Source organism: Bos mutus, chromosome 13 (genome assembly GCF_027580195.1).
Source record: "Bos mutus isolate GX-2022 chromosome 13, NWIPB_WYAK_1.1, whole genome shotgun sequence".
NCBI lineage: Eukaryota > Metazoa > Chordata > Mammalia > Artiodactyla > Bovidae > Bos > Bos mutus.
In genome coordinates this window covers 18,903,753-19,044,829 of record NC_091629.1, presented here as the reverse complement: position 1 = coordinate 19,044,829, position 141,077 = coordinate 18,903,753, and the positions used below count along the sequence as shown (strand labels likewise).

General features: G+C 52.8%; 2 protein-coding genes and 2 long non-coding RNA genes across 5 annotated transcripts; 2 read left to right on the top strand and 2 right to left on the bottom strand.

The window, feature by feature from the left end:
* The first annotated feature begins 20,491 nt into the window (after positions 1-20,491).
* LOC138990509 (uncharacterized) lies at positions 20,492-23,172 on the top strand. The gene is made up of 3 exons (XR_011466652.1): positions 20,492-20,786; positions 22,214-22,390; positions 23,003-23,172. It is a non-coding gene; the product is annotated as an uncharacterized lncRNA (long non-coding RNA).
* A 3,836-nt stretch (positions 23,173-27,008) lies between these two features.
* Positions 27,009-35,198, top strand: LOC138990508 (uncharacterized). The gene is made up of 4 exons (XR_011466651.1): positions 27,009-27,147; positions 29,826-30,543; positions 31,131-31,478; positions 33,249-35,198. It is a non-coding gene; the product is annotated as an uncharacterized lncRNA (long non-coding RNA).
* A 32,433-nt stretch (positions 35,199-67,631) lies between these two features.
* UBE2V1 (ubiquitin conjugating enzyme E2 V1) lies at positions 67,632-95,658 on the bottom strand. Of its 2 annotated transcripts, XM_005899626.3 has the most exons (4): positions 95,535-95,658; positions 77,832-77,980; positions 70,508-70,633; positions 67,632-69,154 (listed from the first exon to the last, which is right to left on the bottom strand). In XM_005899626.3, exons 1-4 carry the CDS (start codon positions 95,554-95,556, stop codon positions 69,008-69,010), a joined length of 444 nt encoding a protein of 147 aa, XP_005899688.1. In that variant the 5' UTR covers positions 95,557-95,658; the 3' UTR covers positions 67,632-69,007. The 2 variants fall into 2 exon arrangements, with proteins under 2 accessions (XP_005899688.1, XP_070237152.1); XM_070381051.1 differs by lacking the exons at positions 77,832-77,980; positions 95,535-95,658 and adding an exon at positions 77,648-77,790.
* A 9,298-nt stretch (positions 95,659-104,956) lies between these two features.
* PEDS1 (plasmanylethanolamine desaturase 1) lies at positions 104,957-130,937 on the bottom strand. The gene is made up of 6 exons (XM_070381050.1): positions 130,698-130,937; positions 122,812-122,931; positions 111,606-111,697; positions 110,010-110,154; positions 108,426-108,638; positions 104,957-106,406 (listed from the first exon to the last, which is right to left on the bottom strand). The coding sequence occupies exons 1-6, from the start codon at positions 130,819-130,821 to the stop codon at positions 106,285-106,287; spliced, it is 816 nt and encodes a 271-aa protein (XP_070237151.1). The 5' UTR covers positions 130,822-130,937; the 3' UTR covers positions 104,957-106,284.
* Between the last annotated feature and the right edge of the window lie 10,140 nt (positions 130,938-141,077).

The window sequence follows — 141,077 nt, the reverse complement described above, 5'->3', positions numbered from 1 at the left end:
CCCATTCTGTTCTTTAACGAGTCTTCTGTTAATAGAAACCTCAACATCCATCTCCAGCCACGTAGATAGCCAAAGGTGTGTGTAGATGGGGGCGCGGGTTAGGACCAGGAAAGGAGAGTTCAGTCTCCTCCGTGACGGCCCTGTGAGGTGGGGTATGCTGTGTGGTCCCTGAGGACTAGGAAAATTTCCAGACTAGGAGCTCCATGAGGGCAGGACCACCCACTTGGCAAGACGTTATTTGGCACAACCTCCTTCAGTACCCTGGGCCTGAGACCCACTCTTTGTGCCCACAGTTTGGTGATATATTAGTTTCCTATGGCTGCCGTACAGTTCCCAGGTGGCTCAGAGGTAAAGAATCCCCCTGCCAGTGCAGGAGACACAGGAGAAGTGGGTTCGATCCATGGGTGGAGAAGATCCCCTGGAGGAGGAAATGGCAACCCACTCCAATATTCTTGCCTGGGGAACCCCATGGACAGAGGAGCCTGGTGGGCTGCAGGGCCCATGGGGTTGCAAAGAGTCGGACACATCAGAGTGACCGAGCATGCATGGCTGCCATAAAAAATTACCACAAATTGGGTGGTTTAAAAAGAAAAGAAATTTGGGACGTCCTCGGTGGTCCAGTGGTTAAGACTCTATGCTTCCTGGCTGGGAAATTAAGATCCCACATACTGTGTGTGATGGCCGGGGCCCGAGGGGAACCCAGAAGTTTATTCTGCCACAGTTCTAGAGGCTAGAAGTCCAAACTCAAGTGTCACCTGGGCCATGCTCCCTCCAGAGGCTCTCGCTATTTAGTCTGACTCTTTTGTGACCCCACGGACTATAGCCCACAAGACTCCTCTTGCAATGGGATTTCCCAGGGAAGAATACTGGAGTGGGTTGCCATTTCCTCCTCCAGGGGGTCTTCCCAACCCAGGGATCAAACCCAGGTCTTCTGCACTGACAGGCAGGTTCTTTATCACTGAGCCACCAGGGAATCCCAAAGGCTCTAGAGGGAGTATATCCTTCCTTGCCTCTTCCAGCTTCTAGAGGGAGGCTCCTGGTATTCTTGGCGCTCCTTGGCTCCTTGCATGGCTGTGATCTCTGCCTCCTTCTTCATGTGGACTTCTGTGCCTTTATTCCTTTGAGGGTGTGGCACTCCCCTTCTTCTGAGGGCATCAGTCACTGGAGGTAAAGCCCACCCTAACCCGGTACGACATCATCTTAGTTTCATTACATCCACTTAATAAAGAAGTGAAAGTGAAAGTGTTAATCACTCAGTCCTGTTCGATTCTTCGACCCCAGATGTAGCCTGCCAGGCTCATCTGTCTGTGGGATTTCCCAGGCAAGAGTACTGGAGTGGGTTGCCACTGCCTTCTCCAGGGACGAACCTGAGTCTCCTGCATTGCAGGCAGAGTCTTTACCATCTGAGCCACGAGGAGAGTCTTATTTCCAAATAAGGTCATATTTACAGGTCTGGGGTGGGTGGGACTTAAACATCTCTCTCTTTTTTTTTTTTTTGGTGGAGGGGGGATATAATTTAACTCCTGACAGGTGATTACAGCGAAGGGTGTGGTGAGTTTTTCTCAGGGCCTGGAATGGATCTGGGAACTTTTTATTATTCAACCAACGAACTCAGAGGGACAGTTGGGAAACTGGCCTGGAGGAGCGGGACACTAGGGAGGAGACTTGGGGAGCTGGATTTTGTCTCTGTGGTTCTTGGAAAATAGAAGTCTTTACACAAAAACTCTGCCCTCCCTTGGCCTCAGAAGTGTGAGAGGGGCTAGGAGCCAGGAGGGAGGGGTCTGCTGGGATTAGGGCCAGGGCCAGGTAAGGAATTTGGGGCTTATCACGGAAAGCGTCTGTCTACAATGCGGGAGACCCAGGTTCGAGCCCTGGGTTGGGAAGATCCTCTGGAGAAGGAAATGGCAATCCACTCCAGTACTATTGCCTGGAAAATCCCATGGACAGAAGAGCCTGATAGGCTACAGTCTATGGGGTCGCAAAGAGTCGGACACGACTGAGCAACTTCACTTCACTCGTGAGGGCATGGGAGGGTTTGAGCAGGGGAGAAGCCTGAGTGGATATATTCTTTGGGAAGATCCCATGGGAAGTTGTGAAGGAGCAAAGCTGGCAGTGCCGGCCCCCTGGAGGGGGTGTAGATGAGGCCGAGGAAAGGGTGCAATGGGGAGACGTTTGGGATGGGGAGGGGCCAGGACAGGCCTGTCTATAGACTTTTCAGCAACTGAGGGAAATAAAGACAGCGAGGCGAAGAGCAACCAGTCAGGCAAATAATAACAACAACAACACTAATAATAACACCAGTAAACATCTCATGACGGTTCACTGTCTGTTTTGCACAGGTTACCTGGTTTCATTTGCACAACCCTAGGCCATACAGGTATAAGGTTCTAGAGCCAGACTGCCTAGGTTCACACGTCTCCTCCATGGCCTGCCTGCTGTGTGACCTGGAGCATATTGCTCAACCTCTCTGTGTCCGTTTCCTCCTCTGAAGAACAGCCCCTCCTTCTGGGGGCTGTTGAACAGATTAAATGAATGAATACTTATAAATTGCTTGTCCTGGGGCCTGGCATAGAGGAAGGCCTCTATAAACACTGGCTATTATTATGCCCATTTTACAGATAGAGCAATTGAGGCTCCGAAAGAGTATTTTTCAAAGGTCACATAGAGGATCGTCCTAATGATGCTGGCTCTTTTGTGTCTCCTGGCCCTTATTGAAGTCTGAGTCCTGACTCCCAGGGTCTGGCATCCTGTGTGCATCCTGTGTCGCCTGGAGCCTGGAGTGGCCAGGAGGCAGGGTCCGGCGGTGCTGAAGCCCTTCTGTGAAGTCTTGTGTCCCCTACCCCGCTGTGGGACAACCTGCAGGGGCCTCAGGTGAGCCACAAGGGAAGCGGTGAGGGCAACAGGTGCTGTCAAATCTGACTCTATTTAGCTGGTGCTATCAGAGAAGGCAATGGCACCCCACTCCAGTACTCTTGCCTGGAAAATCCCATGGACAGAGGAGCCTGGTGGGCTGCAGTCCATGGGGTCACTAAGAGTCAGACACGACTGAGCAATTTCACTTTCACTTTTCACTTTCATGCAATGGAGAAGGAAATGGCAACCCACTCCAGTGTTCTTGCCTGGAGAATCCCAGGGACGGGGGAGCCTGGTGGGCTGCCATCTATGGAGTCGCACAGAGTCGGACACGACTGAAGCGACTTAGCAGCAGCAGCAGCAGCTGGTGCTATGGCCTTAAATGGGCTTCCCAGGTGACCCAGTGGTAAAGAACCTACCTGCCAATGCAGGAGACATGGGTTCAATCCCTGGGTAAGGAAGATCCCCCCACTCGTGTATTCTTGCCTGGAAACCCCATGGACAGACAAACCCGGTGGGCTACCGTACGCGGAGTTGCAAAGACTTAGCACAACGGCCGAGCACACACACGCGCACATGGCCTGAAATACACATTTTAGTGGTGCTGAAAAGCTAACAGCAAGGAGAAAGGAGCACCATGTATCACTTAAGGTGGGTGCTTGGGGCGGGAATCCCCCAAGGAAACCCATTTTTACCTTGGGGAAATGACCTGGGGCTGGGCAGGGAGTTTCCTAAGAAGCTCGGTCCTTGCCCTGTGGGTCTGAGTGCCATCGAGACCTCACTCTGTGATCCTAGATGAGTCCTTGCCCTTCCGAGCTCTCCCTTTGCACATCAGCAAACGTGCTCAACTCTTGGCCCAATCCTAAAATAAAAGGGACAGAAACGCACTCCACCCGCACTTTGCAGAAGAGCGGGACACGGCAAACAACCCCAGTGCCCAGCACAAGGGGCCCATGTGGCATCCTGAGAACTCTGCAACCGCTTTATAAATGTCCATGCAATCTTTAAAATAGATACGTGCAGATGGGGCTTCCTCAGCGGCTCAGAAGGTAAAGAATCTGCTTGAAATGCAAGAGACCTGGGTTCTATCCCTGGGTCGGGAAGACTCCTGGAGACGGGAACGGCTTACCCACTCCAGAATTCTTGCCTGGAGAATCCCATGGGGTCGCAAAGAGTCGGATGTCACTGAACAGTTAACACTTTGTGTAGGTAGCGTGTGGACTGAGAAAGACAAATGTCTGACGTCTGACAAGCACTTTAAATATTTCTTGAATGATGAGATGAATAGAGGCATGGTTGGTTAGTTTTCACTGAGTAACTGTTGATAGGAAGGAGAGAAAGAAGAGAAAAAGAAGGATCTGTAAGATGTGTACCCACGACCCAGAGTGATCATCTCTGCGGGTAGGTTGAGGTGCTGGAGAAGAGGAGGGCATTTTATTGTACATAATGTTTAACCTTTTCCAGTTCAGTGTTATCGTTGTTTCCCTGATGAGCATCTCTCTCTCTTTTTTCAATAATTATTTATTTGGTTGTGCTGGGTCTTAGTTGCGGCATGTGGAGTCTAGTTCCGTGACCAGGGATGGAACCAGGCTTCCTGAATTGAAAACGTGGAGTCTTAGCCACTGGACCACTAGGGAAGACCCCTGATTTACAATCAATCAATCAATCAAAATTTTCACAAATAATCCAGATGTTCACAAGTTGATATGAAAAGGAGCCGATGCATAAAAATGTTCCTTCATCTTTTTCCGACTTTGCCTTCATAGAGAAGGACGGATGTGCTCTGGGGGTCAATGGGGGAAGGACGGATGTGGTCTGGGGGTCAGTGGTGGTTCTCTGAGGATGGCAGGTTTGCTGGGGTTTCAATTCCCTTCTTTATAGATCTCAGAATTTTCTATAATGAGCATGTGTTTTTCTTTCTGAACAGAAACACATACACCCACTCACAGAAGAGCAGCATTCAAGAGTTGGCGATGTCCCCGGGGTGAAGGAAGTCACGCTTGATGATCCTGTCCACCTTGTCACTTACCGAGGGCTGCAGGGTGATGCTAAGTGCCGTCACCCGTCCCGGGCACCACCCGTGGGCTGCACTTATCCTGTGTGTCTATGGGCAGCCCATCCTCCAGCCCCAGTGGGGCCGTTGTTCCCCGAAAGTGTGGATGGGTTCCCTGCGTGGCTGTTTACCAGCCATGAGTTGGTCAATCCTTTGAGTGAGAGAGGCAGAACCTGGGCTCAGGAAGTGCAAGGGACTTTCCCAAAGACATACAGCTGTGAGATCTCTGGCGGCACCAGGATTTTCTTTTTGCCACGGCTTTATAGAGACGCAACTCACTTACCATGCAATTCATCCACTAAGGGGTACAATTCAGTGGTTTTTAGTACATGCACTAAATTGTGCAACCAAACCCACCCTCTAATTCCAGAACATTTCATCACCGGAAAAAGAAACAGCCACTCCCCACTTCCCCCTCCCCTGGCCTCTGGCGACCACTAATCTGTTTTCTGTCTCTATGGCCTATTCTCGACACATACAGATGGATCATACAAATAAGCATGTGTCTTTTCATGACTGGCTTTTTTCATTTAGCAGACCGTTTTTGAGGTTGATCCATGCTGTATCGTGTCAGTATTTCATTCTTTTCATGGCCCAGTAATATTCCACTCGATGGCCGTGAGTTTGAGCAAGCTCCGGGAGACGGTGATGGACAGGGAAGCCTGGCGTGCTGCAGTCCGTGGGGTCGCAGACTCGGACACGACTGAGCGACTGAACTGAACTGAAGATTCCACTGATGGATATACCACATATTGTTTTTCCATTCATCTGCTGGATGGATATGGGTTGTCTCCACTTTGGGGCTCTAATGAAGAGGGCTGCTGTGAACATTCCTGAGCAGGTCTTGTGTGGACCACAGCAATCTATGGGAGAGTCAAGCTGTACCACATCCTCGCCAGCATTTTGTTATTACTGGTTTCTGTTTATTATTTTGGCTTCCCCAGTGGCTCAGTGGTAAAGAATCCGCCTGCAATGCAGGAGTCACAGGAGATCGAACCCAAGGTTCGATCCCTGGGTGGGGAAGATCCCCTGGAGGAGGGCATGGCAACCCACTCCAGTATTCTTGCCTGGAGAATCCCATGGACAGAGGAGCTTCTCAGGCTACAGTCCATAGGGTTGCAAAGAGTCAGACATGACTGAAGTGACTGAGCACACATGCATTTGTTATTTTTGCCACTTTAGTGCATAAATATGTGTATGTATGTAACTGATATGCAGCCGATATGTAATAAACTGCCAAATATAAAGTACACCTTTTGATAAGTTAATCTCTTGGGAAGTAAAGGGGTTTGGGGTCATGTGGTAATTCTGCTTAGGCACCAGGATTTGAACCGAGGTCAGCCCTGCCCCAAGGCCAGGGTGATTTCTGCCGGTGGGGCCCACCGCCTTGGGGTGCAGAGGCTGAAATGTCCAGTGGGCCTCAGCTCTGACTCTGCCATCTGGGTCTCTTCTCTCAGCAGAGGACAGGTCCGCAGAAGGTCTGGAGCTCCAGGGACCAGCCCCTGCAACTGGAACTCGGTCCTGCCTGCACAGAGCACCTATTGTGCGCCAGGCCTGGTCCCAGGCGCTCCTGCTGCAGGAGCAAACAGAGAGGCTGCTGTCTATTCTCAGGGAGCTGACAGTTAAGGGAGGGGAGTGAAAGGGTGCAGGGTGCCATGAGAGGGTGCCAGCTTAGGGGTGTGGGGGTATTTGGGGAGGCGTCTCAAGATGGCAAAGAAGAGGAGTGAGCCGGGCAAAGAGAACTTGAGTGGGAAGAGGAAGTTGCAGTGGAAGGAACCTCCAGTGCAAAGGCCCTGGGGTCAGAACGTGCTTGGTATGTTCATGATGTGGTTCAGTGTGGCTGGAAGGGAAAGAGATGGGAGAGGGCGTGGGAGAGGCGGGCAGGGACCGACCCCGCAGGGCATTGTGGGCCAGGTGTTTGGATCTTATCCTAAGCCATGGGAAGCTGCCAGGGGATTTTATGCGGAGGAGAGACTTCCCCTTGGCTGTGTGTGGGAAATAGACTGAGGGGACTGAAAGGAAGCAGGAGACAAGAGGAGGCACCTGCAGGCAGCCGCTTCCGCCTGGGGAGTCAGCTGAGGAAGGCCAGGTGGGAGGTGCGGTCATGCGTGGGCTGTCCGGGGTCGGAGAGCCACCGAAAGAGGGGACAAGGCAGAGGAAGGATTCTGGCACGACTGGCTGGAAAAGAGGGCTGGTGGAGAGAAGATGGAGGAATTCTTCAGAACCCTCTTGTTGGAGCCTCCCCCAGCCATGTCTGCCGGAGCCCGTCCCCCGACCTGCCCCACTTCCGTGTTCCTCCCGCCCGAGGCCTGACCTCCATGGCTCCCACGAGCAACCAAGTGGACAGCCCCCTGCACGCTATGGACCTCCCCACCCAGCCCCACAACTCCCTCCCTGGGGTCCCTCCCCTCGCCTCAGTGAGTTTCCCCCACCAGCCACCAGCTCTCAGAGGGCAGGACTAGCAGCCAGTTCGGGGCCCAGGACACAGCAGGCTCTCAGTCAATAGGTGGTGAATTAGTTAAAGAAGGCTGTGGATGACCTTGGTGCAGAATATGGCACTAGGGAGCCACAGAGGAGTTTGGAGGAAGGGAGGGTGAGTTCTCACTCTCCCCCTCCTCACCCAGGCCTGAGGAAGGGCAGAGGCTCTGCGGGATCTTCAACCAGGTGGAGCAACCGGTTCTAAAGCCCTTCTGTGAAGGTTATCACAACAGCCCTTGGGAGATGCCAAGGCTCTTCCTATCACATCCCTACTTCACGGATAAGGAGACGACTCCCAGAGGGAGGAGGCATTTGCCAAAGTTGCCCCTGGGGTGATAATGGCTGAGCAAGCATTTGAACCCAGACTTGTCTGACTATATAGGTCCTTATTTAATCTTCTTTGTCCTCAGAAAGCTTTTTCAGGGGCTTCCCTGGTGGCTCAGTGGTAAAGAAACCACTTGCCAATGCGGGAGATACAGGTTCAATCCATAGTCCAGGAAGATCCCACACGGCAACTCAGCCAGTGAGCCACAGCTGCTGAGCCTGTGCTCCAGAGCCCAGGAACTGCAACTGCTGAAGCCTGTGGGCCCTAGAGCCCATGCTCTGCACCAAAAGAAGCCACCACAATGAGAAGCTCCCACAGCAGCAAAGACCCAGCACAGCCAAAAATAATAAATAAATAAAATTATAAAAAGTTTTTTCAGAAAAATAAAAATGTAAAAGTTAGCAAAAAAAAAAAAAAAAAAAGGCGGGGTGGCCCAATTGGGTGGGAAAGAATTCCTCTAGGTAGAGAGGCCCTTCTAGAACATTCCAAGCATTAATACAGACATGTGTTAGCACCTGTGTTTGGTGGCCTCTACGAAAGAGACCTGAGGGCTGGATTACAAGTAGGACTGCTGCAGACATGGACAAGTCTTTGCGTGGGCATCTGTGTTAATCTCTCTTGCGTGAATGTATAGGAGTGTAATTGCTGGACTGAACGATGAGCATTGGCTTAACTTCCTAAGAAACCGTCAAACCATCTTCCAAAGCAGCTTCAGCAGTTTGCCTTCTGACCAGCGGTGTGCGAGGGTTCCAGCTCCCCCAGGTCCTCACCAACGCTTGACACGGGCACTCTTTTAGATTTTAGCCACTCTGCGGTTTACTGGTTTCTCACCGTGGTTTTAGATCGCACTGAACCTCTTTCCACACTTACTCACAATCCATAGATCTTGATTAGTGAAGATATACAATAGTCAAATCTTTTGTCTGTTTTAAAATTTGTTTCTTTTCTTATCAGATCTTGACAGCTCTTTTATATTTTGGATTCAAGTTCTCTATCAGATACATTTGGCAGATAGTCTGAACAAAGAGTTGTAACATATGCTGAAAACACTGGCAGGCAGTTCTGTTGCTATCATTTCATCCCTGTGGCTTAATGTGCAAGTATTAGGATTCAAACTTCAGCTCTGCCACTCCCTGGCTGTGTGACCTTGGGCACGGGGCTTCTGTCTGTGTTCCAGTCTCTCCATCTGTGTGGTTCCTATGAAGGTTGAAAACTCGAAAGCAGGTAAGCGGGCATGGGTTAAAGGCTGGAAAAAATTAGGTGTTATTATTACTATTATTTCAAGCAAAGTCAGACAAGTTCGATGGAATATCGTGTTTTCGATTTGTTGTGGCCGCTGGAGCTGAGGGAGCGGGTCTGGGTCTGAACAAGCGTGGCGATGGGGTGACCCTGCACCAGCATCACCTTGGCCCGTCTCACGGGTCCTCTTTCTTCATCCTCACAGCAGCTCTGAGCGATCAGAGAGACTCAGCACGTCTGACCGAGATGGAGCTGAGACCAGGGTCCCTCATGGCCTCACCTGACTCCTGTGGACCGACATCAGAGCTTGGCCATGAGATCAGTTCTGGGAGAGTTATGTCTCCACTGTGGCCGACTGGGGGCCAGAAGGGGTGACATGTTGGGACTCAAAATGTAAGTGAGAGTGGGGACTTCCCTGGCAGTCCTGTGGCTAAGACCCCCAGTGCCGAGGGTGCGGGTTTAATCCCTGATAGGGGGAGCCAAGATCCTACACTCCTTGCAGCCAAAAAAACCAAAACAGAAGCAATATTGTAACAAATTCAAAAGACTTTAGAAATGGTCCATATTTTTAAAAAAATCTTAGAAAAAATATTAGTGAGAATGGGGATGGGGTGGAAGTTGATGATCAAAGGTGAGACCGAGCATTGGTTAAAATAAGTAAAATAAGAGACTTTTTTTGGTTAAGATTCTGAGCTTCCATCGCAGGGGGCGCGGGTTGAATCCCTGGTTGGGAACTAAAATCCCACATGCTACACGGCACAGCAGGTAAATAAATAAAATTTAAAATACAGAATAGAGAAAACTGTAGCTGTGTCCCTCTGGTGTAGTAAAGATGAGAATTATTTTAAGAAACTCCTGTGTCACTCACTCACACACAAGCAAAAGCGTACAATGGCCCTGCTTGTCCTAAAGAACTAAGTACTTTTCTCTGAGTTGTTTTCAGTCACTCTTGCCTGACTTGCCAATATGTGAACATGTTGTCACTGTCACACCTCGCCAGGGGTATGAACAAGATGTGTGTTTCACTTTACTGGTTGCTTCTAAAAGTCATCATCAAACATCCACAAAAGCCTGCAGGGCAGTTGAGTGAATATCTTCTTGCAGGCTCTGTTGATTGAAAGTCCTTCGCTCACTTGAAATATACACGTATATTTACTACAAAGGAGTAAAACATGGTTCAGTTATAATCATTATTGGGAATACGGCCAACTGTATTAAAAACAAGAAAGTTCAAAGACATAGAGATGAAGCATATAAAACTGATGGTTAATACAAAATCCAAATACAATTGGATGGAGCGTCATTTTTTTCCTTCAGCAAATGATTATAAATAATTAAACGACAGCAACAGAACAGTCACATTAATTCTAATACTTGTACCATTGTGTGGTTTGCTAGCTCTCATAACAAATCATAAAATTCATAATAAGAATTTAACCTTTGAGAATGTAATGTATTTCAGTTATTTCATTTCCTCTTTCAGGAGTCTTTTAGGGAAAAAATCTTATCGGGGCGTATTTAGAAAATGAGGGAAGATTTAGGGAAAATGAGGAACCCACAAGACCCTTTGTCCTCGCCAATCAAACTTCAAAACCGTGGACATCCTGTGAGAGCTTTAGGTACATACTTTCCATACTATTTCCTGCCTTCAGGCTACAACGCCATACAAGCAACGTGCTGGAGTTATTGCTATTCATGCAACTGCTTCAGTAGCTGAAAAGGAAGGACGTTTTAAATTTGCCCAAATCATGAATCCTGGGTAAAAGCTCCATCTTGAGAACATATTAGTAAAAAATGTGTCTGGGAATTCATGGCCGTGGACCCAGAAAGCCACTGTCCTGCCCATGCGTCTGCTGAGAGAGGCCATCTCTGCAGCGTGGTGCCCTGTGGGAAGGGGTCCCTGGGCAGCTGACGGCAGAGAGAATTTGATCTTCTCAATTCGCTAAAAGTTTAAAATGGATTACTAGTCACTGTGATAATAAAACGGATAGAGGCGTCCCTGGAGGCTCAGGGGTAAAGAACCTGCTTGCCAATGCAGAAGACCAGGGTTCCATCCTTGATCTGGGAGGATCCCACATGCCGCAGAGCAGCTAAGCCCGTGCTCCACGACCACTGAGCCTGAGTTCTAGAGCCTGGGATCCACAACTTCTGGAGGCAGCGCTCAGCAACAAGAGAAGCCACGGAAACCAGACTCACCTCAACTGGGGAAGGGCCCGAGCAGCAGTGAAGACCCAACACAGCCAAAAATACTTAAATAAATAAAATTTAAAAACCAATGCATAAAAAAATGGACCGACAATTTTAAATCATCTGATAGGATTTTACATTCCCCCTCCTCTTTCAGATGCATTCCATGGTGGTGATACTCAGCTTCCAGAAAACAGAGATTTGTAACTATTAGAAATGTTCGCATTGAGCCAAAATGTATATATGGGGTTAGAGGGGGACAGCATGCAGCTGGTATGACCGACGGGGCTGAAAAGATAAGGAGGACGGGGCAGAAAGGTAGCCCAGAGACAGAGAGCCAAGCGGGGTGGGGAGGGGGCGGGCAGAAGATGTGGCATGAGTAGGGGTCTGAGCAGGGCTGGGAGACAGAGCACGGGGTGGCCGCGAAGACCCGAAAGGGTTGGGAAGGCCGGCTCAGGAGGGGACGGGGCTCCGGAAGTAACAGCTGGTGCAGAGATGAACGTCAGGGTGGGGTTGGATAAAGGCCAAAGATGGGTGGCAAGAAGACCGGGGTGAACATAAATCTGGGAGATAAAGTGCATCAGGATAATCTGTAGATCTGGAGACGGACTGGCAAGGAAGTAAGATGAAGGGCTTAACTGAAAAAACAAGGGCTGGAAAGTGGGGCTCCGAAGAATGGGGGACTAGGAGACGTGGGGCACGGTGTGTGTGATAAATGGGGGGAAAGGATTAAAGAGCGAGGTGGAGGGAGTGAGAGCCAGGAAGAAAAAGGGGGCTGCAGAAGACTGGAGCGGGGAGGGGAGAGGAGAAAGAGGCGTGAACCTAAGAGAAGGGACACGGGAGAGAGACTAGCCGAGACAACGCGTCCCTGGAGAGGCTGGAGCCAAGCCGGAGGGAGGGATGGAGATGAGATGCAGACAGAGGCAAAGACAGAGAAGGGGGAAGGGAGGACAGAGAGGGCACTGAAGGCGCTGGGCTTTCAGCCCCTTTCCTGGGAAACCACGGGAAAGCCTGTCTGCAGGGAGGATGGACAGAAGCGGTGACAGATGACATCAGAGCGAGAGCAGAGCACAGAAGAGGGGGCAGTGGCCAGACAGCGGGGACCGGACGAGGAGAGACAGACCCTTCACAATTGCTGAGAGACACCGGGAGGCTGGGAGGTGCTGTGGAGGGAGGAGCAGGGCGATTCAGGCAAGGTGTTCTGTTAACGCCAGTTGCTCAGATACAAGCGCACGTGCGGGGCTCACTGCAGCAGGACTTGGGCACACTGGGGAGATGGGGCCACTGTGCCTGCCGGGTCACCCACAGGGACACAGCCAAGCTGGGGGGCACGCTGGCCTGGATCCCGGAAGCCAGGACATCGGCAGGCAGGAGGGTCTTGCTGCATGGAGGAGGGGTGACAAAGGCCCGGGGGTGCAGGCGGCCACCAGCTGCGTCTCCTCTGAGCACAAGTGTGTGTGAGGGCAGGAGGGAGGAGGTGGGTGTGTGACGGTGATGGGGACACAGAGAAACAGGCCTGACACCGGCTCACGCTGGCCTGAGCCTTGACCGCAGCTGGAAGTAAAATGCCAATCATGGAGTGTAGCTAGGGGACCCCGGGTGTACCGGGCAGGAAAGATGAGCATGGGAGCTGAGGGATGTGGTGGGGGCGCACTGCCTAATAAATAGGGGAGCAGAGGGAGTAACCCCTTGTGGTCTGAGCCGACAAGGGTCTCCTGAGTGATGGACTGACTCACGCAGAAATCTGGGAGAGGCTGGAGAGGAGCTGGGTGACAGGGGCAACTCTCGGAGGGCCGGGGCTGAATTCCTAAGTGATGGGAGTAAAAACCAAACCCGGTACACTGTTGAGCAAAGAGACCAAAGAATGCCTAGGGGAAGCCCGGGGAGAGCAAGACGACTCTGCCGGTTCCCCGGCCGGCACAGGAGGGAAACGTGAACTCGTGCAGTGGAGGGGGTAACAACACAGAGGAGCCTGGCACCATTGGAGGCAGAACAGCTGCCTCTTGGTTCCCAGATGCTTGGAGAGGAGAGAAGCTAGGTGAGATGGACATAGTTTGAGGGGTCAGGGTTTGGGGACCTCCTCATGCGAGGACCCCACTCTCCTCAGATGCAGACATGATTGAGAAACCCCAACCTCCCAGGACACCCGACCCGCCTCTGACAACAGAAATGGAGGGTGGTGGTGGTGTGTGTGTGTGCCCTGGAAACAAATGTGGATATAAACCACGCCGACAGAGATTTACAGACCACGCGTTCTGCTCTGTCTTCTGACCCTGTGAGCACTAGGCACTGGCGGCTCAGACAAGCTCGTCCAGATGCGGCCCTCCTGAGACCACCTAGGTATTACTGACTGCATGCACCTTCGCACGGAGAGGAGCTCCTGGAGGACTCCCACCACTATCGGGGGCCGGGTGCACCCTGCTCTGAAAGCTTCCTCCCTCTGTTCCTCCTCTATTGCCCTGACCAGTCCCAGACAGCCCTAGAAGATGGGTATTAAGACCTGGCTGGTCCCACATCACATCAATGGACCACATCATTACAAGTGTAAGGGACCCTAGTTCAAATCCCACCTTGGCCACCAACCTGCTGGGGGACTTGAGGGGGGCCTCTTAACCTCTCTGAGACTCAATTTCCTCAGCTAGAAAAGGAGAATTATGTAAATTGCTGGACTGGCCAGAGAGGTTGGAAGGAATGGGAAAAAGATAACGCATGAGACACCTCTAGTAAATGATCAAAAAAAAAAAAAAAAATGCTGGCTAAGCGTGCTCCTGCCTCAGGGCCTTTGCACATGCTGTTTCTCCTGCCTGGAATACCCTTCTATTAGCTAATGGAAATCCGCATGACTCCAACCTTCAAAGAGACCTCTCCTGACCATCCTATTATGAGCCATTTCATGCATTCCCCACCCGCCTCACAGAGCCCCTCCCCACCACCTTCACTCCAGGCCCGCTTCCTGCTTGATTTCTCCCCGCAGCAGCACTCCCCATCTGACACCTTATTTTAGGTGTTTATTTGCCAATGTCTGTCTCCCCTACTGGAATTTCAGCCACGGGAGGGTAGGGCATTTTGTGTTTTGTTCACCGCCTTATCCCAGGCTCTAGAACAGTACCTGGCACACATTAGGTGCTCCACAGAGAAGCCCCGAGCAGTGGACAGGTTCATTAAAACGACCCCACACCCTTCTGCGTGACCCTGGTCAGTTTCTTTCCGCTCCCGGGGCTTGGTTTCCCCCCTTGCAAACGAGGCTCAAGAGAAGCCTTTCCACCTCGAGTTTGCTAGGAGGGTCTCAGGGGATGGGCGGGTTCTGACGCTTTCATGGTCCTGTGAGCAGGACTCCATCAATTCCGGCTGGGTTTTTTTGTTGTTGTTGTTTGGTTTTTTTTTTAATGGATGTTTATGAATGTGGAATTCTCGAGGCTGCGTCCCGGGAAGGGGGCCCTTTCTGCAAGGAGCCGGCCAGGCCTCCGTGGCGCAGCCCCGCCCGCGGGCCGCCGGGCGCCCCTCCAGGCCGCGGCCCCCTCCCCCGCCGGCCCCCAGCGAGACGAATGCAGCACACGGCGGCCTTTATGGGGCCCGCAGACAGCACGTCGCCAGGCTAACCCTGCGTGGAAAATTCGGAGGTGGAAGGCAAGGCGCCTTAATGAGGGGGCCGCCAGCAGCGGCGGCGGCGAGGGGGCGGTGGGGGCTGCGGGCCGGGCCGGAAACGTGAGCCGGGCTCCGCGGGCGCCCCCCGCCCCCGCGCATTCCCCGGGCCCCCCGGGACCGCGCCGCCCGTGGCCGTGGCGGCCGGCAGGTGGAGGGAGCCCGGGGCTCTGCGCTTTCTGCCCCGCTGGCCCTCCCGTCCCGGCGCCTTGCTGCTCTGTGCCTCGACTTCCCCGTCTGTAAAGTGGGCCCTGTCTTGCGCGCGCTGGGCGGGGGATTGGGGGTTGGGGGGAGGAGAGGATTAAATGGGTTGATAGATGCAAGGGTGTCCAGCCCATGGGAAGCCCTGGACAGAGCTAGTAATTTATGGGTACTATTAACTTTATGATTTCATCGGCCACAAGTTGCGGCTGAGGTATTCAGGAGGGGCTGCACATTTTGGATCTGGGGGACTGTTCTCCAACCGCCTGCGGTGAGACCGGAGCCAGGCTTGGAGTCAGGGCCGTCCCTGAAGAGGCCGTCAGCTTAAGGATATGGGCCCAGGACCTGGAGTCTGACACAACTGAGGGCCCAGCCGCAGAGCTGCCACACCGAAGCTTGAGTCAGCCGAGGTGTTGCTGTAAGCCTCAGTCTTCCCGTTTGTCAAATGGGCACGTGGCAGGCACTGGACCAGAGGCTGGGGAAGAGAAGGGAGCAGGACCACCGCCACCCCCACCCCCAGCCTGCGGACTCCTGGGTTTCCACTCCCCTGGGAGTGACAAGGGATTCCCTTGAAAGAGAGAGATGAATAGTCACACAGGTGCTTATGTAATTAGCACCTTGGGCCCTTAGGGTGAAAGGAGGGGGTAGGGGGAGGAAGAGAAGCAGATGACCTGGAATGAGGGGAACTGCAGAGAGGGCAAGCTCCTGAAGGCCCAGTTTCAGATTGGGACTCAAAGGAGGCAGAAGCAGAGCTCAGAGCAGCCAGATGGCGGCGGCCTGTCACCTGCTCCGCCCTCCACCTGGACACCTCCACGGCTCTCAGCCTGCTTCCTCCAGCCTCTGCTCAAAGGTCACCTCCTTAGCCAGGCCTTCCCAGACTACCGTCTAAACACACCCCCTCGCCAGTACTTTCTCCCTGCCCTCTGGCCCTGATTTGTGTCTTGTTATTGTATTATACACCTTTTGGCTCACGTGTTTCTTCTCTTGAATCTTCCACCTCCCCATAAGCCGGAAGAGAATGGGGATTTTGTTCACAGTTGTAGCCTCTGCTCCCAGACTGGCACACAGTAGGTGCTCAGTGAATGAGGACAGTCAGTTCAGTTCAGTCGCTCAGTCTGACTCAGTGTCTGACTCCTTGCGACCCCACGGACTGCAGCACACCAGGCCTCCCTGTCCATCACCAACTCCCGGAGCTTGCTCAGACTCATGGCCATCGAGTCGGTGATGCCGTCCAGCCATCTCACCCTCTGTCGTCCCCTTCTCCTCCACAGTAGGTAGGTGCTCAATGAATGGGGAATGAATGAACGGATGGACAGAAGCAGGCAGTGGAGGACAAAGAAAGCCTCCCCTTTGTTTCTGGTGGCTCCTTCTGGCTTGTAGGGGACAGGTTTCCTGAGCTGCAGGCAGGCAGAGGGTCAGGTGAACAGAGGGACCGGGGGCAGAGGGCTCCAGGGCCCACCGGCTGTTCCTACTGCCGGGGCCCTGCAGAGGGAAGCTCGCTTTCAACTTGCAGCAGCAGCCCCCCGCGGCAGTGGGGTGGGCTGGGAGCTGGGAGCCCGCTCTGCTGTCATTGCCACTGGTGAGAAATCTCACACGTTGTAAAGGCCGCTAGGCTCCCTTCTGGCTGGGGCAGCCGGCTGGATCCACCCCGGGCCGGCCGGATGTTTCCCAGGGTCCCCAGGCTGGCGGGTGTATCTGGTGGGGCCTCCGAGACCCTGGGATCCTCTTCCTGGCGGTGGGGCATGGACCCTGCGTTTCCAACAAACAGGATAACATAGAACTCCAGGTGAGCCTGCCTGCGTGGGTTCAAATCCCAGCTCAGCCATTTGGAGCTGGGGGAGCCTGGGCAAGCTGCCCAAGCTCACTGTAGTCCTTACCATAACAAGGTACAATAATAATAAAAATGTGAAATAATATAGTACCTGGACCTGGTTCAGGGGCTCCTGCCTGCTTTCATGCCATGGACCCGGTTTATGTTTCTAAATTTAGATTTCAATTTATAAATTAAAGTATACAGGATTAAAAGGAAACCAGTTATATTGAACTAGTCAAATGTTAGATATGGTGACAGCTGTACTTCTTTGCTAACGAATTTAATGATAAGATGGGGCCTAATAACTAGGGTAATTTGGAAGTTGAAAAGAGGATAAAGACTATTTCTACAACACTGGAGAGGGATGTGGAACTGTTTGTGATTTCTGAGCGACAAAGCCACGGTCCTGCTGAGGTTCGTTTCCCAAGTCTGCCTGTACGGGCAGGAAACGCCACATTTCAGTTGGCTAATAAAGATGTACCTTTCTGGACTTCCCTGGTGGTCCAGCGGTAAACAATCTGCCTGCCAATGCAGGGGACACGGGTTCTATCCCTGGTCCGGGAAGATCCCACAGGCCACAGAGCAACTAAGCCCGTGAGCCACAGCTCCGGAAGTCCATGCACCTAGAGCCGGTGCTCTGCAATAAGAGAAGCCACCGCAGTGAGAAGTCCGAGCCCTGCAACGGAGAAATGAAGATCCAGCACAGCCAAATAAAATAATTAAAAAGAAAAAAAAAGATGTGCCCTTCTTTCCCTGTCCAATTTCTTGGGTCCCTGAGTTCCACTGTGGGCTCCTGGAGGTAGTGGTGAGTGATGAGGTCTGCTGGAGATGGTCCAGGTAGCCAGGAGCCCAGGTGAGTCTGGTGGGGACAGACTCAGGTGTTCTAGAGAAGGCACTGGATAGAGTCCCTGGAGTCTGGGTCCAAATTCAGCAGCTTCTAGGAGGGAAGATGGGGCGGGACAGTAAATGTCCAAGCCCAGCACAGGGGTCTGGGCACTCCTAACTGCTCCAAGTTTAGGGAGATGCTGGAGAGGAGGGGGAAGGGGCTGTGAAACGGGAGTGGCCATTCTGTGCCTTGGGGCCTCTCTGGGACCCGCGTTCGTGTGTTAGTCACTGATTTGAGTTGGTGTCATCGGGGTTAGGGCAGGTGTGTGTGTGTGTGTGTGTGTGTTTCTGTGGAAGACAGTGGGGAGGGTGCTGGTGGGTGTGTGTGTCAGCGGGTGGGGAGTATAGAGTGATGGCACATGTGAGTCTGTGTGTGGATTTGTCGGTGGGTACGTTGGGAGGGTCAGTTCTGGGAGTGGACTGCGTGTGTGTCACTTTTCTGGGGGACCCTGTGGGAGTTGGAGGTCTCCGGAGTGTTTGGGTTGGGGATCTTTGCTGTCAGTTGGTGTGTGAGAACGTGGGTGCCTTGGGAGGCGGATGGAGGGATGGATTGTGTGTGTGAGCACACATCAGGGCTGGCGGGGGGCGTCCGGTGTGTGTCTGTGTGAGCGTGTGTGGCCCTGTCACCGCCGGCTCCAGGCCCGGCCACATAAACTTCGCACCCCTGCGGGCGGGCGCTGGCGGCCCCGCAGTGGCCGCGCCAGGCAATGGAAAGCAGATGGGCCGGGATGCAGGCCATATGGGGCGGGGGGCGGGGGCGCATTCTTCCCTCCCAGAGCCGCCAGGAAGCCCCCTGCCTGCCGGCCCCCCATCAGGGCGGGAGCTGGAACTGACACAGTAACAAATGTCCCGCAGCCAGCGTGGAGCCGAGGGAGGCGGGGGAGGGTGTGTGTGTGTGTGTGCGTGCGCGCGCGCGTGCATGTGTGTGTGAGAGAGAGGGAGATTGTGTGTGAGCTGGGGAGTGACCCAGGAGATGCTGGCTCTGGGGGCGGCTGCCGTGAGAAGCCGTAGCGGAGCCCAGCGCTGTGCACCCTTGGGTACCATACAGCAGCTGCGTGGTGCCTCCGTTTTCCCAGGGGGAAAGTTTTCACAGCAGGGTGGCCATTGAGGATGGGGAGTTTGGACCTGCCCTGTGTCTTGCGTCAGGGTAGGACCTCGACTGCAGCAAGTTAAGCAGATACCAATGTAATAGCAGCTAGACTTGATGGAGACAGGACACTGGAAAACGGCGAGGAGCTGGGCTCTGGAACCGGACTGGCTTGGGTCCGAATCCCTGCTCTTTGGCTGTGTGGCCGTGGGCCAGCCACGCCCCCCTGGACCTCAGTTTCTCTTTTGTAAAGTGCAGGTAATGATAACAGTAACAACAGCAGCAGACGCAGCACCTCTTTTCCCTAAAAGATTCATCTGGGTAAGGTGCTTACCGCAGCAGCCAGGCTTGGGGACAGCTTTTCACTAAGTGCCGGTGGTGAGCATCAGCTTGAGAGCCTCGGCGGGCAGGGGGTGGATCTCCTGGGCTTCGGGCCATTTTGCAAGTGAGACCCAGAGAACCAAGGCACTCAGCTCACCTTGCGGAGGGTCACATAAGAGTTAAGGGGAGGAGCTGGGTTCAAACCAAGCCACCTTTCAAGGGGGCCCGGCTCTCCCAAGCCCTGTCCTGTCCCCAGTGACAGGACCCAGCCTCGCCTCCAGGCCCTGCGTGGCCTCAGGCAGCACCAGGTCCAGACTCTGGCTCCCCCCCTCCCTTTTGTGTGACCTTGGGCAAGTGCCTGAACCTCTCGGAGGTTCAGGGGATGATCCCTCCCCCCAGGCTCAGAGATATGTTCTTCTCAAGGCAGGTGCCCTGGAAGTCATCCCTGTGTTCTCCTGGAGGCTGAGATGGGTGAGGGGCATTGGTGGCGGGGGAGGGCTCGGGAGCTGAGGCTGGCTCTGGGTAGCCTTGACCCAATCTGTTCACCTCCCCAAAGGGATATTCTTCCAAGGAGGTTGTCAGGAAGCTTAACAGGATCAACATGTGTTAAGCCCGCCTTTTCTTTTTTTAAATGTTATTTATTTAAAAATTTTTTAAATTTTTAATTGGAGGATAATTACAGTATTTGTGTTGGTTTCTGCCATACATTAACGTGAACCAGCCATAGGAAGTCCTCCTTTTCTTGAATGTTTATCCCTCGTGGGCTAAACCAACACCCACTCGGCTTCCCTGATCCTGGGTCCAGGGATTTGGGGTGGGGCCAATGCTTCGCCTAGGGGTAGGGCATGTGACCCACCACTGACCAATCAGAGCACTGCATTCTCTCAGCAAATAAGAGGCAGGCCTGGGATTTTAGCTGGAAACAAAAATAATGCAGTGCTTTCTATTGGGGTGGCTGGTTGACTGGAAGCTTGGAGCAGTGGAGTTCGTCTTGCTTCTATGAGTAGAGAGTTTGAATGAGAGTGGAACCAGGAAAAATGGAGGAAAAAACAAGTGCTGAGGATGAAAACGGAATACCTAGATGCCGCTGTGCCTGGCACTATTATGGTTCCCGCTTTGTGGGTGAGAAATTGAGGCCAAAGCCAGGGTCACACAGCCAGGCAGGGGCAGGACAGGGATTTGAACCCAGGCCGACCGGCGCCCGTGGCCATGCCCTAAACCCCTAGACTCCACGGAGCCCTTTGGTGTCAGTCCCTCCCCCTCGCCTGGAATTCTCTCACCCAGGCTCGTTTTTTGAACTCAGCTATTTCTGATCATCCCAAGGGAGAATGTTTCCTGCCTCTGGCAGAAAAATCAGGGGCAAAATGAGAGCCCTGTGGTCTGGCCCTAAACTCAGTTTGGGCAAGCTTGGCCAGATGAGAATTCTTTCCTTCTCTCTTTTTCCTTTCCCTTTTCTCTTTCATTCTTCCTTCCTTCTTTCCCTTTTCTTTTTTCCTTTTCCTTCCTTCCTTCCTTTTGCTTTCCTTTTCCCTCTGTCCTTCCTTCCTCTGAGATAAAACACTGTTTACTCCAGCCCACTCCTCACCTCTGCCTGGGTGACCTCCCTCAGCCCTGCTCCAGGCTGGCTGGCTGCATTAGCCCCCATACAGCAGCCGTCAGCAGCCCGCATTCAAACTCGGACCCCAGGACCTCGAGGATGCAGGTGTGTTTGCACACGGGGTTGGGGGCAGGGCGGGTGGCGGTGAACACCCGGAGGAGGTTTGGTAATTCATAGGACACGTCCTGAGCGTGCCCTCGGAGGCCCTTGAAGATCAAGGTTGAAAGTTACGGGAGAGGGGCGGGGGCTAGGGAGCTACCGCCTCTGAACTGGAGTGGACTGAGGCTGCGGCCCTGAAGGAGGGGCCCTCCTAGTCCTTTGACTGGATTCAAGTGAAGTGAAGTCACTCAGTCGTGTCCAACTCTTTGCGACCCCGTGCACTGTAGCCTACCAGGCTCCTCCATCCGTGGGGTTTTCCAGGCAAGAGTACTGGAGTGGGGTGCCATTTCCTTCTCCAGGAGATCTTCCGGACCCAGGGATTGGACCCAGGTCTCCCACGTTGTAGGCAGACGCTTTACCGTCTGAGCTACCAGGAAAGTCTGTTTGGATTCAAGTTCCACCTCTACTGATTTTTCACCCTGGCGGCAGCTGCCACAATCTCTTTGAGGCTTGGTTTACTCATCTGAGAAAAGGGAGATTCGAAAGAAAAAAGACTCAGTATGCGCTGAGCTGTTAATGTCTACAAGGCTCTTAGCTTAGCACTCTGCATGGAGAAGTGCATTAAATCCTCCCAACCCCAGGAGGCGAGTACTGCCATCCTTGCTAATTTTTCAGAAAATGAAACTGAGGCTCAGAGTGGTCAAGTGACTTGCTCAAGGTCACACAGGGTGGGTGGCAGAGCTGGGACTTAAACCCGGGTATCTGGCTCCAGACCCCGTGCTCTTATCAGTCCTGTATCAAGTTTTAGCCTCGTTAGTGTGGTTCACTGTTGTGCCCCCGTTGCCTGGCATATGGTAAGTCTCACTGAACATTTGCTGAGTGAATAAATGATCACGCATTGAAGGGAGCTGACCCATTGAAAGGTGCTCTGTAACGGCTCATTCTCCCTCAGTGTGGGTGATGTTGAAGCAGTGCTAACCCTCGTTGGGAGCCTTGGTCCTCTCGCCCTGCTTTGAGTAACAGGGAGAGTTAACAGTCCTCCACTTAGGGTTATCACCAGGGTCCTGTGAGATAACCCTGGGACACCGATCCCCACAGCATGAGCCGGTTTGAGCAGCTTCCTAGTCTCTCTTTTTTTTGGCCACCCCACACCACATGTGGGACCTTGATTCTCTGACCAGCCGTCGAACATGGACCCCCTGCCCCTCAGTGAAGGCAGAGTCGTGACTGCTGGACCACCAGGGAAGCCCCTCTAGTCTCTTCTTCACTCTCGTTTCCTGGTGTGACCCTGTCTGCTTCATGGGCCACAGGGGGCTCCAGCTAGTGCCAAGCACACAGTAGGTACTCAGAAGAGGAGCACAGATAGATCTGAGTGCTTGCTGTGTTGTTGGGCTTTTTAAACATCATCATCTGACCCTCCTTTTCCCCCACAGCCAACCCCCAAAATGGGGCTCAGCACCTGGCCCCTCTGTTTGCTGAATGCTTGAATGAAATGCCCAGCTCGCTGGCTGCATTGGCAGAGCGTGTCTGGAGCAAGCCCCGCCTGCCGCCCACGGTCTGCCTGCTCAGAGCCAAGCCTGGGTTTCCACATCTGCTGGTGCTGCCAGGAGGTGAGCGGGCCTTTGGGGAGGCAGTTCCCGGCCGTGGAGCTGGGGATCTGTGGGAAGCCTGCCAGGGGAAAGAATTTCCTCCATAGAGTTAAGCTGGGGCTGAGTAATTCCTCGGCCCGCGGCGGTGGCGGGGAGGGCAGGCGCGGGGCCGTGGGACTTACCAGCTCCAGCCCAGCCTGGAGCTCTGCCAGCTGTGGCTCTCGGGCTCCAGGCTCTGCCCCCAGTGTGGAGAGAAGGGTCCCGGGGGGGTCACTGTCAGCGTGGACGAGTCCCTTTGCCTCTCTGAGCCTCGGTTTCCTCATCGGTAGCAGGGGAGGGTAGCTGTCCCAGCCTGGTGGGGTTATTCTGAGATTCAGGCTGGGGTGTGTTTCAGGCTTGGAGGATGGGGGCTGTCTGGGGGTGCAGATGGCCCGCCTCAGGAGCGACAGCCCTGAGGGCTTTGGGTGAATCACTTTGCTCTGCAAGCCCCGACATCCCCCCATGGTCTGGGCCTGGGATAGATAGAATGTTCTCAGAGGCAGGAACTTCTGAGCCATCAGTGAGACAACAACGGCAACCATAGTAATAATGCCTGTGCGTTTCAATCACTGCTTCATCTGTTTATTCTTTCAGCTGATATGCTTTAGCTCCGTTCATTCGTTCAATGAACATTGGTGAATACATTTTGTGCCAGGCTAAGGTGGCCAGATGTAGCACAAATAAAAACGAGATCCATGACAGCTACAAAAGACCCGGGACGCCCAAGTAAATTTGAATTCCAGAGAAGCAGCGAGTCCTTTTTTTTTAGTGTAAGTATATCCCCTGCAGTATTTATCAGGGTAAGTATATCCCACACAGTATCTATCAGGGTAAGTGTATCCCGCGTGCTATCTATCAGGGTAAGTATATCCCACGTGCTATCTATCAGGGTAAGTATATCCCGCGTGCTATCTATCAGGGTAAGTATATCCCGCGTGCTATCTATCAGGGTAAGTATATCCCGCGTGCTATCTATCAGGGTAAGTATATCCCGCGTGCTATCTATCAGGGTAAGTGTACCCGTGCAGCCCCACGGCAGGCCCTGTGTGAGGCATTTTGCTCACATGCCCCATTTCTTTCTCACACAGCCCTGTGAGGTGAGAGCTATCGCTCGCGTTGACCCACGAGGAATTGGAGGGTCAGAGAACTGTGTCCACCTGCCTGTGGACATCCTGACTGAGGGCCCAGACTCGAGACCTGGGGCTGGGGGGGCCTTCAGTAGAGCCCTGCTGACTCGCTCACCCCCTACTCACTTCCTGGAGAGCAGTTTCAGGAACACAAGACCAGATTGGTAACTGCATAGCACTTTCTCCCTGCCCCAGATGTCACCTGTTGGGGAAAATCCCTGTGGGTCCCCCAGGGCTGGAGGGCTGTCATGGCCATGATGTGGCTGGGGAGCTGGAAGGGCCGCACCCCCAAATTGTGTGGGCAGAATGGGTGTCAAAAGGGAGGGAGACAGATGGGGCCATAGCCCCTAGTCAACAAGCAGGGACTCATGGACACCCCAGGTGAGGCCTGAACCAAGAGGGGACCCCTGGAGTCAACCCTGTCCCCAGCGCATGCCCTTGGGAAGTCTTAGCCCCTTTTGGGCTGAACCCCATCTACTCTGCAAAGAGGCATTCATTCATTCACTCACTCACTCATTCATTTATTTATACTTTACTTCTGCAGATATTTCTTGAACACCTGCTCTGTGCCAGGCACTGTTCTAGGCATGGAGCATGAGGGGGTACATCAGAACACAAGAGACACCAAAAGCCTTGCTGTCGTGGAGCGGATGGTTTCACAGGGGAGACAGACAGTAGACACATAAAAACACAGTTTCAAGTAGGAAAAGAACGAAGATGAAGCAGGAGGAAGTGACAGAGGGTGGTGACTGCTGGGGACCCCTTGAGACAGAGCAGTCCAGGAGGACCTCCCCGAGGAGGTGACAGCTGAGAGGAGACAGGGGTAATGAGAAGCGGCTGGCCCCAGACAGTTACAGGGAAAGGGCTCCTGGCAAAGCCATCAGCAAGCACAAAGGTCCTGAGATCAGAGCACGCCAGGTGACTGAGAGAACATGTTGCTGGAATGCAGTGAACCGGAGGGGGCCTGGTGGGGCTGAGAGAGCGGGGATGAATCATGCAGGACTGAGCAGGCCACAGTTAGAGATCTGCTTGGCTCCCTGAGTCACCTCCTCCAAGCAGCCTTCTCTGATGACCTTGACCGAACTAGCCCTCATTCATTCTTTCTCACAGCACTCACCGCTCTGTGGCATCCGAGTCTCTGTGTCGGGTGAACAGGGACGCACTGTCTTTCTTTGAGCGTAATTGCAATGTCAGCTGGGTAGCGTTACCTACTGGCTACCACGTGGCATGGAAAATATGGCCACAGGACCCGAGCGTGGGTGCCGTTGATGGATGACAGGGAACACAGGCCCTGGGGTTTGTGGACTGTAGTTTTGACATGATTTAAGCTTCACAAGCCAACTCTGGAACCCAAGCCCTGAGTACAACGAGATTCTCTTGAAATAAGTTAATAATCCTGGCTAACTTTCCCTGGATGCTTACTGTATGCCAGGCACTGGGCTAAGCACTTTGTGTGAGTGGTAACAGACACATAAAATTTACCATTTTAACCTTTTGAAAGTGTGCAGTTCAGTGGCATTTAGAGCATTCACGGCGTTGTGCAATCACTACCACCATCCAGTTCCAGAACATTTCCATCACTCCAAGAGGAAACTCTGGACCCATGAAACAGTCACTCCCCGTTCCCCCCTCCCTCTAGTCTCTGGAAACCACTAACCTACTTTCCGCCCCTGTGGACTTGCCTGCTCTGTGTATTTCACATGAATGTCTCATACGATGCGTAGTTTTTTGTGTCTGGCCCCTTTCACACGTCCATTCATGTTGTAGCATGCATCAGTACTTCATTACTTTTTACTGCTGAATAATAGTCTATTGTATGGATATACAGGGCTTCCCTGGTGGCTCAGTGGTAAAGAATCCACCTGCCAATGCAGGAGACACAGGTTCAATCCCTGGGTTGGGAAGATGCCCTGGAGAAGGAAATGACTACACACTCCAGAATTCTTGCCCGGAGAATCCAACGGACAGAGGAGCCTGGCGGGTTACTAAATCATGACTTAGTCGGACACAGCTTAGCGACTAAACAACAAATGGATATACCACGTTTTGTTTATTCGTTCATCAGCTGGTGGACATTTGTTCCTACTTTTTGTTCTGTTGTGAATAGTGTTACTATGAACATTTGTGTACAAGTTTTCATCTGAACATCTGTTTTCAATTCTTTTGAGTATATACCTAAGAGTGGACTTGCTGGGTCATGCGGTAATTCCATGTTTAATTTATTGAGGAACCGTCAGCTCAGCAGTTTTTAAAGCATCCATGACCTCGGGAAATCCTCAAAACAAGCTAATGAGGGAGGCTGTGCCTTGCCCCCATTCTGCAGAGGAGGAAACTGAGGCTCACAAAGTGGAATTCATGAGTCAACTTCACACTGATGAGAACTGATGAAACTGGGAGAGAGAAGGAGAGGGAGGCCAGGGCTGCCTCTGGCCCATCTACAGAGGAAGCTGAGGAAAGCGGTTAAAGGTGGCATTTCTCTGTTGGACTTGCTAGGATGTCGTTCCCCCTTGATTCTTCCTGGCTGTGTGTCTTAGGGCAAGCTGACTCACCTCTCTGGGCCTCTGTTTCTCCATTCAGGGGTGTTTAGGGCAGAAATTCCCTCAGATGGTAGCTATAAGGATGGGAGAAGCCTACCCCTGCTGTTATCATTAGGAATGTTGTGATGCTCATGGCTTTTCAGACACAAGGGGAAGAGATTTCTCCAGGCCTGAGATCTCATGCTTTTGGTTTGAGTGAGGCTGGGGGGTGCAGAAGGGAGTCGGGGACTCCCAGAATCTCCTCTCCAGAGAGGCTCGGGGGGCAACGGGCCCTGAGGCTGGAAGGGCTGGGCCCAGGACGGGAAGCGGCGTCCACCTTCAAGTCCCACATCCGCAGTGACGCTGGATGTTTCGGACGGGAAAACAGCACGCAGTTTTCCAGAAATGCTTGGACGCCGCCTCATCAGAAGAGAACATAGCCTGGGTCCATCACGTCCCCAGAACCACGCCGCGTTTTAGGCCAGAAATAATAATAACTCGGCTTGTTACGTGGATGCCAGCGAATAAAAAAATCTAACCTGAACATGTAACTCTAACGGGATGTAAGGGGTGACTGAGAGATTTCACAGATGAGCTTTTAATGCGGGCTTGGGCGGGGGGTCCCCGAGCCTCTTGGTTGAACTCAGCACAGACTTGAGCTAGCAAACTCGGGGAACCACGGGAACATTTGCTAAGCACTTGCTGTATGCATCGCCTCAGTCCACCGGAAAAACGACCCCGAGAGGCAGTTCTGTTATACACCTTTCTGTGCAGATGGGGAAGCTGAAGCCCAGAGAGGTGGAGACACCAGCCCCAGGCTGAACAGCGAAGAGGCTAAGCTGGGGCTTGAATGCAGACAGCCAGGAACCGGATGGAGCCTGCCCTCTGACCCACCACCGCCTTCCTCGGGGAAGGCTGGGAAAAAATGTTTCGTGTTCTGCAAAACTAAGTGACCGTGTCCGGCTGAGGTCACTGGCTGACGGGTGGGAGGTTGTTGATGAGGAAATGGGGAGGGGGTAAAGGCACCCCAGGAAGCACCCAGTGTCCCTTTTGCTGGGTATTTTCCTTCCTGGACTCTGGGCCTGGCTGTTTCTTGGTGAGTGTTTGTGGATTGGGGGGTTAGCGAGAGAAGGGAGACCCCAGTCCTGGTGCTAGGGGGGTTGTTGGGATCCAAGGTCAGGCCTGCAGCCCAGGGTCCCTCCTGTTTGGGAGGTGCCCGGGGAAGTGTGTGGTCTGTCTACGCTCAACCCAGCCTCTGCCCTAGACTTGCCAGCTGGGCACCAAGGCTGCCAGCACCGTGTTCCCAGGGTGCCAGTTCCGCTTTGTGACTGTGGCGGGCATCTCAGCGTCTCTGCAGCTCAGTCTCCTCCCCTGGAAAGTGGGGATAACCCCCCACCCCGACAAGCTGCCGGGAAGGTTACATGGTTGGGGCCGCCACCGCTGCCGCCAGAAGGAGTCCACGTAGAGTGTCTGCCCGGCCCAGGGGAGGACTCCCCCGGCCAGAGCACGGCCGGCCGGGCGTCAGGCGGGAGGGCCCCCGGTGTCGGCCAAGGCTGGCTCCTGCCCGGCCGCCTGCCCGGACGGACGTTGGGGGAGGGAGGCCCCATCCCGCCAGACTCCTGAGTCACCGTTTCCCGGCGCTGCCAGCACCGAGGGCCGGGGGAGGGGGAGGAGGGGTGACCGAGAGCTAAGATCCCAGTTGTGGACGGTTCTCGGGGTGGGACCGAGAGAAAACCCTCTGTCAGGAGCAAGTCAGATACAAGGGCGTCCTGGGGTGTCAGGGCGAGATCCTCGTACCTCCCTGGTTTACAGGCAGCAAACTCGATCCCCAAATTTCCTGAGCCCCGCCCCCCATATGTGCACATACTGTACGCGCCTTCGTGAACTTCTTTCTCTTTTTTTTTTTAAAGTTAACTAATTAATGTTATTTTTGGCTGTGCTGGGTCCTCCGTGCCCCTCAGGCTTTTCTCTTGCAGTGCAGGGGCTTCTCGTCGCCGTGACGTTGTGTAACACAGGCTCGAGGGCGTGCGGGCTTCAGCAGTTGTGGCTCCCGGGCTCTGGGGCCCAGACTCAGTAGTTGTGTTGCAGGGGCTTAGTTGCTGCGCAGCACGTGGCACCTTCCTGGACCAGGGATCGAACCTGTGCCTCCTGCATTGGCAGGTGGCTTCTTTACCCCTGAGCCCCCAAGGAAGACCTTCTTTCTGTCTCTTGAATTTGTAGATTCAAGAGACTGAGACTCAGGGTTCCAGCCTCAGGGACTTTGCACTTGTTCTTCCCTCTGCCTCAAACACTCCAAGGGACTGGCTCGACCCCTGGTCAGGAACTAGGATCTTGCATGCTGCGTGGTGCAGCCGGGAAAAAAAAAAAAAAAAAAAGCCATACAGTGGGCCGTGGTAAGTGTCAGGAGGGAAGAATCAGGCACAGGTGGTTGGAGCCAGGATGCCAGAGGGAGTGGCCTCCATGTCGGTTGGGTGGGGAAGAAAGGTCTCTTTCAGAAAGTGGTGCCACAGAGTTTGAAGGAAGTTAGCCTGGGGCCATGTGAGTATCTGGGGAAAGAATTTTAGGCCATGGGAATAGCAGGTGCAAAGGCCCTGAGTCAGGACGTGGCTGGCGGCACCAAGGAGCAGCAAGTAGGCCAGTGTGGCCGGAGCAAAACAGGCGTGAGGGGAGGAGGTCAGGGAGGGGCTGGGGTGGGCAGGTGGGCAGGCCGTGGCGAGGATTTGGCTTTTGCTCCGAGGGAGGGGGGAGCCCCGGGAGGGTCCTGAACAGAAAGGGCAGCAGAAGTGGGGTGACATGGTCAGATTCCAGGTAGATTTAGGGGGAGAGCTGGCCTGTCTCCGAGACACATTAGGGAGAAGGCTAGGGAGAGAGGGGTGCCCGGAAAATGCTTGAGTTGGGATCAGACAGGCAGGCAGGGTCCCCCTGTGTCCCTCCTGTCCTGATGAGAGGCCCAAGCATTGGACCAGGACCCCACCCCACAAGGGATCCGGGCTTTCAGGGTCAGGCTCGAATCTGTGCTGGGCAGCGGGCAGCTTCTCACTGGTCGGCATTTCCCCAGGCGGGGGATGACCCTAATTCTCCTTACCTTCTCTTTCATGATCAGGAGGCTAACCAGGGCCTTGGTCGGGTCTGGGAGGTGGCTCGGTGGAGGGGCCTTTCAGAGCCTTGCAGCGGGGAGAGGTGATGCAGAAACCATAAGCGTGGGATAGAAGAGGCCTGTAGCCAGCTCAGCACCGCCACCCCCCCAGACACATACACAGACACACACGCAGAGACTTCGTGTCTTATCCCTCTGGCCCTGGCTGCCCCCACCCCCAACACGATCAGGACCATGGGATCCTGTCCAGAGCCTCGGCCAGTGAGTCAGCAGGAATCACCCCAGACGGGAGCCAGTGCCCTGGTGCCCAGACCAAAAACCACACCTGACCTGTCCAGCTGGGCAGGAACAGGGACCAAGTGGGCGGAAGAACCCCCCCGGGCAGGATAGCTGGGGGGAGACGGTGAGCTAAGACCCCCAGACCCAACCCAGCTTTCGGCCGCCTGCCCCCGAGGGTTCCCAGAGGGGTCTAAGTGATGGTTTGAGGAGGGTCTTGGCTGCTCTGTCCAGCGCCGCTGAGGCCGAGAGGGAGGCTGTCTCCGCTGCCTTGTGTGGGGCTGTCGTGGTGCATCCTGTCCCTTTCGATGCACTGTCTGTGTTCTACTGTGTGTTGCAATCTGTTCCAGAGCCTTCCATCCTCTGTGTTCTTATTGTTTGTGTTCTTATTGTTTGCTTAGTCAGGCAACAGATGTATATTGGGCACCTACTGTGTGTATGGATGTGAGAGTTGGACTACAAAGAAAGCTGAGTGCTGAAGAATTGATGCTTTTGAACTGTGGTGTTGGAGAAGACTCTTGAGAGCCCCTTGGACTGCAAGGAGATCCAACCCGTCCATCCTAAAGGAGACCAGTCCTGGGTGTTCATTGGACGGACTGATGTTGAGGCTGAAACTCCAATACTTGTCACCTGATGCGAAGAGGTGACTCATTTGAAAAGACCCTGATGCTGGGAAAGACTGAGGGCAGGAGGAGAAGGGGACAACAGAGGATGAGATGGTTGGATGGCATCACTGACTCGATGGACATGAGTTTGGGTGAACTCCGGGAGTTGGTGATGGACAGGGAGGCCTGGCGTGCTGCGGTTCTCGGGGTCACAAAGAGTCGGACACGACAGAGCAGCTGAACTGAACTGAACTGAACTATGTGCCAAGCAGTGTTCTAGGTTCTTGAGTTACAACTTTGAATAAAGCAAGATCCTGCCTGAAGGAGTTCATAAAGAGACTTGTTATTTGTTCGCTAAGCTGTGTCCGACTCTTTGCGACCCCATGGACTGTAGCCCGCTAGGCCCATCTTGTCCATGAGATCTCCCAAGCAAGAATACTGGAGTGGATTGCCATTTCCTTCTCCGGGGGATCTTCCCAACCCAGGGATCAAACCTGAAATCCTGCATTGGCAGGTAGATTCGTTACCACTGAGCCACCAGGGAAGCCCTTATAATACTAGACTGATTTTAGGCAAGAATACTGGAGCAGGTTGCCATTTCCTTCTCCAAGGGATCTTCCTGACCCCGGGGTTGAACCCACATGTCCTGCACTGGCGGGCGGCTTCTTGGTCACTGAGCCTGGGGACAAACGAAAGAGCCGCGTCAGGTTGTGGTGAGAGGAGTGGAGAGAAGTGGGAGACCAGTGACGTCATTGTAAACCAGAGCTGAGTGCGGAGGGGCCGCCTCAGCCGTGGGCTGGAGCACGGGCCGGACTGGCCTCACAGAGAGGGTGCCGTTGGAGCAGAGACCTGATGGGGCTGAGGGAGGGGGGCCCCCTAGCTATCTGAGGCTCAGAAAGAGGATTCCAGGTGGAGGGAACAGCAAGTGCAAAGGCCCCAAGGCAGGACCCTGGCCGAAGTGTTCCGGAAACAGCCAGGAGGCCAGTGTGGCTAGAGCAGATAACCAAGGGAATGTTAGGAGAGACTAGGTGGGAGAACAAGTCTTCCATGCATTTCAAGCAATTTAAGGATTTCCAAGAATATTTTTGCTTTCTCCAACAGATTTATAGCAGGAAACCCCCACCGTTGGAGATGCATCTGCCGGTATTCTGGGCCAAGCCTTTGCTGTTTGGGGCCTGATCCTGCCAAATGGTCTTCCTGCTGCCTCCCAAGCTGGACCAGCTGTAACAGGGCCTGGGACTGGTTCATCCCTTCCTTCACTCCTTCCTTCATCCCTTCCCTCATGTATCCATTCATTCCACCAGCATTTACTGAGCTGGAATAGTGAGGAGGGAGACAGATGCTATCCCCACCCCGAGATGCTCAGAAGTCCCAACGGAGAATCCCAGAAAAAGCTGCAAGCACAGGCTGCCTGTGAAGAGGGAAGTAACACCCACCCTAACCATAGCAGTAAGTCCCTGGGGCCCATCCATTTTCTGAGCCTTTACAGGAATCAGCTCATTCATTCTTACAGCAACTCTGATTATCCCCACACAATCAGAGTAGGGAAGTCTGGGGAAGTCACAGACTTCACAGCTGGGGAAGTCAAGGCGCAGGGGCATAAGGAGGAGGATGGGCAGAACCAGGCTTTGTCCTTGGGTACTAGGTTCTAACCCTGCCCTCCCAAGGCATCCCACTGGTCATCAGGTGTAGGGAGAGGGGCCTTATTGTCCAGTTCATCCTGTTGTTAGGTGTGAAAGAAAATGTTGCAATAATAATTAGTTAGATTATTAATACGATTATTAATTAATAATAAGAGGTTGCAAGCACAGCGTGGGTATCCACTGTGAGAGGAGGAGAGGGCAGGGATGGCTGTGGGGTGATGTCACACGGGCAGGCTGGGGGCCATCGGAGAGGCTTCCGGGTAGAGGCCGATGCCAGGCCGGGGGGAACAGGAGCGACAGAGCCCTCGTGGTGCTGGTGGAAGCCTGGATCCGCTGGGGTGCCCTTGAATAGCAGGTGCCTGTGTGAGTGCGTGGGGGGTGTGTCCAGGTGTGGTGTTGTGTATTTCTATCTGTGCATCTGTCTTGTGTGCCTTCTTTGGGGCTGTTTGTGCTTCTGTCAATGGCACCCCGCTCCAGCACTCTTGCCTGGAAAATCCCACGGACAGAGGAGCCTGGTGGGCTGCAGTCCATGGGGTCACGACTGAGCGACTTCACTTTCACTTTTCACTTTCATGCATTGGAGAAGGAAATGGCAACCTACTCCAGTGTTCTTGCCTGGAGAATCCCAAGGACGGGGGAGCCTGGTGGGCTGCCGTCTCTGGGGTCGCACAGAGTCCGACACGACTGAAGCCACTGAGCAGCAGCAGCAGCAGTACTTCTGTCATTGTGGGTCTGACTTGATCTGAGGGCCCCCAGTGTTTGATCTCTGTCTGTCAGCTGAGGCCAGAGGGGAGCTTGCTGTGTGTCCAAGAGAAGTTCCAGGCCCCTCTGTGTTCAATTCTCCAGGGCCGGGCCTAGGGAAGGACACATGTGGTGGAGGCCTGGGACTGCCTGAGGAGAGCCAGACCAGGACAGGGGAGGCACTGTCCTGCCTGCAAAAGTCATTGCTCACCCCCACCTCCACCCCACCCGTCTCCTGGCGTCTGTCAGGACCTTAATGGATAAAACATCCTGCCAGTGCTCAGGCCCTGCCCTCCATCCTGAGACCAGCGCCAGCTATGGGCGAGTGGCTCTGGGCACCCGTGGGTGGAGGGGCTGGTGTCAGAGTTGGTCTACTGAATCCCAGAATGTGGCAGCTCTCAGCAGGCCAGGGGCATTATGGAAGACTTCCTGGAGGAGGTGGTGGGGCTGGAAACTGCTGGTCTGGGAGTCAGACACCTGGGTTCAAACTAGACCCCTCAAGATCAGTGACTGTCATCTTGGTCACATCTGTGTTCCCAGCTCCCACTTCGGAGCCTGGTACACAGGAAGCACTCAATAAATTTTTATAAAATGAAAGAACAGAAAGCAATAGCTCTAGAGAGCGTCTTCCCTATGTAAGAACTGTGAACAGCCCTAAGCTATGCTATGTCAGTCGCTCAGTTGTGTCTGACTTTTTGCAGCCCCATGGACTGTAGCCTGCCAGAGTCCTCTGTCTATGAAAATCTCCAGGCAAGAATACTGGAGTGGGGTGCCATTTCCTTCTCCAGGGGATCTTCCCAACTGAGGGGTCAAACTCGGGTCTCTTGCATTTCAGGTGGATTCTTTATTATCTGAGCCATCAAGGAAGTCCGAACAACGCTACGAGGTCCATTTTAGTACTGTCTCCCATTGTATATATGAGGAATCAGGCACAGAGAGGTTAAATCTTTTGCTCAAGGTCACACAGCTGACAAGTGACAACTCTGGGTTCAAACCCAGGCATTTCTGCAAAGCCTGGTGTGCGTCACTCGAAGGGGTCAGCGTCTGCCTCTCTCCTGGGATTGTGAAGGCCACAGAAGCGGAGCTTGTCTGTTTAATCCCTGCTTGTATATTTCGCCCTGGCACATAGTAGGTGCTCAACAAATATTTCTGGACTAAAGGAAAACAGCCCTGTCTCTCTGAGTCCTCAGAGAAGTCACTTCTCTTTGAGCCCCAGTTTCCTCATCTGCGGGACGGGGCAGTTTAGATGCTGGGAATCCGGGTTCTCCCAGAGCCGTGTCTGGGTGGGTAGAGACTGCCCTGCAGCCTCTCCAACCCTGGACCCCAGGGGTGACCACGCTGGTGGCCCCAGACTTGGCAACTCACCCCAGCAGGCAGGTGGAGGGGCTGGGTCTCTGGGCCCGACCCAGGGCTGAGAACCTTCCAGGTCTGAACAGGATAGGACCTGAGCTCATACGTCCGGCCGCCTAACAGGTCTGAGTTTCCACTGGGTTAAGCAATGCCCCACCGCACCCCCAAGAAAGGAGATCGGAGCCCTGTTAAGTGGAACAGCTGCTGAGTGCAGGGTCCATCCTCTGAAACCTGGCCACTGACCCCAAGAGGTGGGGCGGCAGGGCTGTGCCCATTTTACAGATGGGGAAGCTGAGCTTCTCAGAGGGCCAGCTGCTCACCCAAGATTCCAGAGCCCAGATCCTCCTGTTTCAGGCCCTGTCCTCTGCCTAACCCTTCAAAAGAGGGAAAAGCATGAGAAGGCTCCCGAGAGCCGGGGGGGGCGCGGTGGGGGCCGATGCCCCTGCAGATAGCAGGGAGGGCAGGCTCCACCCTCTTTAAAGGCCCCTGGTCTTTTGTGACCCAGGAGCAGCTCAGCCTAATGTTCAGCTGAGAAAACTGAGGCCCACCTTGCTCTGTGCAGCGAGCACCCCTCTTGCCTCCTCATCCCCCGGGCCTCCCCATCCCCCAGACATCCTCCCCTCCCCCGTTTCCTCCCCACTTGGACGCTCCTTTTCTTCCAGGTTTCAGTCCAAACCTCCCCTCCTCAGAGCGCCCTGCAACTGACCTCACTCTGAAGTCCCTTTCATTTGTCACCCTTATCATGTCTGAATCACTGGGTTGGTTTCTTCCCTAGCTTGTTAATTCTGTCTTCTCAGTGGAAGATCATCCCCCGAGAGCTGGCGTCTGTCTCATTCTGCTACATCTCCAGACCCAGCCGAGGGCCTGACAAATCCATATCTGCTGAACAAGTGTTTTTCGATGAATTTGGACCTGGCTGAATGCCTGATAGGTTTTCAGCCAAGGCTGTAGTGACATTTGATGGTCCAGGGAGGGATGACTTGGAAGAACAGGGAAAGCATACACGTCGGGGCTCTGGTCTTGCTTGCTGTGTGACCTTGGGCAAACACCCTGCCCTCTCTGAGTCTGGACGGCCACTGTCCCAGCTGGAATAAAGGATGATCAGAAACTGCCCCCTGGGTGGCTGGGAAGCCTCGTAAACTGTGAAAATTGGAACTGGGCTGCCCTCAGCAGGTGTCCACATGCTCCCCGCCCCAGCACCCCGAGCTTCCCCAGCTGGCCAGGGTCAGTGGAGAGGCAGCCCGCCAGACTGTGTGTGTGCTTGGAAGGAAGGAAAACGTGAATTGGCTGCTCTCTCAGGCCAGGGCACAGGTCCGCCTGCCCTGGGTCACAGAGCTCAGACGGGGAGCCGGCAGGATGGGGGGCAGGCACCCCGGGGCCTCCAAAACCATCCGTGGTCGTGGGCGTTGGGGGGACTTGAAGGGCCTGAGGGTGACGGAGCGGGAGCAGGTGCGGGAGCAGGTGTCCACTCTCGGCATCGCTGGGGGTGGGGGCGGGCAGTGCCCTCACGGCTGCCCAGAACCGGCCTGGCTGGTCGGACACCTGTCCTCTGATGCTTTTGTCGGGAGCCATCACAGACGTGAGCCAGGCTGGGGGTGGGGTGGGGGGATGGGGAGGAGGGAGGTGGGGCCTGAGGGTTGCATAAGAAGGGGCTGGGGGAGGGGGACCCGGCGGAGCACCCCAGCCCTGCTCCTTCAGGCTGGGATGCCCGGCAAGTCGAATCACTCCTCTGAGCCTCTGTTTCCTCATCCATAACGTGGGGCTGAAACTCCTCTGTGCGCAGCATCTGTGCCTGAAAGTCTCCCAGGCACATGTGAGGGTTGGGGGCGGGGGCCCTGAGGAATGCTCTGGGGCCTCAGCCTGCCCACCCCCTAACAGACTTTATCATTGTTTCACTGAAGAAAAGGTTCCTGGGCATCTACTGGGGACACAGGAGTGGGTGGGACCCATGAGGACCCTGTCCATGGGGAGAAGAAGGCAGAAGACCCACAGGCAAAAAGAATGAGCCAGAAAATTGCAGGAACCTCCCTGACAGTCCAGTGATTAAGGCTCTGAGTGTCCACTGCAGGGGGCATGGGTTCGATCCCTGGTCAGGGAACTGAGATTCCCTGCAAGCCACACGCTGGGGCCCAAAAGCCCTCCAGACAGTGACACAGGCAATGAAGAATTAAAGGAAGGCGGTGTTAGAGGGTGACGAGGTGGGGGCTGCTTTAGATGGGGATCGGGGAGGCCTCTCTGAGGAGGTGACCAGGGCGCAGGGGCGGCTTGGAGGAGGAGCAGCTCCAGAAGGGCTGGTGGGCTCCAGCTGGCCGGCCCCGCGGTGGGGCAAAGGGCCTGAGATGCGGCGAGAGCTCAGAGCTGCTTAGCCTTTGCAGAGGAGCTGCCGGGAGGCCCCTGTGTGAGGGGACCTGGCCTGAGGGGACCCTCCCGCCCTGTTCCCAGGGGTCGAGGCCAAGGGGCAGGGCAGGGGCCAAGCTGGAGGAAGTGGGGCCAAGACCCCCGGCGGGTAGCCTCTCGGGGGACTGCCAATATCCAGAGTGCCGGTGACAAGACCCAGTCCCAGGCGGCAGGAGGTGGGGGCCTGGGCCTCCATAAACAGCCACGGCTCGTAAAGCTGATCAAAGCTGCGGGCCTGTCCTAGCCCGGGCAACTTCCTGTAGGGCCCGGAGCCGCCCAGCTTGTGGGAAGCAGCCTCTCTGGCTTGCTCAAGGGTCTCTGTGTGGTGGAGAACAGGTCCCGAGCTGGTCCTGGCCTCATTGTCCCCACTCTCCTCATCTGTGGGGCTCAGTGGAACCTCTGGGCAGCCTGTTTCATTCTGCGTCTTTGACAAGAGCTCAGCCCCTGGAACCGAGGATCTGGGAGTCCGAGCCCCAGTCCTGCCACTGTGTGACCTCGGGCAGTGAACCCCCCGCCCCCACCCTGACAATTCAGTCCTCAGCTTTCAAATGGGGTTAATGGTAATATCTGGGCTTCCCGGGTGGCACAGTGGTAAAGAATCTGTCTGCAATGCAAGAGGCTCAAGAGACATAGGTTGGGCTCAGTCCCTGGGTTGGGAATATCCCCTGGAGAAGGGAACGGCCTCCCACTCCAAGACTCTTGCCTAGAGAATTCCACGGACAGAGGAGTCTAGCGGGCTACAGTCCACGGAGTCACAGAGTCAGACACGACTGAGCAGTCCACGGAGTCGCAGAGTCAGACACGACTGAGCAACTGAACACGCACACACGCAATGATATTAGCTGCTTCAACATCCTAGAGCCCGAAGTTTAATGATGTAATTTATAATGAGAGTTTCTTGCTCATCTAAAGATGACTGTAACGATCCTCAGGCACCCCAGCGGAGCAGCTGTATCCCAGGGAGCAGGTTGGACTGAGGTTTGTGGGGCAGAAAGTGAGGGTCTGAACCCCTCCACTGCTCCTCCTGCACGGGTCTGGGCAAGGGGAGGCCTCAGAGGCGAGGATTCCCAGCTTGTCTGGGCCACACCCCGCACCCTGAGAGAAGCAGCACTTCCCAGGCCTCGGGCAGGGCCTCCTGGGGCCTGGCCTGGCTCTGGAATCTCAGGCGTCTCACCAGCTCTCTGAGGCTCTGTTTCCTCAGCAGACAAAGAGGAATGAAAATCCCCTGGAGGATGAAAACAGACCCAGGGTTCTGCCATGTCTCCCCAGCTCCCCTCCCGGTCCGGCCAGATCCCTGCCTGCCAGGATTATCACAGTGACCTCATCCGAGGCTCCCTGCATCCCACATCATCCCCTTGCATTCCCTTTCATCCCCCTGAATCCCTCCCGCATCCCCCTACAGTCCACCCTCTGCCAGAGAACCTGGGTCAGACCACATCCTTCCTCTGCTCAGAACCCTCTGGGGCCCCCACTCAGCACAGAAAGCACCCCCACCCCACGCAACCCACAGGCCCAGCCTGGCCTCCCCCACCCTCCCCTTCATTCTCGTCCAGTCTCACCACATAAAACTACTGAAGCCTGTGCTCAGACTGCCCTTATCAGCTTCTAACACGCTGTATAAAATACCGATTTATGTGGTCTGTCTGCCCCGTGAGCATGTCAGCTCCATGAGGGCAGGGTTTTTTTTTTTTTTTCTGTTTTGCTCCCAGTTATATCCCCTGTTCCTAAAAACAAACGGTTAATAAGTGTTTGTGGAATGCGTGAATGGATCCTTGCTCAGCTCTGAGAGGCAGGCGCTATTGTTATTTCGATTTTATGAAGGAGGAAAGTGAAATTGAGCAAGACAGGAAGTGGGTGAGTTGCCCAAGATCTCAGACAGCTGGAGTTGGGGTGATAATAATAATAATAACCCAGCTAAGACATAATTGAGCTGCTACTATGTGCCAGGCACTGGGATATTGGAATAGAGGCAGAAGGTGAAAGCCAGGCACATGGGAAGTGCTTTATGTGGGATGACTCTTGGAATCCTCAGTGGGACTCTCTGTAGTAGGGATGGTTAAACCCACTTTACAGATGAGGAAACCGAGGCTCAGAGGGATTAAGTAGCAGGTCTCTAACAACAATAGAGACAATAACCCGTTTACCAAGCTCTGCTCTGGGCACTGGCTTCATATCCGGGATCCTTTACCTGTACCACGCCTTCTATTATACTTTACCACAAAGAAACCCGCTTCTGAGAAATGCGGTGATTTGGCACTGGTTGTAAGTCGGAATGAGAGTTTGGGCCCATTTCCCAGGTTCTTCTGTCCCAGGACATGCCTGGCACTGGGAGATGGAGACGCCCAAATACAGAAACCCATTACACGTTCAGTGCCTCAGAGCCTCCCTGGTGCCTTAGTCTCCCTGTCTCTTTAGGGTCTGTCCCTAGTTGGGACCCCGTTTTCTTAGGAGGGGACTGGAGACGTGGTAGCAACTCTGCTGTGTGACCCAGGGCAAGTGGCTGTCCCTCTCTGAGGTGCCAGCCTAGACTGACTGCATGGAGTCACAGTTTGCTGACAAGGGGGTTCTGGGCTGGGAAGGAGTGAGGACTCATCTTCCAAGGCCGGGCAGCGGGGAGCACCTGTTTTCAGGAGGTAACAGCCACCTTCACCCCTGCGCCAGACCCATTCCCGTCCCACGCGCCCCCTGTTAGAGCTCTGCAAGCCCCCAAGGGGTGGGTGCAGCCCTGACCTCCTGGCCCATCTGCCACTATTCTGAGAGCCTTAAAAAAACCTGTTTTTTAATTTATTTATTATTTTTGGCCACCCTGGGTCTTCACTGATGCGTGGGCTTTCCGTATGGTGAGCGGGGGCTCCAGTTGCAGTGCTTGGGCTTCTCATTTCAGTGGCTTCTCTGTTTGCGGCCCTTGGGTTCTAGGGTGCAGGGACTCAGTAGCTGTGGTTCACAGGCATAGGCATGTGGAATCTTCACAGAGCAGGGATCAAACCTGTGTCCCCTGCATCGGCAGGTGGATTCTTAACCACTGGACCACCAGAGAAGTCCCTGGCTGTCTTTTCTCAGTGGGAAAGAGAAGTGATTAATCAGGGCACACGCTCCAGCCACCCCTCTACCCACGCCAGTCAGCATCCCTATCTTTCCTGAATGTGCGTCCTTCTACCTTCTCCCGTGGCATGAAATCAGTGGCTGCCCCCCTCCACCCCCATGATCCGTTCTCCTGACATTCAGTCCCTGTGATTCAGGGCTCTGCCTCTTGTGCAAATTGAGTACCAGTTGGGAAGTGAGGTGCAGAGAGGTACCCTGCTGTGGTTCCTGAGCCCAAGGAAGCTAGAGCATCTTTCGCAGAGGGCTGCAGGGATCTTTCCGAAGGCCTCCCCGTCATGCCCTCGCCTGGGGTGACGATGGCTCAGTGGGTGGGGCACACTCTGGGTGCCCGGTCCCCTGTCTTACAGGAGGAGGAGCTCGCTTCGGGCCACAGCCACCTGCCTGGGGTCACATGGCCCGGAGGTGGCAGAGCTCTGTGACTGCAGAGCGGGAGCCTGAGGCCCCAAGAGGGGAAGGACCTTGCCCAAGGTCACCCAGGCCCTGTTAGGGTCTAGATTCCCCACTGAGGCTGAGCCAGAGCTGCTGGAGGCGCTGGAATCCCAGGCTAAGCTTTCCCACGGCCCTGGGATGGGGGGGGGACTGCCTGGCATTTCCTGTTTGGGCAGGACCTGAGTAGGGAGACTTCCCGTGGCCCTCCCTGCTCTCAGGAAATAATCCGGACCAGGGGCCTGGCCCCTGTCTTCCCCAGGATGCAGTGAGGGGCAAAGGCTGGGAGGGGGCTCCTGCGTTCCAGGCCTTCTCTCCCTCACTGTCTGTGTGTCCCATTCCTGTCTGCCCCCCACCCCCACCCCATCACTCCACCCCCGAGTCTCTGCATCCTTGGGAGTCCCCATCCTTATTATCCAATGAACAGATTCAGCAAAAGTCCCAGGCCCTCAGGAGTCCCAAGGCCATGACCCCAGAGGATCACTTCCCCCTTTCTGAGCCTCAGTTTCCTCCTCTGTTAAATGGAGTCATTGTGGGGATGGAATCAGAAATGCTACCTCAGCACTTTGGGAACTCTGCTGCCCGGAGGGAGGGCGTCATCAAGGTCCTGACACTGACCTGGCACCCGGTTTCCCAGACGGAGAGCTGAGGTCGAGGAGGTCAGGAGACCCATGTGAGGACACAGCCAGCCGAGGCTGCTCCAGTGCCCTTTCCCGAGAGGGCCACAGTGTCAGATGCTCTGAGTCCAAGCCTTGGGCCTGCCATTGCCTGCCCCTGTGGCTTCGGGCAGGCCACCCAGCCCCGCTGAGGCTCAGTTTTCTCTTCAGCAAAATGGGAGGAACAAACCTGGTGGTGGGACTTAATGGGCTAATGAAGCGTGGAAGCCACCAATGGTGCAGCCTGGCACCCACAGCGTCTCCTTCTGGAGAGGGGGCTGTGCCAGGGCATCTTAGCCCCATCTGGGGGGCAGGGAGGGTTCCTAGATGGGAAGAGTCGAGAATGCAGCTGGGCTTGCCGGGGCAGTGAGGACTCTGTGAGAGAAGGACCCGGGTCCGCTGCGTCTGGGCCCTGCTTGCTGCTGCCGCTGCTCTCTGTTCCCGACCTGGCGGGGCCTCTGCTGCTTCGCTCCCCATGCTCACGGTGCTGCTCTCCGGCCACAGGGGCCCCCTTCTGCTCCTCCCTCCTCCAGCTCACTGCAGCCTCAGTGTTTTGCACCTTCACGTCTCTCCCTGGATCACCTTTTCCCGGTGTTTTTCCACCAGCAGACGTTTTATTTTTAGGTTCTATCATTAGAATCTAAAACCGGACCTTGAATATTTTAGGCATTTAATAAATATTAGGTCCACGAATAAGTGACTGGATTTTGATTTTTGATCTCATACAAGAGTCTTTGTGTTTTAATAGACCCGTTCAACCCGTTTACATTTATTGTTTACGGGGCTGTGTTTGTGTCATCCTGAACTTTGTTTTCTGTTGACTGAATGATTGCATGAATGAGTGAATGAATGAAGCAGAGAAAATTCTAAGTTGCTGGGGTGGGCTGAAATTGGGGCTTCTTCAATTTACCCTGGGTCATCCAGGGTAGAATGGACGTGGAACTGACCCCAGGTGACTCACTCTTGTAATCATTTATTCCACTGCCCGCGGCCCCCAGACAAGGGCTTATCTTCCGTCTCTCCCAGGCTTCCCTCCTCTCTTCCCTCCACCTCCCCCCAGGACATCCCAGGGTTTCGGTTCTGGGTTCTGGAGCCAGATCTGTGTGCCCATCTCAGGTCCCCCATTCACAGGGGGCATGGCCTTGGCTTACCTGCCTGAGTCTTCCTTTCCCCACCTGTAAAATAGGGGTCCCGGTATCAGCTTTCCCCGGCGACGGTTGTTGGAAGGATTAAATGAAAGAACTTGGGTCAAAGGGCTCAGCACAGCACCTGGCTTACTGTAAGCGCTCAGCACGCCTGAGGTTTTATTATTTTGTTACTGTACCTCAGTTTCCTTCCATTGTGAATGAGGCGGCCTGTCATTTCCTTCTAAGCACTCAGGGTCCTGCCTCCACGTCCAGAGCTGGAGGGCTGTTGTGTCTGCCCTCTTGTCTCTGTCTCCCTCAGCCCGAAGGTCATCTTCCAGGACTTGAGGGGGTCCCCAGAGGCCTGACCCACCCCCAGGAGACAATGCAAGTTATAAAGAGCGGTTCATTCCTTCCCTGTGGCCACACCAGCGTCATCCCATCACACAGATGAGGAAACCGAGACTCACTGGCTCATTTAATCACCAGAAGTGCCCTGAGCACCCCCTGTGCTCACAGCCGAGTGGGAAATACAGGGAGAATACAACTCACGGTGACCTAGAGCCTCGGTGACCTAATTGGGAAGGAAATCCAGGGAAGAGGGGGTACACGTCCACGTGTGGCTGGCTCGCCTCGCTGTACAGCAGAGACTAACACAACATTGTTAAGCAACTATACTGCAAAAAAAGAAAAGAAAGCTTTAGATCAAGTGCCTCGCCCAGCCCTCTAAAAGGCTCCCGGAGAGTGATCCGACACCCCTGTCTGTTGTCAGGGGGACTGTTCCCTTTCCGCAAAAGGAGAAAGCCAGGCCAGAGAGGGCCATCTCGTGCGGAGCCACCAGCTTCCCAGGGTGGGGCAGGCTTCCTGCCTTTGCCGGGCTGCTGCCCCTGCTGGGAAGGGAATAGTCTTCCTCGCGGTCGCGGGGATCCGGCTCCGTGTTCAGGGCGTCACTTCCTCAGGGACCCTTCCGGGCTGGGAGGGCAGGTCCGCAGCCCAGGGCTTCCTCTTGTTTAACGTGTGTGCGTGCCTCTCACTCCCACGGCTCTCCCGGCGGAGCGCGTAGTGGGCGTGCTTCCCCGGGGGGCTCTCCCAGCCCTGGGGGTCCAGCCACCTGCAGCAGATGCGTGGCCGCTCCCCCAGCTGCCGTGTTTGCAGGATGACCGCGTGGATGACCGGCATCCTCTCTAGAATGTCAGCTCTGCGAGGACGGGCATCTTTGGCCGTTCCCTTCACCAGTGGGTCCCGGTTGCCCGGCACATACTAGGTGCTCGACAACTATCTGTGGAGAGAAGGCAGGAAGGAAGGAGAGAAGGGAGGGAGGGAGGGAGGAGGGAGGGGTTGCAGTCCGTGTGTCCAGCTTGTCATCTGTTCGTTCAGCAAGTACTTATGGAGCGCCAGCTGTATGCGGTGCCGACAGCACAGGTTCCTGCCCTCAGGGTGAAGACTCTCTGGTCACTGAGCAACTGTGACGTCAACTGGTAAAGGGGAGGAAAGATGGAGCCAGACGGACTGCCGGGAGGAGGGGTCAGCCGACAAGGCAGGGGCAGGCCCGGGGCTCCCCGCCCCGCTCTCCCCCTGATGCCAGATGCTGGGCTGTCGTAACTGCGGGCAGCCCAGGTTGCCAAACGCCACCACAGCTGCGTCACTGAGAGCCTGGGGGGGCCCAGAGGCTGGGGGGGGGCAGCCCCCTTACCCAGGCTTGTTTCAGCCCCCAGGTCAGCCAGAGCTGGGTCAAAGGTCAGCCCCGTATCCACGCTTAGTCACTCTCTGCAGTGGAGCTGCGTGGCTACGTGCTGCTGTGGTTTGTTTTCAGCTTGCACCAGGAGTTCAGAAATGAGGCGTGAGCATCCGTATCCCCACCTCCAAGAGAGAAACGAAACACGCCGAGGCCCGGGGAGACCTCAGGGCCTCCCCCACACCCTCCCTCCAAAGGGGCCTTCATCCTGAGCTGGGCCTTCAGGACCCTGTGTGTGATGTCACAGTGTTACCTTGCTGACCTCTGTGTGTCCCTGGGCAGGTCACTTAATCTCTCTGTAAGGTGGGGGTGATAAGAGTCCCTGCCCTGGAGGCCTGGTGGGAATAGATGAGCTGTCTGTCTGTGTCAGGCTCCCACGAGGGCCTGGTACACAGTAGGTGCCACGTAAGCGCCGGCTGTGGCCCTTACTGTCCTGAGCCTCCAGAAGAGGGGACAGAGCGCCATCGCTGGTGTGAGGGTCGCTCGAGGTGGGGCCAGTGGCCACGTCAGCAGCTGACTGTGGCGTGGTGGCGCTCAGGTGTTCCGGTTCATTCCATTCCCCTTCCTGCTGGGTTCGCCTTTCCCACCAGCTCTGAGAACCCAGAGTCACCCTGCCCCAGCCCCAGGCCTGGAGACTGAAGGATGGGTCTGTGGAGCAAATGAAGGGGGCTCAGTTTCCTCATCTGTGCAGTGGGTCTTGCAGGCCCAAAGAATGAGCAAGTGCCTGAGGACAGTGGGCGCTTTGGGAACCCGTCTGTATCTCCTCCCCTCCCAGCTGTCCTCCTTTCCCCTCCCCTGGGGGACGGCCCGGACCCCGCCCACCTCAGAACAGGCGTTCTGCCCACAGACCCGGGCTCCCCACCGACTCATCTGTTCATTCATACCTTCACCCCGTCAGTAATTTGTTTTTTTAACTTTTTGGCCGCACTCCACAGGATGCGGGATCTTAACTCCCCGACCAGAAGCTCCCCTGCATTGGAAACACCAAGTCTCAACTACTAGACCACCAGGGAAGTCCCTCAACAACTTTTTTGAGCACCTACTAAGCTCCAGTCTGCAGGGATACGGAAATGAAGAAAACAGGCAAAAATCTCTGTAGATACTCTGTTAGTAGAGACAGCCATCAGAGATAGTGTGAGTCAAGCTAAGATTCTCAGGGGCCCAGGTTGTTGGGGGTGCGTTGTCAGGGGAGGCCCTGCCTGCCTCAGTCTAGGCACTTGGGGAAGGCTGTGCTTTCAGACCAGAGGATGTAGCCAGGTGAAGAGTGGGGGCGGGAGGGGGGAATGTCCCAGGGGCCAGGACTGGCCCCTGCAGGAGGTGCGGGAGTGGGCATGGCAATTCGGGGACCCACCTCTAGCTTGGCCTGGATGGGGGGAGGGAGGGGGAGGGCAGGGGGGAGCTGGAAAAGGCCTGACCTGACTTACGTTTTACCGTCGCTCCGGCCACAGCGTGGAGCCGGGACTGGGGGAGCATAGTGGCCGGAGGCGGGCAGATGGGAGGGGAGCCTGGAGTCCTGTCTGCCTGTCAGAGAACAGGAGGGAGGTCAAGTAACCCCGGAAATAGGCCCAGGATGTGGCAGCTGAGGATTCCTCCCTTCTTCTGGGGACCTGGATCAGGCATCAGCATCACCTCCAGCATCACCTCCAGCATCACCTCCAGCGTCACCACCAAGACAACACTTGGGCAGTGGCCCTTGGCCGTTGCACGGCTCACTCCTGTGTCTGGCCAGGCACTTCCGAGATGGGACCTCCCCGCAGTTCCACGTGGCGTGACGTCCCACGAGGCTGTTCACAGCACATTTAGCACCAGCCCAAGATGGAGATCAGAGAAGGCAATGGCACCCCACTCCAGTACTCTTGCCTGGAAAATCCCATGGATGGAGGAACCTGGTGGGCTGCAGTCCATGGGGTCGCTGAGGGTCGGACATGACTGAGCGACTTCACTTTCACTTTTCACTTTCATGCATTGGAGAAGGAAATGGCAACCCACTCCAGTGTTCTTGCCTGGAGAATCCCAGGGATGGGGGAGCCTGGTGGGCTGCCATCTATGGGGTCGCACAGAGTCGGACACGACTGAAGCGACTTAGCAGCAGCAGCACCAAGATGGAGATAGCCCAGTGGTACATCACCGGTCACCCGTCAAAACCACCAGATCCATCCAGAAAGCAGAGGGAGGGGCCGGATGGTGAAGGATTTTGGAGCACAGGCCTGGGAGGGAGCCCGCCTGCCGGGGTCTGAGTCCCACCTCTGCCAGGCACAGCTGTGTCGCACTGGGCAGGCGCCTTGACACGCCATGCCTCAGTTTCCCCATCTACAAAACGGGGATTAGAGCCTCCTGATAGGATCACTTCATCTTTCTGACGCATTCATTAATCCATGTAAAGCATCTGGAACCATGCCCAGCACACAGTAAATCCTCTGGAAACCTTTGCTACCATTATTACTATTGTGAACATTATGGTTATTATTCCTCGGCAAAGTGAAAGTCACTCAGTCATGTCCAACTCTTTGCGACACCATGGACTGTAGCCCGCCAGGCTCCTCTGTCCATGGAATTCTCCAGACAATAATACTGGAGTGGGTTGCCATGCCCTCCTCCAGGGGATCTTCCTGACCCAGGGATTGAACCTGGGTCTCCCGCATTGCAGACAGATTTTTTGCCGTCTAGTGGTAGAAATATGGATTAATCCAAGGGAGAAGAGGCAGGCCCAAATGTAAAGTGGGCTGCCAGTTGTAGAAAAAGGCAAGAAGAACAACTAGATTGTGTGCGTAGACGCTCGCAGCCTCTCAGGAGACCCGAGACTCTGCAAACACTGGGTTTGTGCAGGGGGTGCGGGCTCGCGGGCAGCGGAAAGCCACCCCGACTTTTCACTCCGTGCTTTGCACCCTCTGTGCTGAGTTCCGGGTGTGTTTTCCTCTGTGCGCTTGCATGTATATTCAAAACCAAACATGCCAGAAAGCAATTCCTTGAGAGGCTCCCTCCACGAAGGCCCGGCGCCCCCACCACCCCACCCACCCCCACGTCCTGGTCTGTGTGTGGCCCAGTGTCGCCTGGTTTTCAGAGCTCTAGGCCTTGGAGCAGGTCCGAACTGGAGTGCCCTGCAAGAAACGGGCTCCTCAGAGACCCCCAGAGCGGCCTTGGCTCTGGGTGGTGCAGGGTGTGGGGGCTGGAGGGGGTGGTCCCAACCCGCTGATGAGAACTCCAAACGCTCCCAGCCCCGGGGCCGCTAATCGCTTCCAGATTGGCCAGGTCAGGGCCAGGGCCCCCGCCGCCCGGCTCCATAAACAGCCCGTCGCTCCAGATGGCGGCTGGCTCCAGCCTGGCGAGCAGGTTCACGGGGGACTGGGGGGCCGCAGCAGGTGGAGGACCCCCGCCCGCCTCGTCTCGGGGCAGGGAGGCCCCGCCCGCCCGCCCCGCTGCCGCCTTCCCGGCTGCCTAGAGGCAGCACGCAGGGCCAGGAGTGGGAGTTCAACCCATTCCTCAGAGGAGAGAAACCGAGGCCCTGAAGGGGCCAGGGACGGTCCCAGCTTGGTGGTGGACAGAGACGTGAGGATCTGGGGCTGGGCCTCCTGGGTCTGCTCGGCTCTGTGAGTCCGATGCACAGTGGGGCTGCAGTAAAGACCCAAGTGAGGAAATGGGAAGAAGAGAGGGAAGGAGGGAGGCACTCTGGCCCCTGGGTTCAAATTCTGACTCTGACTTTTAGTCCCCGAGGGAACCAATTATTTCTGCCTTCCGAGCCTCAGTTTTTTCATCTGTGAAATGGGGATGGCCAGAGCGCTGACCTTGGCAATTGCTTGAACAGGGACCTGGCTCTTGGGGACCGCAGGGCAGTATGGGCTATGTACATTGCAGGCACTCTGTTCTGTCTCTCTCTCTCCCTGAGCCTCCTTCAAGTCCTGCTTCCCCCCCCCACCGCCCCACACCCCCACCAGAGAGCATGGTGGCCTCCTCCAGGAAGCCTCCCTCTTCTTCGACTCAGACCTCTCCCTGTCTGCAATGCGGGAGACCCAGGTTCAAGGTCAGGTACTGAGCCCTTCCTGTGGCCCTCCCCAGCTCCATGGCATGCCTGGTACCTGTGCTGTTTGCCCCTCTGGCAGGTGAGGACATCGAGGGTCAGGAGGTACCTGTGCTGTTGCCCCAGCCCTTGCCCCTGCAGGTGGAGAAACGGGGGCACAGCGAGGGGCTCACTGCCAGGAAACAGCAGAACCGGGTGTTCTGGAGGCTTCGCCGGGCTCAAAGTCAGGAAGCCTGGCCGCTTCCTGCCACCTGTTGGCACAGGAGCTGAGGACCCAGGCCTGCTGGCCCCAGGTGGGTCCTGGGTCATGCTCCCCAAAGAAAGGGGTGTGTGTGGAGCCCTGGCCTGACGGTCTGCCCCACCGCCGCCTGGAGCCCAGGCTGGCCCCGATGTCCCTTGGGTGGCTGGGCAGAAGCCTTGCCCGCTGCCCAGGGACACAGCTCCTAGAGGGCCAAGCCCCCCAGTTTTCCCCATCTTAATCCTGGTATCCATCAGAAAACACCCCGAGTATAGCTTTGTTGAAAGAGGAGGCATAAGATCCATCATATATAAGCCAGGCCAGGCACAATTCTCCACAGTTAACTTAGGGTAACTTCTTTTCTCATTTAATTTTTTGCCTGTGCCACACAGGATGTGGGATCTTAGTTCCCCACCCAGGGGGAACTGCAATGGAAGCCTAGAATCCTGACCCCTGGGCCTCCGGGAATCGCCCAGGGTAACTTCTTTAACAATCTGGGGGAGGCACCCTTATAATTTCCATTTTACCGAGGAGGCTCAGAGAGGTGGAGTACCTTGCCCAAGTGCACACAGCTAGAGCTGGGCTTTGCACCCAGGTCTTTTAGGGCCAACACACACGCTCTCTACCACCGTTCCCCCTCCCAGGGCAGCAGTGAGCCCAAAATGAGCTCGGTGGACACCAGGCACATAGTAGGTGCTTTCCCCCGGCCCCGCCCCCCTCTCCATCATCACCTGATGCCTGGATTCACATTTTGGCCCGGCCTGGAGGTCAGCGGCCCGTTCTGCCTCGTGCTGGAGGAATGTTCGCGGTGGCCGCGGCCGGGGTCCGAGAAGAAAGGCGGCCTTGTGGGCGAAAGGTGAGCTGCTGGGTGGGCGCGGGGCTGTTTACCCAGAGCTGGGCGTGTGGCTCGGGGTGGCGCCGCTGTCAGCCGCGCCGGCTGCCCCGGGCCTGTGCTGGCCTCCAGATGTGAGCTGGCTCCAGCCGGCCGGGGCCCCCCCACCCCGTGCACAGAGGGGCTTTATCAAAAGCGGCTGTGAGGAGGCCCGGGAGGCCGCCTGGCTCCAGCCTGCTGGCTCCACGCCCCGGGCCTGCAGAAGCCCGGCGAGTGGGCTGGGGCTGCGGTGCCCAGGGCTGCCTCTGCCCTCCCGCCAGCTCCTCTGCTCTGCTCAGGGCCTCCGGGGGCCCAGATGGAGGGTTATAGCCCCCTTGTTCCAGGAAACTGAAGCTCCGGGAGCAGTCTGGAGGGGTGGCAATGCAAGAAGACTTCTTTTAATTTTCTGCATCCCTGGGGCGAGAGGTAACCGACAGAAAACAAAGCACAAAACTCAGTTCAAGTCAAGCGGGGCTAAGGGAGTAGCTCAGTGAGGACACTCGTGGGAAGGATAAATTGCAGGTTCAGGATGGCGGTTCCTGTGAGCCAGGAAGAACATTCTCTCACTGGGTCCCAGTTCTCTCCATATTTTCTTTCTTGGGTTGGGTGGTAGGGATGCTATTCTTTATATTTTCTTTGTTCGCCTGAACTATTTTGTATTCATAAAAAATAATAACTGAAGGGAAAAAGGAAAAGAAAAAGCCAAGTCTTCTTCCTGCTTCTGACCCTCAGCCTGCCCCTGTTAAGAGTGTCTTCTGGTACTTTCCAGGGATTGTCTGAGAATCCACAAACAAATCCACATTTCTCTTCTTTCCTATTTAGCTTTTGTTTTACAGATAGTATCAAGGGCTTCCCAGGTGGCTCAGTGGTAAAGAATCTGCCTGCTGTTGCGGGAGATGCAAGAGATCTCTGGGTCAGGGAGATCCCCTGGAGGACGACATGGCAACCCATTCCAGCATTCTTGTCTGGAAAATTCCACAGACGGAGGAGCCTGGTGGGCTACAGTCCACGGGGTTGCAGAGAGTCAGACACGACTGAGCACACAGTCACGACGTACATTGCAGCACTGAGCTGTTTTCATGTAACGATGACATTCCAGGAACCTCCGTGTGGCCATGGGAGGTTCTTTTTTACAGCTGTGTAGTGTTCCCCCCAGGGAAGGCACTTTGGCTGTTTCTCCAGGCTCCCCGTGATGAACTCGCAGGTTGTTGCCTGTTATCACTACCACAGACCACACTGAGGTAGACCCCAACGCCATACACGTCTTCCGGGACTTAGGCAAGTGTTTTCGTGTTTTTCAGGCAAGTATTTTCTAGGTGATGAGCTCTTAGAAGAATCCTAGAGGAGTCCTATTTTCTCTTCTGAGAGTCATGCTCATCTGCCCTCCCTGAAGACTGTTTCCTTGAGTCTGCCCACCAGCAATGGTGCTGACTAGGAACCCGAGACCCAGAGCCAGTCAGCTCTTCTGTGGGGGGATCAGGGAATGGCTTCACAAGGAGTCTCTGGTGAAAAACCAAGCCAAAACCTCCCTTTCTGGATTTTGTTTCTCTTTGACTACAAAAGAAAAACACATTCTTTTCAGAAACCTTAGAAAATAAAGAAAATTTAGGGGGAAATAAATTAGAAAAATAAAGCCTGCCTCCACTCAATCCCCACCCCCTTCCCCACGCAGCCAGCCACTGGAGGGCTGGATACAGACCAGGGTTTGGGCCCTGGTTGAGCTGGCTTCCTCTCTATCCCCACGCCTGACTTGCTGTGTGACCTCAGGCAAGTCACTCAGCCTCTCTGGGCCTTGTGTCTTCATCTGTAACTGGGGCTCCCAAGGGTGCCAGTCTTGAGAATCAAATGAGATCACGAGGGTAAACACAAAAGGCTTCATAAGCGGAGGTTGTGGCAAGTTTCCAGGACTTTTGGGGATCTTAGTTCTCTGACCAGGGATCGAACCCATGTTCCCCGCAGTGGAAGGGAGGGTCCTAACCGCTGGACCACCAGGGAAGTCCCCATTCCTTCGGGCCCACAGCCCGATGACACCCAGGACCCATGTGTCCAGACCCAGCTCCATGCCCCCCCACACAGATCCCACAGCTCCGTGCTCCCTGCTCCTGCTTCCAACTAGACCCGGAACCCACGGCTGCTCCCTGACACCCACACCCACCAGCAGACCCCTCCTCACGGGTGTCCTCACTCCCTGCCTCGCTCCCTGACCATCTCCGCTCACAGGCCGACAGCGGCGATCTGCCCAGCATCCACCCCTGCCCCGAGGTACACGCGGTCACGTCTGGGGACATTTTGGTTGTCACAGCTGGCGTGGGTGGCGGCCAGGGGTGCGGCCAAACTGCCTTCCCACTCCCGGGATGGCCCCGTGGCACAGAACAGTCCGACCCCAGCCTTTAATAGCTGAGGATGAAGACCTCGTGTGAGCTCCAAGTCATGTCTGTTCTCCGTGCTCACCTTCCACGGCTCGCTCCCAGCTCAAACGGAGAACAGCCAAAGTCCTTACTGAGGCGGGCGAGAGGCCCCGAGGGGCCCCGTGGCCACCCCGCCCTCCTGCCTTCCAGCCCTCCGCTGCAGCCGCAACCAGCTCCTCCCTCTTCCTCGGACCCTAAGGTGACCTCACACCACAGGCCTTCCCTTTGCTTTTCCCAGACTTTTAACAATCCCTCCTCCCCTCCCGACTCTCTGTCAAATGTCACCTCCTCCTGGAGGCCGCCCATCCTGATCTGCCTATTCAATATCTGCCACCCCCTGAACCTTCCTGCCTTCTTTTCCCTTGGCACTGGGTCCTGATACTTTACTGATTTGTCTGTGTCTGTTGCTCTGCCTAAAACGCAGGCTCCACAAGGGACAGACGGGCCTGGCTTCCTTACCACTGAGCCTGCGACACAGCCCCCACCAGCGCACAGCAGCTGTTCAATACAGGCTACTGGATTGACCAGTGGGCTCAGCCTCACATCAAGAAGGCTCAGGACTGAAGAACTGATGCTTTTGAACTGTGGTGTTGGAGAAGACTCTTGAGAGCCCCTTGGACTGCATGGAGATCCAACCAGTCCATCCTAAAGGAAATCAACCCTGAATCTTTATTGGAAGGATGGATGCTAAAGCTGAAACTCCAATACTTTGGCCACCTGACGTGAAAAGCTGACTCATTGGAGAAGACCCTGATGCTGGTAAAGATTGAAGACAGGAGGAGAAGGGGACGGCAGAGGACGAGACGGTTGGATGGCATCACTGACTCAATGGACATGAGTTTGAGTAAGCTCCAGGAGATGGTGAAGGACAGGGAAGCCTGGCGTGTTGCAGTTCATGGAGTCACAGAGTCAGATACGACTTAGTAACTGAACAACGACAGCTCAACCTCCCAAGTTTGTGGTGTCTGGGCGGCGGCTGTGGACAGAAGACCTGGAAGCTGACAGTTTGCCCCTGGAGTGGAGACCCAGAAGGAAATCCCTGAAGCCATGGGCTGGAATCTCCCATATCCCAGCATCCCTGGTTGCTGGTCCCCTCACCAGGGACAGCAGCAGATGGAGGGGACCCCAAAGGCAACTCCCCAACCACTGCCAGCATCTATGGGGCACCAACTGTATGCTCCACTCTAGACTAGGCAATGTAGAGATTGTACTGCAGTGAATTCACAGCCACAGGCTGTCACTTAACCGTCTCACTGTCCCCAGGGTAGGCAGGGTGACACTGGTCATCCATGTGTTCAAACATTATGAAGCACGTACTGTTACCACTGACTGTGCAACTGCACCTACCTGCCAAGAAAGATAACTCCCAGAGAGTGGATGGGGAGAAAGTCAGTGCGTTTTTCTATCAAGGCTTTCAATGATCATTGCTTGTTTACAGAAAGCATTCTTTTTGTAAATAAATAGACTTGGGGAATTCCCAAGTTCAAAAAATACAACCCCATCATCTTTGGATGGCGGGAGGAAGGGTAGGGGGCCTCGGGAGCCCCAAGGGGGCGCCTCTGGGATCAAGGAGGCTCCCAGGAGAGGGTGAGTCCTAAGCTCAGGCCCCAGGTCTTGTGGGCGGGGACTCAGAACGGGGAGGAGGGTCACTGCCCAGGCCTACCCCAAGGCTGCTCCTCTGGTTGTGGGTGTCCCGAGTCCAAGTTCGCTGGTGGAGTTTATTAGAGCATCTCTTCTGTAATTCGCTGTTTCTGTCTCTCCCCAGCCCAGCCCTGCCTTGTCTGGTCTGCTACTCTGTCCCCAGGGCCTGGGGCACACAGTAGGCATTTGCAGTGGGGTGAATGGTGTCCCTTCCCCACTTCTCATCCACCGGAAGCTCAGAATGTGGCCTTATTTGGAAATGGGATGTTTGCAGATGGCATTAGTCAGGGATCGTAAGATGAGATCACACTGCACTGGAGGGAGCCCTAAAGTCAACAGCTGGTGTCCTTATGAGTAAAGGACACAGACACACAGAGGCCACATGAAGAGGGAGGCCGAGACTGCAGGGCACTGTCCACAGGCCAGACCACACCGGCAGCCCCCAGGGGCTAGAGTGGCCGGGAGGATTCTTTCCTGGAGCCTTCAGAGGGGACAAGGCCCTGCTGACACCTTGATTTCAGAATTCTCCAGAACTGTAGGAGGATGAATTTCTCTCTTTTTGTTTTTTAAATATGTGTTTGTTTATGGCTGTGCTGGGTCTTCCTGCTGCACGCGGGCTTTCCCGAGTTGCAGGGAGCTGGGGCTACTCTTTGCTGCAGAGTGCAGGTCAGCAGTTGTGGCATTCGGGCTGAGTGGGTCCGGGCACGTGGAATCTTCCTAGATCGGGGATTGAACCTGTGTCCTCTGCATTGGCAGGTGGATTCTTATCCACGGCACCACTGGGGAAGTCCGAGAGTAAATTCTTGTTTCAAGCCCCCAGGTTTGTAGCAGTCTGTTATGGCAGCCACAGAAAATACACACAGATTCCTCAATGCATACAGGTTCCTCTCATGGATGATCACGTGGACAGAGGAAGGAGCCAGGAGCCGCTCAGCTTCAGCAGGTGGTCCGGGGCAGTCACGTATGGCCCCATGACTCTGTGACTGGGTTTGCAGTCTGGGGTGCCTGCTTGGATTCTGGGGGTAGGGGCTGCTGGCAGTGGGTCTAGCCAGTGTGGGGGTGGCTGTGAGGAGCTGTTGAAGTTGGTTGGCTGAGCTGACAAGGAAATCAGGTTCTGCAGGCGTCACCCACTCCCAGCCCCCGAAACTCAGGTCCACTCCCCACTTGGACGCCTGGGGCTGAAGTTCTGGGGACCTCACCCCCCAGCGACACGGATGCCTTTCAGACCCGCTGCAGCCAGCATGCCTCCCCATATCCTGGACACTCCATGGTGTGTCCACCCAAGAGACTCGCGGCACCTTCCGTTAGAGCCCAGAGCCCAGGACGCAGGGAGGGACGTTCTCCACCTGTCTGCCCTTAGTCCCTCTCACTGTGGCCTCTGGAGGTCTGGAGATAGCGGGATGCAAGGGAAAAGCCTAGAACCTGACTCTCTGTTGAGTGATGGGATGGGTGAGTGCTTGTCCCGCCCCGAGCCTCAGTTTCCCCATCTGTAACCGGGGGAACGCTGTCGGCCTCTTGGAAACCGCCATGGGCAGTAGATGAGATGAAGTTCGTCTGGGCGGCCAGGCCACCTGCCCCTAGGTGCCTGCTAAGAGGAGGGGGCCTGTGGTCCAACTCTCCCAGGGCGTGGCTGTCCCTCTGATCCTTTCAGAGTCCAGCCCCGGGCCCATGGTTCTGTCCAGTGAGCCCCCCAGGCCACCCCACCCCTCAGGAGCTCCATATCTCCTAAAGGACCAAGGCTTGGATTTCATGCCCATAAAATGCCTGAAATCAAAGCAGAGCCCACAACATGGAAGGTTTTGAAGTTGGCTCAGGATGGGGGCATGAAATCCCCAGGGATTCGGGCCTTTTCTTGGGATCTACCATAAAGCAGGGTCTAGGGCCTGGGCAGAAGGGTGGTGGCTGGGCAGAAGGGGCACCTGGCATTTTACCAGCGATCTGAATTCCAATGACGGCTTAGTCGTCCCAAGTTTTGGAGAAGACGACTGGGAAAACTCAACTGAAAAGATCCCTTTGCTTGATGTTTGAGACAGTGAGGGACCCCATGGTGGAAGGGTGGAGACTTAGGTTCCGAAGTGACAGTTCTGATCCCTGCTCTGACGATTGCTGTGTGACATTGGACAAGTTGCTTAACCTCTCTGTACCTCAATTGCTTCATCTGCCAAATAAGGGATGAAAACTGATCCCTCCCTCAACCGGCTGGGTGAGGGAGACCCGAGGGGCTTTATGTGATGTGCGGCCCGCCCCCGGGCATGTTATTATTGTTTTTCCTGGTGACACAAACATTCACGTCTCCGGACTTAAGGATCTGCTGAGCCAGCCCCTTCACAGATATGATCTCACTGAATCTTCCCTTGGAGGTGTGCTCCCCCGGCCACAGCTGCTGCTCAGAGAGGTAAGGACACTTGCCTGGGCGCGATGTGACATAAACCCCAGTCCTGGCTGCAGAGCCCGTACTCTTAACCATTTCTCTCTGGGAAATTGGACAAGCTAAAGGAAAGAAAGACCCCGCCACCCCCTCTGTCCACACAGCCTAGAGCAGAGTTTCTCTGAACTGGGTACCACAGACGTTGTGGACTGGCTCACTGTCTGGGGTGGGGAAGACTGTCCTGAGCACGGTAGGATGGTAGGATGGCCTCTACCCATAAGATGCCAGTCGCACCCCCTCTGCCGCCAGTTGTGACAATCCTAATGTCTCCATATGTTGCCAAGGGTTCAGGGACAGGGGTGCCCTGGCCTGAGAACTGGCTGGAGTGAGCGTGTTAAAATACTGGCATGTTTCCTTCTGGATTTTTTTCCCCTGCATTCACACACACACACACACACACGACATTCTTGCCTGCTCCTCAGATTCCAGGACCCCTGTACTTGTCTCGAGAGCCCCGCTCCGGGGTCAGGACTGTAGCAGCTGCAACTGATTTGTGGCCCAGCCACAGAGCAGAGATACTCAGACCCTCATTGGAGCCCCAGCAGCCAGCTGTGTGTCTCGGGTCACCGACAGCCCTCTCTGAGCCCTGGAGGGCGGCCCACGCCCTCCTCCCGCAAGAGGGCTGTGCTGGCCTTCGGGAACTTGGGCTGTCCCCGGCGTCCGGTCAGGGCCACTGCTTTTGTAACTCGTCTGAGCAGAGCTGTGGTAGGTGCAGAGACCCCCACACACAGCTCTTGCAGATTCATTCCGGCCTGGCAGGCTGAGGTCTGCCTCCCTGGGTCGGGCTCACACCAGGCTCCCTGCTCTGCTGGGACTGAGGGTCTCATGTCTATAATTTTGCAGGAAGCACAGGCCTTGGGTATAAATGTCCCAGGACATTAGCCTGCCGGTCTTGGGCTGGGAGTGAGGAGGGAGGGGTAAGAGCACCCCCTGGGGCTGGGTTTGTGAGGGGTTGAGGGTGGGGGACTCAGGGCTCTGAGTCATGGCCTGTGGTCAGGCTAGGGGCACTGAGGCTCCGGGGCCAGCAATCCCCCCGAGTCACCCAGCATCACTGGCCTCTCCTGCCACCCAGGGGGCCTTCAGGAAGGATGGCGGGAGTGGGGACACCAGGAACTGCAGGGGCTCGTGGACCCTCTCAGACAATCACTTAGACCTCAACTTCTCCTTTCATAAAATGGGATCGATAAGGTGTCCCTGCCTCGTAGGGCTGGGGGCGGTACTTCCATAAATGTGCCCAGCATGCAGAAAACTGGAGTCAAACCTTGACTGTTACTCTTTTCTTTTTAATTAAAAAAAATTATTTATCTGTTTATTTTTGGCCGTGCTGCATGGGCTTTTCTGCAGGTGTGGAGAGTGGCGGGGCTGTGCAGCTCAGCAGCTGTGGTCCAGGGCTCTAGAGCATGGCTCTGTGGTTATGGCACACAGGCCCGGTTGCCCTCCGCCTGTGGGATCTTCTCAGATCAGGGACTGAACCTGTGTCTCTTGCATCGGCAGGTGGATTCTTTACCACTGAGTCGTGTCTACTATTCTTAATCCTGAGGCCATCTCTCTTTTTCCTTCCCCGGGGGCACAAAGGGAAAACTCTGGACCCTGACTCTGCCGGGTTCAGATCCCAGCTTATGTGGCTCACCCCAAGCTAGTGACTTAATCTCCCAGAGCCTCAGTGTCCCCATCTGTCAAATGGGGGCCCCAGCCGCACGGGAGGATGGGTGGGAAGGACGTGAGTTCGGGGGTGTGCGCTCAGGCACTGTGAGCTGTTCAGTCCATGCTGAGGCACTGGACCTGGCGAGCAGGTTGAGTAGCTGATCATCTCTGTGGTGGGGGGTAGTGGTTGGGGGCAGGCAGTTAAGGCGGTGTGACAGGTTCGAGGCCACGCTGGTCAGAGCTGAATCTCCCTGAGTGGCTCAGAGCTGCGTGACCTGGGGCCTCAGGTTTATCCTGTTACCATCAGAAGACCCCAGGGCTGCACAGCGGAGTGCTGAGTGAAACGTGGGGTCCAGTCCCGGGTCTGCTCTGAGCCTCACACGAGGCTGTGCCCCCCGAGAAGCAAAGGACGTCATCGCCCAGGTGGGCTCCACGTTCAGGACGGGGACCTCTTCCCGCTTTGAAAGCCGCAGACGGGCTGCAGAGACTTCCCCATCTCTGTCCGTCCTTGCTGACCCCCAACCCGCCCCGGGGAGCTCAGACGCAGGCCCTAAACTCCACTTCAGGGTCCCCCCACCCCGCCCCGGCTGCCCGGACGTGGCTCTCGGCTCAACTCTCGGATGCACCGCGTGTAATGCTCACACCCACCCCTGGAGACCCCCACCAACTGGCTGCTCCTGAGCTTTCCCTGGGGGCAGGAAAAGGCCATTTCCTGGGCTCGGGCCAGGCCTGGGGGCCCCCTCGGCTCCTCCCTTCCCAAACCCCACATCCACCCCTGGAGCCAGCCCCACGGGCCCGTTGTCTGAACATTCCACACCTCAGTGAATCTAAGAGGTCAGGGAAAACAGTGAGAGGCGGAAGGTGGGGAAAAGCGCCCATTCCCCGATCAGCGGCGCGCTGTCCACGCCTGCCCACTGCTCCCTTGCTCTCCGGGGAGCGCCTGGGGGGCCCCTCCTCTCCTCGCCACCTCCCCACCGGCGGGCCTGCTTCCGGCTCCTCTCTGGTCTCCTGTTCCACCCGTGCTCCCGCGGCCTGCAGGGACTCCGTGAACACCTGGGTCCCGCCCCTCCTCCTCCGCACAGCTCCTGCCTGCCTTGGGGCAGAGGGGACTCTCTCCTAGGCCCTGCGCGCTCCGTGCCTTGTCTCCTGGGGCAGCTTCCCCCTCACCCAATCTCTTCCAGCCACACTGGCCTCCTGGCAGTTTCTCCAATCAATGAGGCATGCTCCAGCCTCAGGGCCTTTGCACCGGCTGTTTCCTCCACCAGAAAGACTCTTCTCCCAGGTGCCTGCAAGACTTGGTACCTTTTTCAGGCCTGAATTCAAACGCCGCCTTCTTGGATTTCAGGCTTTCCCTGACTGACTCCTATCACCAGCACCCCTTCTTCTTCTTTCGTGTCCTTCATGGAATTTATCAGCAGCCAATATTCTACGTGATTGAATGTTCACTTGTCTATTGTCCCGCCTTTACCACATGCAGAAGGTCAGTTTCACGAGGGCAGGTGTTTCTGCCTAGTTTATCCCCTGCTGTGGCCCCCCAGCCTAGGGCAGAGCCTGGCACACCATGCTGTGCTGTGCTCAGTTGCTCAGCCGTGTCTGACTCTTTTCGACCCCATGGACCCCGCCAGCCTCCTCTATCCACAGGATTTTACAGACAAGACTACTGGAGTGGGTTGCCATTCCCTTCTCCAGGGGATTATCCCAGCTCAGGGATCAAACTCAAACGTCTCTTACGGCTCCTGCATTGGCAGGCGGGTTTTTTTTTTTTTTAACCACTAGAGCCACCTGGGAAGCCCACCTGACACTCAGTAAGTGTGAAAAGTGAAAGTCACTCAGTCGTGTCCGGCTCTTTGCAACCCCATGGACTATACAGTCCATGGAATTCTCCAGGCCAGAATATTGGAGTGAGTAGCCTTTCCCATCTCCAGGGGATCTTTCCAACCCAGGGATCGAACCCAGGTCTCCCGCGTTGCGGATGGATCCTTTACCAGCTGAGCCACCAGGAAGCCCGGCACTCAGTGGGGGCTCACTACACACTTGCTGATGAGTGAACTTGCAAGAGCAGATGCTGCCACGTCCCTGGTTAAGTGAGAAGCTCCAGGGAGCCCTGTGGTTGGCGATCGCCCTATGAACTGTCGCGCACCATGTTCCCTGGAATCCACGGCTGGGTAGGCGTGTTCTCAGCTGGGGTTTGTGGGAAAGGGGTAGCTGAGGGTCCTAAGTGTTTGCAGTCAGATTCCCAGAGTTGGGCGCTTTTCAGGGGCAGGGCGAGAGGGGGAGACACGGGGGCTCCTGGGTCTGGCTTCAGGCCTCTGACCACAGGGTCAAGTTTGTGGAGTGAGAGGGTCAGGAAGCCGCAGTGAGAACAGTGCGGCCAGAAGTGGCCATCTCCTGGCCTGAATTATCTGGGAAGAAAAATAATCGCGTGCCCAAGAACCCACGGCCTGGGCGCCGGGAACCAGCGTTGGGGCTGAGGGCTGGTCTGGGCAGGTGGGCCCCGCCAGAGGCTCAGAAGATCGAATCATCAGCTCAGGGCGACCCGAGGGAACTAGAGTGCAGACTGGGCTGGTGCAGAGGCCTCCAGACTGTGAGTGGCTGGGGTGTGGCGTCAGGGTACGGCCTCTCAGGAGGGGAGACCACTGCTCTAGGCTGGGGTGCCCCTCAGGGAGGCCCCTCCAGCCCCTGGAGCTGCCTGAGCCTCACCTCCTACCAGGACTGTTCATACCCACCCCCAGGTCCTGGTGGGGGCAGTGGGCCAACACAGGGGACCACTATGCTACAAGCCACAGATAAAACCCGGCAGCCCTCCTTGGGATGGTCCCAGGGCCAGAGCCGGGGCGGATGATGGTGATTGATAGTAATAGTAATAATAATAGCTCATATTGTGTTTCAGCCACTTTCTTGCACTGTCCCGTTTAACCCTCACGTCACGCCATGAGGTGACCACGCTCACTCTTCCCACCACAGCAGTCCTCAGGGGCCCGGGAGGGCTGCCTTCATCCCACTGCTCGCTCCGACCACCAGTACCCTCGCGTACTCGGTTCCAGCTGCACGGACTTTGCTGTTCCTCGGTCCCACCAAGCTCACGCCTGCCTCAGGGCCTTTGCACCTGCTATTCCCGCTACCAATTCTTTCTCCAATGAGCGCTCAGCTCAGATGTCATTCCTTAGAGGTCGTCTCTGACCACTCATGTGAAGCAGTTCCCACCCTTTCTCCTTTCTACCACATCAGCTCACTGTACAGTTCTTTTTTTTTCTAAAAAAATTATCTATTTTTGGCTGTGCTGGGTCTTGGCTGCTGTGTGTGGGCTCTCTAACTGCAGCAAGCAGAGGCTCCTCTCTAGTTGTGGGGCACAGGCTCCTCGTCGCAGAGCAGAGGCTCTAGATCGAGGGCTCAATGGCGTGGCACACGGGCTTAATTGCTCCACGGCCAGCGGGCTCTTCCCACACCAGGGATCCAACCCGTGTCCCCTGCGTTGCAGGTGGATTCTCAACCACCAGCGCACCAGGGGATTCCCTCACTGTCCTGTTCTTATTGCCCTGATTCCGTTGTGAAATTATCTTGTTGATTCATCATTCTGTACTCTCTGTCTCCCATACCTGGAATGACGGCACAGACTTTTCAGTCCATTTCTGCATTCCCAGTGCCTGGCACAAAGGAGACCTTCGGAGACCTTCAGACAGACAGACAGACGACAGGCAGACATATGTCCATTCTCTGTGTGCTGCTCATGACTGCATGGGCCAACTGGCCATCCTTCAAGAAAGATGGTATTTCAACTAGGCTGGACCCCAGCCCAGGGCAAAGGTGGGGTGGGGGCTTCTGTAGCCCCCAGATCATTGCCTTCCTCTGGGGACAGGCCTGATGTTCCCAGAACCTCCTGCCAAAATTCGACCCAGGGAAGTCAGATACCAACCCATTTCCCTCTCCACCCCCTACTCCTGGACAAGCCACGTGGACTCTGGACAGTTTCTAGGCCACAGAAAAGGGGGCTCAAGCCAGATTGGGAGAAGACATCTGGGACTTTATAGGGCCTTTTCAGCCAGAGATGGGCCTGGACAATTCCCAGCCAGGCTGAATATGAGGCCAGAGTGTGTGGGGAGAGACCTGGGACCAAGGCGCTGAAACCAGGGCAGAAGCAGCTGGATTAGGGCAAATCCTGGATCTATTCTTCCACTCACTCATCAAGCGTTGCCTCCCCAGTGCCCAGCACGGGGCATGGTGCAGCACATCCATGTGCCCACTGATCCACCGGTGCAGAGTGCCCATTATGTGCCAGGCACTGAGAGCTGCTACCATGACCACGTGGCACGCCTCTTCCCGCCCCAGGGCCCTTGCTCCCTGGTTCTCTTCACTCAGAACTGTCCACCTTGCCGAGTTCTGGGCACGCAATTTCTTCCCCACAGTTGAAGACGTTACCTCCGCAGAAAGGCCCTCCCTGCCCAGGGTGGCTTTCCCATCTTGTTCTCTTGCTGGGATATTTCAGGTATGTGCTTAATCCTTTGAAATGACATTGTAAATTCACCCTGTCTGTTTTGTCTCCTCTATTCCAAAGGCAGCGATTTTAGTTCGCTTTGTTGTGACTCTGGTATAGAAGATCTGCACACAGAAAGAGTTCAATAAATGTTTGTTGAATAAATGAATGAACAAACAAATGAGTGAGAGCCCCGGGATAGGGTTTGGCCCCTAACCCAGAGGGAGGAGGTGACCTGTAACCTGAGGCCTGAGGGAGGGGGAGAGGGTGGGCTGGTGAAGACTGGAGAATGGTTTTGTCTCAATATGCCTTTCTCCAAGGGAAGGTTAAAAGGTAGCTCAGAGGTGGTAAGGTGATTAAAATGTTAAAAGCCTTTAATCCATTGACACCATGAAAGTTGAGATATTTTACTAAATCTTGAAGTCTGGCTTCTGTCTCAAAAAACGTAAAGATATGGCTAACCTGAGCTCTCATTCCAGAGGCAAGAAGGTCAGTTTCCCAGCTTGTAACATCAGCCCCTTGAAGCCTTTGAGTTTGTGACCCCTGAAGCCAGAGGCCGCCTTGGCTTCGCTGCAGGACCCCACCGCGAACACCCGGGCTGGGCGACCTTGGGGACGCCTTCTGAGTCCTAGGTTCGTCCTCAGTAAAAGTGGGCTGGTAGCGCAGGTGCGCTGGTCCTCCAGGTGAGGGGTTGAGGGTTGATGCGCGCCAAACGCACACGCCCAGCTGCCTGCGAGGCTGCTGAGAAGTGGTCCTTCCTGCCCCGCCCTCCGGGCGTCCGTCTGCAGCGCGTGAGCGCCCTCTGCTGGCCCGAGCCGGGGGCGCAGCCCGGGGAGCCCTGGGGCCTGCAGACCTGGAGAGTTGTCTCTGGGGCAACTGGGTGATTTCACAGTGGCTTGAAGGGTTTGCCCTGTGCTGAGGACCGTGAAAATCTCACGGGCACTTAAAACGTTACGTAATGCTTAGCACAGTCCTGTGAAGAGGATATGGAGAGGCCAAGGGCTCTGCCCAGAGCCACACAGCCATAGGTGGACTGGGGTTGGCGCACACGACTCCAGGTCATGTGCTGAGATCCGGGGAGAGAGAGAGGACGTGCGAGCCTCTCCTCCGCCCACCCACCCGTGTCTTCACCAGCTTTACCTGGAGCCGCCAAACTCCTTACTGGGCTGGTGCCTCTGTTCGCCCTCCCAGTTAGCCCACAGTCCCTCCGTCACTCTGCGAGTTCTCGGCAGAGCCGCCGGGACCCTGCCCTCGTCACTGCCCTGGGCCTGGAGAGGAAGGCTCCGCTCCACTCTGGAGAAGGATTCCTGAGCTCATGGAAACCTTCTCAGTGTGTTCCAGGGACAGCTTTCGGCGCTGGAGGCAGAGATGTGGATGAGCCAGCTGAGCACCGACCTGCATGGTGCCCGTTCCAGAGAGGGAAGGAGGAATCAGTAACCGAATAAATCAGTTCGTTAGGTATGAATACTTGCCAGGAACAAAACAGCATCGGCTAATGAGGACAGCCAGCCCACAGTGGCTGCTCTAGAGGGGCTGGGGCTCTCTCCGGGTGGAGGGGCATACTTGTGCTGCTTGTGGTGGGAGCCCACCCCATGAACACGAGGAAGCAAGTCCTAGGCCCGTGCACCAGACGGGCGTGAGGTGGCCACGTTTCTCTTGGGGGTGATGGGCGGAGAGCCCAGGGAGGTGGCACTTGGGAAAGGAGGGGGAGGGCGTGAGAACTGGCTTGGGGAAGTTTCCAGTGGTCATGTATGGATGTGAGAGTTGGACTGTGAAGAAAGCTGAGCGCCGAAGAATTGATGCTTTTGAACTGTGGTGTTGGAGAAGACTCTTGAGAGTCCCTTGGACTGCAAGGAAATCCAACCAGTCCATTCTGAAGGAGATCAGCCCTGGGATTTCTTTGGAAGGAATGATGCTGAAGCTGAAATTCCAGTACTTTGGCCACCTCATGGGAAGAGCTGACTCATTGGAAAAGACTGATGCTGGGAGGGATTGGGGGCAGGAGGAGAAGGGGACGACAGAGGATGAGATGGCTGGATGGCATCACTGACTCGATAGACGTGAGTCTGAGTGAACTCCGGAGGCCTGGTGTGCTGCGATTCCTGGGGTCGCAAAGAGTCGGACACGACTGAGCGACTGAACTGAACTGAACTGAACCTAGTGCGCTGGCGGGCTGGCACACGGTCTGTGCTTCTCGAAGCCCCCGGGGCGCAGTGGGTCAGAGCACAGAACGCAGGCCAGCGTCACCCAGCCCCGCTCCGCGTGGTGTCAGGAGGCCACTGGGCCGGCCACCTACCTGTCTTCCACCCTACTCGCCCACCAGACCCTGAAGTGGACAGGCCTCAAGGAGGGACCGAAAACGTGTCCCGCCGACCACCCGGAAGGGCTTCTGATCTGAGCTCTTTGCATCCCAAGGGCCCGCGGTGGCTGGTGAGGGCGGCCACCCATCGCTGCCCCGCCGAGCCACACAAGAGCCATCTGTTTATGCTTCAGATGACTGTCTCAGACAGCGAGGATGCCTGTGTGTGAGGCACTCCTACAAACCAGGAGGGAAAAGGAACAAAGATGACGTAATGAGAGGGATAAAGGGCTTCTCAGCTCGAGAAAAGATACTCAGCATATCACATGAGAAAGTGCACAGGAAGCCGTGAAATAGCACGATTCAGCTCAAAGATGGGCGGGCAAGACGTATGAGCGCAGATAAAGGGAAGGGAACAGAAGGAACCATCTTGTGCTGTTGGAGGGAGGGCGAGTTTGGTACTTCTTCGTTTGGAGGCAGTTTGAAAATGACAAGATTAAAACTGCCCATGTCCTTGGCGGGAGAAGTCTGCTTTTAGGCATTCCCTTGGCGCGGCTGCGCCCGGGTGCGCTGAGGCTGGGGGGCCGGGGTGGAACGTCAGGGATGACCTCAGGGTCTCCCGTGAGGCCCTGGTCCCTGGGGGTGGCACATGGTGTCCTGGGCGCTCAGCAGCTGTCCAGGGGCCTTGAAAGGTCCTGTTGGTGAAAGACGTGTCTGGGGGAAGAGCGGAGTGGAGGCCACACGCCCAGTTATGCTAACTGGAAAAAAAATAGAGAGAGAGAGGGAGATGGGGAGCCGCTCGACCTCGGGGGCGGGGTCAGGAGAGGGAGGGAACCTCACCTTCCGTTCTGTCCCCTGCTACTGTTTGAAGCACTGTCTAGGTTCCTGTAGTCTCTCTTGGGTGAAAACAAAGTGGGGTCTCCAGCTCAGATTTCTCATCACTAGTGTACGGGCAGGTTACTTTTTTTTTAGCAAGAGAGCTGATGTGGTCTCTGCCCTTCACTGCTGGGGTGGCTGCCGCCTCTGTGCTTATCACAGCTGATCACAACTGTGCGTGTTGTGCCAAGTCGCTTCAGTCGTGTCCGACTCTGCGACCCCGTGGACTGTAGCCTGCCGGGCTCCTCTGGCCATGGGATTCTCCGGGCAAGAATACTGGTGTGGGTTGCATGCTCTCCTCCAGGGCATCTTCCCTGACCCTGGAGGAGATTCCCAGGGGATCTGACCCAGGGATCAGACCCAAGTCTCTAACATCTCCTGCATTGGCAGGCAGGTTCTTTACCACTAGCGCCACCTGGCAAGTTCAAAGTACATACATTGGCCGGGCATCGAACCTGCGGCTCCCTCGTGGGAGGCAAGAATTCTACCACTGAGCCACCAATGCCTTGTAGACAAGACTCTACTTCTCGTCAAACCTAAAATGTTCACTTTTTAACATCTTAACATTTCTGGAACTGGGACATTCCTTACAATCAGTGGCATCTTTATAATTGGCAGCATTTTTTTCTTGGTGGTGCATAAAATAATGGTGCGTCTCACAGAGGACAGGATCTCAGACTCAGTGAAATGTGGGGCTGTTTCTTGGGGACCCTGCGGCCACCCCGTCACTCGGCACCTTCCCCCTGGGCCACAGGGGTCCTGCCCACGTTCTGAGGACCCACCACATGACCCTGGGTAGAGCTTCCAGGACTGCAGGACTCCCAGGGCTCAAAGGCCACCAAGATGATCCTGGGGAGGATAAGGGACAGCTGGTGATGGAGCTTTCCGTCCTGAGGCCTCAACTGTGGCCAGCGAGCTGCGAAGGTGCTCCTGTTCTATACAGGAATAAAAAAACGCATGTGACACCCTAATGTTGGGAGAGCTCACATAAAAATCTGTATCAGAAAGATTACACCTAAAATTAATATAATACTGTAAGTTAACTATACTTCAATTAAAAAACCAAAATCTGGCATTCACTGAGCCCCACATTCTCAGGCCGTCAGGCACACGCCAGAACCCCAAAGACATGGCCAGTGCCTTCCAGTGCCAGGGCCAAGAACTGCAAGGCTGGCGCTGAGTGCTAAGCCCTCCCCTCTTTCAAGGCCACCTGCAGCCACGGTGCTGGCAGCAGGTAACTTCATGGAGCCCCCAGGAGGAGGCCTTTGGGGGTATGTCCAGCTGTCATGCCCATAGCCCAGAGCCACGTGCGGCCCATACAGCCCACCCCGGCACCTTCCTTCTCTCAAATGGAAAGAAGAGATGCTCTCACAAGCTGCCATTCCCTAGAACATTCTCTGCTCGAATCCTTGACGTCAAGACCCGAGTCCTTTGCAGAGTCCTGTGGAGCAGGTGCAGGCCAGGGAAGGGAAGAGGACTGAGTGTCCACTTGCCACAGGGGTGAGGGGGTGGGAAGGGCAAGAGGCCCAGCAGGACTGGCTGGCTGCCAGCCAGAGGAGCGGGCCCTCGGCAGGGCCGGGGCTGACCCGACACCACCCATGTTACTGCTTCACAGCCGGATGCAGCAGGGCGCCGGTACCCCCCCACCCACCCCCACCCAGGGCCCCAGAGCTATCTCAGCAGAGAAGCAGCTCAAGGGCACTGCCCTCCCCACAAGGTCGTGGGCAGGGGTCACGGGGCAGCGGAGACCCCTCGCTGGTTTGCTGTTGGTCAGTCGAGGGGGCGGCTTCCCTCCCCGGCACTGTCAGGGCCTGCAGCTCCACACTGTGAACAGTGACTGCGGAGGGACCTTCTCTCATGGGCAAGGACCTGGCAGGGACTGGGATCGGGGCCCCCCTGCTGAAGAAGTGCTCTCTGCACCTCGAAAGAGCGCTTCCTCTCCGCCCTCCGTGTAGGCCGTAAGCTTGAGACCACCATGAACGCACCGGCCAAGATGAGGGGCAGATCGCACGACTGTGGGATGTAACCACAGACCAGACTGGAGGCTGTGACAGGAGGCTCCAGATGAGTCCCGAGGCTCTAGGCAGAGTTCCCTGTAGCCACCAAGGAGGTACCAGGTGCGGAGCCTCCGCTTTCCTGTCTGGAGGTCCCCGCACTTGTAGACTTGGCCTGAATCTGCTTCGGGGTGTCCCGGCAGCGTTCTGAAGTAGTTTTAGCAGCTCCCCTCCTCTTTCTCCCTTGTGAGCTGACTGAGAGTGAGGAGCCCGCAGACGTCCCTGGCCCGACCCCCTTTCAGGGGAGCTTGAGGCAGCAGCTCACTCCAGAGGACGGGCTCATGAGGACCTTTAGCAGAAAGTCTGGCAGCCCTTTCTGGAAGGTGGCCCACTGTGAGCCACCCGATTCCCTCCAGGCAGTCACTGCGACGTCTGCTCTGGCTCCTGGCACAGACACCCGGGTGGTGCCGGCTGGTGGTCGGGACCACGGCAGGGAGCGCAATTCTGAGTCACGGACACGTCCTCACCCCTCACAGTGGCTGGCAGACACACGGTCCATCCGAGCAAAACTGTTTCAAATGCTAGAAACACAGGGGAGAGCTGTGTGTTTCTTCTCCATCCAACAGACAAGGAAACCCAGCTACATGGTACTAACAGTTGTTACCAGCAGAGACTTAATACCTCGAGCTTCACAAAGCAACATTTTAAATCTAAGGGAAAACCCTACTCCTCTTCTGCTTGTTTTTTTAAGACGGGTCGGCAAACTATGGTCCATGGGCCAGATCCGGTCTGCTGCCCAGTTCTGTTTGGCCCCTCAAGAGGAATGATCTATACAGAGGAACATCTGCAACTGATCTGATAACAGGGAATACTAACTTTGAATCCAAATTACATGTTATCCCCTAAAAAACAGCATTCCATTCTTCTCAGTGTACCTGTTACCATCATAAAGAACTATACTCAATTATGTTTTGAATTTCATCCAAAAATTGTGGAAATTTTGTTTTCTCATTAAATAAACACACACATAATTTGATTTTGCCTCTTGGCCAATAAAGCTTAGATAGTTGGGAATTCTCTGGCCGTCGAGTGGTTAGGACTCTGCCCTCATTGCTGAGGGCCTGGGTGCAACCCAAGGTCTCACAAGCCAGAAGGAAAAAAAAAAAGCCTAAATGTTTACTAACTTGGACCCACTGTAGAAAAAGTTCCCCGGCCCCTGCTTTTGGAAGTCAAGTTGAATACCAAAGCATCTAAGACATTAAATTCTAATCCTGAATAAAGTATATGCTGAGGAAGAAGAGCACAGCTTCTTAAATATTAACGCACACTTCTTTTTATTATATTAAAATCAGGCAATGGTCTGACAATAAAAAGGCTGCTTATGGAATACTGTTATGTTAAACTTTACTTACAGGATGTTAAATCCTTAGAACTAAGGTTTCCCCCAGAAAAAGATTAATGGAAACATCAATTGCTTTTCAGACTTGATAGTTGCTGCTTCAAAAGGTGATTTTACACAGACACTAACAAACAAAAAAAACCCTTGGAACACAATGAATTGATTTTATTTCGGTATGCATCCACATCTCAGCATTTAGTGGTCCTGAACAGAAAAGTGGAAAAACGCAGCGATTTGCCAGGAATTTCGGGGATCTGCCGTGCACACCGAGGTCTTTCGTAATCCCTGCTGAGGACTGGGAGAAGCAGCAGCACCAAAACCAAAGTATGCACCGAATTCAAGGTTCTTTTTGTTCCAGTTGTCAGCTTCCAAACTAGACCCGAATGGACTGAAAGGATGACCCAATGAGAGCCCTGTTTAAAACTTCAATTTTAAAAAGCCAAAGCCTTTACAGGAAAAGAAAACAATTCATTCAGAGGGGTCGTGTGTGCTTACAAGTGTCTTCTGTGGCCTTTCTCCAAGTTTAACCACCAAGGAGGTCGCGAGCTGGCAGGTCTGAGTAACCCTGGTGACTGTTCTTTTCACCTTATCAAAACCTGAGCTAAAGAAACGCATCAGCTGATGATGGCAGCAGAGGGTGGCAAGGCTGAGAACCCAATATTCATTTCCCAGGCTGGTGGAGAGTAAACTGTGGTTCCAAGGCTAAATGAGGGGAGGTCAGAGACTCTTTCCAACCTTACCTGATGGCTTCTGGCCAAAGCAAGGAAGCGTCATGGAAAGTGTTGGGTGGTGGTGGTGCAAAGGGACTTGAGGAGGAGGAAGGAAAAAGCAGCACCCCTCAATTAAGGTGGGGGGAGAAGATATGGGGAAAGCCCTGAATTCCTCACCAAAGGCCAATTTCAGAGGGAAGCAGAGGGGTTACAATCTATGCCTCGGCCAAGGGCAGCAGTGGAGGCTGGGGGGAGCAGGATTGATGGCTTGGAAGGGGGGCATCACTTAAGACTTAGAGAGAGAGACCAGGGATGCGGACAGAGCAGCCCACACGCCAGCAGTGTCCCCCAGGCTGTGACCTGAAACCTTCATGTGTACTCTACTAAGCCACCCCGAGCTGGAGGGCTGTTGCAGGGAGGGTGAGGGGAGGGGGGAGAAGGCAGAGACCCCAGGCCATGGAATCAGCAGCAAGGTGATTGTGTGATGTGTCTTTTCACAGTTGAGTTAGATGTGCCCCACCGGTTAGGATGGGAATCAATTTAAATATAACTTTCTTGATCCCAGAAGTTCAACTATGTGGACAGTGGTTACGCTTGACAGGGTGATTTGTTACAGCACAACTTGTATATTTCAAATGGACAAAAAAATTAGTATCATTTACAGTATCTTAAGATAAACTGCCTTTGAATGGGAGCTTTCTTTCCAGTACTTTGAGGTCTACAAGACGAATCTAGAAAATTTACTACTGTGGAAAATGAAGACTTTAAATCGAATGGGGGCAGGGGAGGGCCTGTGGTTTTTCTTTTTGATTAATTGCTGTAACACTGTCCTTCAGGCGGCTGAGGGAGTTTCATATTTTCTTTAGACATCATTAGGCGCCGAAGCTCTTGCAGGACAACTTTGATGCTATATGAATTCTGCCATTTTGCTAGCACTGATATGGCTCTTGGGTCCACCTACAGAAAGGCAAAGATAAAACAAATTACTGTCAGGCTCTCAAACAAAAGGAATGCTGTGTGCTGGAGCTAAGCTACAGCAGAAAAGTGAGTAAGAAGCATTTTTTAGGTGGAACACGCTGATCACCCAGCAGGATCTGACATGCGGAATGCCCACAGGATTCCCTCCCTCCCGTTAGTCTGCTTTTCCCTTGTTGGGTCCCAAACCCTCACGGTCTGGAAGGAGGAAATTACGGATAAGTAAAAGCCGCTCTTACAGACGAGGCACCGACACCTGGTGAGACTCAACTGGCTGTGAAACGACAGCCTCGCCTGCTGGGCCAGCCGCAGCCACTGCTCAGGGCCTGTCCTCCCCACTCTGTGCCTAGGTGGCGGCCACCACTCAGGGCCTGTCCTCCTCACTCCATGCCCAGGTGGCGGGCAATGCTCAGGGCCTGTCCTCCCTACTCTGTGCCCAAGTGGCGGGTGATGCTCAGGGCCTGTCCTCCCCTACTCTGTGCCCACGTGGCGGCCACAGCTCAGGGCAGTAGGGAGAGCAAGGCAAGGGCTCTGCAGACCAGGGCCTGCCCAAGCCATGCCCCCTCAAGTCAGTGCAGCGCTCCCTGGAGAAACGCCTCCAAATGGGAACTTCTCCTGGGTTCAGGACATCAGGTGGGCCTCAGAGGTAACACTGACCACAGCAACAGGCTCAGCTCTTCTCAGCTTCCATTCCAGTCTTCTGAATACCTCAAAACAGAGGGCTTAGGAGCTCCTGTGATGCTAGCACGAAAGCACCCTCTAAGGCTCCTGCTCTCCCCTGGCCAGGACAGCGGCCTCAGAGGCTCGAGAGCCTTCAGCGCGCGGCAGGGGGCAATCTGCCGCCCCTGCTCCGCTTTTACAGCATTTACTGGTGTGTCCCCATCAGTGCCTGCTTACGGCAAACAAGACTGGTCTCCATTCATGGCAGTGAAAACAGTGGCAAAAATAAGAAAGCAAGGCCATTACCAGGAAAAAGTATTATATGCCTGTGGTGCACAAATAAGTCCCATGGAGAGAAGCATGGCCTTGGGGGCGGTCTTTCCCCTCTCCACCTCTACCTCTTGGGGGTGTAGCAGGGAGGCTGAAGGAGCGCTCGTTTCAAAGTGACCGGCACAGGCTGAGTGGTAACAGCCCAGAGCAAACGCCGCACAAGTTGTGCTTAAACACAACTGGGAAACAGGCCCTCACTCCAAACAGCACGTGTGCGTCCTGCAGCACATCGTCATCCAAGAATCAAGGAACAAACGGAATCAGGCCCCGAGTGCCCCTGACGTTCGAGCACAAAGAATTTTGGGGAACCCCAGGGGACAAGGAGGGGCAGCAGAAACAACTTACCACTCCATTAGAACTATTAACTCCATTCATATTAATTTTTGTTACAAATCTTACAAAGGGGGGTGCTTCTGGGTATTTAGGTCCACATTCTATTTTAAGGCTGTATATTCGGTTTTCATAAATTGTCTGGAAAAAAAAAAAGAAGGTATAGCCATGTCAGGCAATTACAAAGAATTAAAAAAATGCACAACTTCTGAAACCCCATTTATTCCCCATTTATTCCTGCTGCAGAGCTGGTGTGTCTACTGCCACCATGGAGAGTCTGCTCGCGGTTTGGTAAGTTAGTCGTGATCGGTCCCTGCACTAGCGCCCATGAATCTTGGCTTTGGGGGAATATAAAGAAGCCAGGAAATTTAAGCTAGGGTCACTGAAGTCTTAAGCTGGTATCATTAGGCGCAATCAGATGGACTTGCTTTTACGTTCATGTGTCTACACCCTGGGAAACTAAGTGTAAGAGGCATCCTTCATTCTGGGAAGTCATACCGATGTCTACTCACGAAGGGACCATCAGCCGAGGCACTAAACACCGCCACGTACAGAGTAAACAACAGGCAACTCTAGAGAACTTTGAACTCAAGCACAAGGTCGGGTGGGCACAGACACAAGGGTCGCCTCCCACTCCTCAGCACCGGGGTCGCGCTCTGGGAAGGGATCTCAGCCACGGGCACTCCGTCCCTGCCGCCTTTAGGACCACCCAAGATGCCCGGCATCGAGGAGGTGGCGGGGGGCCGAGGACGCCAGACCTGCCCAGGAGAAACGGTCCTTCTCCGAGCGCCAACCGAGCCTCCGCTGAGAAACACCGACGAGTCCCACCTCACGGCAGGGAACGGCTCCCTGACACTTCCGCCCGCTGAGCGGCGGAGCGCGCCCCCTTCTCCAGGCGGTTCTTTCTGCCTAGAGCGCTGACCCCCACCCGAAGCACCTCAGCCTCTGAGACCCAGTTCAAGCACCGTGTGAAACAGAAGGCTGCTCACGATTTTCTCATGTGAAGCTGCGTCATCATCACCTGCGTGTCTGAAGACCATACCAAAGCGTGGCTGACACCTCCCGGTCGGACCGGCCCCCGTGGGGGAGACCGGCCTCCTCCGGGGCCCTCACCCGCGCCCCGTGCCCACTGCACCCCGTGCTGCACAAGAAACGGCTCCTGTGTGAACAGTGACATCTAGCGGCCTTCGCGGGGAGCACATTAAGAAAGGTGATTTAAAGGCTTGAAAACATTCCGTCTAAAATAGTGGCCCGTCCCTAGCTTAAAAACTGGAACATATATTTTAAGATTCAGAAGGCATAATATTCCCATATAAGATTTTCACATCCACTTCACAGCGACCCCAACCTGTAACAAAAGCTCAACTCAGGATTTCCCCCTACCTGCCTTCTTCCCTGGTAAGCAGGAGCACCATCCTGCAGTTACAGCAAGAGGGCAGCCAGCCGTTGACTCCCTTTCCCTCACTTCTTATCCCCAGCATCAGGCATCTGTAACTGTTCAAACGCTGCAGTTACATGACAGGTGCGCTCAGCGTACAAGATGGGCATACGCTGTCAGAATAAAGGCTGGGGCCTCTAAACGGGAGGCGGGGTACAGCCTGAGAGGATCTCCATGACGGAGGCCACCAACAGGCAGTAATGTACAGGAGGAGGAGTGGGAGGAGACATGTCAAACTATTGCTCACAGTGAATCTGGGCATGAAGGTGGGGATTTGAAAATTAGGGAAAAGCTTGGGAAAAAAGACACCACACTAGGTATTTTAACAAAGAATTTAATACAGGAAATCGGTTAAACAGGTACCACTGGACTGAAAAGTTTTAAAAGAGGAACCTGAACACACACAGAGGTGAGGACTGCAGGGAGCAGATACTACCTTTGTGTTAGTTCAGGGTTATTGCCTTTTTTACCCCTGAAGGCTGGGGGACAAGGGAAGAAAGCTGTAGCTGATCCGATCTAGAGGCTCGGAGGAAGAGGGCTCCAGAGTTGAACCCAGGTCTCTGAGGAGGGGCTGCTGTGAGGCTGATGCAGGGGGTGCCCCCAAAGGCTGGAGGAACCCCCAAAACCTGGAGGCCGGGACCCACGGCTGATGCCAGGATGAAGGGCAATCACCAGAGTGGCACAGACAGAGCAGAGGCAAGCAGGAAGGAACAAGGCTTCCTCCCTGCCCTTCAGGCTCTCCGCTGTGTCCTCCCCTGGCGCCTGACAGGAAGCCAGCTGACAGAGGAAGCATGGAGTTCACAGATGCCAGTGCCAGGATCCAGAGCAGAGCAGGGAAGGTGGGTTTAGCGCTCACTACCCAGCACCTGCCCAGCCCACTCCGGACCAGGCAAGACAGACTTCCTCTGCACAAGAACTCTGTTCCCGTCAGTCAGGGAACAGATCCTCTGAAAGGCAGCATTAATTATTCATTTCTTGAATTCAATCACAGTACTACCTGAATATTGTACAGCTGAAGACTTAACTTGCTGTGTTGACTGCACAATTGCAATAAAAAATAAAAAGGCAAAAGGAGGCCCTCTTTCCTTCCCCTTTGCTTTCTGTTCCCATCAGGGTCACTCTAGCCCAAGGCCCCCGTCTTGGCAGTGAGAGCTGTCTCTGGGCTAAGCCTCTGGCCTTTCGGGGCTCGTCCAACCAGCTCTGTGGGCCCCACAGGGACCAACAGAGGGTGCCTGTCCTCCAAGTGATAGGTTTCAGTGGTCCTAGCGTCCCCTGACTCAGCCTTCCAGACCCAGGCTGTGGTTATTTTTTAGTGTTATCTGTGTTCCCCTGCTGCTGCTGCTAAGTTACTTCAGTCGTGTCTGACTGTGTGACCCCAGAGACAGCAGCCCACCAGGCTCCCCTGTCCCCAGGATTCTCCAGGCAAGAACACTGGAGTGGGTTGCCATTTCCTTCTCCAATGCATGAAAGTGAAAAGTGAAAGTGAAGTCGCTCAGTTGTGTCTGACCCCTAGCAACCCCATGGACTGCAGCCCACCAGGCCCCTCCGTCCATGGGACTTCCCAGGCTAGAGCACTGGAGTGGGGTGCCATTGTCTTCTCTGTGTGTTCCCCTAGTAGGCTTTGTTTCAGCCCAACACCTATTTGATCAATTTCTATATTATCTGTTGAAATATTTAGTATGGTTTCTCTTTTCCTGACTGACACAAAGAATTAAATGGTACAAAGTGAACTGCTTAATCTGTATTGTTTGAAAAACTCTATGAGAATATATTCACGTATCAGACAGGTAGCTGAAAGCTTTTCAGGAGGAGACAGGTCAATATATACTGATATGGAAAGATGTCCACAGTCTGTTAAGGTAAAAAAAAAAAAAAAAAAAGCTGCAAAACATTAAGCACAGCAAGGTCTCATTTTTATTAAAATGGTTATGTATTTAGGTTTGTGTACCCACAGTAAATGCCAGTAGAAACACACCACACACCACATGATCAGTTTTTATTCTGTGGAGAGTATAATGAAACGGGGAATGGATCACTGCCCTTTTACTTCACACACTCCTGTAATTCTGTTTGTTCCTAATTATGCGCAGTCTACTTTTAGATAAGTATGTGAGTGAACACACAGCTAGGCTCTAACCCACCCATAAAAACACCATCACGGAGAACTCCAGAGGTATAACGGTGCTGCTCAACCAGGGCGACCCCCGTCCCTGTCCCACTCCCGAAGTGGCGGGAAGCAGGCTGCCCCTGAGGATGTTTATGGCTGTCCCAACCCCGGGGACGCTGCTAACACCCGCTAGTGGCAGGACAGCTCCAAAACGAAGAACCACCCGCCCAACGCGTCAGCAGTGCCAAGGCCGAGAGACTCCGCTCTGTAACCCGGCTACCATTACACCCCACGGGCAGAGCAGAAATCCTCTACATGCAATGCTGTGGACAGATACGTTTGCCGAATTTTTCAAGGGGCACTTGGACAGGAAGCTTTGCTTTTAGGTTTGGAAGATTTGCTTTACAAAAAGAAAAAATACATATACATATCTATTTTCAAATAGCTAACACACTCACATGATTAAAGCTCACTCAAAGAGTACAAAAAGGTATTGGGAATAAGTCTCCCTTCCCGCCCCGGCCCTAGCGAGTGATTCCTTTTGAAGAACACAACCACCGACATGGGCTTCTTCTCTGTTTTCCAAAGTATTCTCAGCACACGGAAGCACAAGCGTGTCCACCTCCTCCGCCTCCCTCTCCCAGCCCGACCCCAAGTGACAGCACGTTCTGTGTGCTTTGTACCTTTTTCCCACTTAAGTATCATGGAGATCACTCCATTTCAGCACACACAAATCTGTCTCATTCCTTTGAAAAGCTACACAGTATATACTACGGTCTACTGAAAGACACTCAGGCGGTTTCCAGTATTTTGCCAGTACTGAAAATAAGGCATGAGATAATTTTGTACATACAGGATTTGGGGCAATACATTCAAGAAAAGAGGAGTAAATTCCCAGTAGGACTGCTGCATCATTCGGTACATGCTTTCTAAATACTGGTGGAGGATTCTGTTGAGTAACACAACAAAAATGTAACAGGGAGAGGAGTTCCTCAGTGTTCTATTCAGACGCTTTAATCGTGAGGCTGACACTCCAGTTGCACAGCATACACCTTGTACATTAACCACAAAATAGATTGGTCACAGGAAGCGCCTAGAAGCAGGTAGTTCCTTTATGTCTTTGCTTTTAACCTTAAGGAACAGAAAGTGTACGAGTAAAAAGACACGATAATAAGAATTGGTAAAGATGCAGAGAAACGCACCCCGCATGCGCTGCTGGCAGGATGTGAGACGTGCAGTTGCTTTGGAAAACAGTTTGGCAGTTGCTTAAAATGTAAACAAAGTTATCATGTGATCTAACAATCCCACTCCTACGTATATACGTAAGAGAAGTGAAAACATCTGTCCCCATAAGAGCCTATACACAAATATTCATAGCAGTATTATTCGTAATAGGAAAAGGTGAAAAAAATTCAAATGTCCATCAATTAATGGATAAACAAAACATGGTATATCCATTAAAAAAGAATATTATTCAGCCATAAAAAGGAAAAAGCTACTGGTAAGTGCTATAACATGGATGAACCTTGAGAACACCATGATAAGTAAAAGCCAGTCACAAAAGGCCACATATTGATCCCAATTACATGAAATGTCAGAATTGGCAAACTCAGAGAGACAGAAAATCAGTGACTGTCAAGGGCGAGGAACGCGAGGGCAGAGGGCAGAATGGGAGCGCCTGCCGAAGGGCATGGAGTTTCTCTCTTGGGTAATGAACATGCCCTCAAGTTAATGACAGTTGCACAGTGCTGAATATATGATTAAAAAAACCCACTGAACTGAACACTTTAAAAGTAATTCTACGGTAAGTGAGTTCTCCATTGTGAATTATGTCTCAATTAAAAACAAAGAAACGATGCAGAGGATATATGGGAAGTACCTTGCATACTGCAGCTACTCACTAACAGCTTCCTCTGGAAAGAGGCCAGTTGAAATTCAGGGTACTCTAAAGTGTCTTAGGTGGAATAGGCTATTTTTACAGAACTGAGCGTTCATTTGTTCATGTGTTTGAGTGACTCCGCGGCACCGCTGAGTGTGCTCACTCACCACACCCAGTCGTGGTGTAATTTAGGGTAGTCACTGTTGTACGCTGGTTCATCCTCACTACGCTCAAGTCTGAAAATCGGTCTGTTGATTAACAAATCTGTTGAACAACTACCTCATTCTGAGTCATTTCCAGGTGTTCTGGAGAGTAAAGAGGAGGGAAGAATAGTTTTCATCTTCAAAAAACCTAAAGCATTCTTAAGAAGAGATGAAACGCAGTGAAGGAAACCATCACTATACTAAGGGCTTTCAGAGACAGCAAGAAATGATCTGTGTGAAGACAAAAGCCTTCTGCATCAGGTTTTCCCCAGTACTTAATGAGATTCAGAAAATCCTGATTTTCACAGATTAAAAAAAAAAAGATCAAGAAATGAGTAAATACAGATTGCACATTTTTTAACCACCCCCACCCCCCCACAAACAAAGCTACAGGGTCACAAAAATGACTCAGAAAAGTACATGGCAAAGCCAGTCATTTGCCCTGAGCACCTATGACAATCCAAGATGAACAACAGCTGGTCCTGACACTGAGCGAGCCCCACACGCTTCCTTTCTCAGCCAGGGCCAGAGCCCCCGTGTCTTTCTACCTCCCAGAACTAGTGCAGAGCCTTGCACGAGGTGAGCAGAACGACTGACCACCCTCAAGCACAAGCAGACACAGGAGAGGGCTGCTGCTGCTAAGTCGCTCAGTCATGTCCGACTCTGTGCGACCCCGTAGACAGCAGCCCACCAGGCTCCTGCATCCATGGGATTCTCCAGGCAAGAGTACTGGAGTGGGCTGCCATTGCCTTCTCCAGGAAAGGGCCTGCTATGCTCAAAATCTCCTACAGCTTGTCTGAAACGAGTGTCACATTACTGGAGTCTATCTATCTCTTCACTTCCACATCAAATTATTACTTAACACTAGATAATTTTATAATGGGAACAGCTGAAAACTCAAAACATAAATAGAAGGAGACAATATAGGCTAGTAGTTAGGAATACAAGCTCTGGAGTGAGACCTGGTTTGGGAATTCTCAGCTAAGTGTCTCTGTGCAGACTTCTCCAAGTTGGCTTCTGTAAAATGGAACGCAACTATACAACAAGAGCATCCTAACAACGGGCTCTTGTGAGAATTAAATGATGTTTCTGGGGAGTTGACTTCATGCCATAAAAAAAGGTTAGCTGGCATTACAAAGACTGGGAACTCTTGCTAATTACACAGCTTAAGAGAGGTCACATTCCTCATCCCCATTGTCTCTGTCTTCTTTGCAAAGGTCTCTGGGCTCAACAGTGCCTGAACAGACCAGAGCAGACCACGCAGGCAATGACCCTTTGCTGAGTGGCCCAACGAACCAGGACACAGATACGTGACAGGACTGGGAAACGATGAATAAAAACCACAACCCAGGAGGCTCTCCACAGTCTAGACCCTGCCTTCAGGAATGCCGGCTGTATCTGGAGCCTTGTTATTTGATAAGCCCAAGAGTTTGTTCTAAACTACATCTAACAGTACAATTACCTCAAGCCTCACTGCCTACATCATCACGTAAATTCACACTAAGAGTCTGAACAGATTTTTGCTTACCATTTAGAGGGATTAAACAGCATCAGAGGAGGTTCAAATATATAAACTGAAACTGGTCAAAAAAGAATAGCCACATTTCAGAAACTACACCATTGGTGAGCTTTTCCCGTGATAAGGTAACAGTTTTAAAGGAGGCACAGTGCATGTAAGACATTGACATTTATAGCCGTAGCTCGACGCTTACTCTTGGAGGCCCAATTATCATCCCTGTCCATCTTGTAAGTGTCATGTCTTCGTCATCTTCTAGACCCCAGCTAACTGTGCCATCTCCTACTCCTTTCTGGCCTTCTTCGAGTTCTTCCAACAGTCGGAAATTGCGAGGGACTTTTACTCCTAAAATAAATGGAAAGAGATTCAAGATACTAGCAACTCCAGGGGAACTTGTAAGCCTAGAGCTAGTCGCTCATTACCTCTACCTGACAATAAAGATGCTTACATGCAAAACACTGCTGTAAGTTGCCGCGCCTCAAGCTTGCTGCTCGCGAAGCTACCTGTATCGACGAGCACACCAGAAGGAGGGGCGCTGGCGACTAAACCACGGCTGGGTGACAGAACCTAGAGTACCCCGCCCCCGTCCCTGGAGCGCTGACAGACGTCACAAAGGCTTTACAAGTAGAAATGCTAATTTGCGCCCCTGAGTTTGACATGAAAACCATAAATAAAGTGTTGATAAAAGTGCCTTGGAAGAACAGAGGGTATTTCTTTTGTTTTATTCTTGTTCTACATCTCTAAGGGTGTGCTCCTTTGCTGGAATGACTCTTAAAACTACCTTAGAAGGAACAGCTGCCCTACTCCGAGCATGTAACAAGTGTCCCCTTCATCAACTCAAGAGTCAAGTGAAGGCAGCACGGATGAAAGTTTTCAAATATTTAAGTCACAGTTTCTCGTGAAAAAGCTAAAGGAGGGTAGCCGGTTCTCTGCTTTACCTGTTTCTAAAATTCCCCAAGCCTGGCAAGCAGCTCAGGGAAGCAGGCACACAAACACCTCTCCAGGTTCATGCCGCTGTGCCCGAGTTCAGGCTGAGGCGCGCACTGCTTCTGGGTGTCTTCCAGAACAGAGTCCAGGTACCAGGGCCAGCTGGGGATGCTGCTCTCCCAACCAGGCCTGTCCACCTGTCCCCCACCTCCCCTGGCACTCAGACTATTTCCTCCAGGAAAAACTCGGGATCCAGGCAAGTTACCAGCTTTCTTTACTGAGCCCCCAAGGCCAGACTCTTCAGAGCCAAGCAGCACTTCGCAGATGACTGTGAAGAAAGACCCACTTGGAGGGACTCAAAGCTGTGGGAGGTGTTTCCATTATATTTTAGTATTTTCCAAAGTGCAGAACCCGCTACTATTAATTTGACTGGAATAAATATCTGAGGACATCAGATACTTTTCCAGGCACCAGGCAATAAGCTGTGAACAACACAAAAATGCCTGCCCTCATGGAGCTTACATCCTAGATGGAAATACATGTAAATTATTAATATGACAGATGGCGGTGCTCTGGAGCAGAGAGTACTGATGGGGAAAGTTACAATTTTAAATAGGGAGCATGATTTATTGGTGGCTAAAGGGAGAGTCTTCCAGGCAGGGGCAAAGGTCCTGAAGCACAACCTTGCCCAGAGTGCCAAAGAACAGCAAAGATACCAATTTAGCTGAAACCAAGTCAGTGAGATGGAAGATTAGCAGGAAATCAGGGGCTCCAACTGTGAAAGAAAACACTGGAGTTGTGAGCAGGAGTGATGCGGTCCCTCTGGCTGCTGTATGAAGAGCGCAGTGAGGGGAGCCAGGGCAGAGACAGGAGGCTGTGGCAGTGATTCGCAGGTGACAGCTGCGACGGTGGTGAGAAGTCTCGCTATTTCAGAGGTCTGAGTGGTGAGACGTGCTGGCAGGCTGCCTACGAAGTGTGACAAAGAAGCGTCTATGGCCCCCAAGCTTTTTGAAGATGGTACATGAATGGATAGTTCACTCTCTAGTTATGTATTTATTTTTGAGAATAACCTATTTAGGGCAGGTAATATTATACTAATTTTTCATTTATGACAATGATAAAATTTTCCTTTTAAAAATAAATATAAGCAAGAGAGTCATCTGACTGAAGAAAAACATTAAACAGCACAGATGGTACTTGAAACTTAACAGAAAAATCCTGAAAGCATTCCTGAATGGTCCATTTGGAAAACACTAGCATTTTTCACCCAAAGACTAGCCAACTGGATTATTCAGCTACACTGAATAATTAAGTCTCCTCCAGCAAACACAAAACTGAAGGAGGTTTTTGATATTATAAGCAAGAAGGCAGACAATACAATGCCTTTTGTTTACAAAGAGTTAAATCATTAACAATCCTAACTACTTCGGCTCAGGGAGAAAAATCACTGTGCCTCACCACTGCTATTGCTCCTGGTTAATTTATAACCCCGCACTAATACAAATGAATATCCCTACAGCACAGAGTTGTACTGATAGGAAGACTGGTAAATATCTGAGGTACCTGTTCCCAGATGGGGTGACGGGCTGAATTGTGTCCCTTCAAATTCATACACAGAGCCCTAACTCCTGGCATCTCAGAATGTGCCCATGTCTGCAAACAGCCTTCAAGAAGGTGATTAAGCTGAAATGAGGCCACGAGGGTGGGCCCTAGTTCAGTCTGCCTGGTGTCCTTATTAGAAGAGGAAACCCAGGTGCCCAACAGGCATGCACACCTGTACAGAGTAAAGACCACACGAGGACCCAGTGAGAAAGCAACCACCTGCAAGTCAAAGAAATCAAACCCGCTGACACCTTGATCCTGGACTTCCAGCCTCCAGAATTTTGAATTTCCATTGTTTTAGCAACCCAGTCTATGGCACTCTGTTCTGGCAGCCCTCGCAAACTAATATAGACGCTAAGTGACGTCTTAAGAAATTTGGAAAGGAGACCAGATGGTGACAGTGATTATCTCTCGGTGCAAGAATTATGGGTGACTCCAACCCCCTTTCTATATTCTATGATTTAAAAAAAAAAAACCAAAACCACGATTGTGGTATTTGATCAAGAAAACACTTAGGAACCATGTCAACCAAAGCACACTTGCGATCCACTTTGCCTCGCACGCCTCCCCCAGGTGAGTCACACGGGTCATGCTCCCTCACGTTCTCCAAGCCTTTCGTTACCTGGCACCTGGTTGAAGTAAGGACTGAGGATTTCCTGAGAGGGGGAATCTCACCTAATGGTATTCCCTAAGAGACTAACTCTCTAAGTGGTCTGTGTTTTTCAGTGTTACCAAACCCTGTTCAAATGATCAACAGCAAAGTCCAGTAGCTGCCATGGCTAAGACCTTCATCACTGAATGAAGTTATACATGTGACCTCTATTTCACCTTACTCTCTTTGGCAAGATAAAAAAAAATGGGCTTTTTTTTGGGGGGGGAGGTGGGGGGAGCTGCGCCAGTTTGCAGGACCTTAGAGACTGAAGCCAAGGAAGGTCCCAGAAAGCACTAAGTCTTAACCCCTGGAGCGCGAGGAAATTCCAAAAAAATTGTGCTATTTTTTTGGTGTCAGATCTTTAAAGTCAGGTTGGATTAATTACTTCAGGTGTAACTGTTCCTCCTGTAAACTTTAGCAAAGAATATCCTTATGGCTGTAAATGTTCCCTCTTCATCTAACAACCAGGTCTAATTAGGAAATCCTTTTTGTAAAAAAACTTTTTTGGCTACACCTCTTTGCATGTGGGATCCTAGCTCCCAACCAGGGACTGAACCCGAGCCCCCTGTGGGGGAAGCAGAGTCTCAACTGCTGGACCGCCAGGGAGGTCCCCCGATTAGGAAATCTTCATCCAAATATCACAAGCTCGTTGCTATTAGTTTCAAAGCAGGTAGTGAATTTGACATTCAATTACTTAAAGCGCGCAAAGCCCACATACACAACTGAACAACAACAAAAAAACGAGGAAGTTAAATTTGTTTTAGGTTAGCATTTGGAACAGTAACTGAGCACCACAGAGGACAGTCAGCTTTTGTTACTTCCATACTGACTTTATAGGGTGATTCAGTTTGAGTCAATTATGAAACAGGCATTAAAACAGCTTAATAAATGACAAACTTTGGATTGGCCAGTATCTACTAGGCAGTCTAGAAATAGTCCAAGCAGGAGCTGGAATATACATATAAATATCAGAATAACTGTAATATATACTGATTAATTACAGTAAGCATTTAGTCTATCTGAATAGCAGTTCTCAGCTTTTTTGGTCTCAAGACCCTTTTATACTCTTAGAAATTACTGAAGATTTCAAAGAGTCTTTGTTTATGTGGGTTATAGCTATTGTTATTTATCAAATTAGACAATTAAAGCTGAGAAATTGTAAAAATATTTAACTGACTTAATAACTAACCACAACAAACCACTGTGAGTTTAGATAAATAACAGACACCTATATTTTCCAAAGAGAGAAAATAAATTGCTCAGAAGAGTGGCATGGCTTTGCAAATTTCTTTAAAATGTCTGGCTCAAAACAACAGGAAGTGTTAAGAACTGACGTGAACTGGAGAATACATGTCCTGTCTAAAGGGGACAGTCACTCCTTTGCTCTGGCCAAGTGTCTGTGGTTCAGATTCTGCTTATGTGCCACCATTCTGCAACATATGAGGTCACCTAATTGTTCTCAAAAACCCCGCTGAACCTTAACACCCGAGGTTTAGCTCAGAGGGTATTTTAAACCCTCTAAGGGTAAGAGTAAGTAAAGACTGATAAAGGCTGCAATCTGGCATCAGGCAGTTATGCACTCAGTTAACCTTTATTTAGCTAAATCTTGAAGAATTTAAGTCCACAAAGTGGACAGCTTTTTAAGAGGGCTGTTACTTTTTATTTTTTAGTTAATTTTCCCTAAGCCATAAACTTATTTTCACTCAAAAACTGATTAAAAGCCTGGGGAAGAACAGCCAGCAGAAATCAGGAACTGAAAAAACATACAAGTATGCAGCGATTCATTTAGCTTTTTCTGATATTTAAAGAGAAGTGGCTGATGAGTACCTGGTTAGCTGATACACTGAACTCTAAGAGGCAGGAGGAAAAGGGGATGACAGAAGATGAGGTGGTTGGATGGCATCACTGACTCAATGGACATGAGTCTGAGTAAACTCTGGGAGTTGGTGATCGACAGGGAGGCCTGGCATGCTGCAGTCCATGGGGTCGCAAAGAGTTGGACACGACTGCGCGACTAAACTGAACTGATCTAGTAAAGAACCGTCTAGGGTTCCATGTTCCATGTGTCTAAAACTGAGCTCACTCCACGTTCACAAGCAAAATCCACACATTTTAGGACTGCAATTTTGAAAGTTGGTGAGGCTTTTTAACTGTTTCTCAACATTCCCCTACCCATAAACTTGTCAGTAATATATATGTACACACACTTTTCAGTACAATAATTACCACTCATTCTACACTATGATAGACCTTACAAGGGCTATGAAAGAAAGAAAAAACAGGAGCCTCCCAATCAGAGTATGAAGTCTCACTATGGAAACAAGACACACACACGAAGTCCAATAAAACAAAACTATTAAAACATATAAGAGAAATATAATCATAAGACAATGTTTTTTTTAACCTCTGAGAAGGTCATAGACCCCTCGGAATATGATGAACCCTAAAGAGGTGGGGCTGCGTTTCTAAGAGGGACTGGACTTTATCCTGAAGGTAATTAGTGGGGAGCTGCAAAAGGCTCTGAGCAGGGCAAGAGATAAGGCCAATCTCCCAGGTAATGTTCAGGATGTGCTGAAGGATTAGAGGCCAGGTTAGGGACGTGTTACTCTGAACATCTCAGGATATAAAGGCAGAAGCATCTGCCTGGAGCAAATACCCTGGCAACAGAACAGGCTATTGAGCAACTTACAGGCTGAGGCGGGTGGGACGTTAAAAGATTTAAGGTAGCACAGATTAATCTGTATGACTGTGGTGGTGGTTCTCATTTTTATAAGGAGATATTAAAACAATTGGCCTTTACATGGTAGCCTTTAGATGAATATTTGTTGACAATTAAAAAAAAATGAGCAAAGAATAAAAAGGTATGTACAGTCTATTTTGTAAAAGATAAACACAAAGTCAACCCATGCTTCCCTACATGTCTCCCCGACCCAGGGATCGAGCCCGTGTCTCCTGCATCTCCTGCAATGAAGGCAGGTTCTTTTCCTCTGAGCCATTGGGGAAGCCCCTTATATGTGTGTACTCACATAAATTATCTTTCGATGCCATGGAAAGTGAAAAAAATGAAAGTGTTAGTCACTCAGTCTTGTCCGACTCTATGCGAATCCATGGACTGTGGCCTGCCAAGCTCCTCTGTCCGTGGAATTCTCCAGGCAAGCATACTGGAGTAGGTTGTCATTTCCTACTCCAGGGGATGTTCCTGACCCAGGGATCGAACCTGGGTCTCCTGCAATGGGGGCAGATTCTTTACCATCTGAGCCATCATGGAAGCCATGGAAGTAGAATCACAAATGTAAGGATATCTGGTTGACCACTCTATTTTGAAAAGGCTGGTCAGAGTAATGGCGAAGTTACCTCCCACAAGCAAGAATCAGAACGTAACTTTAGAGAAAACTCTACAATCTCTCAGCAGAGAGCATGGCCCTAGGCTCCAGTCTACACTCGGCCACTTTCTAGCAATCTAGCTGAGGGACCGTGCAAGTTACCTTGAGCCTCAGCACATCAGGGGTCCTGATACTCCGGCTTCTACGGGAGGTGAGGAAGAATCAACGAGCTAAAGCCTATGAAGCACCTGGTGTTATACCAGGCACAGAGACTGAATCACCTTCATAGGCACACCATCATAGTATAAAAAACCCTCACGTGATCCCATATCCCCTTCTAGCTACTGGCTCATTTCTTTGCTCTTTTTTAGCAAATAAACCTCAAGAGAGCTGTCTTGACTCCTTGTCTGCAATTTTTCACCTGACCTGCACCTACTCCACTCAAGGTTCTCTAGTGAGTCACTCACCCAAACTGCTCCCAGCAGTGATGGACGCTCAGGCCCCACCTCCCGATCCGGAGTGCCCGTGGCGTGGGGGCTCTGCCCCCAGCTGCTCCTGTGACTCCTCCCGAAGCCTCGGGCTCTCTCCGCAGCCTCATGCACTGAGGCGCCACTCGCCCTGGCCTCCCACCGCTGGCTGCCAGGCTCAGCGCACAGCTCACTGGCCGCAGCCTCGTGCACTGAGGAGCCGCTCGCCCTGGCCTCCCACCGCTGGCTGCCAGGCCTCAGCGCACAGCTCACTGGCCGCAGCCTTTTCTGTCTACTTGACTCCCCAGGTGATCTTACCCAAACCAAGGGCGCTAATGACTCTCCAAGAAGAGGGGGCGAGAATACACAGAAGAATTACAAAAAAGAGCTTCACGACCCAGATAATCATGATGGTGTGATCACTCACCTAGAGCCAGACATCCTGGACTGTGAGGTCGAGTGGGCCTTAGGAAGCATCACTACGAACAAAGCTGGTGGAGGTGATGGAATTCCAGTTGAGCTATTCCAAATCCTGAAAGATGATGCTGTCAAAGTGCTGCACTCAATATGCCAGCAAATTTGGAAAACTCAGCAGTGGCCACAGGACTGGAAAAGGTCAGTGTTCATTCCGATCCCAAAGAAAGGCAATGCCAAAGAATGCTCAAACTACCACACAACTGCACTCATCTCACATGCTAGTAAAGTAATGCTCAAAATTCTCGAAGCCAGGCTTCAGCAATACATGAACCATGAACTTCCAGATGTCCAAGCTGGTTTCAGAAAAGGCAGGGGAACCAGAGATCAAATTGCCAACATCCGCTGGATCATGGAAAAAGGAAGAGAGCTCCAGAAAAACATCTATTTCTGCTTTCTTGACTATGCCAAAGCCTTTGTGTGGATCACAATAAACTGTGGAAAATCCTAAAAGAGATGGGCATACCAGACCTCCTGACCCACCTCTTGAGAAACCTGTATGAAGGTCAGGAAGCAACAGTTAGAACTGGACATGGAACAACAGACTGGTTCCAAATAGGAAAAGGAGTACATCAAGGCTCTATATTGTCACCCTGCTTCTTTAACTTATATGCAGAGTACATCATGAGAAACGCTGGGCTGGAAGAAGCACAAGCTGGAATCAAGATTGCCGGGAGAAATATCAATAACCTCAGATATGCAGATGACACCACCCTTATGGCAGAAAGTGAAGAAGAACTAAAGAGCCTCTTGATGAAAGTGAAAGAGGAGAGTGAAAAAGTTGGCTTAAAGCTCAACATTCAGAAAACTAAGATCATGGCATCAGGTCCCATCACTTCATGGCAGATAGATGGGGAAACAGTGGAAACAATGGCTGACTTTATTTTTCTGGGCTCCAAAATCACTGCAGATGGTGACTGCAGCCATGAAATTAAGATTCCTTCTTTGGAAGGAAAGTTATGACCAACCTAGACAGCACATCAAAAGGCAGAGACATTACTTTGCCAACAAAGGTCCGTCTACTCAAGGCTATGGTTTTTCCAGTGGTTATGTATGGATGTGAGAGTTGGACTGTGAAGAAAACTGAGCGCTGAAGAACTGATGCTTTTGAACTGTGGTGTTGGAGAAGACTCTTGAGAGTCCCCTGGACTGCAAGGAGATGCAACCAGTCCATTCTAAAGGAGATCAGTCCTGGGTATTCATTGGAAGGACTGATGTTGGAGCTGAAACTCCAATACTTTGGCCACCTGATGCAAAGAGCTGACTCATTGGAAAAGACCCTGATGCTGGGAAAGATTGAGGGGACGACAGAGGATGAGATGGTTGGATGGCATCATCGACTCAATGGACATGGGTTTGGGTGCTCTCCAAGAGTTGGTGATGGACAGGGAGGCCTGGCGTGCTGCAGTTGATGGGGTCATAAAAAGTTGGACAGGACTGAGCGACTGAACTGAATTTATATTTCTAATTAACTGCCTGCTAGCCATCTCCATTTAGATGCCTAACAGGCCTCTCCAACTTAATTTCAAAAAAACTCCCTTGCACTCCTCAAAAAACAAAAACTACCCACCCCTCGATTTCAGTGTATGGTACAGATTTCCCAGACTAGAAACTCTGGAGTTACAGTAAGAAATCTTTCCCTTATACCCCATATTTAACCCATTTCCCAATATATCCCCAACACAACCATCTTCACCGTCCGGACCACAAGCACTGCAGCGCAAGCCGCCTCAGCCCCGACTGCTTTCTGTCTACTGACCATTCTCCACAGCGAGCCCTTTAAGGGTAACTTAGATGCCACGGCCCCCCCTCTCACCACCCTCCCCCGGCTGCCCCTTCCTACTAGCCCCAAACTCCTGGGCTCACCCACAGAGCCCCGCCGACTTCCCCAACATCATTTCCTGCCTCCCTTCGCTCGCTGCTCACCCTCCTCCTCCAGCCACACCGGCCTCCCTAAGCTTTCTGAACAGGCCATCTGATGTTGCTTTTGCACTTGATGCTCACTCACCCCAGAATTCTCTGTCCCAAAGCTGGGCATGGTGGCGGGCTCCTTCTTCTTCATCCGAAGTCTAACTTCCCATTCCCTTATCACGCTTTATTTTTCTTCACAGCACCATTACCACTTGACATTTAAACGTACAGTATTTGTTCCCACTTCATTAGCTGTTTATTGTCTGGCTCCCATCTGAACATAAATTCCCTGAGAGTAGAACTTCTGTTTTGTTCCCTACTGCATTTCCCATACGTCAGAGTGCTCTGCCAAAGCGTGTGCTCCAGTGCCTGCGGAATGAATCAACGGGTGGCTGGGTGTCAGCTACGGGTGTTGCTTGAGAATGAACAATGCTCAGTGTCACAAAATTCTAACTCTGGTTTATTTCTGGAAACACAGCAGGGAAACATTCACAGCACTATTAAAAGGAGTCTAATATTATAAAGATCATCCAAGGGACTAATACGGATTTTAAATCACCCACGAAGGTTATATGTTAAATTTTGAATGTGAGGATATGAAGAAGAAACACCAATCTTCAACGAGGAGCTGGGCAGTCTCTTAGAGCCTCCCGTCCCCCACCCAGTGGTCCTTCACACAATGACTGCGCTGTACCTTTTCTTTTTCTTTAAATTTCATTTTCTTTCTTTTTTATTGTCTGACTCACTCTCACAGCTTCTCAAGCTAAGAGCTGTGACTCATTCCACCCCTGCGTCCCCAGGATCTGGTATGCTCCCTGGCATGCAATGGTGCTCAATTAATGCTTCCTGACTCAAGAAAAGCCAGCGCCTCTTCCTCTCCTATCACAGCCTCTAATATGGTCTGCTGTGGCCAAAATACTCAATACTGATACTATATAAGTGAGACACCAAAGGTTCTTTATTTTGAGGTAATTAAAATTCAGTAAGTAGTTTTATTTTTTAATGAAGTGTGATCAAGACTTTTAGAGAACCCCTTTTTTTTTAAAGAGGGAAAACTGTTTCTCCCCCCAGACCACACAAGTCAAGGATTCTTCATTACAAATTGAACTTTGCTTCATTAAATATATATGAAAGCATGTTACTGATATTTCAAACCATTTAGAAACTGCTTACAAAGTTAATACACCAATATTCTCTACAAAGCAAGAGCATTTAGCTCTGAATGGCCTGACCACACCCTTCTTCTAGAACCTCAGGGGCTACTCCAGGGATAAAAATCCAAATACTTGTCAGAGATCCTACAGACCCTGTGAGTGTATCAGTCGCAGGGGGACTTCATCCCATCCCAACGGGAGAGAGTAGTTTCAAAATCATGATATGTTACTTTAAACAAAAGACCTCAGTGAATATATTAAAAATTAAATCCATATATGTCAAAACCCAGAAGTATTAACAGGTTAGAAAAACTCAGTAACACTCTAACATATTTTCTTCCTCTGGCACTCAATCCACTGAATTAACCTAAATTTTAAGATTCCTAAAATTTCTAAAATTTCCTAAAATTTCACCTAAAAGGCAGCTGAAGAAACAGCTTCAAGAGACAATACCTTTACAAGAGTATGTAAAAATGGACTCTTGTTAATCTTAATAAACTGTAACTATTCAAAGGTTAACTATGAAAATGTTAAGATAACTTTATCAAGGTGCTAAAAAAACACAGCAACCCAAGATTTATAAAAAGAAAGCATTTGTTACTGTTACTTCAGAATTCTTCTTTCCAGAAGGATTTTTCCTGGATCTGTGTCAGTATTAAAAGTCAGCCAGTTATTCTCTTGGCTAAATATAAACTGAAAAGTCAGCAGCTGCAGGATATCACTAAGAAAAGATGACAACCAGGTTAAAGCATGAATAATTGACAGGGTTTTACATCATGTCCTAGTAAAACATTTAATGCAGTAATGTGGAACACAGAACATATTAAAATATTTGTGGTACAAAAAGAATTTTGAAGCCCTTTAAAACGTCTTTTTGGGAAAATCACTGCTACAAAGTGGCAGGTATCTCAGCAGGTCAACCCTGGAAAACCCTGGCCTGGCTTGGGTCTTGATTTAAAATGGCAGCGCCTCACAGGTCTCTCTGGAAAGAAAGCTACTAGCTGAACCTGACTTGGGTGCCCATTCAGGGAAGACAGTGACCTGAGCCAAGAGTTTGGTGGTGCCACCATCTGGGAAAATAACGATGCCTGGAAGGTGAAGCACCTGGATTAAACACTCCTGACATAAAGTGAGGGGGCAGGGAACTTTTATTTCGGAGCAACCAGCAAGTCAATCTGGGTGCCTACTCAGGGCCTGTCCAGAGAGGGATATTTCTTCTCTTCTTCTCTACAGCAATGATTCTCCATGTATGGTCCCCAGACCTGCGGCCCTCACATCACCTGCGAACCCACCAGAAGTGTGAATTCTCAGGCCAGACACAAGAACACTAAACTACAGCACAGAATTATCCAATTGAAAACTGAGGGTAGAGCCCAGCAACCTAACAAGCCCTCCAGGTGATTCTAATGTGTTCCAGTTTGAGAATCGGAGAAGGCGATGGCACCCCACTCCAGTACTCTTGCCTGGTAAATCCCATGGACAGAGGAGCTTTGGTAGGCTGCAGTCCATGGGGTCGCTAGGAGTCGGATACGACTGAGCAATTTCACTTTCACTTTCACGCACTGGAGAAGGAAATGGCAACCCACTCCAGTGTTCTTGCCTGGAGAATCCCAGGGATCGGGGAGCCTGGTGGGCTGCCGTCTCTGGGGTCGCACAGAGTCGGACACGACTGAAGCGACTTAGCAGCATCTAGGGGAAGAAACATCCCCCCTTTTAACATCCTTATGTCCAGACGATGCAACAACAGCTGGTGACAAAATGCAAGGCCCCACGTTTCTCTGCTGCGAGGGTGACGAAGGCCAAAGATTGTATTTTCTCTGAAAGGGGTGGAGACAAAGAATAAGGTGTGGTAAGTGTCTCAGGACATTAGGGAAGGAGAGGACAGAGTTAATGCTATTCTAAAGTCCCTCTGTAAATACCAACTAATCAGGGCAAGAGCTTTCCTTTTTGAAAGGTTGAACAGGCATTTTCGCTCTGTCCTCCCGGATTAGTTCACTGTGACACTCAGTGTCTGCTATTTGCCAGGGACCATACGAGTGCTAGGGACATAGCAAAAAGCAAGGCAGAACCCTGTCCTACTGGAGAGGCCCAGAAAATATGCTTAGAAAAAACACTCCCAAACAAACAGAACACCCTGAGAAACCTTCAGACAAGGTTCAGCACTTTAGAAGAGAACAGAGCTGTGATGAGTGAGAAGACCAGGCTGAAAAGGGTGGGAAGGACGGCCTTTCTGGACAGCTGAGACCTGAAGGCGGAGAAGCAGGCAGTCAGTCACGTGCAGGCCAAGCTGCCCAAAGCGGAAGGGCGGGAGCAGAGGTGCTGTATCACAAGAGGTCACGGCAGGCAAGCCCAAGACCACGGCGGGCCTTGAGGGCCGTGGAAGAGAGACGGATTTTATTCTAAGCGCAGCACGAAGGGCTTTCTGCTGGGAGTGGCAGTTTCTGTTTTCTCGTCTGTGAGAAGTCATTCTACTTCCTCTATAGCGAATGGATTGGAAAAAGGCATGACTGTAAGCAGGAGGTCTTTGCTGTCTTCTAGGCGAAAGAAAGGTGGTTCTGGTAGGAACCACTGTCTCGGTGGCAATAATGCCAAGAGAGAGGAGGAGGATTTGGCATCTATTCTGGGATTACACCTATGGATTTGCACAGGGTCAAAGTGACAATGAAGAAAGAACCCTACTTGGTGTTATTATTATCCACCCGTGAAGGGACCAATCTGCCAAGGCAGGAATGTCGACAGACCTGCCAACGGCTGAAGGAACTCGAGATGCCCAGCTGGAGAACAGGCAACGGGAGCTGGAAAAATGCTGCCGTGGCCAAAGCGCATGCCCTGGAGCAGAGCTGTCCCAGTTCTGCACCCCGGATCCCCCGCCCTGGCTCTGGGCTTCAGGCAAGTCATTTCTTCTCTCTGGGCCTCAGTTTCCTCATCTTCACAACAGATACCTGCTTCAAAGGGTTACTGTCAGAAACAAGATGATGTATTTAATATAGCATCTAGCACATAGATAGCCCTAGAAGTGCCATTTAAAAAGAAGTCTGAAAGGCCTGCATGTACCTGAAGACCAGGACTGACAGATTCTGTACAGGACATCACGGAGCCCGGAGCCCAGAGAGCGCGAGTTACTGCGTGTGCAGTGTAAGCAAGGGCAAGCAGTGGCCCTCGCTCTCATCAGACAGCACACAGCCCAGGACGGGATAAGAGGTGGTCAGGGATGCTGCGAGGAGCTCCTGCTACAGGTCGCACTAATTTCTTATTAAAGCCCATCCTCACCAAGACTAAACACGCCAAGACCAAGGAAGAGCACATGGCCAAATCCACGCCTTTCCATTTCCTTCCGAAGGCGCTGGAGTAAGCTGGGAAAGGAACTGGAGTCAAAACCCCCGGCTCTAATCTTGAGTGTCACCATGCCTTGGCCAGCCACCAATGTCCCTCGGGAATGCCACGGGGCCAACACCTCCCCTGGAGAGCACACGAGTCGTGGAGAGTTAAATGAGATGATATAGCAGGTAAGTATAGCGTGAGGAAACCTCTAAAGCACTATATGCAATGTAAAAGTAATGGTTTTAACATCTCTCCGTCACCCAATGCGCTGCTCTGTGCTTCCCTGGGGACTTTTAGAATTAGAGACTTGAGCGAGGGCGAGGGAAAGAGAATCTAGTGGGGGGAAGAGGGTGGTTTTAAAGTTCTGTGAAGGGGAAAATCGTGACCATCACACCCTGGCAGTCCCTAAGAGGAACCACAGGTTGTTCTGGCCCAACACAGCGTTTCCTTCCATCACTGGGGCAGACTGGTACGTCTTCAGCTGAGCACCACGTGACGCTGTCTTGAAAGCAGAATCCCTGTCGTAGAAAAGGCACCTACCTACAACCAGCAGAAGAAGATGCTCACACAGTGAGACACACGGGAAGGAGACCAGCTAAGAGACTACAGGTTCTCATCTGCCAGCTCCAGCTTGCTGGGGAACACTCTTGAACGGAACGGAAGACCGTAACCTCCACCGCCCATGTGGTGACATGTTCATAAGAGGGCTGTACGAGCTGCTCCAACACATGTGGGTTTAAAGTGTAACGGGCTTACTCTTCTGGCACTACGTTTTTGGCTAACTGTCAGGGTAGCCTGAGGGATGCTGGGTTAGAGGAAAGACCTGGCTGCCAAGGGTTACTCTCTGAGGCCCTGCAATCTTGGTCAAGGCAGGAGGAAATAACCTGTTCTAACACGAGCATCCTGAGGATTCCGGTGGGTTTTTCACAGTTCCACTCTCTAAGATCTACGCAGAAATCACACGCTGAAGAAGTAAAAGAGGTAGAAAGGTGTTGTCATCAACTGCTGAAAGCAGTGACCACAGAAAACTAAGTTCAGCCCTGACAGGAACTCAAAGGCGTCACAGCTGTTTCCTGGGACCCAGGGACCCAGATTCATCAAGAAGCTTATTCTAAAGCTGCCTAAGGCAGGCCTCGGGGCCGCTCACCACACCTGAAAGACTTCTCAGGGTTAGAAAGCAGAGGGCCCTGTACACTTATTTTAGTTCAACCCAGTAGTCTGCCCCAAGTCGTAGCAGTATGATCTTTCTGCTTCCCACTTTAGCACTCGACACTCCTCTCACTGCCTGGGAGTAGAGGTCAGATCTTGTCATTCCGCTCTTTTTAAGACCCTCATTCATGCGCTCACCAAATATTTACTGAATGCCTACTTCAGACCAGGTGCTTGTTCAGTGGCATCCTTTCACACTGAATAAAATCCAGAGCCCTCTCTCTCTAACCCATCTCTTTAACAAGCCTCCCTTGCACACTGAGGTCTTCGGTTCTTTCAATCTGCCAAGTGGATTCCTGCTACAAGGCCTTTCCACTCACTGTCCCCCAGCCCCAGCCTGTGACACACACCGCCAGCTCCTTCCATCATCTGCTTCAGTTCAAATACCTGCTCCTGGAGAAGCCTTCCCTGACCACCTCTCCAGACAGCACCATATCACACAACTTCCTTCATAGCGTTTACTGCTATCTGAAATCTTACTATGTATTCCTTTCATGGGCTTCTCCTTGACTAGACTAGAAGCTCTTCGAGGACAGGGGCTACGTCCACCTTGTTCACTCTCCATAAAGGGGCACAGTAAATTCTTAACAAGTATCTGTTGAACACACAAAGGAGTTCTGGGAAGCCCAGTTCCAGGGCATCTCAAAACCTGCTCCCTGTTACCTAAACCATGCCAAGTGCTCTTGTACGCCACCAGGCAGCAGCTGACCATGTTTCATCTGATGACTACAGCATTTATGAAGCACTCTTCAACTGGCAGGATCTCAAGAAGTTGGAATTAAGTAGCTGTTGAATCTGATTATAGATAGCCAATCTCCAGTCACTGCCAAGGAGCTGAGCGGCAATACCACCGTAAGGACAGGGGCTACGGGCACAGCCGTGTGAACGGCCTCCCCGGTCCACAGCAACCTGGCCGGGTGTTACTCCACTGAGAGAAGCCTCACGGCAGTCTGGCCTAACTCAGCCCCTCTCTTCTGAGAATGTCTGTGGCAGTCTCTTGGTAAATGAATTGACTCAGCACTGTTTCAGCTGAATCCAAATCCAAGAAAGGGAGGTACGGTTTCCTCTATCCTTCAGGAAGACCCTATGGCTTTCAGTGTAAAAGACAGCTTGTGGTAGGTGACTTCGGTCAGACCCCCGACGTCCAACTCCTTCCATGCCCACTCTAGCAACCAGACAAAGAATCCCCTCAGGATACTAGAGGAGTCACATGTGGGAAAGACAGACTCCCTCACCCCGCTCACTTTAGGTCACCAACCTCTCCTAACAGTGCTGCTGCAGCCTTATACAGCTGGAGAACTTCAGTACCCAGCTCGGTGGTCCTGTTCGTTTCCTCCATCAGAGGTCGCCCATGGTCACCTCATTTTTCACTGCCAGACACCTCAGGGGACACCCTGCTCGCCAAAAGGGAGACACTCTGTCACTCCCAAATCCTGCACTTCCAGAATCTGACTGTGTTGCCTCACTGGCCCCTCTGGGGGACCTTCCCCAAACAATCATCACCCTGTCTCCTCCAGAAGGCCACTTGAGTCCATCCCGATCCCTAACTGTGAATGTTCACTCTGAAACAGATTCCTTCAGGACCTGATCCTCTGGAGCACCTTAGGGGAGTACAGAGCAGGGAATGCAAAATCAATGCTGCTTCCATTTACCTACCAGAGTCTGGAAGAACTGCCCCTGGCCCAGAGTGCAGCCCCCTCAATCCCTCTTGCATCTCGACTTTCTTCTCTAGCTCCCACCTCATTTATTCCTCTCCCCATGACCATCCAGCCACTGGGGAACTTCTGACCTGAACCCCCATATGTTACCAATACCTGAAAGAGTGGAAGAGACAGTCTCCATATGAGACACTCCTAAGGTATGCCTCCCCTACCCAAATAAAAGAGATGTTTCTCCTCTGAGAAGAACACCTCTGAAACCTGATTTCCAGTCTCACTCACTGCATGGGGCTTCCCTCAGTTGACCCTTCCCCTAACACACACCTCCAGGGCTCCCAACTCATCTGTTCTTCACCCAGGATCTCAAGCTTCCACCGACCGCCCTACTCAGAGCTCGCCTCCTAAAACCTAACATCTATCTTTTCAAATAGGGGCCTGGTAATGATGGGGCCATTGCACTTTCAGCTGCTCCAACCAAATCCCTCTGGAATCTGAGAAATCCCTCTCCCCTTCTCACGTATCCTGTGGAGATGCCCTTAATCCCAGGTCCCCCACCGCAAAAGCTGCCATCCCAAGACGACTCCTTTCTAATAGGCGTAAAAATTTTCTCAGCTAACCCAATCCCCTAAACTTACACGGATCATGCCCTTAACCAACGGGGCATCCTATCAGTCACCCATCAGGATCCTGTTTCCTTTCCTCATTCTTCCTCAGGGGCTTCTCTGAAGTCAAGGCCAAACGGACATCCCCAAGGCTCCTCCCCCCGCTCAGACACCCAGCATCCAATAAAGGCCTTCCATCTCTTTGGGGGCGCCTCCTTGTCCTCTAGGGGACCCCTCGATCTCGTCCAAAGAGCCGCCAGCCCCGACTCCTCCGGAGTGGCCCTGGGCTCGCCCCTCGCCCGCTCCTGCCGTTCTGCAGCGCCTCAGGGCCGGGCCCTTCCTCTCCGCAGGGCCCTCACGCCGCCCGGGGGAGCCTCGGCCTCCCCGCGCCGCCCACAGGCCCCTCAGGCCCCCGCCCGTGCTTCCGGCCACCGCCTGCTCCTCCTCCCCGCTCAGGCCGCCCGCGTCGCCGCCGCGGGGCCCAGCGGACAGCGGCCCTGCAGAGGCCCTTGGCCCTGCAGCAGGGGCCTGTGCGGGTCTCCGGCCCCCGGCCCAAGCCCATGCCCCCTAGGCCGGCTGGGCCCGGCGCCCCCGCTCACCCGAGCCCGTGGTGGCTGCCATCTTGCGTCGCTGTCGCTCAAAGGCCGGCCCCTTCTTCACCCCCCACCGTCCCCGGGCTCTTCTGCGCCGGCGCGTGCGCAGGCGCGGACGCCTCACTGACGCCTGCTCCGCGGGCCTCTCGACGCGTTGCCTGAAGGTTTTTTTTCCCCTGCCCTTTTAGAGCGAGCAAACATTTGCGTGCGTGAGGGCCCAGCAGCCTGCAAGGCCCTCCAGATTCTGGTGCGAGGCAGGTACTGAGGTACTTGGTGAGAAGGGCAAGGGTGATCATACTTGGAAGGGTGTGACTAAAAGAAAAGAAAGCTTTAAAAGAGCGCCTATTGTCATAATCTATAATACAATGTAATCTGAAGAAAAAAAAAACAACCTACCAAAACCCAGAAACCTGAATCATTATGCTGTACACCTAAAAGTAACACCATGTTGTAAGTTAACTATACTTCAATAAAAATAAGTAAATAGATGCAAATTTATAATATTGTTTAAAAGCACTTATCTTGCCCTGGGCATTTTCCTCTGTGAGGTTTGCGTTAAAGTGAAAAATGAGGGCGAGAGGGGATTAAGACATTTATATAAACTCAGCCCTTAAGTAATTGAGTCAGAATTTGAACCCAGGCCATATTCCAAGATCAATGCTCCCAGGTCAGAAGGGGCTTGAAGCAGGACGGTTAAAGGATTCGGGGGCATGGCAGCGAAAACATTCACTCATTCATTCACTAATTCACTCAATCAAATATTTACTAAGCATCTACTATGTGCCAGACATTTTCATAGGTGCTGTGGAGGGATATACATCCCTGAAGAAGCAAGCTCCTGCTCTGATGGGCTTACATTTTAGTTGGAGGCAGGAAGCAAGTAAACAAATAGGGAAGAACCTCGCTATAATAGGATAGGAAATAAACCAGGGGAGGGTGGTCAGGCCTCTTATGGAAGTCACATTTCAACAGAGACCTGAACGATGGGAAGCGGGTGGTGGGAGTGACATGTGCAAAGGCCCAGGAGACATATATTTGCAAATGTTAAATTCAAGAAGTTGACTCCTCTATCATAAGTGGTCTGAGAAACCCTTATGTGGATGTGAAGACTGAGGCTGGAAGAGATGAAAGGTTTGCCTCAAGGTGGCACAGCTACCCATTGGCAGAGAAAGGACCAGAACTTTCAGTACAAAGGAACGAGGAAGCTGGACACCTGCACCCGATTCACCGGTTCTGACGGCAGCGCCTCCCGAGCATCTCTCTGCCCCATCACGGCTAGGCTCCCCTTGTCTCCCACGTGGAGGATCCCAGCAGCCTCCATTCTTGCCCCCATGTTCCATTCTCCTTGTGACAGCCTGAGTCTGCTCAGTTGCTCAGTCGTGTCTGACGGTAGCCTGCCAGGTTCCTCTGTCCATGGAACTCTCCAGGCAAGAATGTTGGAGTGGACAGCCATTCCCTTCTCCAGGGGATCTTCCCCACCCAGGGGATGGGTTGCCATTTCTTTCTCCAGGAGATCTTCCTGACCCAGGGATGGAATCCAGATCTCCCGCATTGTGGGCAGATTCTTTACTGTCTGAGCCACCAGGGAAGCCCCTTCCCACCACTGGTCACATGCAGTCATCTTGACATTATACCCTGTATCAAGTGATTTCAAATTTACCTTGAAGGGCACACAAAATATTTGCCCTGGACTTTCAGTCACTGTACAATGTCAAATAACAGATGGGAAGCATTTGGGTTCCTAAAGTGGACTCACCTCTGGAGTGAAATTTTCTGGGTTCGAGTTCACCACTCACTTGGCTTGGCTGTGTGACTTGAGGCAAGAGACTTGAACCTCTCCTGGCATCAATTTCCCCTTCTGAAAAGGGTGATAAGGATACCAATCTCAGGGGGTTGCTATGGAGATAAAATGCGTTGATAAACGCTTGGGCACCCAGAGAGGAGGGGACATCTACCAAGCTGTCAAATTCAGCTTTTAATCCTCACAGCTCAATGACACGACAGGTCCTAGGAATATCCTCATTTTAGAGATGAGGAAACAGAAGCAGAGCTAACAGGTGGAGGAGTTAGGGTTAGAACAAAAACCTCTTATTCATGATGTGCATATGTGTTTACCAGCGTAGATTCGTTGGTTCCCGTGGGGAATGTCTGTCAAGCGAAACTGACCATAAAGAGAATTTCTGCACAGTCCGCCTAGCAGGAGGACTAGATGAAGCACGACAGCCCGGGGCATGCTGGTTGTTGTAGTCCAGGGGCGCGGCAGAGCCTGTTGGGAGTTGTAGTCCTCCGCGTGCTAATGCGCTCTCGGATTCACAGCTAGTCCCCAGAGCCGCATCGCTCTGGCGCCTGCGCCCCAGCCTCTCCCTGCGCTTGAGCTGGTAGCTTCTGCTGATGCCTGATGTGAGTCCCGTTTTATCAGATGCGTGGGAAGGTGAAAATGGCTAATACAACTGAAGAATTTAGAAAACAGCTTGACACAGTGGGAGGGCTATAGAAGTATTGGCTGCTGCTGTCATTATTTATTTCCTCAATGACCTTTGCAGAGTTGGCTGTTATCTCCACATTTGTCAGACTTGGAAACTGAGACTCGGTGGAGTAAGATGACTTCCCCAGGTCAGGCAACAGGAGAGAAGTAAAATCAGGTTTGGAATCCAGTTCTTTTAACCCTGGGCGCTCGGTGTTCCCTCTGCGGTGAGGAGCTGAAGCCTGGGAAGTTTTAAGCGAAATGGCGTGGGCAGGTTTGCATTTTAACAAAGTGCAGCCTGGCTACCTCAGGGAAATTGAACTGGGCTGCAGCAAGACTGGAGGTGAGAGGTTCAGAGAGGAGGTGTACTGTACATTTTTCAACTGCCAGGCCCGTCACGTCCTTCTGTCCTCCAGAAGCCTGGTTTTGTTTAGGAGGCCGAAGATTTGGCTTCTAGGTGTGAATCCAAGCCAGTCACAGGCACTGCCATTTTCTGTTGCCAGTGGTTGGTCCAGGGGTGTGCCTATGACCTAGTTCTTTCTGACCAGTGAATTGGGGAGAAGGCATGTTTGGAAGTTTCCTCTCATGAAAATAGCTGGGGAGAAAGCCTTTTTTGTCCCCTTTTTTTCCCTGTATAACATGATGTTGTGATGGTTGGAGCTGTGGCAATCATTAAGATACCATGAGGCACAAGCCTGATGCTGAAAAGCCAACAAACCAAAGATGCCAGCACAGAAAAATGGCAAGAGCTAGGTAGGACCTGGATGATGTAGTTGAGCAGTTGAACAAATCTCAGAGCTGCCTACCTATAGGGTTCTTAAGACATGTGGTTTGATTTAGGTCATACCTGAGACAGGGATCAAGACCATCTCCATGGAAAAGAAATGCAAAAAGCAAAATGGCTGTCTGGGGAGGCCTTACAAAATCTGTGAAAAGCAAAGGAGAAAAGGAAAGATATAAGCATCTGAATGCAGAGTTCCAAAGAATAGCAAGAAGAGATAAGAAAGCCTTCCTCAGCAATCAGTGCAAAGAAATAGAGGAAAACAACAGAATGGGAAAGACTAGAGATCTCTTCAAGAAAATTAGAGATACCAAGGGAACATTTCATGCAAAGATGAGCACAATAAAGGACAGAAATGATATGCACCTAACAGAAGCAGGAGATATTAGGAAGACAGGGCAAGAATACACAGAAGGCCTATACAAAAAAGATCTTCATGACCCAGATAACCACGATGGTGTGATCACTCACCTAGAGCCAGACATCCTGGGATGTGAAGTCAAGTGGGCCTTAGAAAGCATCACTACGAACAAAGCTAGTGGAGGTGATGGAATTCCAGTGGAGCTATTTCAAACCCTAAAAGATGATGCTGTGGAAGTGCCACACTTAATATGCCAGCAAATTTGGAAAACTCAGCAGTGGCCACAGAACTGCAAAAGGTCAGTTCTCATTCCAATCCCAAAGAAAGACAATGCCAAAGAATGTTCAAACTACCGCACAATTGCATTCATCTCACACTACAGCATGTAAATTTTCCAAGCCAGTCTCAACAGTACATGAAGCATGAACTTCCAGATGTTCAAGCTGGATTTAGAAAAGGCAGAGGAACCAGAGATCAAATTGCCAACATCTGCTGGATCATCAAAAAAGCAAGAGAGTTCCAGAAAAACATCTACTTTTGCTTTATCAGTTTAGTCAGTTCAGTTCAGTTGCTCAGTCATGTCTGACTCTATTTATAAGGAGCCCTTGCAACTCATTAAGAAAAAGAGATCTCAAAGGAAACATGATAATCATAGGAAGAGTTTATGGAGCATTTAGTAAGTTATAGGAACATAGTGTTTTGTATATATTAATCCATTTAACCTTCATAACAATCCTTCCCTGGTAGCTCAGCTGGTAAAGAATCCACCTGCAATGCAGGAGACCCCGGTTCAATCCCTGGGTTGGGAAGATCCCCTGGAGAAGGAAAAGGCTACTCACTTCAGTATTCTGGCCTGGAGAATTCCATGGACCATATAGTCCATGCAGTTGCAAAGAGTCGGACACGACTGAGTGACTTTCACTTCACTTTCATAATGACCCTATGACACAGGAACTCACCTTACAGATGAAGAAACTGAAACACAGAAAAGATTAAGTAACCTGTGCAAAGAATCACACTTGTAAGGGGCAGAGCTGGGATTTGAACTCTAGGCTCTTAACCACCACTGTCCTGCCTCCCCACCCCACCCCACCTCAAACCCCTCCCCCCACCCCCGGCAAAAAAAAAAAAAAGAAATCAGAATAGAACACATGCAGAGTAAGAAAATGCAATAAAACAGCCAATTCCACTCAACATATTCTATTTCAGTGATTCTAAGAGGCAAATTTTATATTCAAACATTTCTGAAATCAGGTGCATGGTACAATCAATGATATCTTAGATTCAATGAAATACAGTAAGAGAAATGCAAATTAAAACCACCTATCAGATTGGCAAAGAACAAAACACTCGATAACACCCTGTGTTGGCAAGGGTGTGAGGAAACTGGTGCTCTCAAAAGTTCTGAGAGTTTAAATGGGCATGGCCTTGGTCAAAGGCAATTTTGGCATCAGCAATCGGAAGGTAACTCGCAGACATCCCTAACCCAGCCATCGATCCCCAGGAATTGACCCCTCAGGTCTACTGGCCCTCATGAGCAAAGACCCAAGTCCTTCAGTGCACACCACAGCAATTTCTATTACCCAAGACTGAAAATGACCTCAAAATTTAACAGGTGATGCGTTAAAAAAGAAAGGTCCTTCCTGAGGTTGGAATGTTATACAGCTGTAGAAAGAAATAAGGAAGGAAATAAGGAAGTGGTTGACATAATACTATCTCCAAAACATTGCATGAAGCAGGCAGAGTGCAGAACTGTGTATGTAATATTCTACCCATTGTGTGAAACGAGTGGGGGCCAGCCACGCCTCTGTGACTGTGGAAAGGACTTGCAAGTGTCTCATCCAAATGGTGGCCTCTGGGGAGAACTGAGGGCTTGGGGGAGCATGAGTGGGGAGCACTGTAGATCTGGAGTCAGTCCATTTTTCTCTATAAAGGGCCAGATAGTATTTTAGGTTTTTTGGGTCCTTTGGTCTCTTGACTCTGCTGCTGTATTGAAAAACCAGCCATAGACAATATGCAAATGATGGTTGTGACTGTGTGCCAAAGAAAACTTTATGACTGACACCGAATCTGAATGTCATTTGTTAGGAAAATATTCTTTATTGCCCCCACTATTTAAAAAAAAAAAGTGCTCATGGGGACAGCAGAAAAACAGGTGGGCCAGATTTAGCCTACTGGCCACAGTCAGCTGACCCCTGTATTGTTTATTACTCTTAAAAAAAAATACTCATCTATATTTATTTATTTGGCTGTGCTGGGTCTTAGTGGAGAAGGAAATAGCAACCCACTCCAGTATCCTTGCCTGGGAAACTCCATGGAGAGAGGAGCCTGGCGGGCTACAGTCCATGGGGTCGCAGAGAGCCGGACATGACTAAGACTGAGCGTGCATGCGGGGTCTTAGTTGAGGCATGTGGAATCTTCGTTGCAGCATATAGTATCTTTTAGTTGCTGGCGTGTGGGATCTAGTTCCCTGGCCAGGGACTGAACCCGGGCCCCCTGAATTGGTGGTGTGGAGTCTTAACCATTGGACCACCAGGAAGGTCCCCTATTACTCTTTACCTTATGCATGCATTACCTATTACAAAATTATGTTTAAAAGGGTAGCTCCAAATTGTTAGGTTTATCAAAAGTGGGTGAAGTTAATGTTGGGGACAGACTTGGTGCCCAGAACCCCTCTAAAGACAAATCAGCATAGGGGAATGCGTAACATTTCCCAGTGGCGCTGGGAACCCATCTGTTGGCGCTGCCACCTGCCCCAGGCCACCAGCAGATAGCAGCACACACCCACCTAAAGTCAGGCGGTCCCCGCACCAGCCGGGAGGAGGAAGTGGCACCCACTCCAGCATTCCTGCCAGCAAAATGCCACGGACAGAGGAGTCTGGTGGGCTACAGCCCACGGGGGTCACCAAGAGTCAGACACGACTGAGCAACTGAGCGCCCACCAGCTGGGAAGTCGTGGGCAGATGTTGACCTAGACACCTGTTTTATTTTGCCCATGGTATGATTAAAGAACAGAGCCAGTGTTTTAAAGCGTCTGGATTTTCTGGCTCTTCTTTAATCAACTGATGTGAGTGGTCGTTGCCCTCTGGGGTCTCATGTCTCTGGGGCACCCCACTCAGTGTCAGTGGCCGTTTCTCATCCGGCGATGTTGCTGGTTTCTCGTGGGAGACACACTGGAAACCCTGCCTTCCCCGCTCCCTCCCTCCACTGGGGCTGCAGGTGCGTGTGAAGCCTGCTGCAGCTCAGCGTCAGAGCAGGACTCAGATTCCAACCCCGCCATCGACCATCTGGGTGACGTTTGATATGTTATTTGACTCTGTGCCTCAGTTTCCTCATCTGCAAAAAAATGGGGCTAAGTGTACGGACCTCAGAGCTGCAGGGACCACCCAAAGGGACTCTTGCTCGGGGCTCTCCGCCTCTGGCCTCTAAGTGTGCAGTGGGTATTAGTCAGCATTTCCTGCCCCGTTTCTCAGTGGGAACTTGTTGGAAAACTCCCATCTCACAAGTGACCCCAACTTTCCCACACGTGACACAAAACATACTTCACTCTGGTTTAAAAAAATTCGTTTCCAGTCCTCGGGATTCAGGAGCAGCGAGACCGTCTGAGTCTGAGGCCTGGCTGTGTCTTTCTAGCTGTGTGGTCTCGGGCAAGCCACTTCACTCTCTGAACTCGGGTGTTTGTTCTTGCTGGCTTCTGGGAGGCTCTAGAAATATACCGCCCTCAGGGCCTGGGTATAGGAATTAGTTCAGTTCAGTTCAGTCGCTCAGTCGTGTCCGACTCTTTGCCACCCCATCAACTGCAGCACGCCAGGCCTCCCTGTCCCTCACCAACTCCTGGAGTTTACCCAAACTCATGTCCATTGAGTCGGTGATGCCATCCAACCATTTCATCCTCTGTCGTCCCCTTCTCCTCCTGCCCTCAATCTTCCCCAGCATCAGGGTCTTTTCCAATGAGTCAGCTCTTTGCATCAGGTGGCCAAAGTATTGGAGTTTCAGCTTCAGCATCAGTCCTAACGAATATTCAGAACTGATGTCCTTTAGGATGGACTGGTTGGATCTCCCTGCTGTCCAAGTCAAGAGTCTTCTCCAACACCACAGTTCAAAAGCATCAATTCTTCAGCACTCAGCTTTCTTTCTAGTCCAACTCTCATATCCATACATGACTACTGGAAAACCATAGCCTTGACTAGATGGACCTTTGTTGATGAAGTAATGTCTCTGCTTTTTAATATGCTGTCTGCTGCTAAGTCACTTCAGTCGTGTCCGACTCTGTGCGACCCCAGAGACAGCAGCCCACCAGGGTCCCCCGTCCCTGGGATTCTCCAGGCAAGAACATTGGAGTGGGTTGCCATTTCCTTCTCCAATGCATGAAAGTGAAAAGTGAAAGTGAAGTCGCTCAGTCGTGTTCGACCCTCAGTGACCCCATGGACTGCAGCCTTCCAGGCTCCTCCGTCCATGGGATTTTCCAGGCTGTCTAGGTTGGTCATAACTTTCCTTCAAAGGAGTAAGCGTTTTTTAATTTCATGGCTGCAATCACCATCTGCAGTGATCATCTGCATTGTCTGCACTGCAACATCTGCAGTGATTAGTGCAGGGAATAGGAAAGCAAGCCCTGTAGCCCCAAGGCTGCTTATCTGGCCCTGATTTTGGCTCTCTGCCCCACCCACTCAGACTTCTGGTTAATACCTTAATTTTTCTTCAGGCAACCATCCTTCCCTCCTCTCATCCTGTGGTTGGGAAATGTTGATCCCACTTCTGCAACTCCAGGTGGATATTTCAGCCCTGGCCGATAAGAACACTTCACCATCCCACTCCAACATGGTTGGTTCAGGGACAGGCACGTAACCCAGTCCAGGCCAGTAAGAGCCTGCCCTGGGACTTTGGCTGCATCTGCTGGGAAGGAAAACATTTTCTACTGAGATATGGAGCTGGTCCAATGTCAACCTCAACTTGCTTGACAGAAAATAGAGCTAGACAGAGACCAGTTCTGATGAATCATGTACCCCGGGGTCCCACCAAACCTTAAGTCAGAAACCTCTAAACTTTTCAGTTACATGAATTATTTTCACTACTGAATTTTGCCTGACAGTTATAGTTTCTGTCATTTACAGTTGATAAATTCTAATACCCCTTCCTTTTGTGGTCCCCTCAGATAGTCTCAAATCAAGTCTACACTGGTGGTTTTCTTAGAACTACATGAGAATGTAGTTATCTCAAAATAAAACTTTTTTCAAAAGTCTAGTGGTGGGCAGAGTTTAAGGAAAATAAAGTTATGGGTCACATTAAAAAAAAACTTTTATCTGTGACTGCTCTAGTCTTTTATCATTCTCTGTCCCCAAAAGGTTTATGTTTTTCCTTGTGAACATTATAGAAACTATCCAGCCCAGACTAGATTAACTGTAAATGCCTGTGTGTTCACTGCTGAATCCTAGCGCCTGGCATACAGGAGGCACCTGGCATTTGTTCAGTGACTAAATGAACCAGACACTTGTTTAACACGTCCAGTCTCCCCATTTGGCTGTCCATATAGTTGGCCCTCTTTTTCAAACCTCATCTTCCACTGTCCCCTTGCTCACTCCAGTCCAGCCACATTCTTTTAAAAACCCCAGGCATGTCCCTACCTCAGGGCCTTTGTACTACTGTCTGGCCAGGAGGGCTTTTCCCACAGTTCTTTCCCCAGTTGGCTCCATCTCCTCCTCCAGGTCTCAGCTCAAATGTCACCTGCTCAGAGAGGCCCTCCTTGACCTGCCAAAGCAGCCTCACCCCGCTTTTCCAGTGTCATCCAAAGCGGTTCATTTTCTTTACAAATCACCACCTCAATGTCCGAGTGCGTTTACGTATGTTTATTGTCTCTCTCCCCAGGAAGCCAACTCCACCAGGGGAGGTCCTCGTTTGTTGACTATCTCCATGCCTGGTGCCAGTAAACCTTTGCAGAAGGGATTCCTCAGTAGGGTTCTGCCTCCATGTCTCTACCACCACGATCTACATGAAAATTCCTCACGGAACCATGGGTCCCCCTTCCAAAAGGGTCTGGAGCAGATGTCAACACCGATTCACTGTCTCAGGGGACAAAGCCTCCATCCTAGCAGAGAGCCGTGGGGGAAGCTGGGAATAGGGGTGGGTGGGGCCTCACCCTCCAGCCTCCTTACTTCCCCTCCCCCAGGCAATCAGGAAACAGGAGGCAGCCCAGGTTAAGTAGACTCTTGCTGCTTTGTTATAAATATATTATGTACATCCAAAACAGGACATTAAAATATTACTCCGTGTTACAGAAAAGATATTAAGGCTTTCTATTATTTACATTAAACAAGCAAGCACCGTTAAAAAAAATAATAACCGAAACAAAAAAGCCCCACCCTTCCTTCTCTGACATACCCTCAAGTCAGAGGGGACACCATGTCCCTTTCCAATGACCAAGACCCTTTGCAGGGGCTGTGCCCTTCGAAGACATCCTCCGATTAGAAACGTCAGCTCTGGCTGGAATCACACAGGCGGGTGGGGGAAGGGTCAGGGAAAACAGAGTCCAGACTCGATCAGGAAATTCCGGCTTTGTCTGGCCGGCTGCCCCCAGACCCTTGCTGCACTTTGTCGCCCTTGGGTGGACAAGCTAGGTTGAAGGTGGTGACTGGGCGGGCTGTCCACCCAGGCCTTTGGAATCAAGTCTGCAGGGCCATAGCGGGGTAACGGTCCAAGGACACTCAGCTGTGCCTGGGGGCTCCTGGAGCCCTGCGGGCAGATAGACAGGAACAGGTAAGATGACTCAGTGCCTCGATACCAGCCACGCTGAAGGGCTGCCCAGTTGGGTAGGGGGGTGGTGGGCGTGTGGGGAGTTGGTGAGCTTGTCTTCAACCCAAGGGATGGCTGAAAGGGTGGGGTTCTTTTTTTTTTTTTTTTGCAGTCAGGCTTGGCAGACAGAGCAGCTCAGGTGGCTAGGGAGGGGCCAAGGGGAAAAAAAATGAAGGAAATGAAAAAAATCAGTGGCTCAAGTATTCTGTCACAAGGTGGGGTGGGTGGGCTAGAGGTGCCCGGGCCCAGCCCAGGAGGTGTCCTCTCCACCTGGAGTGGCCAGCCCGAGGAGGCTGGAATTTGGCAGATGGCTTCAGTTTGGGGGAGCTGGGGAAGGTTGGCAACGAGGTGGTGCCTGGAGGAGTTATTTGATCTTCTGCGCCCATTTCATGTCATCTGCCCGAGGCTTCTCGCCTGTCAGGGCCTGGATAATGTCCTCCAGGCGTCGCCAGAAGCCCATCCTCTCCAGAGGGTAGTTGAGCCAGCCTGCAGCAGAGACAGGGCAGGGGGGTGTGAGGAGGGGTTGAATGGGAGAGCAACAGGAAGAGCAGAGAGAGAGACAGCTGGCCCTGCCTTGGGCAGCAGAGGAACCGGGAGTAGGTCTGCAGGGGGCAGGGGAAAAGGGCTGACCAAGGAATATGGGGATGGGGGCTTCCCATCAATAGGCTGAGGGGCTGCTCAGACATACACCTTCATCCCTTCACTCACCTTCTTATTGAGCGCTTATTATGTGCCAGGCACAGAGGCAGTGTTTCCTATCATTTGGCTCTAATGCCACCTCTTCCAGGAAGCCTTCCCTGACTACCACTTAGCAGCTCTCCAGGCCTGTCACATCACCCATCCTTATTTCTTTACAGCCTTCATGATAACCTGTAACCATCCTCAGTAACTTGTCACTTCCCCGTTTAGTGTTGGTTTTGATCTCCAGCTCCCAACCAGAACCCCATGTTCTTTCACTGTTGATCCTGTTGGATCCCGGGGCCTAGGATGATGCCTGGCATGGTAGGTGCTAAGTGAATAGTCTTATTTCCATTAAATAAGTCTCATAATCTTATTTAATCTGTATTACAGTCTCCCACCTGAACCTCGAACTAGGTATTATTAACAGTCCCATTTTTCACATGAGAAGACTGTCTTGGAGGACAGTCTCCCAGTTAGTACCTGGCCAAACCAAGATTGATCCAAGCCCTGGCTGAACAATTAAGTGATCTCCAGAACAGCCTAAAATTTACCTCTCCACCTGCTCCTAAAAAGCATGACTTTAGGATGTACAAAAAAATATTTTCTGTGGCTCTCAGTTCTGCTTTCAGAAAGGCAAAAACAAAAAACCCTACAAAATACCTGACCAAACTAAACCAAAGCAAAACCCAACCCCTGCTCCCAAACCTGGAGGTGTAGCTTCCTGAGACCGCTCTGTGCCAGGCAGTTTGCATCCGCCGTCTGACCATTCACACCGCAGCCCTGGGGGGTGGTTGTGTGAGGGAGTGGCTGCAGCCCCATCTTGTGAATGAGAAAACTGATAACCAGGGAGGCTTGTGAGCCTCTGAAAGTTGCATACGGAGGAGCTGAAGGTTACCCAAGTTGGCCTGACTTAACAGCACGCATGATATACTTAACCTTAAAAAGATACCCACGGACCCCGGAAAACCTGCTTGCCTCACGTCCTTGGCCCTGGCTCACCGACTCCCCACGTGGGCCTCCTGATTGCCCCAGGGGCACATGTTACAGGCCTCAGGGCCTTTGTACTTGATATTCCCTCTGCTTGGATCGATCTGTCATTTATCCGCAGGGCCCCTCTCACGGTTTTCAGATTTCTGATCTCCCCCCGACTCTCTGCTCTTCACCCTGCTTTGTCTGTCCCCGAGGCATCTCTCACACCTGGAGTTTGCCAGCTCTCCTATCCTGGCCCTTACTCCACACCAGCCTCCTCACTGCTCCTGAAACAAACCAGGCATGTGTGTTCCTGCCTCCCTCACCTATTGCTCCTGTTGCCTGGAGAGCTCTTCCTCCACGTCTCAGGACTCTCTCCCTCAGTTCAAATGCCACCTTCTCCAGGAGGCCTTCCCTGACCACCTCATTTAAAGGGGCAAAGCTCCCTTCTTCCCTCTGCTACCCCCTTCTGTGTTATTTTCTTCCTTGGCAGTTAGGACTGTCAGATGAGGACTTATTGCCTGGAATGTCCCCTCTTAGAATGCTATAAAGGTAGGGATTTTTGTGTTTTGTTCAGTGCCATGGCACATAGTAGCACTTAATAAATATTTGCTAGATGATGGGTGGTTGGAATCACAACTCTATGAGGAGGGTGTGTGTGTGTCTGTCTTATTTATGGCTGTGTCCCTGGCACCTAGAAGGGTGCGTGGCACGTAGTAGGTGCCCAAGAAATGCGTGTTCTGAGAGAAAGCTCCTCCAGGGCTGTGCTGCCTCCCGGTGACCTCTGCCCCCAACACTAAGGGTGGAGCAGCAGTTGGGGTGGGGGCAGCGCGCCCCTCTACCCTGTGGACGCACCCGTGGTGATGCAGAAGTAGGTCTCGTGGGGGGAAACGTGGTGGATGCGATGGTGTTTGCGGGGCAGGATGACGTGCCAGTCCTGCAGGAAGACGACCCAGCGTGGCAGCCCGAAGTACGTGTGCGACCACTTGTGGATCTGGTTGGTGAAGGTGCCAAAGATGATCAGGCAGAAGACGAAGCACTCCCAGGGGTACAGCTGCTCCAGGACTTCTGCGGGTGGGGAGAGGGTGGGTGCCCACGGGCCCCAAACAGCTGTCACATAGGGCAGGGGCCCACTGCCAGCCTGGCTCTCACCCCTTGCCCCTGGGCAGCAAACTTCCTGGGATGGCAGGCACCCTGGCCTCCTTCTAACCTCCCACATGGCCTCTGGCAGGCTCAGACTCCCCTGTGGCCTCAGTCTTCCCTTCTGCTAAGTGGGCAGAATGGGAATAAGCAGAAATAATGGTTGAGAATGTGGGGTTTGGAGTGAGGCAGGGCTGGGTGCAGGTCCCTGCTCTGACATTTCTTGACTGTGTGAACAGGGGTCAGTGACTCTACCTCTTTACATCTCAACTTCCTCATCAATGAAATGGGAATAAATCTCGGTCCGGATTCCCTAGAAGCAGAGCCTCACTAAGACAAGGCCTCATGTGCATGTGATCTATCTGACTGGGGAGGGGAATCTTTTGAAAAACACCCAAGGGAGTGAGGAAAGCAAGACAGGGCAGGGGAAGAATTAAGCAAAGATGGGATGGGGGGAATCTTGTCTCAGCCTGATCCAGGGAGGGTGGATTCTGAAATGCTGATGACTCCACAGAGTTGGTCCCACTCAGAGGCAGGGGCTGGTCTTTTGCAGGCTTTCTGGGTCACTGACTTCAGGCTTATCCCAAGGGGAGGGGCGGGACCTGTGCTGGCAGTTCTCAGAAGGGAGCTCACAGCGGCTCAGAGCAGCGGGGAGAGGATGTGGTCGGACACCACACCACTCACACTCTCCCCACAGGGGGCTGCTCTGAGGACCAGCGAGGTGTCAAGCTGCTAGAACAAGAGCTGGCTCAGAGGAAGGGCCCTCCCCCACATTCCCCCGCACTGAGGTCACTGAGGCTCAAAGAGGTGATGGGACTCGCCTTGGGACAGGTTCCCTTCCCCAAACAGGCAGGGCAGAGATCTGAACTCAGGACTGAGTTTGGATCAGGCTATACATACTCTTTCCACTAAGCCCAGGCAGCAAGATCAGAAGCCCCCAGGGCCAGGCAGGTGAATTCAAATGAACAAGGCGGGGGGAGGTTATGACTGCAGGGAGCAGCGGGGACTGCAGCGAACGGGAGAGCGTGCCTCTTGTGCAAGGGGGGCCCCACAGCTCAGGTCCGGCCCAGTGCAGCCAAGTGGGAGCCAGGATCCAGGTGGCCAGGTCGGATTGTTCCAGAGAAGTTAGAAACATAGATCTTTATGTCAAATATCCCAATTTTATATGAGGGCAACTAACTAAACTTTTATAACACCGAGGGGCGAAACACCCACACCAGCTACGGGAGGCTCGTGGGAGGGGGGTGTGTGTGCCTGTCCCTGAGGGCTCCCTGGAGGCTCCCCCGCTGGCATGCTCACCTGGGCTCTGGGTGCGGAACTTGTAGGCCATGTTTAACAGAGGCAGCAGCGTCAGCAGGCAGTTGTCCCCGTTGGTCTCGATGAAGTCGTGCCGGGTGATGGCTGTTGGGTCGATGTGATGCTCCCGGAATGGCCGGATGAAAGCCTAGGTGAGGTGGGGGGATGGGAGAGGGGGCCCAGCCGACCAGTCAGCCCCTCCCTGACCTCCTGCACACACACTCCGCACGGGAGCACCTCCTTGTCTCTGGCATGCCGCCCCAGCACAGCACTGCTGGGGGGCCCCCAGCCTTCAGGCTCCAGGTCTAGCAGCTTTAGCAGAAGATGGGTGGAAATGACCTGGTGGGACCTCCGGCTGCCTGCCCCTCTGTGGGCCTCAGTCTCCGGACCTGGGCTACGGAGTGGGGGTTGGCGACAACCTCCACCCTCCTCTCCTACCCTGAGGCAACTGAGGAGACCCCTCACACTGACAGACAGGACCCTTTTATTTTTTCCAATATCCAACCCCTCCTTCTGGCAAGAGCCTCCGCTTCTTCTCTTAGTACCAGGTGCTCCAATCAGACTACCTCCTCGGACCCTGGCCCGGCCAATCAGAGCATCCCATTCCTCTGGCCACAGTGACTGGCTGTGTGACTGCCACGTGACCCAAGCGAGGCCAATGGTGATGAGTCGTGGGACTTTGGTCCTAACTATGGGAAAAGGGGCGGTCTCCAGGGAGCGCTGAGCTGGGAGGATGGACCTTGAGGCAGCGGACGGCCATCCCGGCCACCTTAGCAGGGGAGAGCCCGCGTGAGAGTGGAGCCAGCAGAGGGGAAAGCAGAGACAGGCGTGGAGAGGGACGGGCTCCAAAGAATACAGTCTGTTCGTCCCACTGGACCCAACCACGCCCTAGTTTCACTTCTAAAATTTTTAGTACACAAATCGGTACGTTTCTGTGGTTACTGCTAAGTCGCTTCAGCCGTGTCCGACTCTGTGCGACCCCATAGACGGCAGCCCACCAGGCTTCCCCGTCCCTGGGATTCTCCAGGCAAGAACACCGGAGTGGGTTGCCATTTCCTCTCCAAAGCATGAAAGTGAAAAGTGAAAGTGAAGTCGCTCAGTCGTGCCTGACTCCTAGCGACCCCACGGACTGCAGCCTACCAGGCTCCTCCGTCCATGGGATTTTCCAGGCAAGAGTACTGGAGTGGGGTGCCATTGCCTTCTCCCTTCTGTGGTTAAGTGTGTACCAGATTTTCTATCACAATCAAAACGTCTGACTGACACCAGATAAAGTTCAATGGAAATGAACAGTGAGGTGCAGCAGGGCAGGCAGAGGAGAACAAGATGCGGTGTGGCCCCCAAGTTCAAGGGGGTCCAGTGAGGTGGACATGTATCAGAGCTCTCTGTCCCAGGCCTGATGCTTTTGCTTCCAGGAAATCACAGGGGATTCCTGTTCTGGTCTTGAAGGCGGGGGAGTGGGGGTCAGGTTGGAACCACAGTTTTCACATTACAGATAGGAAAATGGGCTCAGAGAGGAAAGGGGACTCAGCCCAGGTCAGACAGCCCCACCTCCTCCTGGAGGAGACAGGCTGGGCTTCAGGGCTCGGTCAACATACGCACCTTCCCCACAATGGGCAGCTCCACGGAACCCCAGGTGTCGGCTCCCCAGTGCACCAGGCCGGACAGGAAGTCAGCAAGGAGAGCCCCTGCCACTGTGGACAAGAGGAGGGTAAGCCGGAGGTGGGGGGAGTCGAGGGCACGTCCCTACCCACTCCCCACCCCAATTCAGGAAGTCACTCGCTCAGTCATTCAGGTTAGGGTGTTCCCTCTTCTCCTTGGGACACTTTGCTGCCTGTGAATGGAGCCGCAGTCTGTCCCTTTACTTGGTCATCCCCAGGGAGACGCGGGGCCTCACTTGCTAGGTGAGTCTGGAGGAGTAAACTGGGCTCAGGTCGCCCAGCCTTTCCCTGTTAGGAGCCGGCTGGCACTTTCTCTCTGACCCACAGTTGCCCCGCTCTACTCCAGTGCTACTGGTGACAAACAGCAAGGTCATTCTGGGGTTTGGTGTCAGGAAGGACCCGAGGTCCAGACAGAAGCCACACCCCCGCAACCCAGCTTTTACCAACAGTCAATGTGATCAATGGGCCCCCAGCAGCCTTTTCAGAACAAAGACCCCTCAGAGAGCCCCAAAACCACATGCTCACTTGAGGGTTCAGTATAATCCAGAGGGTAAGTGCTGTTACGCCTAGACTCACGTGCCAGCTGTCACTTACCAGCTGTGTGACACTGGGCATGTTCCCTAACCTCTCTGTGCCCCAGTTCCCTCTAGATGGATGAGAATGAGAATGATTTAAAAAGAACACGGCAGCTACCGTCTACTGAATACTTTCTCAGTGCCAGACATGCTCGATCTTCGCAAATTCTCACCTCTATCAGAAGCTGGTACCATCTTTATTTTTACTTTATAGAGGTGGAAACTGAGGCTTGGAGAACAGAACTAACTAGACTGAGGTCGCATACATGGCAAGTGGCAGAGCTAGGCGCTTAAGCTACCTTGGGGCCCAAGTATCTCGGGAGGATGCACCATGACATCGTCCACAAGGGGAAACCAAGGCCGAGTGGCCAGCCCGCTGCCCAAGGAGACGCCCCAGTACCACCCATCCTGCTCCCCACCGCCTGTGTCTCAGCCCTGCTGGCATAGTCCCCTTCCTTATACCCCCTTACAAGCCTCTGGGTCTCTGTACTTGCTCTGCAACCTGCTGGAACATTCTTTCCCAAAATGTAACACAGCTCACTCCCTCACTTCCTTCAGATCTTTGCCTCAAAGGTCCCCGAGGACACCTCATCTAAAACCGTAAGCACCCCCGCCTCCCAGCATTTCCTGTCTCTTTTCTTCTCCAAACACCTATCACCTTGGACTTCATTTCTGTTTACTGTCTTCCTCTATAAAAACGTCAGCTCCACAAAGTCAGGAATTTTCGTCTTTCGTTTATGGCTGCATCCCACTTCTTGGCACACAATATGGGTCGGTACACGTGTTGAGTGAATCGATGGGAAGTGCTAAGTACAGTGTGTAGTGCAGAGGGAGCCCTCAATACTATCATTATCTTTGCTGTTGTTCATTTAGTCCATAAAGGTGACATTTTGCCAGGGACCTACTGTGTGCCCTACACTCGAGCCAGAGATGCACCAGACTTTGGCTGAGCTCATGTCATTGGGACAGAGAGATAAGGGGCAAGGAGATTTGCCAGGTGGTACAGTGGAGAGGAATCTGCCTTCCAGTGCAGGGGACACGGGTTCAGTCCCTGGTCTGGGAAGATCCCACATATCACAGGGCAACGAAGCCTGGGCACCACAAACAGAGAAGCCCCGCTCGCCGCAACTACAGAAAGCCCGCGCAGCCAGAAATAAAAAAAAAAGACAACAGAGTGAGGAAGGGGTGACACTGCCTGGGGGCCACGCTGGGGAGGGGGAGGCCGTGCCAGGGCTCTAAGGCTGGCGCACAGGGCTGGGCAGTCGTGCTGCTCAGGGGCGGTGCAGGGAGGGCGGGCCGGGCTGGGGAAGGGGCTGGTGAAGGCTGGGAAGCCCAGGGCTTCTGCACTTGCTGCTCCTCTATCCGGCGCACCACCCCCTCCCTGAGACCCCTGAAGGGCTGGCTCCTCCTCCGTCTTCTAGCTCAGGGTAAACATCACGAAGTCCCCGGCTAAAGCCATCCTCCCAGGCAGGTGCTCTTGGTCACGTCTCCTTGCTTGCTTGCTTTCACAGCACTGGTCACCATCTGAGGGGACAGCCTCGTTTATTTTCCCCACTTCTCGGATGCGGAAGGGGGCTCAGGGAGGTTGAACCACCTCCCTGAGTGGCAGACCTGGTTTGAGAAGAGGTTAGTCTACCAGTCTCCAAAACCAGCTCCCTTTCATGCCCTTAATCTCTGCCTCAGTAGGTCCGGGGTATTAATAGAGCTCCTACTGCATACCACAGGATGCCGTTACACACTGCCTTGTGTCTACCATGAGGGAACAGCGGCACTGGAGCCAAGGTCAGGGGGAGCCAGACCAAGAGCTGGAGCCACTGCTGTGTGACCCTGGGCAAACTCTGCCTGCTCTGGGCCTCAGCATCTTCCCTTTGCCAGCGAAGGGTCAGCGGAGGTATCTCTTGAGCCCCCGTGCCATCAGCCTGAGCTAACGCTGCCTCAGGAGAACGCAGCCCTCCAGCAGGCTCCCTCACGGTGCCCAGTTTGCCTCCTCACCCTTGTTCCATGCAACCACCAACCTGCTTCCCATAATCACACACTGGTTTTGCCAACTCTGGGACTTCACACAGATGGATCCTTATGGGATATGCTTTTTTGGGTCTAGCTTTCTTCACTAGCATGATGCTTCTAGAGGCATCCATGTGGTTGTCTCAGGAGTTCATCCTTTTCAGTGCCAAACAGTGCTTCACCACCTGGATGTACCACGGTACGTTCATCCATTTTGCTGGTGGACAACGAGGCTGTTTCCAGGTTGGGGCTGGAATGACTCAGCTCCTGTGAACTGCCATCCACAAGCCTGTGTGAGGACATATGCCCTCATCTTCTTTGGGTAAAGATGCGAGCCATCTACCTATCTATCCATCTACCCACCCACTTGCTTATTTAGTTTTACTTGATATTTATTGAGCACTTATAGTTACCAGGCTCTGTTCCAGCACCTTAAATGTTTTATCTCTCTTAATCCCTAAACTGTACCAAGGCCAGTCCTAAGCCGGTTACAGATCTCATCTCCTTAATCGTCCTAAGCACTTAATCCTTACAGATGATGTGTGCGTGCTAAGTCGCTCAGTCATGTCCGACTCTTTGCGACCCCACGGACTGTAGCCCGCCAGGCTCCTCTGTCCATGGGATTCTCCAGGCAAGGATACCAGAGTGGGTTGCCATACCCTCCTCCAGGAAATCTTCCCAGCTCAGGGATCGAACCTGCATCTGTCTCTTGCATTGGCAGGTGGGTTCTTTACCACTAGCGCCACCTGAGAAACTCCTTACAGATGACAATGATAATAAAAACAATATTAGAAAAATGTTTTGTAATTACAGTTAACACTAGGGTGCTTCCTGTGCGCTGGGTCCTTTGTCAAAAGTGTTAAAAAAGTGTATTATTGGGAATATAAATCCCCACAGATTAAACACGTGCTATGCAGCGACTTCTCTCCAAGGGGAACAATACGAAAAGGAGGTGGTGAGAGTAACTTTAAAGAAACCCGACAAACACCACTTGAGCCTGGTGGTCAAGGTCAACGTCACGGGGATCAGTCATGCTGATAGTATATATCCTTGCTATAGATGGTGATGAAAATGGCACTTGACCTCTGGGCTCTTCCTCCCCAAGACACACAGCCCACTAACAAAAACACTAGACAAATCCCAGCAGACGAGCATCCCACAAGACACAGCACTCCTCAAACTGTCCAGGTCACTGAAAACAAGGAAGATCCGAGAAACTCACAGCTCAGGAACCTCGACGGATGACAACTAAACGTGACGTGGGATCGTGGATGGGATCCTGGGGTAGAGAAAGGGCAGTAACTAAAAATTAAGGACATCCGTATGTGCTGCTGTATTTAAAATGGATAACCAACAAGGACCTACTGCACAGCGCAGGGAACTCTGTTCAGTGAGCGGTAGCCTGGATGGGAGGGGCGTCTGGGGGAGAAGGACGATCTGTGCGGCTGAGGCACTCTGCTGCACACTTGACACTATCACAATGCTGGCAACTGGGTGTTCTCCAGCAAAAAACAAGCAGCTAAGACACAACCAGCCGGCCAAACAAGAAACCCAAGAGACCACGCAGCTTAGGGTTCCACTTACATGAGATCTCCAAAATACGAAAATCTGATACAGAACGGAGATCAGTTAGGACTTAATGGTTAAGAGGTACAGGGTTTCTTTGCAGGGTGATGAAAGTGTTCTAAAATTGAGCGTGGTGATGATTAGGTAACTTGATAAATTTACTAAAAACTACTCGATTGTGCACTTTGTACGGGTGAATGCAATATTGTGTGAACGATATGACGACAAAGCTGTTACCTAAAAAAATTTTAAAAACTGAAAAAAACTTAAGGACCTCTGAATAAACTATGGACTTTACTTCATAATAATGCATATTGGTGCATTCATTATAACACACATATGATACCAACATGAGGCAGTAATAAGGGGAACTGGGGCCAGGGCTTATATGTGAACTTATATGTGAACTTGCTATAACTATCTGCTCATTTCCTGTAAATCTAAAGCTGTCCTAAAAAAGAGAGTCTATTAAAAAAAAGTGTGTCATCTCACTTCATGTCCACTGTGATAGGCCTCACCACATCCCACTTGCCAGAGGAAGAAATGAGACCTGGAGGGTAAGGAGGGGTCAGAGCTGCTGGTCAGTGGCCAGAGACCAGAGACAGGGCTGTTCATGATGCTGCTGAGCCTTCATGTCCAGGTCTGAGACAGGAACGGTATTTACGTCGCTTAAGTACCATCAGCTAACAACAGGCAAATGCAGGTCCTAAGGGTTTCCCAGGTGACGCAGTGGTAAAGAATCCTCCTGCCAGTGCAGGAGACACAAGAGATGCAGATTCCATCCCTGGGGTGGGTAGATCCCCTGGAGAAGGAAACGGCAACCCACTCCAGCATTCTTGCCTGGGAGATCCCACGGACAGAGGAGCCTGGCGGACTGCGGTCCATGGGGCTGAAAAAGTCAGACACAAAGGAGCGACCGAGCACGCAGTGCAGGCCTTGGGACACAGTACGCGGCCCCCAACGCAGCCACCGTCAGTAGTTAAATGCCGCTCCCCTCCTGCAGCATCTGCGGTGTCATCTGTCCAGCGACCAGCCCCTGGCCTTTTCTGGCTGCCCAGCAGGGAGGAGGGACGTGGCCTTTACGGAGATGCCAGGAATTATTTTTGGAGAGAAGAGAGTCCCCCCGCCCCCGCCCTGGGAGGAAATGGCTCTGTGATCTATGGGCCGTGGTCGTTTTCAGAGCACAAGTCCAGGCCTCCAGGCCTGCTGCCCAAGTCCTCTTTAATGGGAGCAGGGCTGGCAGAGGCGGGCACACAGAAGCTTCTTTGTCCCAGGGCTGGTGTCAGCGCCTACTGGCTGAATCACCCTGGGGGTGGCCTGAGCCTGGTCACCACCCTGCCTGCAGGACATGGGGCCAGGCTAGGAGACCATGACTCACCCCAGCTACCCTGACTCACCCTGAGACCCTGAGACAGCCCCCTGGGGCCTCCATTTCCCCACAGGCCATGCGCTGGGACTTCTCTGCCCCGCCCACCCTGAGGCCTGGTGTGGAGACGGGGTGAGACAGAAACAGACACTGCTAAGGGCTGGTCCCTACGGTGTAGTGTGTGTGTGTGTGTGTTTAGTCGCTCAGTTGTGTCCGACCCTCGGTGTGTTATTTTCCAGGCAAAAATACTGGAGTGCGTTGCAATTTCCTCCTCCAGGGATTGAACCTGCGTCTCCTGCAATGCAGGCAAATTCTTCCCCCGCTGAGCCATCAGGGAAGCCCTGGTCCCTCCGGTCCTGGGGCCAAATCCTGTCTTTACCACCTTTCAGCTCAAATCCAGGGGAGACTCCTCCTCCAGGCCAGACTCCTGACCCGAGAGGCCACCCACGACCCGAGGCCCTGTGACTGCCCGATCACTGCTGACCTCTGCACTCACTGTGTCTTCCATCTGGAAGCCCCGCCCTCCTTTGCCAGGAATTTCTAGTCCCTCCTTCGGGCACCAGCTCACCACCCCATTTTCCCTGCACTTTCCCCAAGTGCTGCAAACTGCTCAGGGCTCCCAAGGTCATTCCTGGGTTACTTATCCGCTGCGGCCAACGCCGTCCTTGTGCGGGCCGCTGAAGACCTCCAGGGGGATAACTCCGACGGTCCCTCGTGGCCCCGTCCTGCTGCCCTGCTTGGTGGGTGCTCCTCGCTGAACCCCAAGTCTTTTGAAACACCTTCTCGTCCAGGTCTGCGCGACCCTGCCCGGCTCCCCATGTTCCCTCTTGGCTGGCTCTTCTTCCTCTTCCCGCCCTGGAAGTCTCAGGGCTCTTCTCTGTTCGCACAGAGAACCCCCGAGGGTCCCTCCGCCAGCACGTGCGTGGGCTTCAAACAGCGTCTCTCCTCCCGGGACACCGGGATTTCCGGTTCCGGTTTCCTGCTGAAGGCCTCTGGCGGCCCGGCAGGCAGCACCCCAGGCAGCTCGAGGCTCCTCCACTTCCCTCCGAGATGTCGGCGGTCACTTCTCTCAGGGCGCCGACCCCTCTCCCTCTCACCACCACAGCCACCTGTCAGCACCTTCCGACAGCTCACCCGGCTCTTACCACCTCTCACCACCTCCACTGCCCTTCTGGGGTCTGGGCCACCTCCTTCGCCTCCCCTCCAGCCCTCCCTGTCCCCACCGCCCTCCCTGCTGCATCAGATGATGTCGGCTCCAAGGGCAAAAGGTCAGTTTTCATTCCAATCCCAAAGAAAGGCAGTGCCAAAGAATGTTCAAAACAACCGCACAATTGCACTCATCTCACACGCTAGTAAAGTAATGCTCAAAATTCTCCAAGCCAGGCTTCAGCAATACGTGAACCGTGACCTTCCAGGTGTACAAGCTGGTTTTAGAAAAGGCAGAGGAACCAGAGATCAAATTGCCAACATCCACTGGATCATGGAAAAAGCAAGAGTTCCAGAAAAACATCTATTTCTGCTTTATTGACTATGCCAAAGCCTTTGACTGTGTGGATCACAACAAACTGTGGAAAATTCTGAAAGAGATGGGAATACCAGACCACCTGACCTGCCTCCTGAGAAATCTGTATGCAGGTCAGGAAGCAACAGTTAGAACTGGACATGGAACAACAGACTGGTTCCAAATAGGAAAAGGAGTACATCAAGGCTGTATATTGTCACCCTGCTTATTTAACTTATATGCAGAGTACATCATGAGAAATGCTGGGCTGGATGAAACTCAAGCTGGAATCAAGATTGCTGGGAGAAATATCAATAACCTCAGATATGCAGATGACACCACCCTTATGGCAGAAAGTGAAGAATTAAAGAGCCTCTTGATGAAAGTGAGAAAGTGAAAGAGAGTGAAAAAGTTGGCTTAAAGCTCAACATTCAGAAAATGAAGATCATGGCATCCGGTCCCATCACTTCACGGGAAATAGATGGGGAAACAGTGGAAACAGTGTCAGACTTTATATTTTTGGGCTCCAAAATCACTGCAGATGGTGATTGCAGCCATGAAATTAAAAGACGCTTACTCCTTGGAAGAAAAGTTATGACCAACCTAGAAAGCATATTAAAAAAGCAGAGACATTATTTTGCCAACAAAGGTCCATCTAGTCAAGGCTATGGTTTTTCCAGTGGTCATGTATAGACGTGAGAGTTGCACTATAAAGAAAGCTGAGTGCCAAAGAATTGATGCTTTTGAACTGTGGTGTTGGAGAAGACTATAGATTCCTTTGGACTGCAAGGAGATCCAACCAGTCCATCCTAAAGGAAATCAGTCCTGAATATTCATTGGAAGGACTGATGCTGAAGCTGAAACTCCAGTACTTTGGCCACCTGATTCGAGGAACTGACTCCTTGGAAAAGACCGTGATGCTGGGAAAGACTGAGGGCGGGAGAAGGGGATGACAGAAGATGGGATGGTTGGGTGGCATCACCGACTCAATGGACGTGAGTTTGAGTAAGCTCCGGAGTTGGTGATGGGCAGGGAGGCCTGGCGTGCTGCAGTCCATGGGGTCGCAAAGAGTCAGACACGACTGAACAACTGAACTGAACCTAACTGGCTCCAAGGGGACAATCGTCAGTGACTTCTCATGGCTTGAATAAAACTCCAAGTTCAGACCACGGCCTTTAAAGCCCTGCATGGCTGGGTCCCCACGAGTTTCTGACCTCCCCCCAATTACTTTTCTTTTGGGCAATTTTCTCCAGCCACACTGGCCTCCTTTCTCTTCTCCAAGCGCTTACTCAAGCTTACTCCAAGCTTGAGTCTGGGGCTTACTCCAGACTCAAGGGCTTTGCACCTGCTGCTCCCTCTGCGGGGAATACCCCAGACAGAACCACCCGACCAGCTCGCTCACCGCCTTCAGGTCTCTGTGCACCTGTCACTTTTCCAGAGACCTTCCCTGACCTCTTTCCTCATCCTCCCTGCCAGTTTCCGCCAATCTTGACTTTGCTACCCAGGATGGCATCATCTATCTGTATTTATTAACTGGGCACCGTTTCAAGGCTTCTGGCTCCTTGGCTTTCTGGGGCTTGCCAGGGGCACCAGAACCCCTGGGAGATAGCAGCAGGCTAGGGGTGGCTTCTGTAGGCTGGCACAGTACCCTTCCTTCCGGTGTGTCAACACAGAAATCAGAGTGGCTACTTAAATCGATCAGCAAGTGTGCAAACACTGCTATCAGAGGATTGTCGGCTGTTATCAGTCCAGAGGCAAAGGTGCTTGTTGGAAGAGCTTGGCTGATAAGCAGGTGAGAAATCTCCTGACCCCAGGGCTGGAAGATCTGGCCCCAGTCGGGGGAAGGAGGTGGTGCCCTACCCGGGGTGCCAACCTCTTGGCTCACTCAACCCACACAGGGGCTCTGGAGCTATGGGTCCTTTGCCCGGAGTGGGCCCACTGCTGAGAACACGCGCTCCCTCCTAGTGGAGGCCTACAGTCTCTAGTCAGGGAGTCTGTGGTTTAGGAGATGGGCAGGTCTGGATGTACCATCCCAGACCCTGCTGCTGCCCAACAGGCCAACCACCCGGTCCCAGAGCTACACTCTCTCGCTCGGTTGCTGCCTACAGTTCAGAGAGCCCAGGGTGGGACTCGGCATGTGGTGGTGTCTGTGTTGTGCGGTCACTCAGTCGTGTCTGACTCTAGCAACCTCATGGACGGCAGCCCGCCAGGCTCCTCTGTCCATGGAGTTTCCCAGGCAAGGACACAGGAGTGGGTTACCACTTCCTCCTGCGAGGGAGCCTCCTGCATTGGCAGGCAGGCTCTTCACCACTAGTGCCGCCTGGGAAGCCCTTGGCATGCAGCGGCCTTGGGAAATATCCACAGTTAAACTGACCATTGAGAGGCAAGGTCTGAGCCCCGGGGAGGGGAATGTTGAGTGGTGCCCCCTCCCTACCTCGACCCAGCCGCTGCCCTCTCAGCAGGGATGCATCTGGCCCTCACAGTGGCCCCAGCCAGCAGGTACTATGAACAGCCTCACCTTCCAGATGGGGCAGAGAGGCTCAGGGGTGTAACAACACTTGCCCAAGGCCACAGAGCCCGGGAGTGGCAGAGCTGATGTGAGTCCAGGATGTAGCAGTCTGCTTGTGATCGCCCCCAGATGAGGTGTTGGGGCTCACACTGTCGACACCCCCGCCCTTGAATGTGCTCCTCTGAGGCAGAGAAGCCGGGGGTGCAGGTCCTTCTTGCCCCTGGACAGAGGGGGCCTGTCCGCTCTGTGGGCAGGGCCTGGCTCCTCAGCACTAATGGGTTACCCTCTTTCCCTTCCAGCTGGTCTGGCCCCCCAGCACATGCCCACTCCTACCGCAGACCCTGATGGCTCAATTAGCAGGCCCAAGTGCTACTGGCCTGAGCGGCCAGAATGCTTTTAATGAGACTGTGGAAGCTGAACACTTGGGGCCGGCTGGCTGGACCAAGGGCGCAACGGCCACTGAGCCTGGGACGGGGTGACAAGCACTGGAGTTAGAGGGGAGAGCGGAGGGGCAGAGTGCGGGCAGGAAGGAATGACGTCACTCCAGGCCCTGGGTGTGGAGACACTGAATTAGAAACTGTGTCGTGCTTTCCGTTTTGAGGGGTGACTCCAGCTGGTCCCCGCTCTGAGGCTCGGTCTCTTGCTCTGTATAACGATGCCAAAGATGGCAGTGCCCGTTGCCCAGGCCATGGACGCGTGAGGATGGACCGGCGGAAACCGGCGGACCGGCAGGCACTGATGCGTGCAGCTAGTCCATTCATTCACTCACTGCTTTGGTGAGTATTTACAGAGCACCTACTGTGTGAGGCATCGCGTCCGGGGACACAGCAGCAAAGACGCACAAGTCCTGACTCTCAGGGAGCGGGTGTGTGACTGGGGGAGGCAGGGGACAAAGAAACAGCATATAGGACAGAGTGGGGTGCGGGGTGCATGGCAAGGCTGCTGTTGCTGCAGGAGGAGCTCCCTGAGGGGCACGAGGCAATGAACCATGCAGGGCTCTGTGGGAAGAGTTCAAGCTCAGGAAGAGCATGTGCAAAGGCCCTGAGCTAGCAGCCTGTCTGATGGTGCCCGGGGAGGCACAGCAGGGAGGCTGGTGTGGCAGAAGCGGGGTGAGCTGACGGGAGGAGGGCAGTGATGGGAGGAGGGATGGGGGCTGTGCCAAGGAGCTGGTGTTTTGTTCTAAGTAGACTGGGGACAACAGATCAGTGGTATGACCTCATGGGGGATCTGATGGGATCTTCCCGGCTGCCTGTGGACAATGGACAGTGGACCGTGGAGGGCTGAGGTGGAGGTGGGGAGACCACAGTCCAGCCTGGAGGGTGGTGGGGACCAGGGAGGGGATGGGGGATGCTGGATACAACTCAAAGCAGAACCAGGAGACTCGCTGATGGTGGATGTGGAGTCACAGAGGGGAGGAGCTCAGGATGACGCCCAGGTCTCTGGGCCAAGCTGGACACAAATGCCACGTGTGCGCAATGGGCGACAGGGTCCCCACAGCTCGAACCCCAGTCCTGTGCACGCACGTACACACGCGGGTGTGTGAGTCGCCATCAGTGTGGGGCAGACACTAGGTAGGTCCCTGGCCCCTGGGGAAACCGAGGCAGGCAGCGGGGCTGCGGCACTCACCCATGCCCAGCATCACCAGGGGCGTGTGCTCCCAGCGGGCCAATAGCAGGAGGTGGGCCACGTTGTGGGCGATGAGGCTGAAGCACAGGACCACGCAGCACCACTCCTGGAAGCGCTTGCCTGCGGGCAGAAGGGGCGAGAGTGAGTGCAGGGCGGCAGGCCAAGGCCGCGGATCAAGGATCAGAGGCAGGCGGGGCCGGTCTAGAGAGGGCTGTGTTCCATGAATCCGCAGTGCAGACTGCAGGCTGAATGCAGGGACAGCCTGCCCATTTCACAGAGTGTCACTGAGGCCCAGAGAATGGGACAAGTCTGTCCAACGTCATATACTCTGGGCCGGCTGTGTTAAACCAAACCCTTCTGCGCACAGGCCTGCTGCCCATGAGGCTGGCCTTACATGGGCTGAGTCTTTGGCAGGCAGGACCAGAACGTTGGTCTCGTGGGCCCCTTCGGGCTCTCTCTGGAGACCCCTGAAGGAATTTTAATGAGCTTCTTTTTTTAATTCTCATTATCCTATCACCTGCCCCCTTCTGGTAGGCAATCATTTGGAAGCGCTACAAACAGCTTTTAATTATGCACGTTCAGACCCTGTCCCACGTCCATCAAGCGGGGCTCCAGGCAATGAGTCAGGAATTCAGGAGAAACCAACCATGGTTATCACTTCCATGGCTCCAGCCACAGGGCCGATGAGGAGGTCTCAAGCTCTTAACATCTCCAGGGGCTGGACAGGTGGTTTGAAGCAGTGAGGTGGGCTGGGTGGGGACAGTGGGATACCACAGCACATGTGCCCCTCCTAAAGCGGGAGGCACTAACTGGCTGACTACTCCCAGGACAGGGAGTGTGGGCCCAGGGAGGTCAGAGGCTCGAATTCTCAAGAGGAGCCAGAAATCAGGATGCAGGTATGAAACCCTCTCTATAATTTAGGCACGTATTTTTAATATACTGTGGGCTGGGACAGGCTGATTCACTCAACTGCAGCTTTGTTGACCATATCGAGACACTGAGAATAACCTCAGTGTCCACTGCCTGGGGAATCAGACAAGTTAACTTGGTTTACAGTGTCTCTGTTGCCAGGCAAAAAGCCTGGGTGACTGTTCCTATGTGGCCGACGGAGGGACGGGAAATTCAGGACAAACTGGTAAGTGCAAACAGCAAAGTGCCGAACATCCATTTACATAAAAAAAGAGAAAAAACAAACACACAAACAACTGTAGAGTTAAGACTGTCTTTTCGCCTCCTTTTGAATTTAAAATTTATGAATGCGATATTTTAGCAAAAATCTCACAATTATAAATTAAAATTTAAAAACGCAAAAGGAAATAAAAGCACCGCCTGGGTGACATAGCATATGACATGGCCCCCAGGAACACTGTTTTCTCAGGCAGCTGGTCTCAAGGACAAATCTCCTCTTGCAGATCTCTCTGTGGAACCTCCACCTCCAGGAAGCCATCCACAATTCCTCCTTTAATGCCTGGGCTCCCCGACCATGGGGCCCATCATGGGAAACTCTGCCTGCAAAACTTCCATCCTCCTCTCCCTAAATGTCAACTCAGGAGGCCTAGGACCCTGCCTGCCTTCCACAGCAGGGCCCTGTGCTTTGGTGCTTAATAAATGCTTGTGGAATAACAAATTCCTAACCACGATCCTAGAGGAAAACTGCCAGGCTTTGCTTCTGGGCACCCTTCACTAAAGCGCTGTACAGGGACCAGGCTCAGAGAGAGAATGGGCCTTGTCCAGGCTGCACAGAGCAGACTGCGCTCCAAGCCAGAGCCAGAACTTCCGCCCTGTGAGAAGACCAAGGCTCTGAGTGGGCCAAGGACATGCCCAGGGTCGCATCCCTCGTACAGACGAGGACTCTGGGGCCCAACAGGGCCAGGATCCTCCAGGCCTCACAAGGTGGCAGGTGCAGAAGCCTTTCGCTGCCCACTCCACAGTCAGGGGCTTCTTCCTTGGCACCCCGGGGCCCTGCCACCCCAGCGCCCCCACCTGGGGTCACCATGACAAGACCCTGAAGGGCCTTCCCTTTCGTGGCTCTGGTCTGCAGTCAGGACGGGGGGAGCTCAGAAGCAGGAAGCTGGGAGGGCCGGTGGTCAGGGACGGGAGATTCCTCAGTATGATCTGCAGCCCCCAAGCCTGCAGCGCCAGCAATGAGATTAAGTGACAGGAACAATAACCAGGCCAATTGCGGGCTGGGTATAGCGTGCAGCCCACGCCAGAGACTCTGCAGACCCACTCCCCCTGTCTTGTCTCATTTATCCATCTATGGCTGCACTTCAGTCCTTCCCAGCATCAGGGTCTTTTCTAAGCATGAGATGGTTGGATGGCTTTGCATCACTGACTCAATGGACATGAGTCTGAGCAAGCTCCTGGGAGGTGGTGAAGGACAGGGAAGCCTGGTGTGCTGCAGTCCATGGGGTCGCAAAGAGTCGGTGACGACTGAGCGAATGAACGGCAAACGGCTGCACTGGGTCTTCTTGGCGACACACAGGCTTTCTCTGGTTGTGGGGCATGGGCTTAGCTGCCTGGTGGCATGTGGGATCTTCCCGGAGCAGGGATCGAACCACGTCGCCTGCATTGGCAGGCAGATTCTTTACCACTGTAATACCAGGGAAGTCCCCACCTCTGCCATATTTTGCTCTTAGTTTTTTTTTTTTTAAAAAGGAGCTAAACTTAAAAAAAAAAATACCCTAAATTCCTATTTTCCTGCTTCCTTTAAGAACACAGGCTCTAGCCACCCCAGGTCTGAGCCCCCCTCAGATGGGGGCAGAGCTCCTGGCTTCCCCAGCCCTCTCTCCTCCCTGAGGCCTCATCCTGGGGGGCTTCTCCTGGTGGCAGTGCTGGGCAGGCCCCTGCAGTCATCTGGGTTTTCAAAGGTGAGGCCCAGTCTTTCATTCAAGTCTCAGTACCTCGAGGGAGGAACTGTGTGATCCCACTTCCTGGATGAGGAAACTGAGGCTCAGCAGGAAAAAACCAAGAGCTGAGTTTGGATCCTGTGCCTATAAGGGGGAGACCTTAGCCTGGACGTTTGGGGCTGTCTTGATTCCAAAGATAGCCCAACTCTCTCCCATTGCCATGGACAACGTCCCGAAATCTGAATATTTTCCCATCTAAACTGTCCTCTAGGCTCTGGAGTCTTCTGCAGAACAAGTGCCTCAGCTATGACCCGGAAAAAACACACCTATTATAATAAGCATTCACAGAGCACCTCTTCTATACCAGCTACACTGCCAGGGAGGATCCCAGCCAGCCCGGCCTGCAGTACACCAAAAGCTGGGGGCTATCTGAAGCTGTTTGCTTCAGAGGAGCAAACTAGGCCTGGAGAGATGAGGTGTCCAAAGTCCCTCGAGAGTCACCAAAGTCAACATGGACAGTTAGCCAGGCCAGGACCGCACGGTCAAGGGGTCTAAATGGTGTCACGTCACAGAGGGGCAGACTGAGGCTGGGGAGGGGAAGGCCTTTCCTCCACATAGAGGGCTCAGGCCACCTCCAGCACAGCACTGGGCCTTGTTTCCCCAAGCCAGCCCCTGGCCTGACCACGATCGGAGCAGAGGGACAGAGGTGATGCCTGCTGGCCTGGGGAGGGGCCGGGCTGGCGTGTGGTGGCTGTGCAGGGCTGGCAGGGGCGGGGCGGGGGGCATCTCTGCTTTCCTGGGGACAGGTCACAGCTGGAGGCCTGGCACCGGGCCTGCCTCTTCTGGTTTCAGTCAGACAAGCCCTGGAACCTAACCTTAAGGTGGGTCCAGGGCCACTAGGAGACCCTCGGCCTCAGGGAGGTGGGGGGACAGGAGGTAGCGGGGAGGCAGGGACCAGAGAGATGCAGAGGAAGAGAGACAGATGGGAGAGAACAGCATCAGAGACAAAGCAAGGTGAGAGACAGGGAGAAGGAGGAAAGAGAGAGATGGGGGGTCTCTACATACATGGAGGTGGACAGAATGAATGTAGCCAGAGAGAGGGAGAGAGAAAGACACGGAAATGAGGGAGACAGAAACCGGGCCAGGAGTGTTGACGGACCAGCCTGGCCAGGAAAGGGCCTCAGGAGGCCCTCTGGGGACAAAGCCCAGCTCAGCCCCCGGATGGCAGGCCAGGACCCCCACCTGGCACTCCTGACACCCTTCACCTCGCCCCCCACCCACACTGAGTGCCTGTGTCCCACAGGCCGGGGGGTGAACGGGGGCTCCGGGGACCCACCAAGATCTACCCCTGGAGCCGGCGTAGCCACATAGCCAGAGCTCAGCTGGTACCTGCCAGGATGCGGGACACCCACCTCGCCTCTGGGCGTGCCCGTGAGGGCCTGCCTAGCCCGCCCACCCTTCACAAAGGCTGCACCTGGGAGAGGGTCTGCAAAACCCACACTTGGACCCTCTATGGCTCCCAGGCCCCAGGCACGTCCTCGGGGCAGACTCTCAGGGTCCAGGGGATTGGGCTGAGGCTCTTCACCTCAAGCTGCCCCGATCAGACCCCTCATGGCTCTCAGCCGACACGAGGCCCACCGTGTTTGCTGCCAGCCCTGTGGGCATGCTGGCCTGCCACCCTGGAACATGGGCCCCCTCCCGCACCCCCACCCCGGGCGGGCTCACCTCCACAGCAAAGATTCGGAACACGGAACCCAGAACGCCCCTGAACAGTGTTCAGGTTCTGGCCCTGCTAACTCTCTGTGTGACCGTGATCATCACTCTTTGCTAAGCCTCAGGGAAGGTCTTAAAGATGGACAGGGTGCAGCCACTCCAGGCCAGCCAAACATATGGTGTCCCTGGCGAGGCTGACCTTCCCCTCTGGTGGGCAGAAGCAAGCCGAGTCCCAGGCAGGACAAGCACTGGGAAGAACATGTGTGGGGTGGGCTATGAGGAGGCTCTAGGGGTCTCTGTTTCCTTCCCTGTAAAATGGAGTTGATACCAGGATACCCCTGAGACCCCTGTATATATATATAATAAGTTATAAACTAGGCAAAGTCAAGCATACATACACATATATATATATAGGAAGGCTTGATAGTCGTGTCCGACTCTTTGCAACCCCATGGACTGTAGCCTATCAGACTCCTCCCTCCATGGGATTCTCCAGGCAAGAGTACTGGAGTGGGTTGCCATTTCCTTCTACCAGGGGATCTTCACCTTCCAGGCAGACGCTTTAACCTCTGAGCCACCAGGCAAAGTCAACTTTCCTACAGAGACAACTGTAGGGAGGCTGAAATGAGAGCGTAGGAGGGAAACGCCCAGCACACAGTCAGGGACCAATGAATGTCAGCTATGTTAACTGCCTTGTTATTGCTGCCAGCTGTCGCCGTACCAACCTACCTCTAGCCCCGTGAATCTCAGGAATTCCGTCCTGGAACCCAGAACCCTTCCTGACTCTACCCTGGCTCCCTCTGCTCCAGCCCACGGGCTGCCTCAGTCTCCCACAAACACTTCAGGCTTGCTCCTAACCTCAGGGCCTCTGCACTTGCTGTGTCCTTGGTCTAGACCAATCCTTCCTCAAATATCTTCAGGCGTCCCTCCCTTCTGGTCTCGGGTCAAATGTCACCTGTTTAGGGAGGCCTTAACTGCCCCCCCTAAAATGTGACTGTCCCCAACTTCTCCCTTTTTGGCTATTTGTTCCGCAGTACTTGCCACCACTGGGCAAGTAAGCTATTTCCCTTATTTACTGGGTTTACAAAAGCTCAGCTCTGTTTTCCCTGTTTTGTTCACCACTGTTCCCCCAGGGGTTAGAACAGGGACTGGGACAAAGGTCCCAGTGCTCAATATGTATTCAGCCTGGTCCCTTACTTTATAGGCCAGGCCTAGAGAGATGGAGGTGCTTCTCCAACGTCAAGGGACAGAGGCAGGCAGAGGGAGGCCTATGGAATTTAGAGAAGCCAGTCTCTTTCTGCTTCACTCCCCCTCTCCAGGCACTCCCCTTGCCCCACCCAAACTCCAAATCGGGAGGAGAAAAGGCCTCTGATTGCAGGTCTGGGGCACCGGGAGACTGTCTGCACCCTTAAATCCCTGAGGGGCTATCCTTCAGACGGTGAGGGGCACTTGGGGAAACCAGAACTGGACAAAGGTGCAATCATGGTGGAATGAGAAGTGGGGGTCCACAGGGGAGGCTCAGAACACCCTTATGATTTCAAGGTCTGTAGGGTTTACTCGAGTAGGTGGAGCTGGACACCAAAGGAGGGGGCCTTTGAATCTTACCCTGGATTTCCAGGTGGTGAGCCTGAGGACCACAGAGATGAGGCAGTGTACCCTAAGACTCACAGGAGAGGTTGGGCTATGGCATTAATAACAGGGATTCCCTATTGTATGCCAGGCACTGCACAAGATGGATGATCTCATTTCCATTTCCCAGTGACACTAAGGAACAGATAAGCTTTATCATGTACCCATTTTAGAGGTGAGGAAACTGAGGCTCAGAGAGGGCCAGCACCTTGGCCCAAGTCACATAGTTAAGAAGCAGAATCAGGATGCTAAGTCCAGGCTGCCCAAGGCAGCACCAGAGGTTTTAGGTCCACAAGCTGGGTGCTGGGGGAACAGGTTGAAGACACTATGGCATCATGGGCCAGGTGCCCAAGTTAGGTATTAAAAAAAAAAACAAAACAGACACAGAACATGAAACTGCAAATCCAGAAAGGTCTCTGGTGATCTAGGGCTCAGGTCATACAGACAGCTATGGCAGAGATGGTATGCAAACCCTGGCCAGTCAGGGCAGAAAGCCAAAGGTGGTGGCAGACTCATTCTCATCCCAGGCAAGGGATATCTATGCTTGGTGTCCCCCTCCCCCTGCCCGGGGCAAAAGGAAAGATGTCAGAATGTTTGACAAATAAATAAAGCTGGATGAGCTGGTGACACCCAAGCATAGGGACCTCCCAGTCACCTGACTCTGGAGTTCTCAAAGGCAATTCCTTAACCCCTGCGGACATTTGGCTCTGCTGGGGACTGGCAATGAGATTCCTGAGGCTCAAGTGGAAGTCAGAGAAGGGGGTGGAGGTCATTGCTTGCTAGAGCAGAAATGGTAAGCCCAGCAGGAAGACACAGGGACCTTGTCCTGGGGGCAGAAGCAGAGCAAGGGTCTCTAAGTTTGCAGTCTGGTCTGTGGATACCCCCAAGTCCTTATGCAGGAGGTTAATATAAAGATCTACATGGGAGAGAGGAAATGGCTGGGACTGGGGCTTAAATTTTGAAAGAAAGCTTAAACTGGAAGGTGTGCAGGGAGGGCCCTCACCACCCAGAATTTCAAAATACAGGGTGAGAGTTAATTCGGGGGGTGCGGGGGGAGGGATGAGGGTCTGTAAACTGAAGCTATAAATCTAGGATGGGGCTTTGGAGGAAGGGCGTCTGGGGCACTCGGTACCTGGGGCCCCCTGAGTTGAGGTTCCCAGAGCAGATCTGATATGCTCAGATTTGTGGGGTGAAGTCACTACAGCCCAGGGCCCCGGCAGGGGTGCAGATAGGGCCCTAGGGTGTGAAATCTGTATCTGGGGAACCTGGGATAGGGTGTAACTCTTAGGAAGGGGGCCAGTGCATGTCGCTGGTCGCGGGGGGGGGATGCCTTCGGCTTGGAGTCCTGGAATGGTGGATCCCCAAGACTAGGGGCTCTTTACAGCCGCGGGGACCCCGGGCTAGGATTGGGATCCGACAGCGTGATGGGAGCTGTCCGTAGCCCGAGGGGTTGATATGGCAGCTCCTTGATCCGGGGGCTGTCTTTGCATCCAGAAAGTCCCGTGGCTGGGGTTCTGGTTTGCGCTTGGAAGGGGCGCTGGGGTGGGGTCCCCAGACTTACGGGAGCTACTTGCAAGTTAGGAGCCGCGGCTAGAGCTCTGCATCGGGGCCTGAGGCTGGGGTTCCGATCCAGGGGACCCGGGATCGCGGCCCCGCAGCCCAGGCTGGCCGGGAGGAGGGGGCCGGAGGTCCTACCTGGGGAGTAGAGCGCGGCCAGCTCGCGGGCCCCGGCGTGCTGCGCGCCCCAGCGCCGGCAGGACGCCGCCTCATCGTCTTCAAGCTCCGGCTGCTGGCCTGGCCCGTCTTCGGCGCCCGCCATGGCCCCTCGCCCGGCCAGCCCGGTGCGCTCAGCTGGCGGCGACGGCGGTGGCTGCGGCGGCAGGGCCGCGGAACCGCGGCGAGATCACGCCGCCCAATGACGGCCCGGCCCGGGGTGCGGCCGCGGCGCCGGCGGGGGTCTCGCCCGGCCGGGCGTCACAGCCAATGGGGGAGCGCGCCTGAGGCCGCGCCAGCCAATCAGCGGCCGCTGAGCCGCAGCCAACCGCGGCGCGCGAGGGGCGGGCCCGTAGCGTACGGAGGAGCCGGGGGGCGGCGCGTCTCGGCCGCCCGCGCTTCTCTGCGCGTCGCCGTCGTCCTGCGGGTCGGGGCACGCTGACGGCCCCGGGCGGGCTGTGTTTACCCCCGCGGTGCCCCCCGGTGCCGAGGGCCGAGGTCTGAGCGGGCGTCTCTTGGGCACTCCCAGGCCGGCGTCTGTGACGGGCAGGGGACGCGCGGGGAGGGGCCCCTGGGCGGGGAGGGGAGGCCCCGTTTGGAGGGTCTCTGGCCTGGGCCGGTTTCAGGGTCTCCGAAGACCCCGAGCGTCACCCCCCACCGTGGGCTCAGCTCGCGCGGTGCCCCCGGAGACAAGCCTGACAGGGGGGTGGGGGCAGTGTCCCCCGGAGGGAGGAGACAGGAAAGTGATAAGAGTCTCTGTCAGATTTGGTGAGCGCTGACTATCTGTTGGGCGCCGGGCCAAGAGCTCGACCGCAGGGTGTTTTTAACTCACAGTCAGGAGCTGGGTGGCCTCCTCAGAGGCCCTGTCACGCAGCGCCCGGAGGTGCCCCCTTCTCCGGTCACTGTGACATCACCCCGCCTTCCCAGTGCTCGTCGGAACGGACGGTGCCAGGCTCCCCCCTCCCTAGAAAGCAAGATCCCCAGGGCTAAGACTTGCTGAGTTCACAGCTGTTCTCCCACGTCCCGATCAGCCTAAGTGAAGTCCCTCAGTCGTGTCCGACTCTTTGAGACCCCATGGACTATGCAGTCCATGGAATTCTCCAGGCCAGGATACTGGAGTGGGTAGCTTTCCCCTTCTCCAAGGGGATCTTCCCAAAGGGCTCAAGTAAATGCTTATGGAGTGAATTAAGTCTCAAATGAATTTATTACCTCAGCTGGAACTCGACCGGTCTAGCCGACTACAAAGTACACAGTAATTGCTCACATAAATTCCACACCGCGTCACCCGCCAAATGGGAGCTAAGAGTGTTCAAGAGGTGGTGGAAGGACCCGAGAGGTACCCAGGGGGAACAGGGAGGGGAGGTAAGACCTCATTCTGTAAGGTCTTTTGGAGGCTCCATCCTTGTTCTCTGAAGGTTTAAGCCCTGGATTGTCCCGGTGCTAGGAAAAGTCAGTCACCCCAGGAGTGTTTCCTGGGCGCTCCCACCCAGGGCGGCCACGATCCCCCGCCAGACCCACGCCCCTTTTCTGTTTCTTTGTATATACCACCTCCCAGGAAAGAAAAGCGCGCTTCCTTGGCAGGGGGAGATTGCAGTCTGCAATTCACATTCTGCTGAATTCTGGCAAAACTTACTGGGTTTGCCTTCTTGTAGCTTACACAATTCAGATTTTCAGTCCAGGAGATTAAGGTGCCTTGTGTTGAGATCGGCTGGATCTCAGATTTCAGGGACACACCCTTCCAAGCTCTGCCTGTGTCCCAAACCTCCAAGCAGGATGAGGTGGCTGGTTCCTGCCGGTGTCGGGAGCTCCCCTAGTGGCCAGCACAAGATGGATGATGGACAGGTTATTCATTTGCTCAGGGAACACATTTGTTAAGCACCCACCTGACCCAGGTTGCTGTAGGGAAAGAGCAGGGAACGTGACTGTCATATTTTCTCTCATTCTGTGATTGTCTTTTCACTTTCTTGATGGTATCCTTTGATACACAAAATATTTTTACTCTTGATGAAGTCTTACCTACTTTTTTCTTTGTGCTTTAGGGGTCATTATTTCCTCATTTTTAAAATAACTTTGTCGTTTTCCACTGTGTGGCTAGATCATAATTCATTTAACTAGTTGTTTATTGATGGACACTTGGGTCATTTCCTATCTTTGAATGTTATAGACATTTTGCTCAATGTCATTTTGGCACATGAAGGTAAGTCTGTTGAACTCACTCCTGAAGTGGGATTGCTTTGACAAATGTTAACTGCTTAGCCATTTTGGTAGATATGGATAAACCCATTGGTAGGTAGGTAAGCAGATATTGCCATTGGAATCATATAACTATAGTCCCACTAGCTGTGTTTAAGCATGCCTGTTTCCCACAGTCTTGCCAAGAGAGGGTGGCTAATTAAGTTAAGATTAAAATTTCAGTCCTTCAATTATACTTAGCACATTTCAAGTGCTCAATAGTTACACGTGGCTGGAGGCTAATGAATTAGTGCAGATATAGAACATTTCCACCTTTGCAGAAAGTTCTATTGGGCAAATTTTAGTAAAGAATTGTACAGTGACCTTGACCTTACATTTTAGTAGGATCCTTGGGCTGTTTGTGGGAGGTGGGCTCAGAGACTGAGGAAAATCAGGAGACCAGAGAGGAGGTGACTGCTATAGTCCCAAGTAGGAGAAGGTGGAAGGTCAGACTAGAGTGACTGTGGAGGTGGGTTTTGGATGCATTTTGAAGGTGGAGTGGCCAGGACTTGCTGGTTGATGTCATGGGGGGTGAGGGAGAGAGGTCAAGGATGACTCTCAGGTGTCTAGCCTGAGCCACTGGAAGGATGGAGGTGCCATTGACTGAGCTGGGGAAGAACGAGGTGGGAGCAGGTTTGGGGAGGAGGAGCCCAGGAGTTATGTTCTGGGCATGCTGCATGTGAGATGCAGGTTGGACATCCCAAGTAGCGATATCCAGTGGCATCAAGTAGTTATTTCTGACCTAGAGAATGACACATGATTTTGATCATGAAGTTAAAGCAAAGCCAGAAATGAGGGAAGACACAGAATTACATGCCTAAGATGGGGATGAAGGCCAGGGGCAGTGACGGGCAGTGGAAGAAGCCTGGTCTTTGAAGCTTGGAGTCTCACGGCTGTGTTTCTGAGCCTCTGTGGGTCCATTTTCCTTCCTCGAAATGGAAAGAATAGCACTTGATAGCTTTGTTGTAAGGTTCACAGTGAGCGCTGTGAGAGGGGGGGTTCTTGGCAGAAATGTTTGTTGCATGTGATCATGAGGGTGTGGAGTGAGATCCACACGCTCTCCTGGCTGTCAAGGCCCTGCTGACTCTCGATGGTCATCCCCCTGCTGGGCGATTTACAGACACCAATAAAAGCAAATAGAACCCTTTCTGGGAGATTCCTGGGGTGGAGAAGGCGATGGCACCCCACTCCAGTACTCTTGCCTGGAAAACCCCATGGATAGAGGAGCCTGGTGGGCTGCAGTCCATGGGGTCGCAAAGAGCCGGACTCAACTGAGTGACTTCACTTTCACTTTTCACTTTCATGCATTGGAGAAGGAAATGGCAACCCACTCCAGTGTTCTTGCCTGGAGAATCCCAGGGACGGGGGAGCCTGGTGGGCTGCCGTCTCTGGGATCACACAGAGTCGGACATGACTGAAGTGACTTAGTAGCAGCAGCAGCAACCTCTGTGGGGCCCAGTTCCTAGGCATAATCATGCCTCGCTTCGCTGGGAACAAGTGGGAATAACAGATGAAAACTATGTTTAAAAACTAGAGTAAAGCATCGATGATTAAAAAAAAAAAAAAAACCCTTTTAAAATAATAATTTCTAAAAAATAATTTAAAATTTACAGAAAAGTTGCAAAAACAGTACAATAAATTTCTGTATATCACCTTCATTCATATCCCTCAATTGTCAACATTTTACTGCATTTATCATTTTTTCTCTCTGTAATTTTTCTGAACCATTTGAGAGTCAGTTACATAAAAAAGATACAGTGTTCTTTTACTGCTAATTACTTCAGTGTGCATCTCCTAAGAACAAGGACATTCTCTTACAGGATTTACATTCTCTCTTGTCCTTATTGTTTCCAAAATCAGGACCTTAAATGTTGATACAGTCTTATAGCACCATTCTTATTGTTCATATTCAAATTCCACTAATCATCCCAATACCTGAAATCCTTACTCTTTTTTTTTAAATTTACTTTGAATGGGAGGATAATTGCTTTACAATGTTGTGTTGGTTTCTGCTGTACAACAGCGTGAACCAGTCATGAGTATACCCACATCTCCTCCCTTTTGAAACTCCCTCCCTCCCCCGCCATCCCACCCCTGTAGGTTGTCACAGAGCCCAGAGAGTTGAGCTCCCTGTACAGCAACTTCCTACTAGTTATCTATCTGAAATCCTTTTTCTTACACTAGTGATTACCAAGGTCATGGACCTCCTCCAAAGAGATAAAACGTGCACCTGTCCAAAGAGAAGAAAATCAATGGCAGCCGTGACTCTGCTGAAAGAATCTATGCTCATACACCCTGCTTGCAGGCTCTGTACACTGAGAGCTGCGGCTGCTGCTACTGTTGCTAAGTGGCCTCAGTCATGGCCCACTCTGTGCGACCCCATAGACGGCAGCCCACCAGGCTCCCCCGTCCCTGGGATTCTCCAGGCAAGAACATGGGAGTGGGTTGCCATTTCCTTCTCCAATGCATGAAAGTGAAAAGTGAAAGTGAAGTTGCTCAGTCGTGTCTGACTCTTAGCGATCCCATGGACTGAAGCCTACCAGGCTCCTCCATCCATGGGATTTTCCAGGCAAGAGTACTGGAGTGGGGTGTCATTGCCTTCTCCGCATTGAGAGCAGTGCTTCTCAACTAGGATGATTTTGCCCCGCAGGGGACATTTGTAATGCCTTGAAGCACTTGTGGCTGTCATACCTGGGGGTGGTGATATGCTGCTGGCATCTCTTGAGTAGAGGCTCGGAATGCTGCCAAACCCTGCCAGGCACAGAACCGAGAATTCTCTGGCCCAAAATGTCAGTAGGGCTAAGGTTGAGAAACTGTGACTTGTGGGTAAACTGGGGAGAGACGCCTCCCTCAGTTGTAATCGGAGCACCCCCAGATCTACAATTCACCCCAGCAATTCCCTCTCCCCAGCTACCCTGGAAAACGCTGCTCCTATAGGCATAGGAAGGGTCAGCCAAGTCTGTTTGCGATGGCTTCAGATTGGAACCAGCCCCCACGGCCCATTAGGAGGAGACCGATAAACTGTGGTCACGTGGTGCTCGCAGCTCTTGCCTGGCCCTGTTTGCGTGCTGGACAAGTCACTTCAGTCGTGTCCGACTCTGTGCGGCCCCATGGACTATAGCCCACCAGGCTCCTCGCTCCATGGGATTCTCCAGGCAAGGATACTAGAGTGGGTTGCCATGCCCTCCTCCAGGGGATTTTCCCAACCCAGGGATCTAACCCGTGTCTCTTACATCTCCTGCACTGGCAGAGAGTTTCTTTACCACTAGTGCCACCTGAAAAGCCCTTGGTTCTGTTTGCTTCTCTGTAAAATGGGGTTGGGGAGATGGGCTTGGAAAATGAAAGTTGCTCAGTCATGTTTAACTCTTTGTGATCTCATGGACTGTAGCCCACCAGGCCCCTCTGTCCATGAAATTCTCCAGGCAAGAGTACTGCAGTGGGTAGCCGTTCGCTTCTCCAGGGGATCTTCCCAACCCAGGGGTGGAACCCAGGTCTCCTGCACTGCAGGCAGATTCTTTACCAGCTGAGCTACCAGGGAAGCTTCCTGGGCGTGGAAGGATGCCAGGAATCCTGGGCCCAGCTGCTGCTTTGTGACTATGGGCATCACTCTCTGACTCATGCATGATTGACATATTGGGATTATGCGTGGACATGTCTCCAAGCTTTTATTGACAGGAGGCTGCCCTGGAATGTCTCCCCACTGGAATGGAGGGCAGGGCCTCTGCTGAGTCACCTCTGGCCGTGGGAGGCTGGCTCTGGGTATGGCTCATTTTAAAAGCAGCTGCCATTCTTTTCTTTCTTTCAAAACATTCATCCTTTTGTTTGCTGGTTTAGACCCTTCGTACAGTACAAGTGGTTACTGGGCACTTGAAATGTGGTAGTCTGAATTGAGATATGCTGCAAGCAGAAAATACACGTGGCAGCAGCTGCTGTTTTCTTAGTGCTGAGTACAGACCAGGTTCAACACTAAGCCTACACTGTGACTCTCACAAAACTTCCGCATGGGATTAACACACTCATTTTCCTGTCTCCATTTTTTAAATGGGGGAACAGGCTCAGAGAGGTCATGCCACACAGCAGGGAAAGGCAAAATTGGGATTCAGACAAGAGGAGTAAGATTCCAAAGTTTGTGTTATTTCCAGTCTGCTGCACCTTCTCCCGGAGAAGGCAATGGCACCCCACTCCAGTACTCTTGCCTGGAAAATCCCATGGATGCAGGAGCCTGGAAGGCTGCAGTCCATGGGGTCGAGAAGAGTCGGACATGACTGAGCGACTTCACTTTCACTTTTCACTTTCGTGCATTGGAGAAGGAAATGGCACCCCACTCCAGTGTTCTTGCCTGGAGAATCCCAGGAATGGGGGAGCCTGGTGGGCTGCCATCTATGGGGTCGCACAGAGTTGGACACGACTTAAACGACTTAGCAGCAGCAGCACCTTCTCCACACATGGTAGGCGCTCAGAAAATGTACGAGTGGCAGAGAAAGGACAATATATTCATTAGAAATAGAGCCCTGAGTTTTACAATAAAACACGATGGCTGCCTAGCTATGTTAGCTAATGACTGCTGTTCGTGGACTCCCTTGTAGCAGTATAGGACATGTGACTGGTTTCAGCCAATAGGATGAGAATGAAAGTGGCACAAAACACCCTGGTTTGTGCCCTTAAAGAGGTTGGCTTTTATTGCCTTTTCTCTACTACCTACGAGCGGTAATGTAGATGTGATGGCAGTGCTAGGGCAGCCATCTTGGACCGTGAGATGGAAACTTCGGGAAAGAGTCTGGGCCTCTAAAACCACAAAGCCATCATCCAGCTCTGAACAGCTTTTGTTCAGATTGATGTGAGAGAGGAAAATAAACTATTTTCTTGTCTAGGAGACATTTGTTATTTGAGACATTCTTACAGCTTCGAGCCTGTATCTCACCAATGCATTTGTTAAATGAACAGATGGATGATTGAATGACAGGAGGAGTCAGATCTAGGCCCACAGACATATAAGAGTGCACAAAGATGGTGTTCGAGCCTAGGTGGAAGCCAGTTGAGCCAGTTTCAAACCTGGCCCTTGTGCTAGCTTGCTGTGTGCCCCTGGATAACCCATGTGCCTTCTCTGGGCCCCACATTCCTGGGTTGTAAACCAGACTCTTAGGTTCCCGGCTTTGCATGGAATCTATGCAGTTTAAGTGTTCATGCTGCTGCTAAGTTGCTTCAGTCGTGTCCAACTCTGTGCGACCCCATAGACAGCAGCCCACCAGGCTCCCCCATCCCTGGGATTCTCCAAGCAAGAATACTGGAGTGGGTTGCCATTTCCTTCTCCAATGCATGAAAGTGAAAAGTGAAAGTGAAGTTGCTCAGTCGTGTCTGACTCTTAGCGATCCCATGGACTGCAGCCTACCAGGGGTTTCCATCCATGGGATTTTCCAGGCAAGAGTACTGGAGTGGGTTGCCATTGCCTTCTCCGTAAAAGTGTTCATCAGTTCAGTTCAGTTCAGTTGCTCAGTCGTGTCCGACTCTTTGCGACCCCATGAATCGCAGCACGCCAGGCCTCTGTGGAATTCCATTTTTCAGGAATCTATTCCCAGAGAAATTCTCATCTGACAGCCCATAAACACAGGTGTAAGGATGTGGCTTCAGACTGATTATGGAGCAAAAGTTTGTCCTTAAAGGTGATTAAATAAACTCTGACAGGTTCCTGCTGGGGAGTTCTGGACAGCTGATTGTGGCCATGATGACTTCTCTTATGACACCTGCTGGCACAAAATGATACTGCAACTCAGCTCAGTGCAGATTTGGGAATTTCCAGAAGAGGTTCAGCGTGACGGTCATTTGGGAAGCCACAGAGCAAGGGGTGATTTAGAAGGAAGGCCAAGACAAGGAGGTTGGCCTGGCTGGGGAGGTTGAGAATACAGACCTGGTTCGAATTCCAGCTTCACTATCTACTACCTGAGTGAGCTTGGTATCTTCTCTGAGCTTAGTTTCCTCTTCAATAAAGTGAGAATCCTACGGCCCTCATCTTTACTGATCACTCATTATTTACTGAACCAACATTAAGCAACTATGCTGAATCTCACTTAGGCAATAAAGATATGCCAGGACCTGGATCCTGCCCTCATGCAGTCTTGTTGGGGGAAGACTATAAAAAAAAGCCCCACAAAAACCACACATACAGGATCCTTTCAGGTACAGATGACACTGTAAGGGAAAATAAGGCAGGAGATGGATCTGTGGGTGGTGGCACCATTACAAATGAGGGGCTCCAGGGTGGGGGGGCGTGTCTGAAGAAGACTGAGTGGAGGCTAGCGGGAAGGGCGTCTTGTGTACACGGAATTCATACAAAATGCCAGTGGAAGAGCCTGGTCCATCATACGTGCTCAGTACATGGTGGATCACTGTCTTATGACACAAAGGAGTTAAAGGGGAGACTGGAATGCATACCCCAGGGTCTGAGGCCATCACAAAGAGTGAGAGAAGAGTCTGGGGGGCCTGACAGGTGGAGGGCTGACCCAGCTCTGGGTGGCCCTGGGCAGATCGCCGTCTGGGCCTCCACCGCCTCATCTGGAAAATGGGCCTGAAAATGTCCACCTTGTGAGATTGGGGTTGTCATGGGCTGAACTGTAAACCAACTGCTCCCCTCCTCTACGAGGCCCCGAGTCATATGTTGAAGTCTTGGCCCCCAGCATCTCAGAATGGGACTCTATTTGGAGATGAGGTCTTTAAAGAGATTATGAAGTTAAAACAAGGTCAACAGGGTGAGTCCTAATCCAATAGGACCTTGTAAGAAGAGGGGATTACGACACACGGATGCACAGAGGGAAGATGGCCATCTGTGAGCCGAGAGAGGGCCTCAGGAGGAAACGGCCCCGAGGATGCCTTGCTCTCGACTTCCAGCCTCCAAAACTGTGGGAAAAGACGTTTCTGTGGTTTAAAAGGCCCGGTCTGTGGTGCTTTGTTCTGGCAGCCCTGGCAAGCGAACACAGGGTAATATATGAATACAGACAGGCACCCCGAGGCCCTTAACAGAAGCTGATTCCCTTGGCCCAGAGCCACGAGGAGCCTCTCAGCTGTGCCCGAGTCCTGACTGGTGAATCCTGGCATCTTGGTAGAAACCAGAGTCTGCCGTGGGATTGCTGTGGTTGCTCTGCAGCCTGGTCCACGTGGTGCCTGGGATGGGCCCTGCCTCCAGGACTCTGCTCAGTGGATTTCTGCCCTCCTATCTGGTTCATTAGTCAGTTGATCCACAGACTTAGCAGGTAGCACTGTGGCCATTCTGTGAAATGTGGCCTGGCTGTATTAGCGAGGGTCCAGTCTGGAAAATGGAGACCACTCTAAGGGGTTTCAAACAGAAGATGGGATATCAAAACAAGGAGTTGCTTATACAGATGATGGAAGAGCTGAGATACTAAACAGGCAGGAGGAGGCGTCCAGGGCTGAGCTACAGCTGGAGGGCAGAGAGACACAGGGACGGTGTGGTATCTCTAGATCCAAGAAGCCAGGGCTGGAGCCATGGTGGGAACTGCTGGGAGGAACTAGGACTGGGAAGGGAAGTCCTGCTGGGGAGGGACCGGTCCTCTTTGCCCTCAGATCCCTGTGCTGCCCTTCCCTGGTTCTGCTCTGAGTTGCAGAAGGGCTAACTTCTGCAGGCTGCACTTCCCTCGAACTTCTCATTGGCCGACAGGAGGTCCTGGGGGGAGATTGGCGATTTGAGGAAGGGAGAAGCCAGGGTATTTTTCACTGTGTCCTCACACCTTGGGCTGCGTCTCCAAGCTGAGTCTCCCCCACAGCTCCAGCTCCTACAGGACAGTCCTCTGTGTTTCCAGCTTTGCTGAGTGACCGCAGGCCCTGGACCACTGTCACATCACCTCCTCCTTGGTCCCTCCAGCTTAGAGATGGCAATGACCTTCCGCTGCTGTGAATTCTTTTCTTGTTGTTGTCTTTTTGGTGAACTGTTTATTTTTAAATGGCAACCTAATTCTAAGATAGGGATCTTCTCCAAAATACACTCTAAAATACCTTAATCTTCTCACAATATGCATGAAAATACTGCGAGTCTAGAACATTTACCCTGTCAAAATCTATAGAAAAATCAAAAGCAATCTTAACCAATGTAAGAAGAAAAAAAAAAAAAACACCCAAGTT

Coding starts and splice junctions, on each gene's coding strand:
- PEDS1 (XM_070381050.1), bottom strand. CDS start 130,821: ATGGCGGGCGCCGAAGACGGGCCAGGCCAGCAGCCGGAGCTTGAAGAC. Junction 122,932..130,697: donor GGCCGCGCTCTACTCCCCAG/GTAGGACCTCCG, acceptor TTCTGCCCGCAG/GCAAGCGCTTCCAGGAGTGG. Junction 110,155..111,605: donor AGCTGCCCATTGTGGGGAAG/GTGCGTATGTTG, acceptor CACCTCACCTAG/GCTTTCATCCGGCCATTCCG.
- UBE2V1 (XM_005899626.3), bottom strand. CDS start 95,556: ATGGCAGCCACCACGGGCTCGG. Junction 70,634..77,831: donor TGATAATTGGGCCTCCAAGA/GTAAGCGTCGAG, acceptor TTTTTTTTCCAG/ACAATTTATGAAAACCGAAT. Junction 69,155..70,507: donor TTAATAGTTCTAATGGAGTG/GTAAGTTGTTTC, acceptor GCCTTTCTGTAG/GTGGACCCAAGAGCCATATC.